At 41.9% G+C, this 123,597-nt stretch overlaps 3 protein-coding genes across 11 annotated transcripts; 1 reads left to right on the top strand and 2 right to left on the bottom strand.

The window, feature by feature from the left end:
• Nucleotides 1–43,121: 43,121 nt before the first annotated feature.
• On the bottom strand, nucleotides 43,122–45,587 carry Mettl18 (methyltransferase 18, RPL3 N3(tau)-histidine). Of its 2 annotated transcripts, none has more exons than XM_046430208.2 (2): nucleotides 45,413–45,587; nucleotides 43,122–44,462 (listed from the first exon to the last, which is right to left on the bottom strand). In XM_046430208.2, exon 2 carries the CDS (start codon nucleotides 44,261–44,263, stop codon nucleotides 43,166–43,168), a length of 1,098 nt encoding a protein of 365 aa, XP_046286164.1. In that variant the 5' UTR covers nucleotides 44,264–44,462; nucleotides 45,413–45,587; the 3' UTR covers nucleotides 43,122–43,165. The 2 variants fall into 2 exon arrangements, with proteins under 2 accessions (XP_046286164.1, XP_046286165.1); XM_046430209.2 differs by having other exon boundaries at nucleotides 45,432–45,587.
• A 66-nt stretch (nucleotides 45,588–45,653) lies between these two features.
• On the top strand, nucleotides 45,654–80,330 carry Firrm (FIGNL1 interacting regulator of recombination and mitosis). 4 transcript variants are annotated; one of them, XM_046430200.2, is made up of 24 exons: nucleotides 45,654–45,791; nucleotides 48,374–48,413; nucleotides 49,505–49,593; nucleotides 51,295–51,399; nucleotides 51,858–51,998; nucleotides 52,783–52,948; nucleotides 54,233–54,317; nucleotides 56,257–56,395; nucleotides 61,147–61,227; nucleotides 62,792–62,856; nucleotides 63,958–64,106; nucleotides 64,673–64,802; nucleotides 65,784–65,970; nucleotides 66,752–66,834; nucleotides 67,431–67,482; nucleotides 68,826–68,915; nucleotides 70,473–70,658; nucleotides 72,481–72,603; nucleotides 73,815–73,910; nucleotides 75,165–75,278; nucleotides 76,965–77,069; nucleotides 77,602–77,682; nucleotides 78,811–78,930; nucleotides 79,999–80,330. In XM_046430200.2, the coding sequence occupies exons 1-24, from the start codon at nucleotides 45,696–45,698 to the stop codon at nucleotides 80,194–80,196; spliced, it is 2,721 nt and encodes a 906-aa protein (XP_046286156.1). In that variant the 5' UTR covers nucleotides 45,654–45,695; the 3' UTR covers nucleotides 80,197–80,330. The 4 variants fall into 4 exon arrangements, 3 of the variants coding, with proteins under 3 accessions (XP_046286156.1, XP_058430453.1, XP_046286157.1); XM_058574470.1 differs by lacking the exons at nucleotides 45,654–45,791; nucleotides 48,374–48,413; nucleotides 49,505–49,593 and adding an exon at nucleotides 49,699–49,740; XM_046430201.2 differs by lacking the exons at nucleotides 45,654–45,791; nucleotides 48,374–48,413; nucleotides 49,505–49,593; nucleotides 51,295–51,399 and having other exon boundaries at nucleotides 51,861–51,998; nucleotides 52,826–52,948.
• On the bottom strand, nucleotides 80,331–113,184 carry Scyl3 (SCY1 like pseudokinase 3). 5 transcript variants are annotated; one of them, XM_046430204.2, is made up of 14 exons: nucleotides 113,016–113,184; nucleotides 108,842–109,057; nucleotides 101,045–101,230; nucleotides 98,948–99,061; nucleotides 96,978–97,034; nucleotides 95,571–95,673; nucleotides 94,349–94,460; nucleotides 91,698–91,775; nucleotides 90,310–90,449; nucleotides 88,892–89,076; nucleotides 85,500–85,671; nucleotides 82,876–83,034; nucleotides 81,483–82,114; nucleotides 80,331–81,016 (listed from the first exon to the last, which is right to left on the bottom strand). In XM_046430204.2, exons 2-14 carry the CDS (start codon nucleotides 109,004–109,006, stop codon nucleotides 80,957–80,959), a joined length of 2,163 nt encoding a protein of 720 aa, XP_046286160.1. In that variant the 5' UTR covers nucleotides 109,007–109,057; nucleotides 113,016–113,184; the 3' UTR covers nucleotides 80,331–80,956. The 5 variants fall into 5 exon arrangements, with proteins under 5 accessions (XP_046286160.1, XP_046286158.1, XP_046286161.1 ...); XM_046430202.2 differs by lacking the exon at nucleotides 113,016–113,184 and adding an exon at nucleotides 112,797–112,967; XM_046430205.2 differs by lacking the exon at nucleotides 113,016–113,184 and adding an exon at nucleotides 112,797–112,967 and having other exon boundaries at nucleotides 88,892–89,037.
• Between the last annotated feature and the right edge of the window lie 10,413 nt (nucleotides 113,185–123,597).

The raw sequence follows: 123,597 nt of genomic DNA, 5'->3' as shown, positions 1-123,597 counted from the left end.
GGCTATGTCAGAGGCATCTGGGAAGTTGATGGACCCCTAGAATGGAAATAGTAAACCCCTCCATCTTAAAGCAGACTCTGGCTTATAAAGACTCTTTATGGAGCCTCTTCCCTTGGGAACAAGCCCTGGAGGAAGTGAGGGGGAACAAGCAGTGGGTGCTGCCCATGGTAAAGCCACGCCCTGCTGGAAGCTCTGGAGAGAATGAACTGACTTCTGGAGGGTGGCAGGAAGGACAGGTGGCATTCCTGTGACATGGATGCCAAATCCCCTCCAGAGTCCTCAGTTGTATAAACAGCACCACAGTGATGACTTCTGAGATATGTTCGATACACTCCTGCTTTCCAGAGGTGCTTAGTGAAAAGTACCAAGGTCAAAAAAGTTTGGAAACATCGTACAGCAGAGCTCCCTTCTGAAGAGTCACATGTCACATGTTAAAGCCCTGGAAAGCCCTGCAGAGTAGGGAGGGACCTCCCATCAGTCTAGTTCCATATTTGCCAGTGCTGTTCTCTGATAAGTCCCTAACAATATGAAGACACATGTGCATGAAGTTATTCATTATCCTATAATTTAATAGCAAAATACTGGGAACAATCTAAATGGAAATGCATAGCTTCCACCTCTTCTCTATAAAATATGTATCTATAATTAAGGGCAACGTAGCTCAGGCACCAACAAAGAGACATTGTAACTAACTTGTAAGTTTCCTTTCTGTGGACTATGCATAGAATTTCAATTCCAGTCTCTGCAAATTGCAAATTACCAAATTTCATGTTCATCCAATAGTCAAAGCTGCAAATACCAAGTCTTTATAAGCCAAGAGACCACTAAAATATACTAATGCTTCTGTAAACATTGGTTTTCCTCCAGAGTAAATGATCCTTTGGGTAAAAAAATCAGAACACAGATTTTTACAAGAGTAGGATTCTCTCAGCCTTCCACCTTCATGACCAGAAATGTACAATGTCATCCTGTTATTTTCCACCAATCTTACAACCTTTGGTGCTGATTTGGACACTCATTTTCCCTTTTGTACAGAACCATGTAAAAGTTCAAGGTAAGGAAAGCTTGTTTTGAGATTTGTTTTGCTGAGTATGGGTCCCTAAAATAAATTTGGCTCTGTTTTTGCAAAGTCCAACATGATATTTTCTGAATTTTTCATAACTAATCATTTTTACAGCTGTTATTATTAGTTAAGTGTTTTATGCATATGAAGCCAAACATTCCTTTCTTGGACAGTCAGATCCAAATAAATAGCTTTTCTTAAAATGTTGTCAAGATAAAAGGTCAAGGGCTGGGGATGCGGCTCAAGTGGTAGCGCGCTCGACTGGCATGCGTGCGGCCCGGGTTCGATCCTCAGCACCACATACAAACAAAGATGTTGTGTCTGCCGAAAACTAAAAAATAAATATTAAAAAAATTCTCTCTCTCTCTCTCTCTCTCTCTCTCTCTCTCTCTCTCTCTCTCTTAAAAAAATAAAAGATAAAAGGTCAAGGCAAATATAGACTCCTAGCCTGCACTATTCCTAGTGACAGAACCAAAGAAAGTCCTTGCAAAGTAAAAACATTTTAAAAGTAAGGACAAGTGGATGGAAGGAGGTTAGAGATGATCAGAGAACAAGCCGCAAAGTGGGTATCTGGAAATCTGGGCAGCGGACCTCGGTGAAACTGGTGGGGAGTGTTGGGCTTCATACCCCACGGCTGTGGGTATGCAGCAGTGCCATCTGTATGGAGAGGACCTGGGAAAAAAAAAGTACAGGACCTGGGAATCTCACTTCTGGAATCTGTCGTGAAGATGTACTCCGGTTAAAAAGTGTACAAGGTGTTCCTCTTACACTGTGAGTTGATGTTTAATGGCAAACTATTGGGAACAACCTACATGGGCAAAATAGGAGACTATTGAATAAATTATGGTATATCCATATAGTAAAATGCTGTTCGGCCCCATTATTAATTAATTAATTATTTTTTAAAAAGCAAATTCAGTACAGTGGTGCTCACCTGTAATTCCAGCAACTCAGGAGTCTGAGACAGGAGGATTGCAAGTTTGAGGCCAGTCTCAGCATCTTAGTGAGACCCTCTCTTAAAACAAAAATAAAATAGAACTGAGGATGTAGCTCAAAGGTTAAGCACCCTCTGTTCCATTCCAGGTATAAAAAAAAAAAAATAAAAGAAAGAAGCCAAAGAGGATATACAAAGAGGAAAAAAGAAAAATGTTTATGAATCTGCTTATTTTTACAAAAATAAGCATAAGAAGGATAAATTTGTTAAAAAGAAAAGAAAAAAAGACAACCACTAAAATTGAATACCAAAAGTTATAATTGAACCTAACAGTGGATCAAAGTGATAACATAACTCAGAAAAGAGATAAAATAATCCAAATGAAAATAATCCAAATAATCCAATGGAACACACTCAGGGGATTGGTTCTAAGGACAGAAGGAATTGCACAAATATCTTGAATTGGATTTTATTGTTAATGCTATTGATATACCACTTTTGTGGGGGGGAGTATATGATAGGATGGGGTAAATTAATAAATGCATCCATGTCCCTGGGAACTAAGATTCTCACTGTGGAAGAAGAAAGATAGAACTCATTGGTCTTGGCAATGAGTGCCATCACCACATAACTCAATAGCTTAAAGATGCATTTGCCCTGGTTCTGCCCACCGATGAGGCCTAGCTTCCGTGATATCCTAGTATAAGTGAGCACACCTATTGCCGGAACTTTCTCTCCACATACATTCTCCAGTACTAGAAGAGAAACAACATTCTGGTCTCCATCAGTTCAAGAACAAAGCAGCCTGGCATTTCTTGCTGTGCCAAAAGTGAGCAAGTACTTGAAAACTCACAGAACTCATCAAAGGACACATGAGGCGGCCTGCAGTCAGCCTTGCTGGCCACATGGCTGGGACCTGAAGTGGCAGAAACAATCTTGCAAATAATGGGTTATGAATCAACAAAAAGAATCCATAAGGCCACCAAAGGGGAAGTAGAGAACACCAAACAGTAAATACAGAAGGTGTGACAGACCCCTAGAACAGTCAGTCACCGCTGTGGTCTTCAGCTAGGCTTGTGTTATTAGTGCCACGTGGGGTAAAGGTGGTTGAGGAGCAGCGTGGTCACCGTCTCGAGGCGTCAGCCTGCAGATGCGCTGTTCATCCCAGAGGGCTCAGGGTGCCTTGCAGTGGGGAGAGCTGGCAGATCCCACTCTTACCTGTGACCAAGCACAGCATCTCCAGTACTGGACCACACAGAGCTGTGCATGCCCAGTATGATGCACCTGGAAGGAAGGAGGCGACAGCACCAGCGCTCCTGTGGGCTCCAGGGACCCAGGGGAAGAAGCTCTGTGGCTTTCCGGGGGTGTCAGTTTGGACTCCTTGGAGGATCTCCCATTCCTCAGGTTCTTGTCAGCTCAGTTCTTTATTCAAGTGGGTGATTTTTGCATTGCGTCCTCTTAGCTTGAGGGTCTTTCAGGGTCTCTAATTCACCAAGTTGCTAGCGGTGCCGAACTGCATGGTTTCTTTGAAAATGTCCAAATCGACACTTCCTTGTGTGTGTCACTGGGAGTCATCTAGTCCTTTGGCCTCATGATGTGGTACCATGTGGCAAGGGCTATAAAAATGTTTACAGTCTTCTTATTCAGTATGATTCTTAAGAAATTATCCTCAGGAAACAATCTAATAGTAGAAAAACACTGTTAGCACACACCATAACTTTGATTTAGGCAGCCGAACTCTGGAAACAACCTAAATGCCCATTAGGAAGTCATTTACTGTGCAACTGCTAAACTCATTAGGAAGACTACAGGAACATGGCAGATGAGTAGGATACTAAATTTTATTTATTTATTTATTATTTATTGGTACTGGGGATTGGACCCAGGGGTGCTTTATCACTGAGCTATATCCCCAGTTCTGTTTACTTTTTATTTTGAGGCAGGGTCTCACCAAATTGCTGAGGCTAGCCTCAAGCTTGCACTCCTCCTGCCTCCACCTCCCAGGTAATTGGGATTATAGGCACATCACATCAGGTCCAGAGATGTTAAATTTTAAAAGCCAAACATAAAATTTATACGTAGCCTAACTGCAACTTCTAGAAAAATATGTGCACATAGGAAAAAAGTTATGTACCAAGAAGTTGTGTTAAATTGGTAGAATCTTGTTTAATATTTTGTTTACCACTTCCAATGCTTCGTTTTTGTTATGGGGAAACGCCTCAGAAAGCCTCTTAAGTCCGAATTTCAAATCAAAAGAGAGCTTTATTTACCTGGCCAAGGACTGTGACCCACTGCAGAGACTCAAGCTCTGTGGGAGAATAGCAGCCTCCTGGTCCGTTCAAGGAGAATATAAGTCACCACTCAGTGACTTGCTTATCAGCATGTAAGCTAGCCAATCACAGAAATTAACACATTGATAAGTGGGACCTGTGGGCTCTAGGCAGGACTGCAATTTTCCAGTCAGCAAGCAAGCGATAAACAGAAGCCAACAAAGCATTAGCTTTGCAGTTCAGTTGACCACAGTCCTGGGTCAAGCAGGTGCTAGACAGTCGCATCCTGAATTTGGGTGGGGGTCAGTGGGGCGAGAATCTACTTCAAAGTCATGTAGACCCACAAGGGCATTCAAACCCAGGATGTAGCTCACCATGACCACCGCTGTGTCCTGAGTGGGGTACAATTTGTGGGGTACAAAGTACAGAAAGACAATTTTTTTCATAAGAAAATAGCTTTCATTTCAGACTCTCAGAAACAGCTCTTGCAACAGTTTTCTGTAGAAGGCAGCAAAATGGAGTCTTAGGCCTGTCTGTGACAGTTCTTGCTTTATAATTCTCTTATCTCACTTATCAAAATCTTATATCCATAATCTATATTTTTTACTAATCTATAACCCATCACTTACACTCTTATTGACTGTTTATCAGTTCACACCACAACAGTTTTGATTTTTTTAATGCAAAAGAGTTTGCCACTTGTCTTTGCCCCTTGAAGGAGAAAGATGTGTGTTGTTGATTCTGTTCTTACTGTAGTTTTGGCAGGTCCCTCTTGTGTGGAATGAAGATATCAATTCAGTCTTAAAGAGATAACAGTGAAGAGTCTAGCCCAGTAACTGGCCACAGGAAGACTGTTAACAATTGGCCCTCGACCTTTTCTCCTCACACCCAAGTATGGAAGGGTCAGTGCTCCCCTGCAGGTCCAGTGTGGATTGGTCACACCAACTCTGAGGAGACCTTGGGAAGGTCCCTAGCGGACAGCACATGAGGGTTCAAGAGCAGACACATGAGCGGAAACAGTCCTTACCAACTCCCTCCCCCAGCTTCTGTTCCCCCTGTGCTTGGCTTACTCCCATGCCAATGGAGGCAGAGGACAGGGAGCCTTATGTCTTTCCAACCCATCTAAGATGAAAGGTAAACCACCCTTAAGTCCCTGTTCTGCCACTTGCAATGTGATCCTGGGAAGATATTTGTGCCCCTGATGCTTGGTCTCTTCATTTGCAGAGGGACTGTGCCCCGTGCCTCACTGGTCTCTTGAGTGTCCCATAACTCTGCAGCCTGCACGTGTGCAAGTTGCCATTGTTATGTAGAAAAAGTACTCGAAGACGGGGTAACAGACGAGTTGTTTAGACATGTGCCAGGTCGACAGTACATGGCCTTCTCCTTCTTGACTGCCTTTCTGTTCTTATCCTTTTCCTCCACAAACACATCCTCGGGATATGAAAAACACTGCCTGGTTAATGATAAGCCTTGTTTAGTTTCAACATCCACATTTCAAAAATCTCAAATTGGAAAACTGGTTATCTTTGTGTTGCCTGTACCTCATTAAGGAGATAGTATTAGAGAAAGTAGAAAATAATACATCTTTTTCAGCAATTGTTTCAGCAACTGCCCAAACAGTTGACAGTCCCCAGGGATTTATCATCAACTAACAGTATTGAGATATGGATGAATGGGGAAGTCTAAACAGATCCTACAAGTTTTATAAAACTGAGCAAATCGTTCAAATGAAGAGATAATATTTTGTGAAATTTTAGTGGAAGCAAAATTTTTACCCTATGTTCTGGTAGCCATTTTGTCCACATCTGAGAGAATTTTGTCCACTGACCCAGCAATTCTATTTCATTGTTTAGAAATACCCATGTAGAAGTGTGTGTGTGTGTGTGTGTGTGTGTGTGTGTTATTCATTAGAGATTGCAGTAGAGCACACCTGTAATCCCAGCAACTCAGGAGGTTGAGGTAGGAAGATCCCAAGTTCAAGAACAGCTTTAGCAATTTAGCAAGGCACTAAGCAACATAGCAAAGCCCTCAAAATAAAAATAAAAAGGGCTGGGGATGTAGGTCATTGGTAAAGCACCTCCAGATTCAATCCCCAGTACAAAAATAAATAAATAAATAAATAAACAAACAAACAAACAAACAAAAAGAAAATTTATTTATTGCAGTGCTATTTGTAATAGCAAAAAGATAAAAAAGCAAAACACCCCAAAGTGTGATGCCCGTAAGTCACAGAACACTGTACCACCGTAACTGTTAGTATAGACATGCACTTCTGTGAACCTGGCTGAGGTCTTCACCAAACTGGCTTCTAAACATTGCCGCCCAAGGTTAGGCTGACCCTCCCAGGTGCTGACCTCACTGGGCAGCCTGTGCCTCGTCCTGCTGGCAGACCCATGCCTAGAACAGAAGATGAGCGGTGTGCAGGCAGACCCCAGAGAGGAGGGGGGAAGGAGCCGAGACGGCCCACGGCCAATTCCTGCCCAGTTCTCTAAGGTAAGGGGTGGGGAGTGGCCAGACGGTTCCTCCAATGGACCTCAGAGAACAGTGACCAGCAGCCCTTGGCCTCCGTCTCTTCTATACCACTCGTTTCGTGTTCTGGCGAGAAGAGTGTCTACTTTATTGCTTTATGCAGCAATTAACACAGTGGCTGGCACTAGAAATACGTGTCACAAAAGGTGAAGGAATGAACCACACACCACGGGGGACAGGAACAGCAGACCCCCTGGCACTGGGCCAAATGTCCTCATCCCGAAGGCCGAGGACTTGGTGCAGGCACACTGTGCATTTATGTAGAAATGGGAGTGTGGTCAGTAGGAACGGTTTGACTGCCTTCCCCCGCCCCGGTGTGCGGTTCCACAGGCCCAGCTGCTTTTTAGTTCTGCCCCTCTTGTGTCCCATCTTTTGTTCTCCAGACTGGGTCATTCCTACTGCACCAACTGCAAGCTCACTGACCCTGCCTTCTGTCCATCCAGGGACTCTATTCTGCCCTTAGGGAGGTTTGGAATGCTCTGGGCTTTAGTCTGCTCTCTAGCAGAAGTCTGAAGAGTGGGGTCTGATTCCACACTGAGCTGGTTCCATCCTCCAAGTGTGGACTCCACCCAGCACCCAGCTTGTCCCCATGGGAGAGTTGTTCTGAAGGGACATTCTCTGGCCCCCGGTGGGGGTGGGGGTGGGGAGCTGAGAGCTCGGCGTGTGGCTGCCTTTGAGCAGTTTCCAGCAACTTCCTAGTTTTCCTTATTTCTTGTTTTCTCAGCTATATTCTTTTTATTTTTATTTTTTACTTCCTAAGTCAGTTTTTCTCTTTGAAAATTCAATGACCATTATCAAGTGTCCCCTTATTGTTAAATACAGGCACTCTGTTGTATTTACAAAAGAACCTCCACTGGAGCTTACCTGGGGCCATGGCATAGCACAGTGAAGTGAGGCCGGGCTTTGGAGCCAGATAAGCAAGCTCACAATCCCGGATGCTCAGTTATCAGCAGGTGGCCTTGAGAACCTCTCACAATAACAACACGTTTTTCATCTGTAGAACAACAACAGTGAGTGACCCTATCACATGGGACGACTGTGACTACAAGAGATGTCCACCAAAGACTATATTTGTGTTTGGAGTAAATCAGGTTCTCAAAAAAATAGTAGAAATTACATTTTTTTAAAGTACTTTTTACTTCTTGTTAAAGTTTTAGGTTCACAGCACTGTGGAGTATAAGGTACAGAGAGAGTCCATTCTCCTCCCCTCACCCCCTGGTCTCCACATCCGAGTCCAGATGAGGGCTCACTCTTGGTTTTGTACATTTTGTGGGCTTTGGCAAATGCATAATGACACCTCTCCACCACTGCAGTATCGTGCAGAGCAGTTAAAACGTGGATCTAAAATTTGCCCTAAAAATTCTCTGCGCCCCTGGTTCCTGCGGTGCCCCTTCCCCACTCCCCTACTGGCCCTTGGAAAGCACTGGTCATTTTGCTGCCTCCAAGCCTTGCTTTTCCAGAATGTCAGACAGTTGCAACCACACAGCGTGGGGCCTGTCACTTGGTAATAGGTATTGAAGTGTCTCCACGGCTTTCCACGGCTTGAGAGTTCGTTTCTTCACAACGCTGAATAATAGTCCATTTCTGGATGCACCACACTTTACTTCTCCACTCACTGCTGAAGGCCAACTTGACTGCTTCCCGGTGTAGCAATCATGAATCATGCTGTTGCAAACCCCTCGGGGCAGGTTTTTTGTGGGGGTAGACATTTTTAACAGCTACGATTGGATTTCACGGAGCTGGGTCATGTGTGGACAGTGTGTTTGATGTGAGGGGCTACATGCTGCCTTCTGCAGCAGCTGCACCACCCTGCATGCCCTCCAGCAAAGAGGAATGCTCCTGCTCTCCACAGCCGCCAGCATTTGGTATTGTCCATGTTTTAACATTAGCATTTTGGTCTAACTTCTGTATTTTCTTTTTCAAGGAAGAAAGATAACAGACCACAGAAAAGGATGTATAAGGAAGTGCAGCCTTTTCCCACAGCCCATCAAGGGATGAGCCACCCTGGCACGCTTGGTTGTCTTCCACGTTGATGCTCCCTTCCCCACCCTCCCCACCCCTGGCTGCTGACACATATAGGGGGACCCTGGCTCATGAGGCTGCACCTTTCTCAGGCTCCCTGTGCTCTGAAGCTTGGCTTTGACTTTGATCATACAAGATAGTGTCCTGAAAAGTCTTGACCCGCATGCAGGGGCACATCCAGAACTAAACCATAAGCTCCTATCCAACAAAACCCACGTGCATGTCTGCTTTCCTGCCAGCACGGCTCACACCAGAATCCCTGCAAATTGTCACACAGGTTCTTTCTGTTTGAAAGGAAACTCCCAGAGAAGCACTTCCATATCACTAACCCTCATGTCACACCCAGTCCCTAGTCTGTGAACACTGAAGCTGAGCCATCCTATGTCATCGGTTCTCTTCCAGCCACTTCCCCTTGTGGGCAATGTGGGCTCAAGAGAAGATTCAATAAAATTGCTCAAGGTCAAGTTCTCCATCACCACACACTAGAGAGGCATGACAGAGTATCCAATGCCTCCCAGGTCGTCTAGTAGAGGCAGGAAAAGCAAGTTTTTAATAAATGAATAAAGTCTTATTCCTTGGATAGTGTGGTAGGCAGTAACTGGAACTCCTAAGATACCACACACTCATCTCTGGAATTCGTGAATAAACTGCCTTTCATAGCAAAAGGAACTACGCTGATAGGATTATGTATTTTGAGCTTCTAGATCATCCAGGATTATCCGTGTGGGCCAGTGCAATCCCACGAGACTTTAAAAGCAGAACACCTTTCATGACTGGATTAGAAGGATGAGACAGAACAAAGAGGGGAGAGATCTGAAGCATGAGGAAGAAAGGGCCACAGGACAAGGGATGAGGGTAGCCTTGGGAAACAGGGCCAAGTCCTCCTCTGAGGGCTGCTAAGAAAGCAGTCCAATAAGCATGATGAACTGAATCCTGCCAACAACTCAAATAACCAAGGAAACAGATCCTTCTTTAGGGACTACAGAAGGGAACCCAGTCAACCAACACCCTGATTTCAGCCGGGGGAGACTGCGGCAGACTTCCCACCGACAGAATGAGAGACAGTAAGCTCCTGTTGGATGCTACATTTGTGGTACTGTGACCCTGCAGCAACAGAAAGCCAGTGCAGGTGCAGGAGAGAGAGAGAGAGAGAGAGAGAGAGAGAGAGAGATGGTGAGAGAGACAGAGAGACAGACAGAGAGATGCTCTTCCTAGATCATTTTACGCATGGGTGGCCAAGGATGGCCAAGCTGCACAGACCGCTGGTTTCTCTAGAAGACTACCATGTCATCCCATGTCTGCTCTGTGCAAAGTCAAAACCTGACCCTGAGCAGCCAGAAGAAAGATGGAGGGCAAATGAGAGGGACCCAAGCGAGAAGTCAAGGGGTGGAAGTCTGCCCAGCTCACTTGTCTCAGCTGAGCCTTGTGAGTTTTTGCCCTTTGAGACTGCCAGGGACAGTCACAGTAACCTGATGGAACTTGGCTCATAATGAAGGAAATAATTGTCAATGGCTCCAACTTCAGGGACTCTAGTGTCCCATGGCAGCAGCTGAACAAAGCCAGCTGGAAATGAGCTTAAATGGGGAATTTCCTGAACATATTCCCTGTTGTCAGGGCTCCAGTTTGGCTTCCTCACCTCGGTCTATGCCAAGTACTCACACCGCACAGTCTCTAGGGACAGGAATTAGTGGTTTGTTTCAACCCAAGAAACTTCTTAATGATCATTTATATGAAGGGCAATAGGGCCAGTGGCTTTGCTCCACAGGAAGTGGAGCTGGCTACCCAGATGGAAGGGACGAGGGAAGAGGAGATCCGCAGGGAACACTAAATGGGAGGACGCCTGACTCTGGAGGCGAGTCCGCGTGTGGCTTCTCAGCACTGGCCGGGTCTTTATTTCTGCATGTCAACTGGGTGGGAATTAAGTTGTGTCTCTGGAATTTGATTGAAAGATAATTTGCTCCTTAGACAAGCAAATTGTCTTGGTGGGGGTGGCATTAAGTTATGCGTAGTCAGTCAATAAAGCCTCTCAAATCTCAAGTGCTGACCAGGAACAAGCACACGAGCTCATCACAAAAGGAACTCCAACATCTTCTTCAGAAATCTTCAGTGGAGATATTCAGCTACTAACCTGCTAGGGAACAACCATTAACTAGATGCCTAGTGACTCCTAGAGACCATTCTGCAAATTATCATAACCAACAGTGTCCAACCCTCTGCACTACGCTTCTCGAGGCCGATGAACAGTCTCCCCATTGGTAAGCTGTTTCCTAAATGCATCAAAGTTCGTTTACTCTTTCTACCCAGTTCCAAGGTCAGGGCTCTATCCAGATAGGTCTTTCCTTTCCAATCTCCCTCTCCATGCATAGATGGGCACTCACTTGGCCTGTAGGCCTGGCTCTGTGTGGCCAGCTAGTCTGTTCCACCTCTCTGGGCCTGACGCAAAACTTGACAAAACAGCCCACCTCAGGACATCCTTATGGGGGTGCTGGACAGCGATGACTCCTGGAGAATGATGGTCTGTCTCCTCCTCTGTTTCAGAGACAGGAGACAAAACAGGGCAATCCAAGAGCTGAGAGAGGAAGCCAAGGTGGCTGCCAGTGTCTGGCCTGGGACTGAACAGCTCTGGGGGGCTAGGCAGAAGTAGCAGAGGAACTGTGCGTGGCATGCCGGGAAGAGAAGGAGCTCGAGTCGTATGAACTGAGTGCCAGGCGGGAGAGCTTCAGGTGAGTTTTCCTTGGAGGTGACTGGAAGCAAAGTTCTGGAGCTAAGAGAGATGTGTGACCAAAATCTGGTGGACCGGAAATGGTCAGCAGGCCTGGAAACCGTCTGGCAGTTTCTTAAGAAGGCACATGTGTGCGCACCAGGCAACCCAGCAACTGCGCTTGAGCATTCATCCAAGAGAAATGGAGAGGACACAGACCGTCCCTACACAGACCCTGTACAGAAGGTCTGTTGATGGGAGCCCTGGGCATAAAGTCCCCAGAAGCACCTGCAGTGTTCCTAGTGGACCTCAGCGAGGAAAGAGCTTATCTCACAGGAGACGCCACTCAGCAGTGGTGAGGAGCATGAGGATGGTTCCTGTGGTAACACAGGCGACCTCAGGGAAAGCGGAAAGAGTGGAAGCCAATCCGCCCATCTCAGAGTGGCCCTGCTCCCTGATCCCCCAGGCAGCATGTCACAGATGACAGAGCCGTGGAGAAGGAGCACAGAGCAGGGGTCGCGGGGCTGTGGATGGGAGTGGATCAGGCCGGTGGAGTTCTGCAGGGAAGCACCAGAGCCTTGAGGCGAAGGGCTATTTGGTGTGGTTGTGGTGGTGTGGTTGTGGTTGTGGTGTGGTTGTGGCATGGTTATGTTGTGGTAGTGTTGTGGTGGAGGTGTGGTTGTGTTGTGGTTGTGGTTGGTTGTGTTCTGGTGGTGGCGTGGTTGTGTTGTGGTGGTATGGTGGTGGTGTGGTGGTGGTGTGTGGTAGTATGGTTGTGTTGTGGTGGTGATATGGTGGTGGTGTGGTGTTGTGGTTGTGTTGTGGTTGTGGTTGGTTGTGTTGTGGTGGTGATGTGGTAGTGGGGTGGGGTGGTTGAGTTGTGGTTATGGTTGGTTGTGTTGTGGTGGTGGTGGGGTGGGGTGGTTGTGTTGTGATTGTGGTTGGTTGTGTTGTGGTGGTGATGTGGTGGTGGGGTGGGGTGGTTATGTTGTGGTTGTGGTTGGTTGTGTTGTGGTGGTGATGTGGTGGTGGGGTGGGATGGTTGTGGTTGATTGTGTTGTGATGGTGATGTGGTGGTGGGATGGGGTGGTTATGTTGTGGTTGTGGTTGGTTGTGTTGTGGTGGTGATGTGGTGGTGGGGTGGGGTGGTTGTGGTTGGTTGTGTTGTGGTGGTGATGTGGTGGTGGGGTGGGGTGGTTGTGTTGTGATTGTGGTTGGTTGTGTTGTGGTGGTGATGTGGTGGTGGGGTGGGGTGGTTGTGGTTGGTTGTGTTGTGGTGGTGATGTGGTGGTGGGATGGGGTGGTTGTGTTGTGATTGTGGTTGGTTGTGTTGTGGTGGTGATGTGGTGGTGGGGTGGGGTGGTTGTGGTTGGTTGTGTTGTGATGGTGATGTGGTGGTGGGATGGGGTGGTTATGTTGTGGTTGTGGTTGGTTATGTTGTGGTAGTGATGTGGTGGTGTGGTGTGGTTGTGTTGTGTTGTGGTTGGTTGTGCTGTGGTGGTGATGTGGTGGAGGTGTGTTGTGTTGTGGTGGTGGCATGGTTGTGGTGTGGTTGTGGTGTGGTAGTGTTGTGGTTGTGTTATGGTGGTATGGCAGTGGTGTGGTTGTGGTGTGGTTGTGTTGTGGTTGTGGTTGGTTGTGTTGTGGTGGTGTTGTGGTTGTGTTGTGGTGGGGTAGCTGTAGTGTGGAGGTGGTGTGGTTGTGTTGTGGTGGTAGTATGGTTGTGTCGTGTTGTGGTTGTGTTGTGTTGTGGTTGGGGTGGTGGTGGTGGTGTGGGGTGGTGGTGTGGTGTGATGATGGTGTAGTGGTGGTTGGTTGTGGTGTGGTGGTTGGTTGTGGTGTGGTGGTGGTGTGGTGGTCGTGGCATGGTTGTGTTGTGGTTGTGATGTGGTGGTGGCATGGTGGTAGTGTGGTTGTGTTGTGGTTGTGGTTTGGTGGTGTGAACTGCACAGAGGATGAAATTGCACAGAACCCACACAGGTGTGCACAGCAGCATGAGCCTGGGACATCTGAGGAAGCTCTGTGAATTGCACCAATGTGGCCCCTAGGTTTTCTAGTGCACTGTCGTTATACAAATGTTACGTTGAAGGAAACCGGGAAAGTGGATGCAGGACTTTTTGTATATATTTTTGCGGCTTTCTATGAATTCATAATTATTTTACAATAAAATATTAAAAATAATGGATGTATACCCAAAGATTAATGCCGTAAGATTGATAAGTTTACCTGATTTAGTAGATAGCTGCCTTATCTATTTTCTGTTACTATAACTACAGGAGGTTTGCTGGGGATTAAACCTGGGGTGTTCAACCACTGAGCTACATCCCAAGCCTCTTTTTGTTTTTTATTTTGAGTCAGGGTCTCACTAAGTCCCTTAGGGCCTTGGTAAGTTGCAGAGGCTGGCATCAAACTTGCAATCCTCCTGCCTCAGCCTCCCAAGTCACTGGTATTACAGGCATGTGCCACCAAGACTGGCTACTAAAATCAAACATCAACGATTATGTAATTTATGAAGAATAAAGGTTTGTTCAGCTCTTAGTTCTGAAGGCCAGCAGTTCCAAGATTTTAACCTATTTTGAATTTCAGAACACTCTTTTCATATTATAATTCATATTTACTTAAATGTAAATATGAGTTGTAATATTAAAAATCTTTTGTTGATGTTCCCTTTTAATTTTCTTCAATAGCCTATTAATTCAACAAATTCATCCCACCACAAAAATGGGAGATTAGTAGAGGAAAAAAGGACCAAGGGGTGGGAATGAGAGGGAGGGGGAAGATGCTGGGGAGTGATGTTGGCCAAATTGTATTGTTATTTGTGTGCATGTAACAACAAATCCCATCAAGTATAATGCAAGTATAATTCCCGAATACAAGTATAATGCACCAATAAAAAATCAGATTCAACAAACATTTATTAAATGCTAAAGTATAAAAAGATTCCTGCTTTAAGTGGATTGCAGTCATGTTCGAGATTGTATTCACCAATCTGTAGGTGGCAGATGATTACAAAGTAGTATTTTGTGGTAGAAGTTTTGTGCACAGGGGAACTTAATGCACTCAAGAATTCAAGAAAGATACTTATTACATCCAAGTGGACTCATAGATACGGTGATGTTTACTGGCTTTTCCTCCTCAGTTGTCTACCCTAAAGAAAGGAACGCCCTCCACAAACGATGAGCTTCCATTCTCAAGTTCAGGGATATTTCCCAGCTCAACTGGTATCTGACATCAACTTAGTAACATGCTCATGAAACTTGGCAATGAGCAACCAATTCCCGAACATAATCCCCCTTAGAAAACATCTGCGGTGGAAAGCTGAGGGACCCAAGGGCAGAGGCAAGGGACCCAAAGCCATCAGTTTGCATAGGAAACACCTTGTCTAACCCAGCCTTTTCCATTTTTATTACTACATTAGTCAGTCACTAAAACTGTTTTTTGATTGCTTTGATAATAGGCGACTTTTAAAATGTCTTCATTAAGAATCGTCACCCCCTTGTCTCAGTCCAAACGGCCAACACGTTTCTTGGTACTGCCATTTATGGCAACATCCACTTCCAAGAAGACAAGGAGACCTTTGGACTTTAAAACGAAGACTTGAAGCTTTCTGTTCTGAAGAGGAAGCAGCCTGGTGAGATCACCAGATAGCACCACCGCCGCTCCACCAGGAAGTGAAGTCCAAGCTAAGGCTTGAAACTTGAGGACAAATTAGCCAGGCAAAGGATGCAGAGGAGGGGAGAGTCCAGGCAACAAGAAGAGCCAGTGTGTGCACAAGTCCAGAAGGGGTGGCCGCACAAGCCAAGGCCAAGAGGCATCCAGAAGGAAGCTGGCAGTGAGGTAGACCAGGAAGGAAGTCCTACCCCAATAGGTCCAAGCAAGGAGGGAAGAGGGTGGGTGCTGAGCCTGCAGTCCCAGAGGGCCAGACGGCACAGCCCCTCAGGTCATGGTGAGGCAATGAGGTGTTATGCTGAGAGTGCTTGAGAACCAAGGGAAGTTTGAAGCTAGAAATGATGTCGTGTTTATATGTTTAAAAGATAATTCTGGAGAAATAATTGTAAAAAGTGGGAGCTCAATAAGCTAGGGATGATTTTGGTGGGTCCGGTTGGAGAGCATGGTAACTTGGACTTGGATGGTAGCAATAGAAAGAAATTAGAGTGGCATGTATTTACGATCCATTTTAGAAGAAGCGCTGAATTGGCTTGTGAGTCACATATGGGAGTAAAGAAGGGGGAAAACTAATAATGGATCCCACCTTTAAATGCCTGAACAGTGCATGAGTGGGTGCTACACATTGAAATAAAGGAGGCTGGGAGGGAGAGTAAGAACCCCAAGCTCGATTTTGCCCGGTTAAATCTGAGGGGCCTATTAGACATCCAAGTGGAGATCTCCAGCAAGTGATGGTAGGCTTGTGGAGCTCAGCAGACAGGAAAGGGATGAAGAAACTAACTCGAGAATCATTTACGTAAGCATCCTACAGAAAGCCACGGCAGTCAGTGAGGTACTCAGAGTAGGTTAGATGGGAAACAATGAGAGGCCTGGCACAGGGGTGCACGCCCGTGATCCCAGTGACTGAAGAGGCTGAGGCAGGAGGATCGTGAGTTCAAGGCCAGCCTCAGTAACTTAGTGAGGCCCTAAACAACTTAGTGAGACTCCGTCTCAAAAAATAAAAAGGGCTGGGGATGTGGATTAGAGGTTAAGTGCCCCTGGGTTCAATTCTTGGTACCAAAAAAGAAAGAAAGAGTAACAATGAAGGCCTAGGACTCTGGGCCTCATTGGTCAGTTGAAGTAGGAATTGGTAAAGGAGATTTAGACCCAGCAGCCAACGAGGAGGGGAGGACTCCAGCGAGGCGCACATCCCACAGGGCCAGGGAGTGGGCTCTAAGGAAGCGATGTCAACTCTGGACAGGTGGACTCGAGCACAGGAAAGCCACCTTTGGATTGGGAATATGGAGGGTTCACTTTGGCAAGCACTTTGACAGAAGCCCAGTTAGGGGAAGTTGAGTAGATGATGAAAAGTGAGGAAATGTAACTTGCACATAAAGACAATTCTTCAGAAGCATTTTTATGTGAAATGCACTTTTATCATATCTTGTGTCTCTATAGGAAACGTAAACAGTGTGAGACGAGGAAGCCTCTCCTGCTTCCTCTCATAGAGCTCTTCACTCACGCTGCTCTCAGTTCCTAACAGCTGCATGGAGAGAGGGGCAGGTGGAGGACACACGCAAACTGAAGACGAGAGGCTTTAGATTTTTATTCTAACTTTGACATCAATGGGTCCCACACAACGGGATGTCATCGTGTGCTCAGCATTTGAACTGTGACCATTGATACTGACACCTAGTGCAATATTTTTGGTGTTTCCCTGGTTGTGGCTAAATAATCCTGCAAAATTTCTTCCTTCTCAGACTAGAAAACTTGAGGTTCATCTAGAAAGCTCAAGTTCCACTGAGGTTCTTGGGGTTAACTGTTTCCAAAGCTCTTTCAATGACAAGAAGATCCCTCTTGCATTTCACTAATCTAGGCGATGGGAAAACAATTCTCAACAAGACTTATTTTTTCAGTGTCAAACACGGGAAGACAAAGGGTGTTAGCTCCTTCTCCCCAGTCTGATGGCTGCTGTACCTTACCTCTTGACCCTTTGTTCCTAAAACTGTCTAGTTCCTAAGTTTACCGAGGGCTGACCAGGCTCTGGGGGATTGCTGTGCAGTCAGCAAACTTACAATGGTCATATTTATAAGCCACAATGGTCAGTGACTAATAGGAAATACCCTTCACTGAAAAACAGAGACGGTCGTTTGCAAATGGCTTCCCCTTCCCAGAGCCATTACTGGGAAGAACTGTCGTGCAAGAGAAATGAAACTTCATAGATAACTTTTCTCTGTTTTGCGTCTGCTCCTTCCATAGTCACAGGGGTATCATGGTCCCTTTATCTCAAATGATCTGATACACCAATTTGCATGAAACTCTTAGTATCTTATGTAAGCGTAGTTTCAAAAGGGGACAGCCCTGCTTGGACAACAGCAGGCTGCCTACTTCATTCCAGATGCAGAGGTCCAAGCCGGGAAGCATGAACAACTGGGACCTTCTGGGTCTCCCTTCATCTATCAGCCACCACCCCTAAGTCTCCCTGCTCTTGAATTTGTTCTCTTAGGACATGAAATTTCAGATTAAAAGTTGCTTTGCCAATCATAAAATTTATTTGAAAAAATAAGAGACCCAGAATAGCTAAAGCAATCCTTAGCAAGAAAAGTGAAGTAGGAGGCATCACTATACCAGACCTTAAACTATACTACAGAGCTATGGTAACAAAAACACCATGGCATTGGCACCAAAATAGACACAGAGACAACCTGCATAAATATGGTTATGTCATACTAGACAAAGATGCCAAAAACATTCACTGGAGAAAAGATAGCTTATTCAACAAATGGTGCTGAAAAAACTGGAAATCCATATGTAGTAAAATAAAATTAAACCTTTATCTCTCACCCTGCACAAAAATCAACTCAAAGTGGATCAAAGACTTAGGCAAAGAACAGAGACCCTGTGCCTAATAGAAGAAAAAGTAGAAAAATCTTCATCATGTTGGCCTAGAATCTGACTTCTTTAACAAGACTCCTAAAGTGCAAGCAATAAAATAAAGAATCAATAAATGAATGGATTCAAATTAAAAATATTCTCAGCAAAGGAAACAATCAATAATGTGAGGAGAGAGCCTACAGATTGGGAGAAAATCTTTACCACATGCACCTCCAATAAAGCATTAATCTTTAGGATATATAAAGAACTCAAAAAACTTAACACCAAATAAAACAAATAACCCAATCAATAAATGTGCTAAGGAACTGAATAGACTTCACAGAAGAAGAAATACAATTAACTGATCATCAAACATATGAAAAAGTGCTCCACATCTCTAGCAATTAGAGAAATGCAAATCAAAACTACCCTAAGATTTCATTTCATTCCTGTCAGAATGGCAATCATCAAGAATACAGGCAACAATAAATGTTGGCGAGGATGTGGGGGAAAAGGCACACTCATACATGCTGATGGGACTACAAACTGGTGCAACCACTTTGGAAAGCAGTGTGGAGATTCCTCAGAAAACTGGGAATGGAATCACCATTTGACCCAGCTATCCCACTCCTCGGTTTATACCAAAGGACTTAAAATCAGCATACTACAGTTATGCAGCTCAGTGTTTATAGCAGCTCAATTCACAATAGATAAACTATGGAACCAACCTAGGTGTCCTTCAATAGATGAATGGATAAATAAAATGTGGTATATCTATTCAATTTGAATATTACTCAGCTTTAAAGAAGAATGAAATTATGATATTTGCCAGTAAATGGATGGAGTTGGGGAATATCATGCTATGCTAAGCAAAAAAAGCCAATCCCAAAAGACCAAAGGCTGAATGTTTTCTCTAATATGCAGATGCTGATTTACAATAAGGTGGGGGGCACTAGAGAAGAACAGAGTTACCTTAGATTAGGTAGAGGGAAGTGAAGGGAGGGGAGGGAGAGGAGAGGATGTGGGGATAGGAAGGATAATAAAACAGACATTTTACTTTATGTATATATGTGATTTTATCGCCAGCTAGGATGGACCTATCCTGGGTTCCCAAATCTGACTATTCCAATAACTTAAGAAAATGGTGAAGAAAGCGCACAAACTCACGGAAGTACCTTTTCAAATCCGGGTGGGCTCTCCGAACTTAGGAGTCCGTGGAAAGAGAGAGAGCCACTGGAATTCTTTTATTCTTATATAGGAAACACACAAGGGGAGGTTCCATGGAACATTCTATCCCAAAAAGGGCAAAGGGGTAGGATTACCAAGGAACAGGTGAGTGTAACTCAACCCCACCAGGTAACACCTACTCCTAGAGTTACAACTCATCATCTGAGCAGAAGTAAAGCCCAAGTTATCACAGGGCGCAATAATCGTTCAGTATCTCTTGCTCAGGACCTAAGGGCGAGTATTTCCAGAATGGCTCCTGACATATTCCCCCTTTCTTAATATATACAGGCAATTGGGGAATCATATCTTCTGGATTCTTGGTCCAAGGTCGTCATGATCTACTATTGAGACACAAAATAAATTAGTAGAAAACATATCATTTCAATAACATATCATATAGAAAGATTCAGCATATATTTTAGGATTAAGGTCTTAACTTTGAAAAATCCAGGTTATTATTATTATTCTGCCAAACACATCAGAAGATTTTTAGTCTTTCCCCAAATTTATTGGGAAGCATTGTTTTTAGCCATAGGAACACAGACATATTTATATTTAACATTTAAGCCTTCCCTAAAACCATAGAGCAGAGGGCTCATGTGCATTATTCATTATGGTGGCTTCTAGAGTGTTCAACTTAGTTCCAGTCCTTCCATTAGCACTTATCTAACTATAGAGGATCTTCAAAGTAATTTTTAAGTCAAATTATTGAGAAAATCCACATGTTGTAAGTTTTGAAACATAGCCACAAGGGCTGTAATTGTAGGAACAATGAATAACATTTTAAGTAGTCACTTCAAGAATCATGAGATCAAGAGCTGCCTAGGTCTGGTTAATGGCATGCACCTGCTTCAAGGCCTGACTGTTAACTTCAGCATGCCAGGGGGCAACAGGACAAGGAAGGCTGGTGAAGGATCAGTGACCTTTTTCTCTACTACAACTGGTGATAAAATTAGGCAAGTTGCATTTTTTTATAGGTTACAGGATATTAATCATCCTTTCTCTTAATTCTCACATTAAAGGAGTCTTTTAGGTGTGTCAGAAATGTAAAAATTCTGGAGGCAAAAGTCAACCATCAAACATCTTTTTGGATGCCATCTCACTGAGGGTTAAAGTTTCTAGGAGTTATGGCATCCTCATGTACTTCTAGGAGATCAGCCTAAGATATAGTCACTATTTCTAGGCACCTTAAGTTATACTGGCAAGACACTTGCACAATCATCCACTTAGTAAAGGTGTCAATTTCTAGTGTAGAATGATTAGGGCAATAGTACATTGGTGGATATATTATGTAAATAACTGGCCTGTATAGGAAAACTCTATTTCAATAATCTTTCTGTTTTGATAACTATCCAGATATATGTCTTAATTTCTAAAGACCAGCATAATTGGCTGGTTTAGTTTTCTCATATGCTGTCTTTTTTCTCAAAATATACTCCCAGACAGCCTGTTTACCATAGGATCAACATATAGGTATAACTGGCCATTACTGTCAGGACAATTAATCTAGTTTCATGGGTGGACTTTCCAGTCCACACTGCAAGGAACATTAAAGGTAGACGTGAGAGGTGGGTCCACAGGAGTCTCTTCATAATTTTTACTTACCTGATAAGCTCGTGAAGTTGCACGGCTGTAAACTCTGTAGCTGGAAATTTACCTTCCTGTGCCAGGTTTCAGTCATTTTCACGATGACAGGTATAAATGCTCCTTTGAAATCTGATTTAATCTACTGAATCATGTTTAGTAACAGTAAGATTCTCAATATTACAATTTAAGAAAAAAAATTTAAATATTTTGTAAGATCTAGTGTGTGCATATGGGGTCCTGTCTCCCCACTTTTTTATTAACATTTGATAAAAGGCTTGCATAAGTCATAATATCATTATTTTAAGTTATAGACAATAGTACAAGTGTTTAAATAATAAGAAAAGGTTTAACATCTTTTGTTGGTCTTGAATTTTGACAAAAATTATTTAAAGGGACTATGGCAAATAGAAATTTAGTCTTTATTAATTGTATGACTTGATTTTGACTTTACTAGAATTATCAAAAATGGAAAATATAATGTTGTATATGAAAATTTTGTGTTTTGAAATTAGCTCTAGATTAACTTAAAATAATTATCTTAATTTGGGATGAGGCTAGTGACAGAGTTTTTAATTTAGGAGCTATGGCCTATACTAGGGGCATTAGAAATACATAAACATCTGCCCAAAATAGGAAATACAGGTTAAATAAGTGTAGAAAAGATGTTTTGTTTTTTTACCATTAATAAGAAATGAAATGGAAAGATGAATAATCTTTTACTTAACAATCAATGAAAAACTGTTATTATTGTTATCAAATCCAATGTTCACCAAGTATGGGGAGTTAGTATCTCAAATATTAATGGGTAAAAACAAGTCAATAGTATTGTTTAAGACAGTGATCTAATTTAGAATTTTATATGACATTGAGCTAGCAATAGCATTTTTAGGGATCTTTGTGTGTAAAGAAACAGTTATATGAGCATCCTTAATAACTTTACTTAATGTAGTAAAATTAGCTCTATTAATTATGTATAATTTATGGCTTCACCAATTTCAAAAATATCAATGTATGTAGGGAATCATCTCACATTATTAGAGAAAAGGTTTATCATGTTAAATTTCTTATAAAAATAAGTTATCGGCTATTGAGCTGATTTATTTATGGCTGTCAGTCTAATATTTTAGGGTAACTATTTTTAGGGTTATTTTCTTCAGTGACAAACTGTCGACAGGGGCTCAAAGTAAGGCCCTGTTTCAATGTTTAGAGGCTTCCAAAATCTGCTTATAACTTAAAAGAGGAGTAAAATTTTTAACCGAGAAGCTTATTTTTCTTGGGGTAAGATTAGCGTTTTCATCTCTCTCTGTCTGTATGTTTGCCTTTCCTTTGTTTGGTCTCCATTCAACTGTGGCGTAATGTTCAAACTTGGTTAGGGCGATGTTAACCTTTGTAAGTCCCTCGGAATGTCTAGGGCTGACTGGATGATAAACTCGTCTTTTGAAAATGGGTGGCCCTCTATAAATCCAGGGTGCTGTACTGTCTTTTTTGAGCCTTTCTGTGAACACAGTAGGATTTGTCTAAAGACCTACCATAATCACTTGGTGGGCATCCTGTTCATCTGTCGGATTCCTGTTTTGGGGAGTTGTCTGTGCTCCTGACAGACCATCGGGGGTGTCCCTATGTTGTTATTAATAAATAAGTTAAGATAAAACTCCCTAAAATTGTTTTTGGGTGGTATTTTACCTTAAAATTTAGCTAAGTACTAGCATAATATCTTTTTTAGGTGAGGTCAGACATTTGACATAAATTTTGAAATATTATAATACATGTATTTGGACCTTTTAAAAAAATCTTTTTGAATTTGTTTTGGTCTATATAAAATCTGAGAGGCTCCCTTTGATCTTTCTATCCAGTAGGTAATTTTTTTAAGGACTTTTCTGTTAAGAGTAGTTTAGGCTAGATATGAAAATGAGATACCTATTATTGATCATTGTAATTTTCCAGTCTATTGACTAGCTGATCCATGTTGATGTTACATGCAAATGGACAATTTAAAAAGAACCCTCTTAGCAAAAACAATGCTAAGCAGGAAGTGTGAATCAGGCAGTATAGTGATACCAGACTTCAAACTATACTACAGAGCAATAGTAACAAAAACAGCATGGTACTGGTACCAAAACAGACGGGTGGACCAATGGTACAGAATAGAGGACACAGAAACCAATCCACAAAACTACAACTATCTTATATTTGATAAAGGGGCTAAAAGCATGCAATGGAGGAAGGATAGCATCTTCAACAAATGGTGCTGGGAAAACTGGAAATCCATATGCAACAAAATGAAACTGAATCCCTTTCTCTCGCCATGCACAAAAGTGAATTCAAAATGGATCAAGGAGCTTGATATCAAATCAGAGACGCGCCGTCTGATAGAAGAAAAAGTTGGCTACGATCTACAGTCGGTGGAGTCGGGCTCCAAATTCCTCAATAGGACACCCATAGCACAAAAGTTAATAACTAGAATCAACAAATGGGACTTACTCAAACTAAAAAGTTTTTTCTCAGCAAAAGAAACAATAAGAGAGGTAAATAGGGAGCCTACACTCTGGGAACAAATCTTTACTCCTCACACTTCAGATAGAGCCCTAATATCCAGAGTATACAAAGAACTCAAAAAATTAGACAATAAGAGAACAAACAACCCAATCAACAAATGGGCCAAGGACCTGAACAGACACTTCTCAGAGGAGGACATACAGTCAATCAACAAGTACATGAAAAAATGCTCAACATCTCTAGCTGTCAGAGAAATGCAAATCAAAACCACCCTAAGATACCATCTCACTCCAGTAAGATTGGCAGCCATTATGAAGTCAAACAACAACAAGTGCTGGCGAGGATGTGGGGAAAAGGGTACACTTGTACATTGCTGGTGGGACTGCAGATTGGTGCAGCCAATTTGGAAAGCAGTATGGAGATTTCTTGAAAAGCTGGGAATGGAGCCACCATTTGACCCAGCTATTCCCCTTCTTGGTCTATTCCCTAAAGACCTAAAAAGAGCATGCTACAGGGACACTGCTACATCGATGTTCATAGCAGCACAATTCACAATAGCAAGACTGTGGAACCAACCTAGATGCCCTTCAATAGACGAATGGATAAAAAAAATGTGGCATTTATACACAATGGAGTATTACTCTGCATTAAAAAATGACAAAATCATAGAATTTACAGGGAAATGGATGGCATTAGAGAAGATTATGCTAAGTGAAGCTAGCCAATCCCTAAAAAACAAATGCCAAATGTCTTCTTTGATATAAGGAGAGTAACTAAGATCAGAGTAGGGACGAAGAGCAGGAGAAGAAGATTAACATTTAACAGGGATGAGAGGTGGGAGGGAAAGGGAGAGAGAAGGGAAATTGCATGGTAATGGAAGGAGACCCTCAGGGTTATACAGTGGAGGGGGTAGAGAGAGAGGAGGGGAGGAGAGGGGAGAGGTGGGGAGGGTGGAGGGTGGAGGATGGGAAAGGCAGCGGAGCACAACAGACACTAGTATGGCAATATGTAAATCAATGGATGTGTAACTGATGTGATTCTGCAATTTGTGTATGGGGTGAAGGTGGGAGTTCATAACCCACTTGAATCAAAGTGTGGAATATGATATGTCAAGAAATTTGTAATGTTTTGAACAACCCACAATAAAAAATTAAAAAAAAAAAAGAACCCTCAATCTCTTCCTGAGAGAATGTCTCAAAATATCTCTACATCTCAGAATAGTATCCTTTGAATAGGTGTCTTTTAATTGTCTTTTAGAAAATATGATCAAGGTTACTTCCCAGTGTAGGGAGCAATATACAAGTCTTTCAATGTTTCATGGATTAGAGGTCCAGTCAGAGAATTTATATAATACAAATGAATTTCCCACAAAGTTTGTAACTTTTATTGCTCAAAACTAATGTATGATTTTAATTTGGAGAGCTCCAGTTCTAATAAAATGTTCTCCCAAATCCCACAAATAGAAGCAATATGCAAGAATCAGTAGTAATCATTACTGATGTCTTTGAATCAAATATAGTCTCCAAGGAGAAGTGTCAAAATTGGAACTTTTTGAATTTGTTTTGGTCTATATGAAGTCTGAGAGTTTCCCTTTGATCTTTCTTTTCAGTAGGTAATTTTTTTAAATACCTATTTTACTTTAAATATTTATTGTTTGGTCAAGAATGTATGAATTTGATTCATTAAGAAATCAATCCTTGTCTAAACACTTAGAACCACTAGGCAAATAATGACCTTCTTGGAAGGCGAGTAAGTTTTTTGTCATCCCAACATATCAGCATAAGAAAATCAGGGGGAAAGCCGAAATATCCTAGAATTAATCAGTTCAGATTTTTATAGTCAGTTCGGTTATATACAAGTCTGTGTTTCAAAGGGTCTAACTGTCTAGATCACTGTCTAGATAATGTGGCAGAGCCCTTGTCTCTGCAAACCCTTGTCAGCCTTGTGTCACTCTTGGCCGCGTGGCTCTGGGCTCCAGGCACCGGGCTCATCTCGCACCTCTCCATTGCACATGTCCTTGCCACCGCACGTGGGCGTCGCCAATCCCTCTGGGGCTCTGAGTCCTGGCGGGTGGCAGCAACTGGGCTCCGGCATCTGCGAATCAGGGCAGGGAAGTGGAGCTGTGGGTGGGTTGTCTCATGCAAGCCCAAAACTAAAACTAAAAATAAAAAATTTCAAACTCCACCATGTGGTAGACATGGTGCCAGTGGGCCCCAGGGGAGCCTGCCTTTGGCTAGACAGGCCCTGAAAGGGGCAGAACTATCGGTGGCTTTTCAGGCAACAGTGGCTGTGAGAGCAGCTGAGTTATAGCTCACTCCGTTGTAATTTTTGGTAAGGATACAGTGAGAGGCTCAGCAGATTTATTTGCCCAATTCAAACTGTCTAAATAATTCTAGAAAGTACAAATTCAAATAAAAAATTTAAAAATATTTTGGGCTGGGGATGTGGCTCAAGTGGTAGTGCGCTCGCCTGGCATGCGTGCGGCCCGGGTTCAATCCTCAGCACCACATACAAACAAAGATGTTGTGTCTGCCGAAAACTAAAAATAAATATCAAAAAATTCTCTCTCTCTCTCTTTAAAAAAAAAAAAAAGCTTTATTTTTTTAGAAGCAAAGAACTTCTGGAATTTTAACATCCCACAAATAAAAAAATCTCTCCTCTCTCCCTTCATTCTCTACACATTAATTTCCAGTATATAAATTTAAAAATTCTTATCTAAAGCATTTCAAAACACAGGAAAAAATCCACATTACTTTCACAATAAGTCATAAAAAGCGTGCTTATGAGAGAGGACTACACTTTAACCGTATACATTTTATCAATTACCTTAAAACATCCCAGCAATGCCTCCATTGATCACCATCTATCCTAGCTATCGACCTACGCTGGGTTCCCAACTCTGACTATTCCAATAACTTAAGAAAATGGTGAAGAAAGCGCACAAACTCACAGAAGTACCTTTTCGAATCCGGGTGGGCTCTCCGACCTTAGGGGTTGGTGGAAAGAGAGAGAGCCACTGGGATTCTTTATTCTTATATAGGGAACACACAAGGGGAGGTTCCATGGAAATTCTATGCCCCAAAAGGGCAAAGGGGTAGGATTACCAAGGAACAGGTGAGTGTAACTCAACCCCACCAGATAACACCTATCCTAGAGCCACGCCTCATCATCCGGGCAGAGGTAAAGCCCAAGTTATTGTTGAGAGTAATAATTATTCAGTTTCTCTTGCTCAGGACCTAAGGGCCTGTGTTTCCAGAGTGGCTCTCAACATGACTGCATGACCAATGTGATTCTACAACACTCAGAAAAATGAGAAATTATATCCCATCTATGTATGATATATCAAAGTGCATAAATGCATCCTGCTATCATGTATAACTAATTAAAACAAATAAAAAATTAAAAGAATAAAAAAAAGTTTGCTTTGTAACCTTCACTCAATACTGTATTCCTTTTTTTCTTAGGAAGAGGAAGCCTCTATCACCCTAGGGGACTGCATCACTCTAGGGACTGGATATTAGTAAATATTTATCACATATTATTTCACTTAATTCTCATAACAACACCATGAGGTCAGTTTTTTGATCTAGCAAATGCTAGATCCAGTTAACCAGCTAGAACAAGGCCACACAGTGGCAAAGGTGCAGAACCAATAGTGTGGTTCCAATCCCAAGCTTTCTCTCCTCTGGGCTGCTTCCCTGGGTGATCTGAGGTATTCCAGGAAAGAGAAGAGTCATAAAGCCAAGAGAAGGCAAGTTCACCATAAAAAGGAAATATCCAAAATAGTTTTTCCTCTTAGCAATTTAAAAATACAGTGGAAAAATTCCATTCACTTTAACACTTTAAAAAGAATAGAAGATACATAGGAATAAATGGAAGAAATTTGTACAACATTTGCAGAAACTGGAAAACATAAATAAGGCCCTTCCTTAGGAAAAAAAAGTCTTGGATAAACAGGCAAATATATCATATATTAGTATTAGAATATTTAATATTCTAGGTGTTTTAATTTATCTTCATATTAATCTACACATTTAACATAATATCAAGCAAAATATCAAAGGAATTGTTATAAATTGTCAGAATGATTAAAAAGTTTACCTGGGAAAAATAATCATGTTTGAAGAATGAATAGCACAGCACCCCCCAAGACCCCCAGGAAAGGTTTGAAAAGAAAGCAAGAAAAGCACGGCCTGCCGGATACAAAACTATAAAAGTACATTGATTGTAACTATTTAATACAAGTCAGCAACAGGCAGAAAAAGAATAGAGAGACAAGAACTACACTCAGAAGGATGAAGATTTAAAACAGGACAAACCTGCATAATTCCAGAGAAAGGCTAGGTCTAGATCATCAGAGGAGAGGCTGGAAGATCACACTTGGCTCCTTCCTCACGTTCCAGAGAGGTTACATTTAAAAAAAGAAAAGAAACCATTAAATACTTAAAGAAATATGAATTTTGATTCATCTAATCTTTTGATGGAACATTTTTAATGTAGTGCGTTATCATAAGTGAAAAGTTTTTGAAAACTGTGGGGGTTTTGTGTTTCTTAAAAAATATTTTAGGGGCTGGGGCTGTAGCTCAGTGGAAGACCACTTGCCTCTCGTGTGAGGCACTGGGTTTGATCCTCAGCACCACATAAAAATAAACAAATAAAATAAAGGCATGCTGTGCATCTATGACTACAAAAATTTTTTTAAAAAATTTATATTGAAACTTTCCATAAACAAAGTTCAAAAGTAAATGGCAAACATGAAAAATATGTGTGGCACTTGTGACAAATACATATGCATAATATGTAAAGAGCCTTTACAAAGCAGAAAGAAAACAATGATTGTTCCCCATAGAAAAATCAACTACTGAAAAAGAAATTCAAAACAAGAGTCTAAATTATCCACATACATATGTGAGAAAGTTCAACCTCATCAACCTCACAGTCAAAGAAAGGAAAAGAAATACATGCTGAACAAGAAAATAGTCCCCTGTTATTCCCCAAAACTAAGCAATAAGTTGTAAGAATCCTGACCTATGAATGTTTCTAGAAAAAGATATTTGCATACTTCAATAACCCATGTAGATTTGGGGGGGGGCAATATAGATCAGACATCTTTAAAAATCTTTATTTACTCTGACCTATTTGGCCAGCATAATTATGAGTATACACACAGGGTTACACATAAGAATGCCCATGTGATACTGAAAAATTGGAAACAGATGTTTAAAAAATATGGATGAAGACTATAAATTGCAGTGAAGTCATACAAGAAACATTGTAGAAACAGTATTTATTCCCAGCCCTCTTTAAAATGTAGCCTGAACCGGGTGCAGTCACACACACATCTGATATTACATGACCAGGGAGACTGTGGCAGGAGGGTCCAAGTTCAAGGCCAGCCTCAGAAACTTAGCGGGGGCCCTGCTTCAAAGTGGAAAGTGAAAAGGGCTGGGGATGTGGCTCCGTGGTTAAGCACCCCTGGTTTCAGACCCCAGTACCAAATAAATAAATAAATGTATAAATTATTTTTAAATAAAAAGGGCTGGGGTGTGGCTCCGTGGTAAAGCCCCTCTGGCTTCAATCCCCAGTACCACCCCACCCCCAGTTAAACCACCAAAGACTTGGGGAAGTAGCTAGGGTGGAACACCCTGGCTTTCAATTGTCACAGGGTAAAGGCAGCTCTCAGCACTCTGTGACGTGGCTGCAACCCCCATTTTCAAGAACAGTGCCCTGCCAGGCTGAGTGGTCCCTCCCCTTGAGCAGGGCGACCTGTCTTCTCAAATCTCCCTTCCCTTCTTCAAGGCCACTTCATTTTGTCCCCCAGTTGAGCCCTTCTCTGCCTCAGGGCCTGCCTCTGGAAGCCTGTCCTAAACATCCAGACCCTGGCTTTCTTCCTGGACTCCTAGACACCTTTTCTGTCATTTGCCATTTAAGTACAGAGGCTTTTAGTATTTGTTTTCTACACAATTATATTTTAAGGCCTTAAGTCAGGAACAAAGTGTCTTACTCTCTTCTCTCAGCAGGTCTGCCTACAGAGTTGGTAAATGTGGCTGATGGGTTAATCCAAGATTGGAAATATTCAGAGCCCCAGAGACCAGATATTACGGCTGTTCTCATCAACAGTCAAAACTGAGGAAACAGCAATTTTCTGATACAGGAAAGCACAAAACACTGAACCGTAACTGAAAATCCCCCCAGTAGAAGCCAAACTACTTTTTCATCTTTATCCAAGTCAGCCAAATGCAAAAAGATATGAAGCACTAAGGAGGAGAAAATTGAGCAGATGGGTTTCTCATGAGGAGCCATCTCCACTGGATCACATTTTACACCTCAGAGTTGCCGTACCCTAATCCTGCACGCAGCACGAGGACTTTTCCAAGTGCTGTCCTCCAGGGCCTGAGGACTCCAGCATGGTTCTCTTGCCCTGGGGAGGAGATACGGTCCAGGCATAAGGATTTCCCAATGCTACCCTACAGATGGTTTGCTGAACTTCATCCAAAGCTCAGTCCTATTAAATCCCACTCTGTATACTGTGGCTCTTCTCCCCTGCAGCTGGTCACTGTTGAAGAAAAACTACAAATCCTGATGTCCCTTCAAATTCGTAATTAGCAACTCCCAGCAGCCCCTTCTATTCTGTCAATCATATGACATTCCCCAAGTTCCACTTATTTTCTACTCTTCTACATGACTGTCCCACACCTTTTGCTCTCTCCTCAGACCTTGCAATCTCCTTTTTGCCTTCATTATTAAGTTTCCTCTCTCCCTGAGAAGACAGAAGCCATCAGAAGAACTTCTGCAGACTCCCTCTGCCTCACCCACTCCCGTACCTTGTGCTTTACGACCCTCTTCCCGTGGACGCCTCCTCTGTGCTTGGCTCTCAGGCCCACAGCGCCACTAACTCATTGGATCAGCTCTTGCCAACTCCAGGCCGTCGCCTCGCTCCTCCCTTTGCTGTATTGCCCACCGGTGCACAGACATCCCCTCTTCTGTTTTGTCCCCAGCCTCAGTAGCCCTCCTCCAGATCCCCTCTCCTTCCAGGTATTGCTTCATCTCTCTGCTCCTTTTTATGGAAAAACTCATCAAACTAGTTCCATGTGCTTTCTGCCCCCAGGCTCCCTCTTCTCAATTTCTTTTGAATTTAATGCATTTCGGCTTTCATCCCAATCACTCTACCAAAACTGTTGGTGCCCACATCACCACTGACTTCCACGCTGACAGATCCCGAGGTGCTCCTGTCACTTGGCCAAGCCACAACACGGGACGCCATCCGTTTCTCCTTCCATTCACCACTGGTCTCCGGGACTTTGCCTGGCTTCTTGCTCATCTCTCACTCACTGTTCCAGTCTCGGGCTCCTTTGGGATTTGGAGGCCTATTGCTACCCAGTGATTGATGACAAGTAATGGTCACTCTCTTTATTAAGATCAAAGTGATGGTCCTTTGTCATTTGACTTGCTTCTTGGCCTCCTTTCTATCAGTTGATCTACTGTGCACAGACATTTTTTCCTGGTATAACTAAATACTGTGCTGGAGGAAAGAAAAAATTTGAAAACCTGAAAAAGCTTTTGCGCAAATGGGACGCGGTCCAGAAAAGGAGGTGGGAGAAGTTTCTGTCTGCTCTTCACATCAGAATGACCTTGGCATCTTGGATCTGTGCCCTGTGGGAAAAGGTGGTGCTGGGGAGGGACACCAGGCCAGTGGAGCCCAGGGAAATTGTGCCATGGGCCCTTGCAGAAGCACCAGTGCCTAGGAAGAGACTACAGCGTGAATCAGCATAAAATAACAGTAAAGGGACATCACAGAGGAAGGGCCAGGCTTCTGGGTTTAGAGCTTGAGGTGTTGCCTGAGGAGTGGGTGTGAACGGGGCGTCCCGTCCAGGCAGAGCTGACTACAGAGCAACACTGCTTCCTGCCTGAGTTGAAATTCCGCTGGACCACCAGCCACTCCAGACTCCCCTGGAAATGTGACCAGGTCGAGAGGTCGAGAGACCCCCTCAAAACACAGCAGGTGATGCTCCTTTCCTCTCAACAGCTTTCCCCGTCTCTTAGCCCTTCCCTAACTTTTAGCAAGATTTGAGAGTATGATGGCTGTTTGAGAATTTTTCCTATGACATGGTTCAATGTTTTATCCTTTGTTGAATTAGAGAGCTAGTTTTTTTTTTCATTTTTTGCATGTAAATGTTAAGAAAATTCCTACATACCAATTAACCCACTCAGCAATATGGTTAGGGTGAAAGTAATTTCCTCCCCAACAAGAGGCATGTCTTTATTTCTAATCTGATTGTTCTGTGTCATTTGTCCCCCTTCTATAAGTTGATCCACTTGTCAAGGAAACTGGATGAACAGTTGCCCTGATATACCTAAATGCAGCTGGATTTCTAGTTTGAGTCTTAGATGGACCCATCAAAGAAAATTTCTGAGGGACTGAGGAACCTTGTAGGAGTAAATATAAATACAGGGCACAATTAAAATTGAATTTCAGATAGATTTTACTTAGTAAATATTACTTAGCAAATGAATCCTTGGTAATATTGCTTTAGTAAATAGATATTTACTAAACTCATGTTTAGGGAAATCACAAGTTAATAGAAGAATTCAAGGTACATCATGGAGACTTTGAAGACCTTGAACTTCCCTGAGAGGGCATTAGGCATTAACCAGGAGCCACCTGTGCTGGTCTGTCCAGAACAGACCTGGTTTACCCTGTTATCCTGGAAAAATCACTGAAACTGTCTCACTCTCAAATGGGTCCTGGTTTAGAAGACAAATTGTATGGTCCTGCTGATGTCAAGCTTTTTATTTTAATGAGAGATTTATAAAGACTCCTTCATGAGAAGTTCAAAGAAAGAGACTTCAAGGTGGATTAAAAGGTTAGAGTGGGTCTCATGGACCTAGGGTTTAAGGTAGGCTTTGAATGAAATGTAGGAGTGTTAAAAACAGAAAGAAAAAGGGAGCTGGGTGGGGGTAACGGGGGCGAGTGACCTTTGACAATAAGAGAGAGATTGTTTGGGGAGGAATAGTTACAGCAGAGCTCCAGAAACAGGGTGGAAATGGTAGCTTCGGCTAAACCGAGAGCAGGCTAAGGGATTTGATCTTTATCTTTGAGAGAACACTCATGGAAAATTCTGGGCCACCTGGACCTTCCTCCAGTAGCCTGCAAGGGCGCGCAGCTGTGGAGCAGCCGGAACTCCAGCCGGTCCTCCTCAAGAGCTCCCCTGGAAACTCTTCCACAACCATCCCACATTCATGACTGCCTTATGGTGTCCTGAGCCCCTGTCCCTGTGGACACTCTGTATGGTCCTGAGACAATGTGAGTAAAGACAGTGACAGTCAAGGTGGCAGAGCCTTAGAAGGTCGCACTGACCTTGTGGTGTATCCTATGCCCTGGGAGATCAAGAATTCATTTCTTGGGGCTGGGGTGTAGCTCAGTGGCAGGGCACTTGCCTAGCATGCATGAGGCACTGGGTTCGATCCTCAGCACCACATAAAAATAAACAAATAATAATAAAATAAAGGTAAAAAATTTAAAAAGATAATTAAAAAAAAGAATTCATTTCTCTCTTATGCTTTAAATTTGAAAACTAATACAATTATATGATCTAGTATTTTCTTCCTGCTTTACAATGAGTTGTTTTCTAGACTCACTTTGGAGATTATTGTCTTAGAAAATGGGAATCAGCTGAGATTCTAATCAGGGAAGACATGGGATGAAATCGGTGCTCTGGAAACCATCCCCGGGTGGTATGTACTGCATGGGTCAGCGTTTGGCAGAGTGAACAGGGGAGCAATAAACAAAGGAAGCAATTAACTTAGTATTGGCAGTGGCCACATTGGAATATTGTTTTGGTCAAAGGTGGAAACAAAAAGGGAGCACAAATTAATCATGGAGGTTTTAAGTGAGACTAAATTCCCAGGTTGACATGAAACTTTCATGTACAATACTACATATGAAATACACAATTCACTGGGGTAAGCAGAAGGAATACCCAGCCTTCCACTGGTGAATCTGCTAGAGATGCAGCACTTAAACAGGCACTTAAGCAGCCACTGGAGGCCAGAGCCAGGGCCTGGCTCAGGTGTTTGGCCTACTCCAGAGCCCTGTCACCAGCCAACTGTCGGCTCCTTTCTTGGGTGCGTGTATTTGCTCTGTGGTGCTGGTCTTGAGATATGCCTGGCAACTGGGGAGCAGCAGAAAGCTACAGCACTCTAAGCTGAAGATGCCACAAGTTCTCCAGGCCCTTCCCTGGGGTCCGCTAAACTTAGCAGCCCTTCCTTCTGCTAGGCTAAAATGAGGGCACCACCTGAGCCTGAAGTCCCCTTCAAATGCATCACAGTCACATCCCCGCAGGAAACAGACACACTCCATCGCCAGACCGTGTGTGTGCTGAGGTTTATTATCTGCCTAACAGAGAGGAAAGGCAGCATCTTCCTTGAAACTGGGATGTACATATGTAAGGGTCAGGCGAACATCGGAGGAAGAGACCACCAAGTGACCACTCATGCAATTGGCAGAAGGGGATTTATTGATCTAGCATGCTAGGGCTCCGTGCCCACTCAAGAAGGGAGAACAGCCCAGAGCCCCGAGCAGGGGCTGAGCACTGCTTAAGTACACTTTCTTTGGGAGGGCGGAGATTTTACATACATCACAGTCTCCTTTAACAAATCATCATACACCGCGGGAAAGTCAAACAACAATTCCTAGACTTGATTAGTACATTCATTGGCGGGAACAGGTCAGGCTGGAGTGATAGGTCATTCCTAAGGAGGGGGTTACATTCAAACTGATTGGTTTGGGCTTTGAATGCCTACGTGACAAGCTGCACAGGATCTTGGGCTATATAAATCAACTAAATGGCAAATAGGGCATTGTCTTAACTGCCTCAGGAATTTAACCCATGCTTTGCAGTTTAGAAGCAGGTCCTGGTCCTTTACATTTTAGAAGCAATGCCTGGTCCTTTACATTTTAACTCAGGCTTTGCAGCTTAGAAACTTTACAATGCCCGGTCTTTTACACTTTAACTTCAATTTCTTTTACCCTTACACATAGGCTTTCAAAAAAAACTGAACTCGATCCTGGAAAATGTTTCTGGATAAAATTTAAAAGTGAAGTACTAACCTGTGTTAAGCTATTTTAAAACAATGCCATTTTTTAAGAAAGTGACCGCAAAGCATGTAATTTAGATTAACAAAATGAAGTTTTGAAGATATTTAGTTGATAGGGTCTTTTAACTAGAATAATGATGAATTGGGAAGCTCTTATCAGTCGCCCAGCCAGCTTTCCATCCAACAGAGGTCCCAGAGCTTGGTGACCTGGAGCCGGGCTCCTGGGCTGCTATCCACACTCCAGCAGCACTGCGTCTCCTGGGTCTGTGGGAAATGCACTCTCCTCCGCTACCCCTGCGCCCAGAGACGTGCCTGGCAGACAGGAGGTGCTCAAATACTGCACAAAACCGCAGATTAACATGCTCTCAGAGTGCACTGCTTTTTCATGGGCTGGTCCTTCTGCCTGCCTAAGTGCTCAGCTTTCCACCCTCCCAAGCCCACTCCCCCTTCAGTCTGACGAAAAGCACTTACATTTGAGTCTGGGGTCAAATGTTACCTCTTCTAGAAGTCTTCCCTCCCTGTTTCAAAGGCATTTCTTCTCTCTTAGCAATGTCCCAACCTTGTCATTATTTGCTGTTTTCCTTATCCGTCTTCATTGTTTGCTTGCATGTATGTATATAAGGAAACCAGTCATTTCCCTAATAAAACAAGACCCTGCCCTTCAGAGCTGGGGAAGCTCTAACTGGGGAGAGGGAAGAGTGCTCACCAACCTCATTTTCCTATGCCCCACCTAAACTTCTTAAGGGCCATCTGTCCCCTTCTCTGTCCCCTTACCATCAGAAACCATTTTCATTCTTGAAATCCTGAGTCAAAAAAGAGAGACAGGATTTCCTGGGTCTGTGATCAACTTTCTAAGTTCTGTTTCTGTCTGAAAACACAACCGCTTTTCACCAGATGATTTAAACCGGGCAAACATCCACCCATTTTCTTCCCCTTCAGCCTTCTGCACACAGGGTCATGGTCCTCCTCTGTAACTCAAAAGGATGGCCCTGCCAGAGAAGCAGCAGTAGGTGCAGCATGCTTGCAAAAGGTACAGTAGTTGTTATTATTTCCAACCTTGCTCAGAAGCTCCTCCAGGACACAAAAACAGATCATTTTATTTTATATTCCAATCTCAAGTCCTGTGCCTGACACATGACTGGAAGTTGATATGTATTTGTGGAGAGATTTTTTTTTTTTCAATCATGACTTTCTCTACAGAACTCTAAAGGATAACGCTGCAGAGTTGGTGTAAATAAGCCAACTGCAGTTGTAATGGCACCCCTTCCTTCACAGAAAATCTTAACTGGGCTTCTCCAGAAATCTTCACCATAATTGATTTTAGGACTATCAGCAAAAGTGTCTCTACAAAAGAGTTCAGTGTAGGTGAACTTCCTATTTTCCTGTTGCTCTATTTTACTTGGCCACTGGCCTGGAAGAAATCAGCACTCCAGGTGCTGGGTGCCCCTTTCTAGTTTTTCACAAACATTTTTCCAGCATGGTAGTGTGTAGAAGGTGTTTGCAAGTGCTGGGTATAAAGTTCTGAAACAACCTGAACTCGGGGTTCAGGGGATTAATTGATTACAGCGAAAGCTGTGCCCTCTGAACCTGTCTCCTGCTATCTTCAGTGCCCTGCCTCGTCTGTCCCCTACAACACAGAACAGTTTTGGAGTGCTAGAATGTCTGATCAGCGGACACGAGGATGACCCTCATGGCCAGAGCTGCCCAGGAACACTGGGGTATAGGTACTCACCTACGATGTGCAGCACAGCCATCCCACAACCCCGAACCCCAACTGATGTGATGTGCAAGGGCACAGCAAGTCCTTTCAGGCTGTCCCCAGGCTTCCCCTTAGGCTCTGGCTAACCCTGTCCCTGGCACCATCTGCAATGTCTCCCTGTCACTTGTTAAAGCTCAGCCAGCCTGTGAATTCCAGGCAACCTCTGGACACCGACTGCCTGGTGTTCTCCTGGGGGCTCTACCGTCTTGCTTTCCCAGCACTTCCTCCCTCTCTCAGCTTTAAGGAATAACACCTTGCTTACCCGCCCTCCATCCTCCTTCCTCCTTCTCCTCTCCTTCTCTGTCCCCTTAGTTTGATTGAGTTTGGCTTTTGTGCACCTCTCCTCTTCTTTCATTCCAGATGACTGACAGCTTGAGTTCTAAGCTGTCAATCATCTAGTGTTCTGTCTCCCTTTGGCTCATCTCTGACCCCCCCCCACATGATAACTCTGACAAAGTCCCTTGATTAAGGAAGGAGGCACTCAGGTCACGGTGAAAGGGCAAGACAAGACATGAGCAACTGGGATGTGTCTCCTCGTTGTCCTGCTTTTACAACAGGTCCAGGAGAAGAAGATGCAGCCATCAGTGTGCTGAGTTGGTACACAACAAGAGGACATAACTCTTCTTATGAAAAATACATTTCTTCCAGACACAGTGCTGCAATCCCAGCAACTCAGGAGGCCAAAGCAGGAGGATCACAACTTTGAGGCCCGCCTTAGTAACTTAGTGAGGCCCTATGCAACTTAGCAAGACCCTGTCTCAAAAATAAAAATAAAAAGGGCTGGGGGTGAACTTAGTGGTTAAGCACCCTTGGGTTCAGTCCGGTACCAAAAAGAAAAAAAAAAGAAAGAAAAGAAAAAAGGAGAAGAAGAAAAAAGAAAGACATTTCTTTTTCTGAAATTATTGAAAATGGAAATTACCTTCTCTACATACAATAAGTACTCAGTGATTCCTTTGTGGAATGAGAATGTGAGCAGACTTCAGAGTAGGGTAGAATTCTGTTTGCTTGATAGGTATGGGGAAAATTAAACACAAAGGTACTGGAACCTAGTGGGTAGCTGCTAGAAGGGACTCGATTCTTCCTGCTGTTAAAATACTCCAGAGAGCAGAACTGTACAGGCTTGTTTATGTAGAACCCAACAGTGAGCTCATTCAGGAAGTCTTTTTAAACCAATTATGTACTAAATTATTTACATTCGGCTTCTGACATTTGGCTTTGTTGCTTATTTTTAAGCAATGGAATAAAATATCTACATGATAGCAAGAGATGATGGCAAATGTTGACATTACCAGGGTGAACCATTCGCTAATGGTTTTGCGTGTGAGAGCATTGCTCTTGTGCTGCACTACATTAGTAGACAAGATGAAAGACTGCTCCAGTTTGGCGGGGAGGTTATAGAATAAAATGTCTTTTCCACTTTTGGAAAATGAAAAGCCATTAGAAAGTTAGGAGGGCAGTTATTTTAATGTTAAGATAAGGGTTTTAACGCATTTTCTGGTAAAGGAACTGGGACAGAGTGTCAGACACATCTGGGCCACCCTTACTAGAAAACGTCCCTCCGAGGTATTTTAAACAAAAGAAAAGTGGGAAACAATCATAATAAAAAAGCTGGCAGAGATGGTGGAGAGCGCAGAGTTATAGGCTTTATTCTACTAGACTTCCCTACGCTCTTCCCTTAAAAAGCACCCCCCACCTGAATACTTTTTCATGCTACTTAAAGTTCAGAATCTAATTAAAGAAATGTGCTAGATGTTATTTAGCCTAAAATAGGTAAAGAATTCCAAGAGCTCTTAGAAATTTTAGATACACATAAAGAATTCAGACAAGCTTTGACCAGACAAGGTAGGATGAGGATGATAATGTTTCTTCTATCTCTTTGACTAAATAAATTTCTCAAACCTCCCAGTGGTCCATTTTGTTGTCTACATGAGCATATAAGATTCTTCTCTGCAGCATCAGAAAGATCTGAGAGGTGCCTGGGCTGTTGAATGATCCATGACCATGCTATTGGGACCAGGAGTTTACCTTTACTTTTGGGACCTGCTGGGGATTTGAGAGTAGTCTCAGAAAATTGCTAGAGCTACAGCCAGACTGTCGGGTGAGCTGGAGGCTTTCAGAATCGCAATTACTGCTGCTGCTGTAGTACGCCCAGGGCAGCCGAAGAAGCTCTGAGACTCTTGGATAGGTCCGAAGGGATAGGTTCCAGCAGCCATTGGAGTTAGTGCTCACCCTGATGTCCAGTGAGCAGGGGAGGCTCCCAGGGGGATACTTGCCCCTGTATCCCTAACCCGCTGTTCAGACATTTTCTCTGTATTCACCTGCTGCAGAATAACTAAAGCCCAGTTCTCCTCACCATGCTGGATGCCCCAGGACAGGCTGTTGTGATCACCGAATCACTACAAGGAGAAAAAACATCTCTTACAGCCCCTTCCCAAGCCTGGTGGGCCCAGGAAGTACTCTAGTTCTTCTCTTGGTGTTGACCATCCCATTGCCCATTTTTCTATACCCTGTCAGTTGGAGAATGTGGAATTTTGTAGAACTAAGCCACAGGAATACCAAGAGGAGCCGAGGAGGTGAGGAGACTGAACCTGCCAGGGGCTGACTCCGCCTGGAGGAAGGACCTCTTCTCTCAGCCTAAGGGCACCACATGGTCCAGCAGCAGCGTGGCAAACTGTCTGGGGTCTGGCGAGACAGAGTGCGTCTGTCTGCATTGTGCAGGCCTCAGAGGCACAGAGCCAAAGGCTCATCTCACAGGCCCCCTCCCATCTCTCCTGTAAGAGCTAGGGACAAGGGTGACCACGTACCCCTCCAGCGCGTGTTTGCAGATCACAAGTAGATCAACCACTGACCCGCTCTGTGAGGGGCAAACGACCCACGCCCTTCAGGAATTCTTTTTTTTTTTTTTTTAAAGAGAGAGAGAATTTTTTAATATTTATTTTTCAGTTTCGGTGGGCACAACATCTTTATTTTATTTGTATGTGGTGCTGAGGATCGAACCCAGTGCCCCGCGCATGCCAGGCGAGCGCGCTACCACTTGAGCCACCTCCCCAGCCCCCTTCAGGAATTCTTAAGTCATCAAGCCATTTGTCAGTATTATAGTGTTTTATTTCAAACAAAGAAATAATTCTTATCCTGAGAAAATACTTCTCTCAGACAACTTCCCTTGTAGATGAAGAACTTACTTTTAAGGGTTATCTGGATTCACTTTTAATTTCTTAAAAAGGCGAAAATTGGAATTGTGAGGAATATCTAGTGCTGATAAATGTACCAGGTCTTCCCCTCAAACAAGCTGGTTGAAGAGAAGCTGCGTCCCTGGACCACAATAAATGGTTCCTTCATGGCAGAGGGCACCCTTTCTGCTGGGCTGCGCCCAGATATGTTGGCAATTTTAATATGTGGTTTTACTCGGAGAAGAGCCCTACATCATGCAAGCACAGTGCCACCATAAACATCACACCAAGGGCAGCGCCTCCAGCTGAAGTGGAGGCAGAGGGTCCAGTTTGAGTTGTCAGAGTTCCTTGCTGTCCTCTTGCACCTGGATGAAACAGTATGGAGGGTGCTGAAAAGCAAAGACATGGGTGCTCCACTCAGCTCATTCTCCAGCTGAGCGGCCGTCACACACCTGCAGGCCCTACAACACGTATGTCACCGGCCACTGCACGTGGCACAGGGAGTCATGGCTCTCAGACAGCACAGAGACAGTCCTAACCCCCAGGTCTGAACCCTGGGCAGAGAGCCATCTGTGGGACAGTGAGCTGGAACTTAGGGAGCCCACAGGCAGAACACAGCACGCAGGTGACCGTGCCTCCATAACTCAGCCAGGGCACACACCCTTCTCCATTCTATTTTTTTAATTTTAAATTTATTTATTTATTCTAGTTTGTCACACATGATAGCAGAATGCATTGCAATTCATGGTACATATATAGAACAGGATGTTTCGTGGCTCTGGTTACACACAAAATAGAGTCATACGGTTCGTGTTTTCGTACATGCACTTAGGGATGATGTCCATCTCATTCCACCGTCTCACTGTTCTTAACCATCTGCAATGCCACAGCTTCCAAGGGACTCTACAGGAATGGGAGGGGAGGAGGAGGAGGTGGGTGGTGGGACAGAGTGGAGATTGATGCTGGGCAGTGCAAAGTCTGGAACTTAGTTTTTTCTCCAAGTTCTGGGCTGGGATTTGTAAAACATAAAGGTACAAATCTAACTTTTAACAAAAGTGAGCAAGACTTCCTATCTGTTTAGGAAAACAGGGTGACTAAATATTCTTGGAAGTAATAACTTTCATTTCTACACAGGAAATGTGTAATAGGATCCATGACATTCATCATTGAGTTGTAATCTTCAAAGAATTTTGTTAGGGAGATACTATTATAAGCCCTGTTTCACAAGAGGGAAATGGAAAAATTTTAGGGCTTTAAAAATCTATTTTTATTAACACACTTTATACACATTAATGAGATTCATTGTGATATGGGAAACAATTTTAAACTCAAGGTATTAGACTACAAAACCCATTGTCTTACCTATATATCTCCTTAAACAATTAAATTATTTGCACAAGAAATCTAACTAAGCGTCCCTCTCCTGGGTTTGTAGCATGACTCACATCCCAAGTCCTCTTCCTGCCAGCTGTCTTGGTTAGGTGTATCCCCTTTGGACGACCTGTTACCTCAGAATTACCTGCGAAGGTCTGGGCTTCTTTTTGATACCTTCGACATATGCTGGACTCCCCCTCTAAAGACTGAACTTGCGTCCAGAACCTTGCTCATGGCCTGTTTCTACTACTCTTGGACAGGCCTCCCGCGTGACCTACTGAGGGCTCATTCATCTTGGAGAGCTTCTCTTGAAAACACCTGTTATGTATCACAGGATTCTCTCACTGCCTTGGGACCAACTGGCCCATGCAGCTGGCCGGGCCTGTTTGTACCACCTTATCCAGCGGGTAGGTCTGGAATTGCAGCTGGCTTTCCAGCAAGGGCACTTAGGGACTAGCACCAGCTACTGCCTGCCTTCGGTGGCCTAGTGTGCCACTCACTGCCTGCCCCCGTGCACTTACCTGATAGGATACAAAGAGATTATAAATGACTTTGTTCATGTCATAGTTAGAAAGAGTACATGTAACCCTATATATGTTAAGGATGTGTGTGTATTTTTTAATGATATAAACTTTTTTCTTTATGGCACTAGGGGCACTTTACCACTGAGATACACACCCAGCCTATTTTGAGATGGTATCTAAGTTACTGAGGCTGACTTTGAACTTGTGATCCTCCTGCCTCAGCCTGCTGTCACTAGGATAACAGGTGTATACCACAAAACCAGGCTTGATACAAGCTTCTTTAACTGACCTTCACTTCAGAATAATACATGATGTTAAGAAATATTTGTGATAAAAACAGGCATTGATAGGTTTGAAACCAGAAGGTGGTGAAAAGTATAATTTCCAATGGCTTCAGTTGAGATTCCAGTTCAACGTGAGGAATGTGATTGGGAGCAAATTACTGAATTCCTTTGAGTTTTGATTTATTTCTAAAATGAGGACAGTAGTTACATCCTAATCCAGGGCTGTTTGGAATATTAAATGTTATTATGTATAAAGCTGAACTGTTGTGCATATAGTATATGCTAAAAACTGTTAGCTGTCATGGTCATCACCAATATATCTGATAAGGTTATAATTATGAAGCAAGATGCTATATGAATACCTAGTCAACAGGTGTCCAATAAATACCACATTTAATTAAACCTAAGACGTAGCATTATTTAAAGTACTTCCAAGAAACAAAAAATGGTATTGATATCGTAAAGTCAGAGGGAAGATCAATGAAACAGGTAATTGAGGGGAAGGAAGGAGGGAGGGGAAACAGGAGAAAATGCCTAATGAATTTGACAAAATTACACTACATGCATGTATAAATATACCACAGTGAAAAGCATTTATACCACAGCTCTAAAGCATCATAAATGAATGCAAGGTAGACCAGTAGAGCAGAGGAAGGGGAATGGGGGAGGGCAGAGGGGAGGGAGAAGGCACTGGGGACTAAAATGGAGTAAATAAAATTTCTGCACGTGTGATTATGTCAAAATAAAGCCAACTATCATATACAACCTAATGCGCTAATAAGAGAAAGGAAAAAAGAAGCATATGAGGATTTTTTTTTAAAGTTTGTGAGGATTAGATTAAAAAAGAAAATAACTGACAATTATAGATAGCATAGCAGATGTCAATTTTAGAGGTGATGTGAAAACTTTTGCACTAAAAACAACAAAAGCAATAAAATGCTGCCCCTCCCCACCACCAGCATTGAACAACCGGTAAGGAGTCTACACCCCCCAGAATTATCTTTTGCTATTCTCGTTTCTCTTACCAAGAGCCTAAGTTCTCTTACTTAACTACAAGAGGTTAATTTTAAATTCTCTGTTTCACTTTTATACTTCATTATCTTTTATGTTCTTGTTTTCTCATTTTAACATGAATTCAACTGCTCAGCATCCTAGGTAAATGAATATGAAAATAAAACCTTCTCCAGAGTTATAAAAGGCCTTCATCCTAATATTCAGGTTCAGTGTCATTTAGAAATGCTGTACCATTTAAAAATCTGACCAGGCACTTTGTGTGAACAAGAAACTAAAAAAGACTGGGAAGAAATTCACAAACTTTAGATAAGAAATGGCAGGATTTCCTGGGGACAACTTCATGAACAGTCCAAGATGGTAGAAAGGGCAAACAGAATGAAAACAGAACTTTCGGATAAGATGATTTCTGGGTCATCTCACCAAATGCTCAAGAACACTTGCTCAGTCTCACTTAGCAAATCCAATGTTATTAACACAGTTGGTCTATTATTTGAAGAAACAAAACTAAAGACACACCATAATTTCAAGAAAAAACAATAGCAAAACAGAAGTTTGGGGTCATTCTGTTTATTTCTCTTAGGAGACTCCGTGAATATTAACTGGGCTGCTTAAAAGTCATTTCAATTAGGAATCTCTTTAGTCCTTCATCAATTACTTTGAGTATTCTAGTCTCAAATATATCCCTTTCTTCTACAAACTTCTGGAAGAGATGAACACCTCCACCAACACCAAAATAATGTGCCTTGCTGGCCAGAAGCACCCGCCCATTTTCACCCAGCAGTCTGTGGAATGCCTGGTGCAAAGCACTATAATAGTCCGGGTTGTAAATGGTTTCTGAGGTGAGAATGAGGTCATATTTTACAAAGAATTTTTCACTGCTTAGCACAAGCTTACAAAACTCAGACCACTCCCCAGAAAAGAAACGGCACTTGTACAGTTCCTGGGCTACTTTTGACTTCCTGCATCTCTTTGTATCTGGTTCATTTACATCATTTTCTTCCTCTTCCAAAGTGGAGTTAGCCACTACATTAGGTAGGGTCACTTCATCAATCACCAGATTGTTATAATCTTGAAAATGAATTTCTCTGGCCCCTCCCTTGAGTGCAGTTATACCCAGCAACCCTGATCCACAGCCAAGATCCAACACTTTTTTCCCAGCGAATTTCATGTTGGCCTTTGTGAAATAAGCCAGGAGATCAAAGGTACATTCCCAGATTTTTAAGCCTCCTTCATAAACACCTGTAATCAGATCAGAGTGTGAAGAAAAGTTTTCTGAAACTGTGTTTTCTCCAGGGAAGTTCTCTTTCAACAAGGTGGTTTTCACTACTGACATGTTCACAGGCTGGAGACCTGGCAACATTTCTATGACTTTATTTTCTAGCACTTTCTTCAAATCTCTAGGCACAGCATGCTCTTTGGCAAGTCTCAAGCAAGGCCGATCGTCATGTGGCCCAGAGCCCTCTGAGTTCCCAGCTGCACTGGGTGGATCCGCATCTGGAGGGGGAGCTGCATTCCCCACTGACTTGGGCTTCCCCAGGTGCTCCTCTGAACATTTTTTGTTCTCGGGTTCTCCCTTTCGACTTACTGACACTGATGATGCTTTCGAGGAATTCAGAGTCAAAGCTCCATCTCCAGCAGGCGCTAATTCATTTTCCAGATGGTCTTCTATAGTGAAATTAAATTGAAAGGTCATCCTCTTATTAAATGCACACCAGCCTAGAGTTCAAAGGAAGATTCTTCGATTTCTGGACAGAATTTGATGACACACAGAAACCTGCCTCAATTATCCAGTTAGTTCTGTTGGGGTCAATTCCTCTTTAGCTGCTTACACACCATTACAAACACATTTCCAAAGACTTTTTAGAGGTCTTTGCTCCTCTTTGAATTTAGCCCTAGAGAAAAATAAATAAATAAAATTATTAAAGCAAAATGTCACATTTCACTAAAGCAAAATATTAAACAGACCCCGTCACACTACCCATAATCAGCTGCCTTTTCTGAAAAAGCTGTAGGGGTAGAAAGGAGATTTGAGAAAAGATACACACACACACACACACACACCCCTTAAGGATCAGAAGCTGGGAAAGAAAATAAACTATAAAAACAAGAGAGGAGCAACAGCAACAGTCACTGCCACTGAACAAAGTCCAGGATTTTCAGCCAGGACAGCTTAGGAACTTGTCTTTCAGTGATCCTGACTGTAACCAAACCTATTCACTCCCTAAACTTTCAGAATTACTTCATTTTGTTACTGCCTCAAAAAACAAGGGTGCTGAGGAGGAGGATCACAAGTTCAAAGCCAGCCTCAGCAACTTGGTGATACCCTGTCTCAAAATAAAAAATATAACTCAGTGGTTAAGCACCCCTGGGTACTAAAACCAAAACAAGAGGGCTAGGACTGTGGCTCAGAGGTAGAGTGCTTGTGTGAGGTACTGGGTTCTTTTCTCAGCACCACATAAAAATAAACAAATAAATAAAATCAAGGTACTGTGTCCATCTGAAACTAAAACAAACAAAAATACTTAAAAACAAAAACAAGAGCTCAAGATTGTAGCCTGGAAGGTGAACATCCCTTTAAAAACATGCAGGTGTGGTTCTCACCAGGCACATTTTTCCAGACCAGGAGCCTGAGCACGTGAGTGACAGAGGGACATGCAGGTGAAAACGCACGGGAACACATGGGTGACCCAGGTGAGCACACGGGTGACACGTAGGGGGGCACAGGTGACAGGGGACGCGTCCGCCCTGCCGCGCCGCGGGTCTGGGGCCACCTCCCGCGAGGTCCAGCCAACCTGAGCCCACCCGTGCACCCACAGAGCCCCGCGGGGCCAAGGGTACGAACCTGGGACTCCCGGCCTCACCTCCCGGAAGCACGACCCAGCCGCGGGGACGCTGGCCGCCGGCGGGACCGGGGGTCGCGGGGCGGAGAGAGCCGCGCTGCCCGCCTCGCCCGGCCTCGAGCGCGCACCCGTGAGTGGAGTCCTCCGGGGCCTAGAGGGGCCGGCTTCCTCGGGCGCGCGGCCGCGCCTCTCGGTGGTGCCCGCTTTGGCGCCGCCTCGCAAGGGCTGCCGGGAGGCCGGGGCTTCCGGTGCGGCGGCGGGAGCGGTGGAAGCGGCGCGGGCATCATGTCTCAGGAGCGCGCGGCTCCGCTGGAGGAGCTGCGCGGCTGGCCTGAGGCGCAGTGCCGCCGCGAGCTGCCGTCGGTCCTGCCTCGGCTGCTCATATCCTCTCGGAGGGCCGGGCTGGGCGGGGGCGCCATCGTCGTGCAGTGGCGCGGGCCGGGTCCGCCCTGGCTCCCAGGTCCGCGCGGAGTGGGCGGGGCCGCTGGCCGCCGCTCTTGGCGGTGCAGCGGGGGTGAGTGAGTCGGGGGTCCGGGGACGCAGTGAGGCTACGAGGCCACGGCTTTGAGAGGACAGACCTCTCCCCTGCCCTGTCGGCCTCGCTAGGTAGGGCTGCCTCCGCTGTTGGCCTCCGTCAGCGTTGAGTGCCGAGGGCCGCTGCTGCCTGTGCAGATGAGGCTTGGTTGTGAGTGTTACAATGTGACAGTGTAGCCCTAGCCCCACGAGTTCCAAGGAACGAGTAAGAAATGACCATAATTGGAACATTGTACACATGACTTTTTTTTTTTTTTACAGCTAAAGCCCAATATAAATATTAATATCCACAAACAAGTCATTCGGGGAGGCATGAGCAAGATCCCAGAAGGTACCAGTGCCTTTCCTCAGTCACTGTGCAGAGACGCGATTGCTGTCCCGGAGCTCCAACGGGCGGGCGGGGGGGGGCTGCCAGCCTCCCCCTCGGAGAACACCCGTGTTCAGGACTGAGTGGCAGGCCTGGCGTCAGGTTTGCGGGAAACAAAGATGAGCAGCCAGGCTCCCTGGTGTCCCCTCCAGGTTCTAGGGGGAATTCAGTAAATTGAAAGTGAATACTCCTACCTTGCTTTGCGTCTCAAACTTTACACAAAAAACTCAAATCTGTTCTTCCTGCAGTTTTCTTATCCAAGTAAATGGTTCTATGAACCAAAACCTTGAATCCTCTCTATTTTCATACTTAATCAGCAAATTATTCTTTCTGACAACAAACTATATCTTGAATCAACCCACTTATCTGTATCCCTGTTGCTACCACTCTGACTCCAAACTCTACCTCTTGGACTATTATTAATAGTTTCCTTATTTCTACTTATGTTCTCCTAAAATCCATTCTTCAAAAAAAGAATCTGCCCCCCCTCCCATCCCCAGCAGGGGCTTCTTAATGAATTAGGGAAAAAATCCAAACTCACCTTATATTCCCAAGATCTGAGTCTTGCTCTTTTCTCACACTGAGCTAACTACAGTATGTCCACAAATACATCAGGCTCACCTGCTTCAGAAACTTTGAGCCCTCCTAGTCTTCTCCAGCCTTTTGGGCATTTCTTTATTCAAGTCTTGGTTCAAATGTTACTTCTTTAAAGGGGCTTTTTTGGAGCCCTCAGTTTAAGGTAATCCCCCAAACCCAGTATGTTTAAGTTTTATCACAATGCCCTGTACAGTTTTTTTTGGGGGGAGGGGGGCATACCAGGGATTGAACTAAGGGGCACTCAATTACTGAGCCACATCCCCAGATGGGATCTCACTGAGTTGCATAGCACCTTGCTGTTGCTGAGGCTGGCTTTGAACTCACAATCCTCCTGAGCTGCTGGGATTACAGGCATATGCCACTGTGCCCAGCTGCCCTGTTAAGTTTTTTAGAGAGGAGCATAATTAATAGAAATTTGTTTAATTTGCTTCTCCCTGCCCTGTTTTTCCTCACTACACTATAAAGTAGGGGCAGGACTTGGTTTGCTCACTGCTTTTTCTCAGTATTGAGAACTGCCTGGCTTGTGATAAGTGTTTAGTAAAGTGCTGAAAATAGTGCAAATGTCAAAAGGGTTGGAAGTCTCAGACACTATTTTTTTAGTAGGAGGTAATATTTTCACTGTTGACGACAAACAAAAGAAAAGTGTAACAAATCCATATTCCTGTCACCCCAACATAATCGTTTTCGTATTTTGCATTGTACATATTATTATCCAGCCCTCACCTGCATGTTTACATAATCATAATTTAGGATGAATTGTGGAATAATAAAAACCTGACATTTTCCTTAAGGCAAATTCTACCCAACTGAACTCAAATAGGTTTGTGACTGTACCTGTACTTCATTTTGTTTGCTGTAAAAATGCAAAGATTTCAGAAGAGAATCAATTCTTGTATTAGGTGATGGGGTTATGGACATCCTTGTTACTTGTTGGCATATTCTTTAATGATCTTTAGGTTTTTACAGTAAAACATTTCCAGAACCAATGTAGTTTGTAGTGTGGTTATATTAACTTTGGTATTGAACATAGGTAATGAATGTATTTGTAAAATATTTGTAAGCCCCTGCTAAGTGCAGAAGGATTTCAGACGGGTAATGTTGGTAAGACAGGTATGCAAGCAACAAAGTAGAAATGCTGAGGAGACAGAAATGTCTTTACTAGAAACCAGAACTGCGTGTATCATATAGTAACAATATTTCTTATCTTAAAAGCATTTCATGACTACACATGGAGTGAAAAGTTTATCCCTGAATAGTTTTGAAGATATTTCCTTTAAGTATTCTCACATTACTTTTGTTTACCGAATAAGCATTAAGTTTTTTAAAGTAAAAATAGGCCAGGAATCGGTCTCTAATTTCAGTCTCTCATGGATTCTTGCTAAATTCCAAGAAGGGTCTTTTTGAACTTATTCTCAGTAACGAATATCCTATTACTGTGATACTGTATCTTCCTTAATTATTTTACTCTATGTATCAACATTCTGAGAGTTGGATTGAACATGTTGGTAAGTAAAATTATTTTGATTGTATGATTTACTTTGAGGTCATTAGGTCTGAATTCCACATATATTAATAGATGTGTCCTTACAATTTTGTGTTCCCTTCAGCTTTAATCATTTTCTTTATTACAGCCACTGTGACCTTCCATTACCTAAAATGAACAAATTACTTCAAATTACAATGCTTAGAGTTTTAAATTCCATTTTGGATAAATGCCCAAAGATCCGTTGCTATGCATATGTGTACATTGTCAGTTTTCAATGTTGTCATTAGACTTATGTTTCACATAAGTCTACTTAGTAACCTTCAGCATCTAACAGGATTGATGTTGTTTAGAATGTACTTTCTGAGTTATAAAAAGCCGATTGTCCTTGTCCGGGTGATAACAAATTTGTCATTTGGGGAAAGTTGACTTTCTCCTTTCCATCTCTTTATCATTCTTCCTTGATAAGATTTACTCTCTTAGAGGAGTTAGAGAGTTAAGACTGTATGTAGATTTCTCAGTTTACTCAGATTTTGAATTAGCTTATTTGTGTTTTACTGAGTTGTGGAATTTTATAATTTTGGATCTGTATTTTTTGTTGTGTCTAATTTTTTAAGTAGCAAATTTATTTTTTATCTTGAATATAAAAGATATACATATTCATTGTAGAACATTGTAATATGCAGAAAATCAGAAAAGATAATAAAACATCCACTAATCTGCAATGGTTAAGATTCTGATGAAAGCAGTCTCTTTTTCCCATATGTTCTTGTCAGCCTATCTCATTCTTTGGACATTTATGTATATATTAAAATTGAGATTATATTTATTATTTTGGAAGTTTCTTGTTTAAAGTATTGTGAACTTTTTTAATGTTATAAAATATTTTAATGACAGATCCTATATAGGTTGTCATTGTCTTCTTTTTTGCTATTATAGATACTTTTTGCTATTAAATGCTTAATAGTTTCTCCATATAGAATATGTCATTGTGACACTGTACAGAGCTTTGATTGGCAATACTTACATATTCTCACACTTGGTAAGAAGTAATGACTATTAACTGACATGATTTAGTGTTTTTACAAGGTATGTTGCTATTTTGCTTTATAGAAATCCTGAAAATTATGGTAGAAATGTTTTTACCTCATATGAACCACCTGACATTGGAACAGACGTTCTTTTCTCAAGTGTTACCAAAGGTATAGTACTGTTATATTAATCTGCATGTCATAAAGCTTGTTAAAATCTAGCCTCAGACTAGCTATGGTAGCATGTACCTGTAATTCCAGTGACTCAGAAGCCTGAAGCAGGAGGATTGCAAGTTCAAAGCCAGCCTCAGCTACGTGGTGAGATATTTTCTCAAAATAAAAAGGACTGGGGATGTGGCTCAGTGGTTAAGTGCCCCTGGGATCAATCCCCAGTACGAAAAACTAAATAAATAAAAATAAAATCTAGTCTCAGTTTGGGCAAACATACTTGAAGTACAAATAAGTAGTAAAAATATCTCATGTGAAAATGTGATGACATTGGTGTAAACTTGAGGTGATTAAAACTATTTTCAGATCCTTTACTGATTGATAGATCTTTTGCTAATTGAATTCAAATTATTGTGGTTAACTTTAAAAACTCTTGTGTTTTAAAGCTATTAATGAAAATTTGGAATGGGTGATGGAAATTTGCTAAACCTCTTTATCATCTTTGTAGTATTTATTGATAATTGTTAAATGTCAGTGTTTGGCAAAATGGAAACCAAAGTTTATTAAAGAAGTCTTGGGAGGAAAACTGAAATTAAAAAAAAAACTAAAATCAAGTAATTATGAAAAAACATTAAGCTCACAGATTATATTACTACTTTGTAGCTGTAGATGTTCTCTGAAAAAATATAGCCATACTTTTTTTTCTCAAAGTGGAAGGAACTAAAGGTGCTTTGGTGCTGATTGTAACTGATTTATTTATGATTGCTTGGCCTTTATTGGAGTGGATTTTTAAGTTTGGCTTTTAAACAGACAATCAGCAGAATTCCTTTTACTCATAGTCACTGGATTATTTTCTGTCTGAAAAGCTTTTAGAATTTGTTACTGACCGCCAAAAAAAGTTCCTGCTGTTACATAGGTGAAAACAGGAATCTGAGTTCATCGACCTGCAGGAAACGATGTCCTCTGTAGCTTTATTGCCTTGTTGACTGAGTTGTTCTTACAGGATTTAGGCTGTTTAAAGAGTTTAGAAAAATCTGATTATTAAGATATTGGGGGTAGTTAAGCTAGTTACGAGGTTACATATGCTACCTCTCATGTAGGAAGGGGATCTTGAATTGGTCAAAAGGCAGAGTGTTCAAATATTAGTGAATGATGTCTGGGTGATGCAGTGTAAATCCATTCCCACACCAGAGTGTGTCCTTGTAAGATGCCAAGTGGAGGGTGCTTCAAGGCAGTCGTTTTCTAAGTGTATGGAGTAGTGCTTCTGTTTCTTGCATGCCCCAAATAAACCTCAAGTGATTTTTTGTTGTTTGTAGACTCAAACGAAAGAAACAGAAAGTAATTATTTTTTGTGGGGGGCTTTTTTAAGGGATTATGTTGTAGAATTACTTTTTAAGATGGACACAATATCTTTATTTATTTTATTTCTTTTTATGTGTGTGCTGAGGATCAAACCCAGTGCCTCACATACATGAGGCAAGCACTCTACCACTGAGCTATAACCCCAGCCCCTATAGAATTACTTTTTACATGTATTTTTTATTTAATTAGGTGTATTTTATTAAGCTGGACCATACCCTGTTGATGTTGCTAATGCAAAATTAAATCATCCTATGGTTTTTTTTTTTTTTTTCTTTAAAGGTATGTCTTTTCCTATAGAATTTTGTTTCTTCTATTCTTTTATAACCTAATTTGCTTTTACAGACTGTAAAGGTATTTGATGACATGATGTATGAATTAACCTGTCAAGCCAGAGGACTGTCAAGCCAAAATTTAGAAATCCAGAACACTTTAAGGAATATTTTACAGGTAAGTCAAATGTATTAGAAAGGGAGAGAGAGGGAGTTTAGGGAGAGTGAAAATTTTTATGCTTATGTTGATTAGCCATATAGTCTTTGTTTAATGGCCTAATGCTGGATTTAAGTTTATGAACTTAAAGATAGGAATACTGAATTCTCGATTTTTTTATACAGCTTATGTTGAGTAAATATTTGCATTCTTACAAGGAGACATATCGAGATACCTGAAGTTTTGAGGCGAGTGTGGAATACTTGCTGTGTATTTTGAAGTGTGGATTAGGTTTCTAAGTGTCTGGCCAGTTGTTCCAGTGTTATTGTTCTGGGGTAGATTGAAGTTCTGTGAGAAGAGGAACAGAGTGTGTTTTATCTGTTCACTGTTTTATCCCTAACATTCAGCATATTGTCTGATACCTTTTTATTGCACACAAAAATATACACTTAGGATAAATCTTCTTTTCTTATTTCCAGACAATGGTGCAGGTCTTAGGAGCTCTTACAGGATGTGTTCAGCATGTCTGTGCCACACAGGAATCCGTCATCCTAGAAAGTATACATAGTCTCCCCTCTTCAGTCCTTCATGTAATCAAAAGTACTTTTGTACATTGTAAGGTGAGTAATGGTCTGTGTATACTTTAAGTAGCCTAGAATCAATGGGCAAAGAGGCTGAGTAAAACAGTGTTTATACATAAGGTTTTGCATTTTAGCCAAGGTTATTAGGATAGACTTTTCCTTAGAAAAAAGAGTATGTGTGCAAATGTTTCAAAGTAAATGGATAGAAGGAAGACATAAAAAACGGTCTTTTGAGGGTTCATTGTTGGTGTTCATTTTATGTATTTTTTTTTCTCTATAAAGAAAGAAATGATCAGGAGTTATACTGAGTGACAGGGATTCTGAAATTGCCTGACATACAGCATCTGTGGGTCAGTGATGAATCGCTTTAATGAACTTCCTATTAGAAAGGGAGTTGACCCTTATTTGGTCCATTTCAACATTCCAGGGGCAGCTTTAAGGCACAAAAGCTGGCCACGAATTTGTAAAGCACAGGCAGTTTTTATATTGCTGTTTGTTGGGTAAATGAAAATTGCTAGCTCATTGATACTTCTCTTTGGTGGTCACTTGCTAAAATGTCATGCACTTGACCTAATGTTGTCTTCAAATGTTATTAGTTCTAGAGTTGCCAGATCATGAAAATCACAAATCATCTTACACATTGTTACAGCTGTCTAAGCACATGTAAAATGGGTGATCACTGATATATTTGTTTTATGGATGTGTGATAAGTTAAAAGCATTGCATTACATTTCTGATCTCTGATAGTATATGTTAAAGTAAATTGGATCTTAAGCTTTTTATGATTTGATTTTTCTCTCATTTTTTTTATCTTTGGAATCAGAATAGTGAAGCTGTATATTCTGGGTGTTTACACCTTGTTTCAGACCTTCTCCAGGCTCTTTTCAAGGAGGCCTATTCTCTTCAGAAGCAGTTGATGGAATTGCTGGACATGGTTTGCATGGACCCTTCAGTAGATGAGAATGATGATATTTTGAATATGGTAATAGGTAAGTGAAGAAAAGTTACTCTATAGTGGATGATGTGAAATAACAGAAATGCATGTGTCAGTTAAAATATTAGACCCAACATTGTTTCTAGTGATTTCAGGATCTTTTACTCATTATGCATAAAAAATAATTGAATTCTTGCTGGATAAAGTTTTAATCGTACAAATTTTGAAATTTGCAAAATGTATTTTTACATTCCTTCCCAGTAGATATAAAAGTACATGTACCAAGTAATACCTGTTTCATATGTGATACACTCCATGCTATTTAATTTTTAAATAACTGCTGATTGTAACATACTTCAGTGATTTCATCCTTCACTAATGGATTATGACCCAGAGTTTGAAAAACAATAATCTTATGTATAGGGTAAAGATTATTTTCAAAATTTGTGTAAAAAAGATTATTTTTATAACTTGTTTTGTGTAGGGTACTAAGTTCTTTTGCTCTGTAACAAACCACCCCAAAAATCTGTTGGCTTAAAATAGCCACAGTTTGAATCATTCACAAGTCTGTGAGTCTGCAGTACAGGTGGGGATCAGCTGAGATAACCTTTTCTGCCCCAGGTATCGTAACTGGCTCACTGATATATTTGTAGTCAGTAATTTCATGCACATCTGGCTATTGACAGAGGCAGAAGCACTGAGAAAGTCCTGTGTGGCACTTCATTCTAGGGACTAACACAGGCTCAGTCACCTTATGATGGACTTAAGAGTTCCAGGATTAGCAAGAGAGGGCGATTCCTGGTGTGCAATTACTTTGCAAATTTCTACTTGTCTCAATTTTATTATTGTCTCCTTTGCTAAATCAAGTCAAGGGACAATGTTTAGTGTGACTGTGGAAGAGTATGGATATTGTAAGCTGTGGTGGCCAGTTTTATAAAATTATCTGCCATAGGCAGATAGAAACCTTACACGAATACCAGTATATTAGCTTTAATTCTTCCTTGTTAGATTTTCTTTTCTTAGTTTGTCAATTTGGTTTAGAATCGTGTCTATAGAATATTTCAGTTATAATAGGGCACAGCTTTTCTTCTGGATGTTTTTGGTTTTAAGTGATAGGTTAAGTTGAAACTTAAAAAATTAATTTTCCATAGTTTGTAAAAACTAAGTCAAAAGGGTGGCACTTATTTTGAATGATTATTTTGATACAGTTACTTTGAAACTGCATTGCCTATTTTAATTCAATCAAATATTGAAATGTTTAGTTGATACTTTTAAATGTAGGAGAAACACCCTAAATGACATTTTAATATCCTAAGGGCTCTGTTATCTTTCTTTGTAGTTATTCATACACTATTGGATATCTGCTCTGTTATTTCCAGTATGGACCAAGCATTCCATGCCAATACTTGGAAGTTTATAATTAAGTAAGTTTGTTAGTTTTTATAAATATTTCATTTACCTCAAATCCTAATTATTCATGGTTTCTTAGATTGCATTTTGAACAATTTTGTGTGGTGTGTATATTGTTCACTGGCCATGCTATCTGGCAATGAAGATATCCTATATGTAGCTTCCGTACCAATTTGGACTTATTCATGCTGCCATCTCTAACATGGAAAAATGAGTCACCTAGCAGTGGACTTGAATCAGACTATAACTACTTGGTTGTAGGTATTATTGTTAAACCACTGTCAAGTATTTATAAACTTGGGCAAATTAGTAACTAATTATAACTGTCTGCAATCCCTTCATTATGCACGTTTGGGTTGTTCCAACTTATTTCCATTTATAAAGTAATATTGACTTCCTGAAACTGGAGTGCTGGGAAGAGTTTCTCAGGGAGAATGCCTATGACATTCATCAGGTTCGTAGGAGTGAGGGAAGACATGGTCACAATGTCAGCATCATTGAAACCTCTATTAGACATGTGCATAAAAGGTGAAAGGTTGGGGTCATTCTTTGTGGTCTTAGGTGCTTTTCTTTATCATTAAGGCATTAAGTTGCCAATAAGAAATAGTGTATTAGTTGAGAATGTCACCTGGGAGCCATACTGCATGTCCTTGAGTTCATTCTGAAACCACTTTTTCTTCCTGAGACCTTGGGCATGTGGTTAATTTGCCCTTCTGAGAATGAATGTAACGATTGTGGCACTTTCTTGATAGGATTATAGTGAGTGTTGAGTTCATCACTTAAAATGCTGAGACTGTGCCCAACAAGTTAGCCACATCGCCACCAGCATCGTTGTCGTCATGTCTGTGCCACTCTTGCCCCCTTCCAGTTCACTTTTTACTCAGCGTTTAGAGTGATCTTTTAAAAAAGTAAATCAAGTCATGTCACTCTACTGTTTACTTCTCTCCCATTGTACAAAGTAACACCTAATTCTCCCTGGACTCTTCCTTCTTCACAGACTGCTGTCTCCCTGCTCCTCATTCCTCAAACATACCCTCTAGGCCCAGGCTTTCACAGCTTTTCCCTCTGCCTAGAGTGCTCCCCTCTCCCACTCTGCACCTTGATGACTCCAGCTTTCTTTCAGTTTTATGCTTAAGTATCATCTTTATGATCACATTCTTTGATAGCCTTAAGAATACGATTAGATTTTTCTTTTTTCTTTTTTAATATATTTATTTTTTAGGTGTAGATGGAGACGACACAATGCCTTTATTTTTATGTGGTGCTGAGAATTGAACCCAGGTCCCGCCCGTGCTAGGCGAGCGCTCTACTGCTGAGCCACAATCCCAGCCCAAGATTAGCTTTTTCTGTTGTAGCGCTTTTGGCTTTTCTGTCTCAGCATTTATCACAACCATAATTAAATATATTTACAATTATTTAATATTCTTATGCTAGACCACAAGTCACAAGTTCTATACACACAGGGCAGAGATGGTATCTATTTGATCTACTTTTTGGGGGGTGGGGGGGGTATCAGGGATTGAACTGAGGGTCACTTGACCACTGAGCCACATCCCCAGCCCTGTTTTGTATTTTATTTAGAGACAGGATCTCACTGAGTTGTGTAGAGCCTTACTGTTGTTGAGGCTGGCTTTGAACTCTTGATCCTCCTGCCTCATGAGCTGGTGGGATTACAGGCAGGTGTGCACCACTACGCCCAGCTTGATTTACTTTTTTATCCCTAGGGCATAGAAGAGTGCCTCACACATAGTAAGAGCTCATTTAATATTTTATACAAAGAGAAAAAACAAGCAACTGCTTCAGATGTAAAGTTAGCACATCTTGGGTATACTCTTCTAATACACATTATGCATTATGGTTTTTAAAAGTGTTGTATAAAGCAGATATTTTTATGGCCCTAAGTTACTTGCTATATTACTTGTGATTGTATTCTTTTCATTTTATTCATTTTAGGCAGAGCCTTAAACACCAGTCAGCTTTGAAGAGCCGGTTGAAACACAAGGATGTCATTACTAGCTTGTGTGAAGACATTCTTTCCTCCTTCCACTCCTGTCTGCAGTTAGCTGAGCAGATGACTCAGTCAAATGTGCAGGTACAATCTAACAGCACTTTAAGCAGTACTGTTCTGTCCCTTGGCAGATACTAAGTCTCATTTGGACAAATGGATCATTCTAAAAAGGTTTTGATTTACTCCTTCTTTTGGTCTGTGGGGTTATTCACAACTGTAGTTACTTCCCACTCAGAACACTGCCTGGCATCCTGACTGCCCTTGTCTCTGGAGTCCACCTTACCCTGTTGTCCACACTGCACTAACTGGTTGGTCAAGGTCTTTGCCTCAGATTTCTTTCATTGTTTTCCACCCTAGAACAAGTTCGAATTCTGTGTTTATTTAGAGTAAATTATAATCCTAATTCTGATTTACTTAAGAACTTTTTCACATAGCCACAATCTTTCTGTGTTTCCTTCACCAATGCATGCAACCATTAGTGGTGTGTATGTGTATCAGTCTTTTAAAACTTGTATAAACTTATGTTTAGTTTCATTTCAAGAAGTTATGGCATTAAATTGACATACCATTTAGGAAATAGATGAGTTCTAAACATCTGTAATACAGTTGTTGGAATTATAGTTTGAGTGGTCTCAGTCCTTAGATGGCCGACTCCATGCTCTGGGCCCCAGGTGAGGCAGCACATTATGGGGGAGGTCCAGCAGAGGACAGCTACTCTGCTCTTGGTGGGATCAGGAAGCAGAGAAAGAGAGGAGGGAGGAGAGGGGCTGCAGGGAAGATGCACCCTTCTGGGGCCTGTCCCCATGTACCACATCCTCTCGCCTTGCCCCGCCTCTTGTAGTTACCCACCCAGTCAGTCTCTTCAGGCCAGGGTGGACCGATGGGGTCCCAGCTCCTAGTCTAGACATTGCTCTACACATTGCTGCATGGACACAAGGACTTTTGGAGGATGTCTTATCCAAACCATGACAATAAATATTTCCTCCTAAAATATCAACACCCCTCTTTGTGGACCTGCAGGCTCATACAGGGACTTCCTTTGTGTTGTGTTCTTCCCTGCCAAGCAGCTGTGGGGGTGGAGGTGCCAGATTCCTCTAAAGTCCCCAAACTGGTAGCATCTTCTGGAACAGGGATGATCTTGAAGGACAAATCCTACCTCGAGAGAGTTCTGAAGGTGTTAAGGCAGTAAGGAATGGCTCAGGAAGGAGCTGACCTTTTTCTTCTCTTTTTCTCGTGTCTGTCCTCCCTTTAGAGTCCTTCTCCCCCCCCCCCCTTTTTTTTATTCCCACTTCCTTCCTTTGCCCTTCATTGTTCCCCTCACCTTGTTGAAAGGAGGAATTATTTGGTTGGGCATCCTGTACGTTGCAGGGAGGCTGTCCCCTTCTCCACCTTCGTCTCCTACACCCTGTATGTCTTCAACCCCCAACCACCCCCTTTCAATTTTCTTCTTACTTTTATTGACACTGCAGACTCCACAGCTGGTGTTTGGAGAATAAAATTAGCAAAGATTCTTGGACAGGAGTGAGTTGAGGAAAAACCAAGCCCCTGCGTAGTTTACAGTGGCAAGAGAAGAGACCAATGCAGGTGCTATTTGAATGTACGTAAAATGTTTGTCTTACGTATGAAAATCATAAACTAAATTGCAGATGTGGGGCTGATAAATGTGGCCAGCTCCACACTGTCCATTAGCTGAAACAGAGCTCTGATATGGACCCAGCTCTTTACTATTAACTCTGTATTCTGAGCAGCAGTGCCCTCTGTCGTTAACTATTCATATTTATGGAATCAAAAGTTTTCAAGTAATTTTCACTTATATCTGTTTAGACTACCAAACAAAAACTAGGTTAAACTGGGAAATTCATAAATAGTAGAAATTTATTTCTCATAGTTGTGGAGTCTAGGTATCTATAGTTGTGGAGTCTAGGTATCCAGGATCATATTCATGTATGGTGAGGGCTGCTCTCTGCTTCAAAGGTCCTGCTTCTTGCTTCCTCCTTGTGGGGTAAAAGGCAGCTAGCTCCCTTCCTCTTTATTATAAGGGCCCAGATCTCGCTGGTGAGAGGAGAGCCCTCTTGACTTGTTCTTTCCCCATGGACGCCATCTCTGTGTCTATCCCATTGTATATTAGCTTCCAACAAGGGAATTTGCATGGGAGAGGGCACTAACATTTAGACCACAGCACCTTGCTTTCAAAATGTCAAAATAAACCCATTAGATTTAATAATAGTCTGGCATACTAACACGCTCCTAAATTTGCTGGGGCTCTTATAACAAATGACCACGACTGAATGGCATTTTTAAAAACAGAAATGTATTCTTTCACAGTACTAGAGGCAAGAAATCCACGATGTGGCAGCAGGGCCAGGTTCTCTCAAAGGCTGTAGGGGACAACCTGTCCACCCTTCTCTGGTTTCTGTGTTACTGGCAGCCCTTGGCATTCCTCAGCTTGTGGCTGTAGAACTCCAGCCTCTGCCTCCATTGCCATGATGTCTCTCCCTGTGTCTCACATCTCTCCACGAGGACACCTGGCGCACTGGATTAAGCACACACCTTACTCCAGCATGACCTTGTCTTGGCTGATTACGTCTGCAATGACTGTATTTCCAAATATAGTCTGAGGTGTTAGGGGTTAGGACTTCAACAGTTCAGCCCATGATAGCCCCAAATCCATATGGTACTTATTATTTATTCTCTATTTTCTTGGATTTAATTTCCAAAAGAAAATATTGAATTAGACTTCTCAGTAGACAGTGTTTTAGCCACAGTAATTGTTTTTCTTTTTTTGGTACCGTGTAGTATTGAACCCAGGAGCACTTAACCACTGAGCCACATCCTCAGCCCTTTTTGTATTTTATCTAGAGATGGGATTGCTGAGTTGCTGAGGCTGGCTCTGAACTTGCAGTCCTCCTCTCTCAGCCCCCCAAGCCATTGGGATTACAGGGGTGTATCACTGCATCTGGCCAGAAATTTATTTGAAAGGCCCTTACATATAATTTAGTTTCCATTGTGATTTCAACATTTGTTCATATAATGATTTGAGAAATTTGTATTATTCAGAAAATAAGCACATACTTTTATATCTGATGCCTGTACTTAGATTTATTGTCTGCTACATTTGGACTTCATCAGTATTTTATTTAAAGAAAGGAAGAATGGGTACACATTTTAAAACACTGAAAATGATCTTCCTTGCTTATATTTCCTGTCCCTTCTTTGTTGGCATTGGGATGCAAACTTTGTTTTAAACAGTTGAGTAAATCAAGTTGGGACTACTAATGCATATGTGTTATTCACTTGCTTTTAAAAACATCAAAGTAATAGCTCTTTAAATAGTAGTATGGTATTTAGTAATGAAATAATAACTAGGATGTCAACCAAAGCTTGTACAATTTCTCTGTGAGAGAGAAAAATTTAAAGTAGACAAACTGATAATAAGTTGCCTTATCATTCAGTTGTCGGTTTTATAAAGTAATTCCAGAGTGCTTATTGTGTGCCAAGAAATGTAGTAGGTACTAAGTTAGTCACATCCTCTACCCTAAATAACTTAAGAGTCTAGCTTGCAAGATGAACAGATAATTCTAAGTGCTTCTAGGACAGAGTGATCTTAGTTGGCTCATGGAAGTAGAGTATAAGGTAGGGACCCAATCATGAAGTCATGGAAGGTTTCTTAGGGGGATATGACATCTAGGCTGAAAAAAATTCATTTTACGGTCAGTGTAGATTTATTTTTAATCACTCAGCTTTTATACTTACATAGCACTTTTGAGATTCATGTGCATAATTGAGCAAAAAAAAAAAGGTGAATTTTCATCTACTCTATTTCTGCTGAGGAAAACTTTTCAGTTAGTTTTGGTAAAGTTCAAAATGAAGGATCCTATTCAATTAATGGATCATGTGATTCCAATTTTATTGGGTTTAACTAAGGATTTGCTATTGTTGAAAAAAATCATACTCAACATTAACATTAAGATAAGTTATTTTCATATAAAATAATTCTCAACATTGAAGATAATGTATCTATTTGATTTCATTTTGTGGCACTAATTTAAAGCTCTTCATCAATCTTAGAGTTTTCTGTAGACAATATATTTACCCTATTGTTTTTAATAACTGTATGGTATTATAGTTTATGAATGTACCACAAATATCTTTAGCCTTTTGCCAACATTTGGTTCACTTCAGTTTTCACAGTATCAAGAACTTTGATTTCATAGCAGTACTGGTATTTCTATGAGATAGGTCCAGAAAGGATATTTTAACACTTCCACTCTTAATAAAAATGAACAGAGTGTTGTGTTCATGCTTCCACCAGTGGTAAAAGAAAGTGCTTGTCAACCTCTTTCCTCTTTGGCTTTTTAATCAAATAGCCCTCTGTCCTTCCCCCTCTCACATGATAATGGGGATTGGGTGGTCATTTTGGTTTTTTCAGTATTAGTTATTGATTGGTTGTTTTTTCTTTTCTCAGAACTACCTTTTCGTGTCTTTTATATATTAGTGACCTTTTTCTTTTGACTATTAACTTGATTCCTGTATAGCAATGAATAATAAATTATTTAAATTTCTTTCCCTTTAAAATCAACAAGAAAGATTGCCTCTTTGCTATTAGGCTACTAATAGAATCATGTAGAATTTTATTTTCTTAAATACATCTCTTGTCATTTAGTGTGTGTTTATATGCTCCTGCCAAAATATTAGAGAATAATAATGTTTTCTTGGGAAATTTTTATACTCTATATTTATTAAGAGGTGTTTTTAGAAAATACCTCATTTGTAAGTTTAACTAATTACATATTTGTATTTTTATTATAACTCCTTATGTCCTTTTTCTGGAACAGGATAATACTGACTACAGATTATTCCAGAAAACACTTAAATTATGTCGTTTCTTTGCCAACTCCCTTTTGCATTACACTAAGGTAAAGGCTCTTTTCTTTATAATGCATAAATGTAAAATCTACACTAAATTATAAATTGTCCTGTTATTACTATTCCTACCAAAATTAATCTTTTGAAGTTATTTTATCAAGTATATTTTGAATGGTTGTTAATGGTTTTGTGTTATTAGTTGTTAAATATTGAATATCTATTGTATTATTTAACTTGTTCCCATCGTCATTGTTATGTGTGTGTAATTGGGGGGATTGAACCCAGGGGTGCTCTACTACTGGACTATATCCCTAGCCCTTCTTATTTTTTATTTTAGACATGGTCTCACTAAGTTGCTTAGGACCTCACTAAGTTGCTGAGGCTGGCCTCAGACTTGCCATCCTCCTGCCTCAGCCTCCTAAATAGCTGGGATTATAGCCATGCACCCTCATGCACTATCATTTTTATTTTTATTCACATCTGAAAAAAATATTTTCATAAGCATAAATTGATTTTTCAGAAAATAATTCAATTTACCTTTAAATACCATTAAAAATTATTTCTACACATTTCTAAATTAGTTTGTTAAAGTTTAAATGTCCAGACTTTGAAACTGTAGTAACTGTAAGAGTGGAAGTCATGGGAACGGCAGTGACACCTGAGTTGGCGGAGTGGACTGAGTATGTTGCCTAGCACACTGGCCACGCCCAGCACACTGGCCCTAGTGTGTTGTTTTCTGCTTGTGTATGGACTCTGTTGGTCCTCTGGCATTCACCTCTCAGTAGTCATCTGCCTCTTACGCTGGGCTCCTGCAGCTTGCGGGGTCTTACTCCAGGGTCCAGGGGCAGAGGTACACTTGGGAAGTGCACCAGTGGCACTTGAGGGGCAGTCACCCATCTAAGATTCGCTTGGTGAATAGAAGGTAAAATTTTCTGTAATTATGCCCTGTCTTACATTTTTATTTCCATATAACAGTTTCTTTTTTATATACCAGGGATTGGACCCAGGGATGCTTAATCCCTGAGCCACATCCCTAGCCCTTTATTTTTATTTTTTGAGACAGGATTTCACTAAATTGCTTAGGACTTTGCTAAGTTTCTGAGGCTGGCTTTAAACTTTGCGATCCTCCTGCCTCAGCTTTCTGAGCCACTGGCATTATAGGCACACACCACGTCTGTCTGTCTACACTGTTAGTTTCTAAGAGATAGTCATAATGGATAGAGGAATCACACTTGGATTGAATCCCAGTCTTATTTAGCTACGTGATGAAGTTATTGATATCTGAGCTTCAATCTTCTATTTTGTAAAATGAGGATAATAATATATAGTAAGTTTTTTGATAAGACTGAAAGTACTGTATGTAACATCATTTGGTACTATTGTGGTTCCATAGTAGGTGCTCAGTAAGTGATAGCTGCTAGCTGTAGTTAGGATGGTACTTGTAATGGTAAAGAATTTTATGTACCTGCTCAGCCTCATCTTTCTTTTTATGATCATGTACATTTTTTTTAATGTGGCATATCTAGGATTTTATTTTATTTGCATGCTTTTGGGACAAGATATGTATTAGAAAGTCATATTGCTTACAAAGATTGAAAAATTATTTTATTTCAGGAATTTCTTCCTTTCCTTTCTGATTCTTGTGGCACATTGCATCAGCTTTATCTTCAGTTACACAGGTAAAAAAAAAAAAAATAAGTAGAGAGGGAATCTTGTGAAGGGTGGATTCCATGTGAGTTTACTTACGTGATACACAAGTAATAAATAATTGATGTGGTGGTAATAATGAAGGCAAAAAAAATTTTTATTTGATAGATTTAGAAATTTTATTTATTTGAAATTAAAATTGATTTTGTGGGTTTATTTGCAGATTAAACATAGAAGAAAGGAACTGCAAACTTAAAATTAAGTTAGTAGAACTTCCTGACTGAACACAGAAAAGGGCAGAATAGCACACAGTTACATTTGTGATAACATAAATTAAACTCACATACATGTAAGTTTAGTCCCAAAAGAGAGGGGAGAGAGGATGATATAAAAATATATAGCTCAAGATATAATGGCTAAATGTTTTCAAGTTCATTTTTATTTTTTGTGTATCATAATCACAGAAAGTGACTATTTTCTGGAGTTTTATTGTCTCTGGGTGCTAGCTTAAAAGTTAGCTTTCAAAGTTTAGCTTCTATCTGGCACACCCATTATTTTGTGGTATATGGGATTGAATCCAGGCCCTCACACACACTAGCAGGTACTCTACCACTGAGCTGCATCCCCAAAACAACTTTTAATAGACATAAAATGAAGCCAGAATTTGTCAGGAGTATCTTTTTAATACACACACACACACACACAGTGTTCCACTTGTTGATTTAGTGTTTGTATTTTACTTACCCTGTTTTTGTCAAATGGTATTAAAATGCATCAAAACAATACTAAAGGCCTGGGAATGTAGCTTAATGGTAGAGCACTTGCCTAGCATGCACAAAGCCATGGGTTTGACCCTTAGCACAGCAAACAAACACACAAACAAAAATGAAAACAAAAAAAGACACTTATAAGGATTTCTCCAAGATTGTGAACTTTTTAATTTTATAGAATTATGTAACATTTAGTTCAGAGGTCTTCATACATTCTACTATCAATTCAGTACTTCAAGTATATTGCTGCTTTATAGAAACAGATGTAAAATATGCATTTTTTTACTGCTGGAACCTTAGTTTGTAGAACTTACTTTTGTCTGAATTGAGAAGGTAGCTGCTAATGAGCTGTGTTCTTTCCAGCAAGTTCCCTCCAAGCCTGTATGCAGCCAGCATCTCCAAAGCACAGCAGGAAGAAATAGCTGGGGCTTTCCTGGTGACCTTGGATACACTGGTGAGTCAGCTGCTCACGGTCCAGCCTTTCGCACAAGCAGTTTTGGACAATAAATCAGGTAAGCTACAAAGCAGATTTAATGTTAAGTCATCTCCTGTTAATTATGACATATTAGATATGGGTATTTCCCCTCATGTAGTCCCTCTTTCATAGAATTCAAAAATTATTTATTTAAAATTCCCTCTACTGGGGGTGCTGGGGTTGTGGCTCAGAGGTAGAGTGTTCACCTAGCACATGTGAGGTGCTGGGTTCAATCCTCGGCACCACATAAAAAATAAATAAATAAAATAAAGATATTGTGTCCAATTACAACTTAAAAAAAAAATTTAAAAAAACAATTCCCTCTGCTGGGGCTGGGACTGTAGCTCAATGGTAAAACGCTTGCCTCGCATGTGTGAGGCACTGGATTACATCCTCAGCACTACATAAAAATAAAAAAGATATTGTGTGTCCATCTACAACTAAAAAAAAATTCCCTCTACTTTTATTGAACATTTCTCATTTAAAAATATCATGCTTCTAATTTCTTTATGTAACACAATCAAATTTCTGCTGAAAATATTTTGGGCATGCTGTTAGCAATTTGTTGGATCTTAATGTGTAACTTGGTTCCACACCTGGAAGACTTGCCCTGTGAGCTCCAGCTCCCACAGTGCCTACTCCTGGTGGTTGTCATGGAGAAGCTGCCCTCTCAGCCTGAAGACGTGCAGGCCCTGTGGTGCACCGAAGGCCAGGTCCCAGAAGCTGCAGCCAGGTAGCAAATGTGTTGTTCCTGTCCAGTCCTGTCTATTACTCTTAGTTTAGAATACCTTATTGTATGGAATGGTCTTAAAATTAAATATTTTCTATGTCAGATATTCTAGTTAATAGTCACTATGTAGAAAAACTACTTCATAAAAATAGCTATAAGTATATCTATCTGTAACAGATACTAAAAATATTTTGGTCTCTGAACAGTGGCCATGAACACTGACTGTGGTAGAGTAGATGCAAACAGGGGCATATAAAATGAGCCCAATGAGGGGCATTCCCAGGTAGTTCCTGGGAACTGCAGTGTCCTCCGTCTCCCAGCAACACCGTGGCCCAGGCCAAAGTGCCTCGCTCCCTGGGTTATTGTTATGCTTCAGTTCTCTACCCCTTTCTCCAGCCCCTTCTGAACTTTCTTTTCTCCTGCTCAAAACTTCTCAGTTTTGCCTTCAAAGCCATCCTCTGCTTTTTCTCTTCATCCTCTCCTCCTTTCTAACACACACATCAAAGTGGTGAGCTGAGTCTGCCTTTTTATACATGCTTCGTTGTCTTTACCTATTTATATTTTACCTATTTTTAATTTGCTATTTAAATCCTTTATGAAAGTTTCCTCCACCATTTCTATCTTAAAATGGCTCCTCCCTGTCTGAATTATATATAATATTGTTTTCTTTCTTATATCTAAATAGTTAATTTGGCTTTCTTTCCAGTTCCCTGAGGAACTTTGACTTTGTATAACTCAGTGCATGATAAACAAGTTGGTGAATGATGAAAATCATGTCCAAGAAAATTCTTCTCCCTTTTGTAACTTATTCTAACAGTGAATATATTTCATGTGTGCATGTTCACATATATTAGCAGCTATTACTGATTGTATCTCTTGAGATCTTGCCTTGCTAAAATAACCTTCCCTGTGATATATTATTATTTTACCTGCTAAATAATAAGTGCTATTAATATTGGGTTCAATGTTCTGACTTCCCTGCAGGAGATCTCTACTCACGGCCATTTTCCACAGTTTCGAGCAGTGTTCTGGTGAACTCTCTCTACCTGTTCATTTGCAGGGAGTGCAGAGAAAAGGGAAAGCTGAGGTGGCTGTCACCTTGTACCAGCATGTTTGTGTTCATCTGTGTGCCTTCATTGCTTCCTTTCATCCCTCGTTGTTTCCTGAGCTGGTGAGCATGTTGCTTGCTGGGACAAGTGGAGTTACACTTCTGCTCTTTTCACTGAAATTGTGATTCAAGTGTAGAAGAAAGTTAATGATTATTCCCTCAACTGCATATTTTATCCTTTAACTTGGTTGTCTTGGAATGTAATCCTCGATTCCTATAGATTTTAGATTAAATAGCTAAAATACTTGGGGAAACATTTTGAGTGGAAAGTATGATAAAACATTGTGAGTAGAGGAGAACTTGTATAGAATTTTATTTAATTTCATAAAAGAAGTAAATAGACCTTAGACATAATGTGCATGTTTTTTATTTTTCATAGAATTGGATTAGAAGAGAGACTTTTTTAAATTCTAGGAAAGTTCCTAGAATTTAATGAAGGATCAGAATTAGTTAAGATATTATACAGTGGGTATGGCTATCATATATTAAATATTTTGTATGAGTAGTTAAAGGCAGGAAAAAAACTAGCATATATTTTATTTCCATTGCTTTAAAGATTTTAGGCTACTTAAAGAATTCTTGTGGGTCCTAATGATTGAATTACCACATGTAAAACCAGTTTTGATTCTCTGTGGCCTGACCCAATGATTAACATATATTTGGTGCTTATTAAATGCTGAGGGAATGTCATCATAGGTTCTTTGTGATATTAGAAATTAAAACATTGTCATTGAGAATCTGTTACTATATTCCGATAATGATTTCTTGTGGAGAAATGTAATGTTAATGATAATTTATCATGCACTTTAGTATATTTATGAGCTAACTTTTTGTTTTCCATTAGGATGCTGCTCTGTTGAATGCTGTGCTTAGTGCTAATTTGATCACCTCCTTGTTGGCAATGGATGCATGGTGCTTCCTCGCTCGGTACAGAATACTTAGCATTTTGGTGTTTGGGGGTTTTTTAGTAGTGACTGACAATAAATGATTCTATAATTGTGAGTAGTAGTCCATTAATAGCACCTCAAAATGGTTTGACTTGATATCACAGCACTAAATTATAGGAAGCAAGTTTCCTCTTTCCTTTCTTTGGTACAAGCCCATAGATAAGCATTTAGTAGTAATTTTGTGATATTCTTTAGCCAGAAAAATGGGATGCGCACTCCTGAATCAGTGAAACTTTGAGCACTGTCATGATGTCTCAAGTGGAAAATGCCATACCATGAAACCTTGTTTTATGTACAAGATTATTTTGGCATAACTTTACCTCCAGGCTAGGAGTATATGAAACATAATGAGCTTATTGTTTAGACTTTGGTCCCACCCCTAAAATATCTCATTTTGACTAAGTAAATACTAAAAATCCTGAGTGAAACACTTCTGGTCCTAACATGGATGAGGTATATTCAACCTTTAAGTAGTTTCGATGTCCTCATCATAGTATTTAGTGCTTTTTGAAAGTTTATCTCCTTCCTTTTCTGAATAATTGAAGAAAAATGACAGCCTTCTGTTTTGTATTGCAGATACGGGACTGCAGAGCTCTGTGCATACCATGTCACCATTGTGGCTCATCTAGTGAGTGAGACATCCACTTTGCATATGTTTTCTCTGAGGATATGACATTGTTGAAGAATGTGAATAGCATAAGGAAAACCAGTCTGGTAGTGAAATTGTCTTGACAGTTTCTTTGCTCTGCATTAATGCTGGTGAATTGAGAAAGATGTTATAACAACATGCTATTTATTAGTGTAATTTGCATAAAACTAGGGAAATTTTGTTTTTTTCGAAATTTTAAATTCAGTTCCACTAATTGTTCTAGGAAAGAAAGATAAGATTAAGTGTGAATCAATTTTAAATAAGTGTTGGTTGTAACATTGTTGGCCAGGAGTTCTCCCTTCTGTCTTTTCTGTATGATGTCACTGACTCTTGATCTTGTTGTACTTCTCTCAGCCAGCATGCTTTGAGAGAGGGACAGTTTGACAATTAATCAATGCTTTAGGAGAAGAAGTCCTATTTTGTCAGTGGGTATACAGAGAAAATGATTTAATAGTGATTCTTTTAACCTTTTTAATGTCCACAGTTTTTTGCTTTTAAATTGAGGTGTTTGATGTGTTCCATGTGAGATGACTATGGCCTTATGATCTTTTTGTTGTATTTTTTCCTTTGGCATTTGATAAAGATCTTATGTGAACCCATCATCCACCTTTTGTTTTGTTTCTTTGTAGAATGATTGTGTTACATTTCTTGGTTTTTTGTTTTGTTTTGTTTTGTTTTTTTTTTTGTTTTTTTCTGTTGTTGTTTTTTGGTACTAGGGATTGAAACCAGGGGCACTCTACCACTGAGCTACACCCCCAACCCTTTTTATTTTCCCTTTTGAGACAGGGTCTTGCTGGCTTCAAATGCCTTAGCCCTCCAGTCACTGAGATTACAGATGTGCCCCAGTGCACCTAGCTCTTGGTTTACCTTTTAAGGATTCTGCAGACTAAATCCAGTGAAGTCTGAACATGCATAATGGCCAACAGGTATGTCTCTGTGGCTGATAGTCTAGATCTTACTGTACTAAACCTCTCACATATCCTACACAAAACACACTGATTTTTGTCAGTTGATTTTTTGTTTTTGTTTTTGTTGTTAATGGACCAATACCTTTATTTATTTTTTAAAATATATTTTTAGTTGTAAATGGATGCACAATATCTTTATTTATTTACTTTTTATGTGGTGCTGAGGATTGAACCCAGTGCCCCACACATGCTAGGCAGGCATTTCACCACTGAGCTACAATATCGAGCCCTGTCAGTTGATTTTCATATGTCAGGTTTCTTTTAATAAAAGCTTTCCTGGTACCTTAGATCTTAAAAAGTTTCCACAAGTCTGCTTTTAAATCAGCCTCTTCTCTCCCTCCTGCCTTTTTCCAGATAAAATCCTGCCCTGGAGAATGCCATCAATTCATCAACCTGTCAGTGCTGTTGAAGCGCCTCTTTTTCTTCATGGCCCCTCCCCACCAGGCAAGGACCCCATCTTTGCCATCCTCTTTGGGCAGCTGCTGAGTGCTAAGTTCATTCTTCCCTTCCTTTATTCACAATTTAAGTGTCAGCATGATCTGAGCATTAGTTTTTTTCTAATCATAAATTTTTAACCAACTGATGGCTTTGCTTATTGCTTTTAGCACTGTCGTTTTTGACACCTTTGCTTCAAGTTACAATTAATTCCTCTAATTCCATCCTCCTGAAGTGTATCATTTTCCTTATATGTTTGAAAAATATGCAGTGAAATGGCTCTATATCCTTTGTTCTTTGAGGAGCTAGAATGTTATGTTCTGAACGATGTTTTCTACTTTTTCATAGTAAATAAGTTGAACATCTAAGGGAAAATTTCTAGTATGGTGAGCCTTTGCCACCGAGGAAAACAGACTGTGCCACATGAGGTGCTTCCCTCCCACAGGAGCCCGTTCACCAGTCAGCACAGTTCTCTGCTTTCCCTGAAGCCATGTGGGTTTTTATTTTTTATTTGGAGACAGGGTCTCTAAGTTGCCCAGGCTGGTGTCAGACTTGGGATCCTCCTACCTCAGCCTCCTGAGTTGCTGGTATTAGAGGCACGTGTGCTACTGTGCCTGGCACTATCAAATTTGGGGACTCTTAGGGGACTTTTTAAAAGTTTTTGATGTAGGAAGAGTTTCCTATAATAAGTCCATTTTAGATAATATAAATTGAATTGTTTCATTTCTTTAAAAAATACACTAATATATTTCCTAGTTGAATTACACTTTAGTAATTAAGTGCACCATTGTTTTTTCCACCAAAACTGATATTTTTAACTGTTTTTAGAACTGTGTTTCCCATTTTTGTGTAGTCTATTGGTTCCTGAATTTTAATAAAACAGTACTGTTTCTTATTAATCCATGCCTCTTTGAATTATCATCTCAGTGGTGGGATGGACCTGATGTGTGGCTTGCCTTGTGCAACCGTATGGTATGTCCTGTAAGAGGAACACAGCAAGCTGACCCATGTGCTTCTCTGTATTCTTTACTGTGGTCAGTTGAGAAAGTACCGAGCTGGAAGGGCTGGCTAAGTCAGCGTGGGGTATACTGGAATATTACTTATGATTTTACAAGGTGAGGAGTATTTAGGAAACTACTAGATCTAATGGGTAGGAACAAGATAAAGTATCTGATGTGACTAATAATGAAATATACTATTTAACATTTCTTAGTGCATTTATGTCATGCTTCATTTAAACTTTTTCATTTTGGAAACAAATGCATGCTCATTTTGGTGACGTTGGTCAATACCTAGTGATGTTACTGTGCAGTCAAAATGCTTTTTTATTTTTATATTTTATTTATTTATTTACTTTTTTTTTTTTTTTTTTTTAAATTTTGGTGGTGGTTCTGGGCGTTGACCTCAGAGCCTCATACATGCTAGGCAAGTACTCCACCACTGAGCTACATCCCCAGCCCAAAATGCTTTTTTATATATTAAATATGGAAATTAATTCTTGGTTCTCATGCATCTCATCATCCAATTGTCTGATGTTACTCTGGTTTCCTTAATGATTTATTTCAGGTGGAGTTTGTCCAAAAATTTCCTCCAAAAGAAGCAGAAAATGTGCCTGTGTGGCAGTGTATTTCCTTCCAGGCGTTATCTACTGACCTGAGGAGACAGGCTGTGCGTGAAGTGGCCACAGTGGGTGTTGCAGAGTGCAAGAAGTGGCTGGGCAGCAATCACACTCTGGGAGAGCTCAGCTCTTTGGTAAGGTGATTTTGATGAGTCACTTAATTCATCAGCTGTTCACTGAGTTCTGCTTGAGATTGGTGATAAGAAGACAGACTCTGCTTTTAGGTCCCAGCAAGGTTTTTGGGTTGGTAGGGATCTCTGAGAAGCTTAACGTCTGGATTGTGTAAATTATATTGGGGGCAGTGTTCCCTCTGTTACTCAAGACATGTTGAAACTGGATACTTAATTTGTGGTACTTTTGCTGACATATCTCTGCAGTAGACAGATGGGTTTAACAACATACAACTTCCATTTTATGACGCCCCCCTGAGCCTTTATGGATCTTTCTACTTAGAATGTTCCCTTATAAAATATAAAAACTATATATGTTTTATAAAGATAAAAAGTATATTAACTCTCACAGGAAAAGAGACTCATGTACTGTAAGGAGTAGAAAATACGTAACTAAGATAAAGCAAGTTGACTAGATTTGGTACATGTAGCAGAAGGTAATTGGAGAAAAATCAAGGAAGGATAGCAGCAGGACATTCAAAGACAATTTGAAGAGTTTAGGGTTTTCTCAGGATATGGGCTTCCATGTTGACAGTAAATGTTCTAATATTCTATGTAATGGTACTTAAGTATTATGATAACTTAAGATACTTACATATATCCAAGGGAAGCTGTTATATGCCTTTGTTTTAGAAAAACTGTTAAATACCTAGTTAGGAAGTGGGTCACATTTTTGTATTTTATGTGCACTAATTTATAGTGCCCAGCTAGCTTGGCTGGCAGAGGCTGAGTCTCTTAATGTGCACTACTTTCTCTAAGAGAGACAAACGTTCTTTTATTTTATATTAGGAAAAATCACCAATTTTCTAAAATTGAATCATCCTTTAAAGTATGACCAAAAATTTTGTTAAGCAGGTTTTTGACATGTTTATTTTTAAAAGGAAGTAGAAAAATATTAAATAAGGAGCTGTATGGTAATTACATAAAGTAAAGTATGGTTGTTTAATGTATTAAAAATCATTGCTACTATTAGATTCTTATATGGCCTTCACCCCTACCCCCATCACACCACACCACCAACAGCTCCATCCTGTCTAGAAGGAGATTTGAGTGTAACCGTAGACAACAGTGAGTCTGGAAAAGACAGTTTTAAGTTTTAGCTTCCAAGTAGTATACTTCCTAAGTACTACATTTGGTTATTAAATGTAGGGTTGCTGAGAAAGCTCCAATTTTAAAATAATAGGAACAATAAAAATCTAGTAACCTGTAAAGATTACTGAATGCACAGTAATTTAAATTAGGCTGACCACACTGGCCACTGCTCAAATCTGTTCATTAAAATACAGTAGCTTCAGCTGGGCATAGGGGTGCACACACACCCGGTAACCCCAGTGGCTTGGGAGGCTGAAAAAGGAGGATTGCAAGTTCAAAGCCAGTCTCAGCAACTTAGTGAGACCCTGTCTCAAAGTAAAAAATTTAAAAAAGGGCTGGGGATGTAGCTCAATGGCTAAGCACCCCTGTGTTTATCCCTGGTACCAAAAAAGTAACAAACAATTACTTAAAATATAGTACTGTTTTAAGTTGTTACGTTTTCAGCCTGAAAGGAAAAAAAATGTAGAAAAATAAAAAGCAAATGTTTCTGTGTATAAGGAAAGTTAGTTTTAATAAAAACATATTTGTATTAAATAAATCACTAGAAAGATGGATTTGGCTCTTGGCGTCACTCCACGTGGATTTCTGTGAAGAGCTCTAAGTAACTCACATATCCTATGGGAAAGATTGGGCTCCTGGTCCTTAGTCCAACTGGTTTCTGAACTCGGGTCTTTTCTCCTTCTCTTCAATTTAGAACGCAGTCCTCTCTGCTTTGCTTGCTGTATGTAATTCTGCTGGTGAGACTTTGGATATTGGGCAACAAACTGCAATTATGGAAGTTGGGAGTCAGCTTTGGGCTTTTTTAAACATTAAACAGGTAACTGAAGCAAATAATCATTTTCTGGAAGAAATTTTAAATATTGAAAAGAGAACAGGACGAAAATTTCCCTGGAAAGTAAAATATGTCTATTTTATTGAGAAGCTACTTGTGATTCAAACTGAAAGCACTGACATGTACACTCAGGCAGTTCTTTTTCAGAGTGTTACGGAGTTATGGTAACAATCTAGTAAATTTCACAGTGACCATCTATTCTTATGGCTTGTTGGACCCTGTTTTAAAAATTTCCTCCGCTATTGGTTTCTGTTTTCTCTTGGGCTGACATAGTCTGCCTCTGATTCTCGGGCCTCTCATAAGATCTTCTGGGCATGGAGTGGGTCAGAGCACTCGTGGCTACTTTGTATTCCTCTTTCCTAGCAAAGCCAAAAGATTAAGCCATCAAGTCAAAATTAGAATGATAACTTCCTACACATGGTTGGAAACTTAAGTTTCTTAATTTAAAAATCTCAGTATGTTCTGTTTTCTTTGTAGTCAAAGGTGGAAATAAATATGTGATCTGTAGCAGCTTATGGAAACAGTCAGCATTTATAGTTCTGGGAAATAACCGAAATGATTTTGCAGATCCTGTTTCATCATCAGTGGTCAGATTACCTTCCTACAGCATTTTTAATTTCAACAATGCTTTCCTCCAATGCTCACACATCATTCAGTAAATATTCACTCGGCCTTTCTGTGCTAGGGATGGATATAGTTTATTATAGTGTGACATAAACAATAGTTGTGAAGAAATGGAATTTTAACACTAGGGAGCATACAAGTTTACAGTGGCAGACAAAAGTAATTAGATCTCCTTTAGACTTGAATCTTGGATTGAATCATGGATTTTTTTCCTAGCCAGGTGATCTTGAGCAAATTATTTACTTTCTGTGACCCAGTTTAATAATGAAGTGAAGGTGATAAACTCTCCTCATGGAGGTATCATGAGGCATAGGTGAGGTAATAAACATAAAACACGAAGCCTGTTGCCTGGTGTATAATAAGTGCTCAATGAAAAGTTGCTACTGTTAGAGGCCATTCCTGTTTAAGAAACTAACCTTTCTGTTTAGGACAGTGATAGAAGAGATGACATCATTTTGTATGTGGTGGGGTCAAACAGAAAGAACTGAAAGCAATAGCTTTGTTGTTAGCACCTCTTGTCGATGACACGTACATAGTGAAATCTTCACTAAAACCATCTTTTCTCATTTAAGGTAATAGATCAGCCCTGTGTTCAGCAGACATTCAGCCTTTTACTCCCTCTGTTGGGATTTTTCATTCAGACTCTAGATCCTCAGCTCATAAGTCAGGTAAGAATAGTGACCAAGGAGTGTCACTTCCGAGGAAGTCCTCATTACTGCTCATTGCCTTTGTGTCGCATCTTCTTTGCTAAACTGAACGTGAGTGTCTTGGTTCCGGCTTCTTATCAGGCACGTCTCAGCCTTCCTCCTCCAGTTGTCCCAGCCTTTTTCTCCCTGTTCTCTGTCACCTCAGGAAAAGGGAAACATTTTTTCACTACTGAGCAGTCTGAACTTTTGTGGTTGCTGTTAAACTGCCCAAAATAAGCCCTGAGGCTGGGAGTCAATTCCCAAGTTGAGCCCCACACCCCAGCCTCTTCCCAGGCACCCCGCGCAGCTGCGGACCAAGGAGCATTACCAAGGAGAGGAGTGCTGCTGGGTCCCGTCTGGTGGGGAGCGCAGAGCCTGGGCCACTGTCGGGGGGCCCTTGTGGTGCTCCAGTTACGCCCTTCCTTAGAGACTGAGCAGATGAAGATGGGAATGCCTTCATCTTGTCTGAAACGACTTAGCGGCTTTGGAACAAGTCCATACTGCACAGAATCCGTCCTCCAAGTCAGGGATTAGCTTTAGCTCAGGTCAAGGGGAAACATAAACTGTTTAGAAAGTAACTCTTCCTGTTTAGGAAGATGATAGAAGAAATGACATGTCATTTTGAATGTGGTGGGGTGGGACAGAAAGAACTGAACCCAGCAGTGGCTTTGTTTTTAGCAACTCTTGTCAATGACATGTACGTAGAGAAATTAGCTTAGGTACTTACTAGTAGGTGTACTCTTCTTACTATTTTATCACATGGATTTCTAAAGTAAAATGAGAATACAGTAAAATTATTGACTCATTGAGTGTTCGTAATTTGAATTTGCTGGTTCTGAAAGTTTTGATATTCTTTTTGAAAAATTACTGATAATCTTAAAAATGTATGCCCATCTTTAAAAAATATCCAAAAAAAGTTGTAAGGTTCCAGTGTAATTGTTCATACAGGTATAAATTATGTTATCTGCAAAACCTAAAGTAGTAACTGTTTAGCCCTAACTTACAGAAAAAGTTTGCAAGTCTTGGCTTTAAATAGTGAACTTCTCTCAGTAGAATTTAAAATACAAAATAATTTTAAGGTTTGGTGTGTGGTCTTTTTTTGGGAACATGGGGATTGCCCCCAGGCTGGGAGGCAGGAGTGTGGCCAGGATCCTGAAATGGCTTCTCCACGTCTGAGGTGGGCGCCTGTCTGCACAGTGCTGCTCCCACTCACGGCTGTGGTTTTCGTTTCCACAGGTAGTGACTCTGCAGACCTCCCTGCTTAAATCGGAGCCTCCTGACCATGTGCGTTTGGCAATGTTGGATTTTGTATCTTCTCTAGGAAAACTTTTTATACCTCAAGCTGTCCAGGTAATAATATTGTTAATTGTTGTTCCTGTACTGATAAAAAAATCTCTCAGCAGCTTGTTATTAGTGGATAGGAGAGCTACGTTGATTAGGTATCCTGCCTACGTTGCTGAATTTGATGATGAAGGACTTTTGACTTCTGAAATTTTGTGGATTACTGGCAGTGAAGAGGGGGAAAGAAACATTTATCTTAAGAGAAGGTGACTGTCAAAACAACTCATTTTCTTTCAGAAAAATACGTAGACATACAGATAGTTCATCTGTAGTCTGAGTCAGAAGATGCTCATACCAGTTGGGCTCAGCTACAGTTTCTGAAGGCAGAAAGCTTTTTCATGCCTTCTGTCCAACAGTGTAATTAGAAAAATTTTCATTTATAGAAATTATTTTTCTAGGCTTTGTATTCATGAATGGGCACCTGTTAGTTTTGAAAGACTTGTAGAAAATGTTTCCCACTTACAGCTGACTTGTGACTGCTCGCTTACAAGGTCATCTGCAGTGGCCTGGCAATGCATGCCTACTGAGTTTTAAAGCAGACCTTAAAGCAAAAGAAGCTCCTCATAAATGGAGAGTTTTCCCTTCCTTATTCCTGTATGACTAAAATTGCTGAAATTCCAGCGATTTTAGATAATTGACTTTTTTTTTTAATCTTACCTCCAAGAGAAAGTCTACAAAAAAGAGCTCAAAATTAAGGCCTTTATTTTATAATCCAAGCATGCTGTTAATTAAAAATCTTTGGCATCAAAACATTAATTTCTAAAGACTTCTTGTTTATTCACAAATAAATGTCAGTATGCCGTCTGTTTCTATCACGTCATTGTAGTCACAAGTGTAGATGTTGACAGCTTCTTTCCAATTCTTTTGGCAAAAGTATCCAAAGATATTTGCACTTGAGCTGGCTTATCCCAAAGTGCTGCTCTATTCGTGCAGTTGTGAACCCTGCGTGGGCCAGAACCTGTGGAACAAATGTTTTATCACCAGAAATTGCAATGCCTGATACGTTCTCTGGGGAGAGGCCAGGGCCTGAAGAAATTTTGAGGATTTCTGAGCACATGGGACATTTAAAGCTATGAGATAAGATGGATTCATTTGATTCATTTGTTCATTCAAGAAAATGAATGAGTGGTTGTCGCCAGGTGTTTTTTTTTTTTTAATATGTTTTAGTTGTAGGTGGACATAATACCTTTATTTTATTTATTTGTTTTTATGTGGTGCTGAGGATTGAACCCAGTGCCTCACTGCAGCCCGGCCCTGGGGTGCTGTTTTAGTCCCAGGTGATACAATGAACTAGTAAATGGCAAGTCCCCAGTCTCTGCCTCGCCAGGCAGCACGTTAAACAGAAGTGATGCTGTTAAAGAAAACAAAGCAAGGGGGACAGGGGCCCCATCTGAGGGGAGTCAGAGGGGTCCTCACTGGGGGAGGGTGACAGGGAAGTATGCGAGGCACTAGCCACACAGCATCTGGGAGAGTCGTCTGGGCACTGGCAACAGCAAGCGTGGGCCTCCAGGTGGGAGCAGGCCTCATGTTAGGGAAGCTATGGGAAGGACTGAGCGCAGGAGTGCAGTGAGCCGCCATGCTGGGCACACACCTTCAGCAGGACAGGGATCTAGAAGGCTGGCAACTGTGGGCATCTGAATGTACTCTACTGGGTTTCTTCTTCTGTAGTTAATAAGGTTTGGTTCTCTTTTTTAGGACAAAATTCTGCCCAGCTTGTCTTGTATTCTTGGCTTACTGCTAGCTGACAGGAACTGGCTGCTAGAGCAACATACCTTGGAGGCTTTTACCCAGTTTGCTGAGGTAATTACTTATAACCCGGACTTGTCAGTCACGACCAAAGAAGGTCCAAAAATTATTTACAGAGCTGCTTCTGCACCTTAGTTGTAAAACTTTCTGCTGGGGGAAATGAGTCGCGTGCTCTACAGGATCTCAGATAAGGCCTAGAGAAGTGGGAGGTTCTGAAATCATCAGCGAGCCCTGGACAGGCCTTCACAGTGGCTTGACTAACTCGGACGCAGACAGTGTTTTGGGGTTGAATGATGGTACATCTCATCCTGAACTGTCCTGAGCTGAAGAACCGAAACCTGCTGGTTTGGGTCCTAGGGAAGGTGACTCCTCCCTGGGCTGCTTCTCCTCTGGTGGCTGAGCAGAGGGGAAGTCTCAACACTAGACTTGCACTGCGGCAATACTGCCGACTGTGAGCTCGCTGCCTTTGAACATCCCATAGCACTGTTTTCTTAAAGTTTTAATAAGGTAGCTCTTACAACTCATTTGTCTTTGCAAGTTGTTGAAATAATCTTAAAATTGATCTTGTTTATTAATCTTTTAATAGGGAACAAATCATGAAGAAATAGTTCCACAGTGTCTAAGTTCTGAAGAAACTAGAAACAAAGTTGTATCCTTTCTGGAGAAGGTATTTATTATGGAATTACCTTTTCTTTTCTGAAACTGTAATTATAACCAACTTTGCTTAAATTTTTCAGAATGCTCAGAGCAGTCCTAATCCAAAATACTCTGAAATCTAACACTTTTTGAGTGCCACAGTAGAAAACTCCATACCATAGAACTACTTCATATACAAAATCATTTAAAATTTTGCATAAAATTAACTTCAGGCTATAGTGTTTAAAGTTCACATGAAATATAAATAAATGGATTTTGTTTTTAGACTTGGGTCCCATCTGCAAAGTGTTTTAGTGTATGGGGGTAAAAACTCCAAGACACTTCAGTTCCAAGCACTTAAAACAATTGAGAACATATTACAAGTGAGAGAAGTGAAACTCCTGAAGTCCCTCTGTAGTTTGGGATAGAGTGGCACTGATAGTCCAGGCAGCAAGATGACACGTGGGGGTCCCTTTACTGTTACGAATCATAATTAGATGCAGCTAATTATATAGGCTCTGAGGGTCTGTTATTGTAGTTTAAGTATAATTTAGGCTTTTGTTCAATGATTGAGGCCAAGATAGTGACATTATATTTAAGGCATTTTTACATTTAGAACCAAAATTTTGAATCATAGGGATCCCATGTTTGTATATACTTTGAAAACTTTAAGATGGTGCTATCACCAAGTTGTAATTTAAGGGATAGTTGGGAGTACTAATGGAAATAATTCTAAGGTCACAAATCCAAGAAAAATTATTCATAAGCACTTAATTTAATATTGTGCCCATTGTTAAACCGGACTATATGTTTAATATACGTAAGTACACCTGCATGTATGACATACTTCACATATCTCACATCTGACACCTATCTTGTGTTACATCTAAGCTTTACTTTTAAGTCCATGAACACATCTCTCTTGCCAGTCTGCTCTTGGCTTAGCTTATTTTTTAAGTAAAGGTTGGCAGACCACCGTTTTTTCTTGAAAGAAGGCTGTAGGGCAGAGAAAACACGGTAGAGGGGTTTTTAGCCACGCCCCATGAGCCCACAGGTTAAGTGACTTCATCTTTTCATCATCTGAATATCACACCGTTTGCCATCTAGTGGAGAATGCTAATCTGTTGGTGTTTCCTCGGCTCTTCATGGTCTTTGGCAGACTAGGTTTGTGGAGGAAACCGAAGCTGCCAAAGTGGAACGTGTGAAACAGGAAAAAGACATTTTCTGGGAACCCTTTGCTAACATGACTGCAGAAGCAGCAAAGGGGTCGTCCTCAGAGGTATGAGCTGCTTTCCAGTGTGCGCCAAGAAGCTCTGTGCTTATTATTTACTAATATAGCAAAGTAGTTTTGGTTCAGTGCTTTTCCTCATGTTGAATTTCAAATCAGATCTAGACATGTAAAATTCTCCTGTTTTATGGTAGTTGCTCTTTGGAAAATCTCATGTATTCTGCCTGAAAGGTCACCAACACACTGAACAGGAAGGCTAGAGAAAACAACTTCTTAAACATCGTACCAAACATACCTTTCAATGGTAGTAACCATGGGGGTCGGGGGTGGGGTGTTTGCAAACTGTACCCAGGACACAGAATGTAGTTGTTGAACCACAAAAGAAACCACTTGCCTTTTAAAGTGTTTAGACAGTCCCTGCCTCATTCATCAAACCAGTCTCTTAATAATTTTTGGGTGTGTGTTAAGAATCACATTTACCTACTGAAAAGCAGAAAGTTGACACTACTGTTAATATTCAAAATATTGTTTTGGACACTATAAATACATTTGGAAGGATAAGCTATATAATAGGATCAATGTTTTAGTCACAATTGTCACTAACAGTAGTTTATGGTGATAACTTGTCTGTAAGACATTTAACTTTTATCTCTGAAATCTCTGAAGTGCAATTATGTTAGTTGTAGAAATAGGTCCCTTATGTATTTATTGTGACACTCCTCAGGAAGCTGTTGGCCCCCACCCTTCATCCCCGTCCCTGTGCAATGTATGATACTGTAGAAGTCTGACATTTTCTTAACGAGTTAAGTACAAGTGTTGGTGGGGGCGGGGGGACCCTAAGACAGACTTGGCTCTGTATAAAGAGTACTTGCTGGAATTACTGATCTGGGCAGCACTTCTCATCAGGAGCCCTTTGGGACAGGATCTGTACACCCCCAACAAACCAGGACACTTGTAGTAACTAACATCTTGAATTCTGTGACAAACCAAAGCATCTTCATGTAGCATTCCAGATAACCAGGTGGGGTGAAGGGCCCTCCTGCCCTCCTGTCCTTGTGATCAGTGACGAGGAGGGGTTTTAGAATGGGCATTATGGTCTCACATTTCTCTCCTTTCCAGCCTTGTGCAAAAAGAGCCCGCCAGGAGGTCCCCCTGGAAGAAGAGCACAGGGAGGCACTGCGAGTAGCAGCAGGGGCCCTGCAGACAACAGAGTCCCTGCTGCAGAAGGCTCCTGCTCCAGCCTGGCTTCTAGTGGAAGTGGAGACACTGCAAGAAAGGATCGAGAAGGTGAAACGCATGCTCCAGGGTGAAACTTGACCATCTGCATCCTCGGGAGACAGGACCAAGCCTGATCCTCTCTCAGTTCCCAGGACATTTTGTAAATGAAAACACTGATTTAATTATGTTTGTACATTTTCTAGTACATATAAAACAGCTTTTGTAAAGGTGAATCTAGTGAAAATAGTCTTTATTGACATGTAGAGAACAGGATTGTGGGGGATATTTCTCATTAAGAACTTTGGTACAATGTAATACACGTGAACAGTCAGTGACTGCCCAGGTCCACAAAGGGCCTTTTACTCAGGACTACTGTAAACAAATAAATAAGCTGCCTAAGGTGACCTTAGCAATTTAAATCATTTGTAATTTATAGCTAAATTTTTTTAAGTCGTATTTTCATAATAGACTACTACTATCCTCACTGTTCAAGAAATGGCACAAAATTAAGCTAACCAGTTTGGGGTTTTATATTTATCGTCTTGACTTCCAGGACTGTCCTGGAAGAGGCAGTCCGCTTGGCCTGGCCTCACCCGCTTGCTCTTCAGGGAAACTGGCCTCAGTCAAATGCACACGGGCTCCTCCTCCCAGGAACCTGTGCTGAGCCTCCCGATCACTCCGCGCGTCCAGTCAGCACTTGAGGTTGGTCTCACGTCCGTTGGCACAGACTGTGAAGAGAGCTCCTGGCATAGGAAGCACAGGCTGCAAAAGGGTTTTGTCCACACAGCCTGGTTTTGAGGTATTGATTTTTTTTTTTTTAAAGGAATCATTGCTCCTAAAGTTCAGCTCATACCCGTTGTCACCAGTTATTATCTTCCCAGTTCAGCTCCCCTTCTTCTCCCCAGCCTTCAGCCTCTGCCTGCAACAAAGCACACCAACAGCAACCCACTGAACAAATCATATCCACATGTGGAAACTTTTCAAGACCCAGCACTTGTTTTTTGATGCCAGAATATAGTGCTTCATGCTAAGTGAAAGCTGAAAAAGCAAGATTGCTTAGGTTCCAGCACGGGAGAACCTTAGCCCTGGAAGAACTTTTCACAACCCTATAATCCAGTAGTAACACTACTTTTTGCTTAACCTTGTTAAAAGGTTATTCATGCGACAACCAGATCGCCTAAGACTGTGCCCAGGCACCTCCTCCTGGGGAAAAAAGAATGCTGTTCCTAGGAACCAACTTGCTTAGCTTGAACATTTTAACCACCATGTACAGTAATCTTTCTTTCCTTTCACTGGGAAAACGTGCTGGGTACTATGAACTGGGACCTGAGGGAAAACCCTTGATTTAATATTAATAGAAGCTTAATCCAAAAAATACTACTCACTTCACTCATTTCTGCTGCAGCAAATTTTGAGGAAAACTGCATCCCAGGCGAGACATCATCTGTTTCTGTCCTCAGTTCAGGTAAAATAAGAAACGTGGCTGAAGGCTTAATTTCTGGGATCATGTCTGCAAACCAGTCCAACTCAGGGTCTTGTGCTGGCTTCCTTTTCACTTGGATTGTAAACTCTTCTCCTAAGCCAAGTTCAGATGGAAGTTTAAGGGGCCTTTCTTGTGACAGCACTTTTGGTGGCTTGATTTTGTCCGGGTCACTCTGTGCTAAACTGATCTTTTGGGGTGGGCTTGATTTCAAAGGTGTAGGTTCCTCAGTGAGGGGCAGTGAAGCAGGGATGGGCGTCTGCTCCCCTGAAGTCACAGGCACTGCAGCGGGGATCCCAGCTCCCAGGTTTATTCCAGTCCCTCCACTTCTGGGCTCCTCGGCAGCAGCATCACAGGGTTCTGGAGGCCAGATCTGTGTGCCCATGGTTTGGTTCTCAGGCTCCGTAGGCTCGTTCCAGTCAGGCCACTCCTCAGACTTCTTAGGGTCTGATGGGAAATTTTCACTGTCTCCTGAAGTACTTTTGACATCTGAGATTCCGTTCATGGGAAATTTAACAGACTGAGAAAACTGATCACCTGTGAGGATATGTACAAGAATTCTCACAAAATGGTAAGAACAGGCAATATGTTGGTTGGGGTGGGGATTAGCGTAATACGGTATAGCTCTGATCACTTGGACCTATCCATGCACACCAAACCAACAAGAGATCCTGCAGCAAGTAACACCAAAGATGCCATACAAATTACCCACTTCCTGTACAGTACTTACATACTATTAATTCAATGGAAGCATGTCATGTAACAAACTGGATATTTAGTAAAGGACGAAATAATCCAAACATACTGCTTGCTTATCGGCATAATTGTCCATAAATAAGTATACAAATACCTAAGCCAAGTCAAGATGGTAAATACATAACACCTCGAAAAAAGTGTGCTCAAATAAGTTTGCCTAACATGTTAACTTACAAGTACAGTTAGGGTGCTAAGAAACCGTAGGCAATGTGTCAGCTCTGCTACCATTTTCCCAAACATTTTAACCGCAGAACCCTTTCTTAGCATGCCCCTTAACATCTTTGGGTACCATCATTCTTGGTACAATTTGGAAGATGCACTGAGGCATCAAATCCCCAAGTAAAGCATATGGTGCAAAAAAGAATACAAGTAATGTTGACTCGTTCTTCTTACCAGTAACCAGGAGGCGGCTAGAAACATACCCAAAAGTCTGGGGAGATAACATGAGACCACTAACCAAATTTTCAGAATTTAAACTTAATTTTTTTACTCTCAAGAAACATTCATCCAAGCAATGGAAACTGTAAATTTAGTATTTCTACCTGTCTGTAAAAGAGTACTGTAGTAATCTTGCTGTATGGACTTCTTGCTGCTGATGGGCATGTTGCCAGAAAGGAAACACTTAGGGAATATGCTAGAGGGTTTCTCCAAGGCTGGCGAGATCTGACTGTGCTGGCTGCAGCCGACGTGCAGGGGAGAATCTGAAGGTAAATAAAAACTCAAAAAATGAAAAGGGCTAGTAAATTTCTTTTAGATCTATCACGTTTGATGAGCAGCAGTTAGAGGAAATGGGTGTATTTAACTAACACAGATGGAAGAGAACACCTTCCAGGACACGATCCTGTCGTGGAACAGATAGCCTGTCCCCTATGTGCACTCCACAGTGGTGATAGAATAGAAGGGATTCCAGCATTAAACAAATACAACCTTTGGGATACCTAGCAAAAACGTTACAGCCAATATGAATCTACTGAATACTACAAAAGTATATACTTAAAAATGGTTGAATTTTATGTTCTGAATATTTAACCCCAAACCAAGGGGGTGGAGGTGTTTCAAGAAAATGTCTTTTACAGTTTACCAAAATGTTGTTATTGGATGTTGGTCAAAAAGATGGTAGCAAAACTTGGCTCAGTTCTTCCTCTGCCTTGAAGTGAGGGTGGGTGGAAGGGCCTGGGGTAAACGACGACTGGCAAGCCCCCAGCTCCTTCACGCCCAGCCTGCCCTCTGCTGGCACCACTGTCTCCCTGTGGAAGTTCCTGTTTCCCTTGCCCAGTGTCCTCTGAGCAGGTCCATGGCTTCCTTTTAGGCAGAAGGACTAACCCGTCGTGAAGCTCAACATCAGCCCTTGTTTTAAGTCTGACCATGCAGGTACCGTCTAAGAGGTATCCCTAGACCTGTCTCTTCCTCAGCAGCCCCCGTCACTGCACAGAAGAGCTGCACTTGACTCTAAGCTGGGCACACGGGCTGCTGCCAGGGCTCACTGGGTCTCATAATGAGGAGCCCAACTCAGTCACCAGGATTACACCTCTCCATCCTCTAGATTCTTATCTGGTACTGCTGCTCTGGTGTTTCATTAAGACTACACAATGCTACTCTATGTATGGTGTGTCAAACGCATCCCTGTATAACTACTTAGAACAAATAAAATTTAGAAAGATAAAAAGACTACACAGTAATCTGGATCATGTACCTGAATACTTCAGGAAACAGAATGTCAATAGTAGATAACTCCACCCTATAAGACAGATGTGAGGAGTGGGAGCTCTCACAGAACCAGTGTGCAAACATGCCCCAAGACATCCCCAAGTCTTATCCTATGCCCGCAGCCCCTATGATGTAGAAATAAACCTCTCCTGTTTGATGTAATCTGCTAAAAGAATTGGTAACAACACCAACTGAATTCAGTATGTACATTTCACAGCTGACAACGTAGGCAAGAGCATCTCTGGCCGTGTCCCTGGCACCCCTTTGACCACAGCAACCCTGGTTTCATCAGCACTAAGAATAACTGAACTCCCCAAACTTCAGAAACCAATGTTGCTTTAAAGATTGGGTTGGCGTCAATATTAGACAAAGGCCTACATGAAGCTCTTTGCTGCTAACCATCCCATGCTATCTACTGACAATCAGAACGGAGTTAGATACCAGGAATTTTATATTGTGATCATGTATGGTGTGTCAAAACGCACTCGACCGTCATGTATAATTAGAATAGAAATTTTTAAAAAGATAATAATTAAGACTACACAGTAGCTTGGATCATGTATCTGAATACTTCAGGATACAGAACGTCAACAGCTACATAATTCCACCCTATTCAAGGTATACAAAGTAACAAAAAAGCAATGATGCTGTTGACACCAAGTTCTTTTAAGTATCTAAAAATCAACAGATTTTCACCCAATAGATGAACAAAAAAAATCAAAGGAACTAAAATGTGTAGTATTAAAAAGAACTACTTCGATCTTCCTGGAAACTGATGTTGTCCACTAGAATGTAAAATGCCTCCATCCCAGGGGTCTCCTGCTAAGACAACATTCTATTGCCGTGACACCCAAACTGCACGAAGATGCACACATCAGGGTGACTACAGCACTCCTTATGGTGATCAAAGACCCAGAAACAGGGCTGGGGCTGGGGCTTAGTGCAGAGCGCTCGCCTCGCACGTGCAAGGCCCTGAGTTTGATCCTCAGCACCACATTAAAAATGAATAAATGAATAAAATAAAGTTTAAAAAAAATTAAAAACAAAACAAAAACAGAAATAGATGCGCTATCCATGAGTCAATAGGTGAGAGAGTGAATTAAATTCAATGAACTATTAGGCAGTTATCCAAGAATGATCCACACGGGTACGTGCTGACTGGACACGAGTCCCTCCATGAAAGCAGGCTGTGGCCTTGTGTGTGGTGCTGTTTCGGTTCCCTCAGACGCCATGTAAATGGATGTGTACAATCCATCCATGTATGCCCCTGTGTGGGCTTCAAAAAAGATATGAAAGGTAGATACCTCCACCCCTACAAGGACTCAGGAAAGGGAAACAACCTTTTCCTTATACTTCTTTGTATCATTTAACTGAATGTACCCTCCTGTTTTATTTGTGTAACACTAAAAATCCAATTAAATAAAAAAAAAAAAAAGCTAGACTTTTCAATCATTCTTACCTTGTGGGGAAAGGTCAACAGTTTTAGTAAAACTTGGGGCAGTACGCTTGAAGATCTTGGTTCTTTCTCCTCCCACAACCACTTCTGGTCCAAGTAGAGAGACTAGCACTGCGAGGCTATGAAGAGTAATTGACACAATGGAATCGCTGGTGTCACGCAGGCCCAGTAACACCTATGAGGCAATGAGGAAAGGAGCGTAGATGACCACAGAATCTGTCTTTCCTCTCTGTAGCCAAGCAACTGGGCTGCGCTCAGAATGTGCTTGCTCAGATGAACCAGACATACTTGCTCGCCTACAATCCCAGCAACTCAGGAAGCTGAGGCAGGAGGATTGCAAGTTTGAGGCCAGGCTTGGCAACTTAATGAGGCCTAAAGGCTTAGTGAAAACCTGTCCCAAAACATCAAAAAAGGGCTGGAAATGTGGCTCAGTGGTTAAGCACCCCTGGCTTCAGTCCCCAGTGCCTCACCTGCAAAACTAAATAAAACTAAAATCAAAACAAAGTTAAATAACATTACAAACCAACACAAAATTACTCCATTGAAATGCTACAAAAGCAATTTTAAGTGTTAACTGTTCACCTCTGAACTCAACTCACTGCAGAAACTAACGCTCTGGCTGGCCATGTGCTGCCGAGCACACTCAGAACCACCCACCTTGGGCACTTCATAGTCCATTCCTGGTCCTTGCCGCTCTTTCCAGCTCTACACATCCAGGGGTGGAACCTTGGACATCTTTGTATATGACACAGATAACACCTGCTCCCAAAATGAGCTAATATTTTTAATATTTATTTTTTAGTTGTGGTTGGACACAATACCTTCATTTATTTTTATGTGGTGCTGAGGACTGAACCCAGGGCCTCGCATATGCTACGCGAGCACTTTACCGTTGGGCCACAACCCCAGCCCCTCTTGCCTGGTAATTTAAGCTGGAATGTGGAGAAACTGGTTAGCTCTGTGGTTAAAATGAGGACAGTAACCTGGAAGTTACGGACAACCACACTTGGCCATATGCACCCCAGGACAATGAAAGCTGGTCTTCAGAGCATTTTCAAAAGTGAAAGATGCAAAAAGAAAGAAAAAGAGTGGGGCCCACACAGCGGGGAGTTCTGTGGCACTGGGTTCCACTTACGTAGCCCAACGTCCTTTCACTAAATTCCTTTTACTTTGGTTGGTTTAACATGGATTTTGGTTACTTGCAATCCAAAGCATCTTAACTAAGACAGTCAGATATCAGGAGAGGTTTTGCCCTACAAGAGGAGGACCTGCAAAGCATCTGTGCCGACCAGACACAAGACAGGTTCGGGTATCAGCAGTGCTGGGTTCCAGCCCCAAGTCGGCGGCACGGGGATCCCAGGTTTCCAGCAGGACTAGCAAGACTGGGACTAGTGCCAACACACCAGGCACTTCTCCAGGCAGGCCGCAGAGCTGAACTAGAGCCTATGTCTGTGCATCTGAGCGCAAGACTGGTGCTGGGATCACACAATCACCCAAGCCCCAGACCCATCCTCCTCACACCTCTCCATCCAGTGGGAACCAGAGTCCTGCCCCTCCACCTTCTGTGCCCTCCATGTCTGCTGCCACATTGCCCCCGTCCTGCCCTCTCTCAGATGACTATTCCAACAGCTTCCCAGCTCATCTCCCTTCACGGTCCACTTGCACCTGCTACCAAAGTGAACTCTCCAGCACTCAGAAAGCGTCCCAGCCATTCTCCTGCAGCAGCAGCAGTGTTCCAGACATGAGAGCTTCTGTCGTCTTTTGCCGAACACCTGCTCACATTCCTACCACAGCCCAATCTAAGGCCTAGGACAAATCTATTCCAGAGCTAGAAATCTTCCAGACACCCTTTATCTTCCAGCTACCTGCAGGTATGAACACAGGTCTAGGCTGTGGTAACCAAGCTCCCCAGCGACCCACAGTGAAGGACTTCTGTGACTCACTTTAACCAGGAGGATGTGGCATAAATGACTTCTGTTAGCCAAGAGCAGCCATGAAATAAGTCCCCCTTCCTTACTAGAAGAGCCATGTGGAAATGTCATACGGAGGGACAGGGCCTGTGACTGAGAGTTCGTACACTCAGAGAAAGGTCCAGCTTCCAAAGCCCCCGCTAGCCTAGCCTTCACCCTCCTCTCCCAGGTCACAGACCATCCTGAATGTGTCAGCCTGGGGGGCCCAGATGACTGAAGCCCGTGACTGACATCATGGGGAACTCCGGAGAGTCCTGTCAACCCAAAGAATCAAGAGGATTAATAAAATGAATCATCGTTTTAAGGTACCATGTTTGGAGGTGCTGTGATACACAGCGACAGACAACTGAAACATCCTTCTTGCTTATCAGATCCTGGACACGGGGAGTGTTAATCTCAGGAAAATTATTTGAGAGATACCATGGAATTGGTATCTTTAATTTTTTTTTAAGCCTTGTACTGGGTTGAAGAGCACCCCTATAAATTCATAACTATATAGAATGTGATTTGCAAAGGAAGTTATAGTGGATCAGGTGTCCTTCTGATAGATTGGTGACCTTTTCAGGAGGCAAATCTGGGACACAGAGCAGCTAGGTGACAACAGGCAGGATGGAGCAATGTGCCCGCAAGCCAACTGCTGAGCACTGCCAGGAGCACCTCAGCTCCCAAGGGACAGAGGAGGCTCCTCGCCCACAGCCTGCAGAGGCCTGGTCCTGCCGGCAGCCTGGTTTCAGACTCTGGGACGGAGAGCCGGCTACGCTGCTGTGGCTGTCACCATGCAGGCCGGATGAGCTGTTACGGCAGCCACAGGGAATTGGTACAAGCCTGGACCCTTGGGTGGGCAGATAATAAGGTTCCCTGTTGGTGATAAGCAGTCTGAAAACCACCGACAGGAATACTCTCATTAATAATAATTATGTTACAATAACTTGTGGACAATCATAGTTTATGTTCCCCAAATAATTCTTGTTCATTTTCTCCAAAAAATAAATTAGCAAACAATTAGTTTCTCCCACATTAAGACCAAGTATGAGCCAGGTGTGAGGATGAGGCAGGAAGAGCACAAGTTCAAGGCCAGTCTTGGCAACTTAATGAGTCTGTCTCCAAAAAAAAAAAAAAAAAAAAGGCCCAGGGATGTAGCTAGTGGTAGCAGTACAGCACCCTGGTCCCTGGTTCAATCCCCAGTAAAGCCGAACAGATGGGCCAACAGGCCACAGGCTCCAGGGCCTCCCGTGTGAGGGGAAGGGAACGCGGTTTTAATTCAGCCGTCAGCGTTCCAGGAGACCCTCGCACCAAGTTGCTGCCTCCAAGGCTTTCACCACAAACCCTCTTTTTCCTTCCAGCCCCCAGAGGAGCAGCACCCTTGGCCCGCTCCCTCTCACGGGCTGGGAAGGCTCTGGCCCCACGGCCGGCCTGGTCTCTGACCTGCGGCAGGACGACTTTCTTGAGTTGCTCCTGAGTGAAGTGCTCCACGTAGGCCTCGATGTGAGACAGCAGCACCAGCCGCACGTGCTCCTCGTGAACCTGGAACAGCTGAAGCAGCACGGGTATCACCCGCGCCTGGAACAGGGCTGGCGAGAGCAAGCAAGGCGTGTCTCCCCGTGCATTATCTACCCCCAAAAGTGGAGGTTACAGGTGAGAAAGTAAATGGTTTCAGTGCAGAGTCCTGAACACAGTTCATAAACAGCCCAGAACACAGGTACTAAGTACTCTTCTCAATTCTTAGGCCCCACGCCAAAGAAGGGCTCTTCTATCGACCTAAAACCACTCCAGGTTTAACTGTGGAAATGTTTCTGAAAGAGTGGAGAGCACACTTCACAACACACAGAAAGCCTGTATTTCAACAGGATTCTGAATGAGCAACTTGATAAATTTACGTTCACCAATCAGTGAGGAATTTCCCATACTAGATCAGATCAGGGACATACCATATCATTGTGATTATATTTACAAAATTAGAAGCAGTTAAGTGCTGCCAAGAGCTTTGATCTAGTATGGCAGTGATGAGAACAGTTATCAAACAGGAATGCCGAGGACCATCGGGGCCTTTCAGTGGGTATGCCCATGTCCTGACTCAGTCCGGCCCGGAGCAACAGGCAAACAGATCAGCGTTCAAAAGAAGCAATGAAGTGATTCAGAGGTTCACCCGTCTGAGATCCACCAAGTAACAGAATGGAAGAGCTATGAAGGACAATCCAAGGTTTGAAGGAATGACATTGAATAAGAGATACAAAAAGATAAAACAACTTCCCACTACACTGGGTTTAACATAATTTGTTGAACTGAAATTGTTTAAGAAAATTAATTTTTAAAGCAGGTCCTAGTTAAAAAATTCTGTAGTGTAAAATTAATGCTGCATTCCTAACCTGATGTGTTACCCCCTTTAGTGCTATCAAGTTATAACGTTTCAAAGCAATAATGCCATTCCACATTCAGGAAAAAACCTGCAGCCAAGTAGTAAACTGAGCTCAGTGATTTTCAGCCTCCTCACTGAAAATGGAAAATAAACAGGTTGCTCTGGAAAGTCAGGGATGCAGGCCTAAGTGACTCAGAGCAAATGCGACAGTTCTTTGCAGGTACACACCTTACCTTAGACCTTCCCCAGGGTGTCCCACCTGAGTCCCACGTGTCTACATCTGTAACTACCACACCATCAACCTGACCCTTGAGGAAGGTGCTCCATGTTTATCCTGTGGGCTTTGGTATCCATAGAAGCCAACAACTGCTCTCTACTTTTAGAACCAACATTGAACTAAACCATTCAGTAATTTCACTTTGCTCCAAAATGGACCAACAGCCACAAAATTTATTGATCACCAAAACCACGTTGAAAAAGAATTCACCTTTTTTGGGGCCAAGCAGATGAGGAAGAAAACTCTTGACAGCTACCGGCTCTGCAAACACCAACTGATTCAGCAGAAGAGGTACCAACCTCGAAGCTATTAATTCCTCTGACAAGCAGCTGACTCTATCCAGCAGAAATCTGAGGACAAAAAAGCAAAGGAAAGCCTGGGAAATTAATGCGACACTCTATCAACTCTCCTGCACAGGTCAGCTCCACGCGGCCTCCCTCCCACTTCTACCAAAGTGGTGCCCTTCCAGAGGTAGCTGGGAAAGGTGAGGGGAGCGGGCAGTCTCCAGGACCTGAGACACATGTAGTAAGTGTGACCACGGCCAGCCAGCTGCCACACTATTCGCCAAGCTAGGGAGCTCTCGCAACAGATCACCCCTTATAATGAAGTGATAAGTGGCCAAAGTGTCCCCCAGGTCCCCTGATAGCCAGAGGCTTCCTAGATACAGACACTTTCTCAGATTTAAAAAAATGCAAGATATTCCATTATCTAAAGTTTTCACAGTAAACAAAAATACAGGCTTTTATTTCTAACCGTGTTGATTAAAACATACATAAAAGCATTCTATTGAGAAATAAGATAGTAATATCCCTCCTCATAACCACCCTTAACAGATAACCTTGCCTCCATCTTTTTAGAAGCAAGCCCCCTCACGCGAGTCCCCATTGTCTACATCTGTTAACTTCCACACCATCAACCTGACCCTTCAGACCCCCACACCAACACGGATGGCGGGCTGTACCCACCCTCACCCACACCTCCTCCCAAGGCCACCCCGCCCAGCCTCTGCCCCAGCATCCCCTTCTCACCTCTCTTCCATCCCTAGAAAGCCCTTCCTTGACACTGGCTCCTTCAGTGTGACGGCCACCCTTCTCGCTATGTTCCTGGGAGGTCTCACCCAGGGTCCACCTAATGCTCTCACCCCTCCATGGACCCAGTGCCCGACGCACACAATACTCAGACTGTGTGCGGACACTCCTGCCATGAACAAGAGCTGCCTCCTGCCTATCCTGGCCTTGGACTCTGCCCTCCAGCAGGGCAGCTGCCTGCTTCCCACAGGAGTCACCCTGGGTCTTGCCCTGGTGCCTGCTTTCCTGTGGCCCCATCTGAACAGCATTCCTGGAGCACCTGCTCCCGTCCTGTTTCGCACAGCTACCGCCAAGCTCTCCCGCTGTACTCGCCCCCTGTGTAAGCACTAGCAGGCGGGTATCTGTTTCCCTCACCAGGCCGCCACCCCAAGGCCTCGCAGAAAGCCAGGCATGTAGGAAGTGTTCAATAATGTTCTGAAATAAATAAAATGACAGCCTCACCTTCTCCAGATCTCCTCAAGTGATTACAGGGACTAAATCTAAGTTAGTAAATGTAAGGTCTCAACTTACTTGAAGAATTCAGTTTTCTCCTCTTCACTCTTCAATGTTAAGCTTTTCAAGAAATTTACAACTTCTAGAAAATCATTTCTAAATGCCAAAAAGAAAAAATAATGTAGGACAATCGATTAGAGTAGGCATGTTAAATATTGAAGCCATAACCAAAGACTGCACCATTATAATTTTCAACAAAGAAACATTCTCTATGCCATTTAAAAGATTCCAAATGGCTTATGAGACAAAGACTATGGGAATCTAATATTTTAAGAACATGAGAGATCTGTAAAGAGGATATAAACGATACAAACGCACATATGCTAACAGGCTTAATGGTCTTAAAAGTCACAATCATCCTCCAAGTTTTTTTCTAACAGGATATTGTTAAATGAAATGTCCTGGAAGAAATGACATTATCATTACAAAATATGTGTTGATTCCCAATTCTCCTCTGATGAAGTAAAACCATGAAAGAGGACTGACTGGGAAAAGTGGGATTTCTGTAAAAGTCAGGAAGCTTTTCATTTTTCTTGCTATAAGTTAGTCTTTTTTTTTTTTTTTTTGGTAAGGCAAGGTCAGTTTCTTATGTAGTTTCCAGAGCCCCAAAGCTGTGGACCCTGGGCTCCAAGGAAGTGTTGCTCACATCTGCCCTGTGGACAGTGGCCCAGGGCTTGAGCACAGCAGTCAGAGCAGGCCTGGTGGGCACAACTGCCAATGGCCTCCAGATCTGGCTTACTCATACACTTGACTTCAAACAGCCCAGGGTTAGGGCATCACCCCCAGGCAGCTGATAGCCCATATATAACTCCTGAGTTCCCCCAAACTGAATTACTAATAGCCCACTATTCACCAAAAGCCTTAGTGATAGCATAAATAACACATATTTTGTACATCATAAGTATTGTATATGGTGAAAACACGTAAGAACGTTGAGATCACCTTTACTATAGTATGCAATTTGGTAGAGATGAACTGCTTATATGGAGGTCAGTCTCACAAGTCACTTCAGGCAGGTGAACCTCACGGGCTCACTGCAACTGCACAAGGAGGTGACACGCAGTCGTTGGAGGGACGGTATGTCCTGTGGTTGGTTTCATGATTTAACGCTGCATCTTTTTAGCTGCTTACATCTCAACCGCAAGTGGCACCATCATATGGTCTGTGTGCAGGTTTCGACACATTTCAACTCTTATCACAGATTTATGTGTGTTTCATGGTAGTAAAAGACACAACAGACTACCTAAGTGTATTACACTCATTATGACACACCTCTTTCTTGATTTTTTTCAACATTTCTAGGCTAAAGTTCACCTGTAAAGTTTTTTTCACACTGTCAAAACTTTCTGCCCCGAAAATAAAGAACACACCACGTGTAAGGAGATCACAGCCCTGCAAACACACATGTCCGAGGGCCAACTGTTTTTACTCCAGCTCCTGAGCACAGGGCACTCAAATGTCTCAACCAAATCCAAGAACTAGGCCACCCGTCAGGCGGGGCAAGGCCCTGCCTCCCGACAGACCTCCCCACTCTGGGCGTGGGGCTGGTTTCTTGGCTTTCTTCTCCCTCTCTAACAGGAAATTTTAAATAAAGAACTCATATTACACACAGTGATGGGAGACTCTGTTTAATGTGAAGAGTTTTTAACAGGATATTGTTAATCACACAGTGATGGGAGACTCTGTTTAATGTGAAGGGTTATTCTTTGTAAGGACTTTAATATCAAAGGAAATAAAGAATTCCTAATAATCATTAAACACTAATAATAATCATTAAATAATAATCACAGAAATACTGTGGCTAAAAGACTCATAAAGGTGAATATATACCTCTTGTATTTTTCAATTAAAAAAAATGAAAAAAAAAAAAAAAAAAAAACAACTCAATGGTAAAAGTTTTGAACAGTGTCTCTGAAACAGGACAAAGAATCCCAATAACCACACACACACACTTACTTACTCAGGTTCTACTCCCTAGTACTACCTAGGGTAACTCTCCCCTTCCCCCTGCTTCTCCTCACCTCCCTAACTGCAAACACAAAAGGATACTTAAGTTTCAAAACCAACAAAGTTAGCTTTGCTAATAAAAGCTATGAGTGTGGAACTAACTTGGTAAGTTCTGCAGTCTTGGAAATAAAAAATGAAGGACATATATTTAAAACAAACCTTGAAGAGAAGTTCAAAAACACCTCTGAATCCAGAAAACGATTAAGTTACATTGTACTCCTCCCCCTAAACGAACTTTCTTGTTCTTCCACACATATTACTGAAGAGAGAAATCTTCTGCCTAAAGAAAAATGAACTCACACCCCGCCCAATAAGAAAAATTCAAAATAATCGATTCTCATCACTCATACGAAGGCAGCAGAACAGGGAGGCCACGTCTGTTAACTGCTTCAGTCGGCTTGGAGCTGGGAGCCGCTGGACACAGGCCGGCTTCTTCATGACCAAGCCTGATGAAGCGGGAGGACTTCCAAACCCCGAACTCCGTGGCATCCAAGAATTTCTAAACTTTCCATCTTTGATGGGAACCTGACAGATCCAACTTCTCCCTCTTTTCTCCTGTGAACACCAGTCAGTCTCCTAATAATCAGCAGCACCAGGGACTGCTTCCTCTGGTCCTCCCAGCCCACAGCCACGGCGGCAGTGGGACGCGCTGAGGCCCTCACCTGAAGAAGTCGTGGGACAGTAAGGTGCAGAGCGCCGGCCGACACTGAGGGATGGGATGCAGCACAGTTGAGAGCAAGGTCTGTTGGAAGCTGGAGAGCACGTCCGCTGAAACTGAAATCCAGAGCGACAGTTAGTCCAGCCTTCGCCCTCCTCAGGGCCTCTACGGCTGCAGACTGGTGAGACCAAAGCCACCTGTAAAAGCCCAGACAAACAGAGCCCGGCTGTCGCTGAACTGCTTCCTGCTCGCTTCAAGCCCAGGTCCTGCCACGTGGAGAGCCAGCCTGCCAACACAGCCAGGCCAGGCCAAGCGCCTCCCCTCCCACGCCTCCCATTTCCTGGCTGTTCCGCTCAGGTCCAGGAAGTGAGTAAGCAGCAGGTGGGAGGGGCTTTCTCAACCAGAGTTCCTCATTCACAGGACACAACTGTTTGAATGACTATTTTCAATTCTTCCAAGGATGGCACACAACTGTCCCCACGCTAGAGGCATGGGAGAGTAGTTAGTTCCCTGAACACAGTGGATGCCTTGTTGTTCAAGTATTCAGACCAGGACGATTTAGGGCTAAGAGGTGACGTTCAAAGCCTAGCAGAAGAAGTGACATCAGCACTGCAGAAGGCTTGGCAAGTGACACCGAGGCCAGTAAGGGGCCCCGCATGGCATGCACCTCCGTAAACTCACTGGAGAGTGATGCAGGCCGCCGAGCATGCCGTGAGAGAATGGAGACAGACAACAGAAAACCATGCCTTTAATAGCCTGGGCCTCAGGAGGCCATCAAAGGAAAGAGCAGTGGGCAGATTACAGCTTGAAAAAATAAACCAAAAAACTTTTGAAAGACTAAAAAATGTTAAGCCTGACAAGAAAATATTTTTGAGTCTTACTCTATTATTCAGACTACTATATCTTAATCATTATGGAATTATTTACTTATTGGCTGGCTCACTAAGGAACAGTCTTTAGACCATAAAATACTATTATCAATAAGGTTATCACAGGAGACTGAAAGCTATAGTTCAAAGTGCTTCCTACTTAAAATTCTTTTCACTACTGATACTAATGAAATGCAAAGCTTGTTTCCTTATTGCTGTTGATACTTGCTCTAAACAAATTACACGGTAAGCAACAGGTCCCTTACTATGATCAAAGACTGAAGTCCCTCGAGTTCTACGCTGGGCAGGCCTGCATTACTTTCTTACTTAGTGGACGCAGTATTAACTCCAACTCACCCTGTCCACGTAAGACGGTGAGCAAGCCTTCCACCAGTGTTCCAAACGAGTAGGCATCCCGGGCATGTCCGTGGGACTCCGGGAGAGGGCTGAACTCTGGAGACTAGAAGCAGTAAAGACTTTTAAAACTAGAGCATTATAAACTATTCCTAACTCTCTCCCATGTTTGCATGTATTACACTCAAATCTAACTTCACAGTACCACACACTCAGTTATAGCTTTAAAAACTACTAGTATACCATATAAAAAATGTTGATCATCTGTAGCAATCAGGAAAATGCAATCAAAACTACACCGACATTCCATCTCACTCCAGAAGTCATCAAGAATACCAACAATAAGCTAGGCACAGGGGCACACACCTATAATCCCGGCAAGGGGAGGGTGCAGGGGGTACTGGGGAGTGAAACTGGTCAAGTAATATGGTCATGTAGGTGTGAATATGCCACAAGGAAACACGCCATTCTGTGTAAGTGAGACGTACCAATAAAAAAACAGCAGGACTTAATACTGGAAAAAAATTTTTAAAAATGATTAGCAAATGAAATTTATCAAAGATTTTTAAAATATGAAATAGGATCAAAAAGAAAATAAAAGATCACAACATAATACGTGTTTGTGGCTTTCAAAAACATTTAAAAGTTAATCTTACAATGCAGTGTGCACACATAATACAGTATGCATAAAACACACACATAATGAAAACGAGTTTCACAAAACAATACTAAGATGCCTAGTAACGATTTCTTTCACTCTATTTTTTAATTTTTTCAAAATACTGTCCAAGATACCCTTAAACTATCTTAAAACCCACAAATCAGCAGTCTGAAAAACACCAGTGTATGCCATGAATAAACCTGATTTATGTTAAGTCTAAGGTCCATATTAAGTTTATACTTGGTTTGTATTTCCTATAAAGCACACTAAACATGTCTTTAGGGATTAATGTCATTTATAGTGATTATAAGAAAACTTACAGAGGGCATCTGCTTTTGAATTTGTCTGTGAATAGAATCTTTCTTCACCAGAACCAGGGTATTAATAACCACTCTGTACACATCCTGGAATCCCAAGCAAGGGCCAGCGAGACAGACGGATGCAAAGACAGAGCTGATGCAAAGGAAAGGGCCAGCCTGACCTCACGGCTCCCGTCAAGTACAAAGCCAGTGTGCTTTGGATATGACATCCCCTGTTCACACTCGGGGCACTCCATCTCTAAACAATACCACAGGACCTATACAGCCAAAAACTGTAAGCTGGCTCCCTGGCTGTGGTAGTAAGATTAATCCCAGAAGCTCAAGGCTAGAGGAATCACGAGGCATCCATAATTTAATAAAGGCCTGGGAGAGGTTTTCTGCTCAGTTGCACAAGTGGGCCTTCATCACATCCGACGCATATCATCTTACCATCTCTTCAGGAGGGATAGACGCTGGGTCTCTGACTGCCTGAATACTCCTCAGAAACTAGACAGAAAAATAAATCAAGAAAAGCAGTTCTTACGCATTTGGCAAAGCAACCTTTTAAACCTATTTATAAAAGCCATGAGCAATAGAAACAGCAGCAATGAAACCTTTCCATCAATATCACATATCCAATATGCAAATTTAAAATCTTCCTGATTAAAAAATGTAAACCAGTACTCAGCACGGAGCAATTCTTAGTGAACATAAAAGTCAGTCCCCTTTCTCTGCCTTCCAGCTGGTTCACACACACCCCATGCTGCCGAGAGGCATCTGTGCATCTGATTTCCTTATACAGAAATTAGAAATACTTCTTTCTCTTCCTGCATAGTCATTAAGAAGTAAAAGGCTCTTCAGCTGTTGGTGACGGTGTGCATCTGTAGTCCCGCTACTCAGGAAGCTGGGAAGAGGACTGCCTGAGTCCACAAGTTTGAGGCCAGACTGGGTAACACAGTAAGACCCCATTTAAAAAAAAAAAAAAAAAGGCTTTTCAGCACAGGATACATCGCTTATCAATCTTGTCTTTGTCACTAAATCAGGTGAAAGTCTTGTTGCACATGAAACTTTATAAGCTATGGAAACAAAACTAACATCTATAGAATGAGCATATTCATTCACCTAATCAAAGAAGGGCTTTTATCCAATAAACACCATCTAGGGCACTAGGAATACAAAGGACAGCCACAAATTCCCTGCCCCCAACCATATGCTCACAGCCTAGAAGGTACATCAGGGATTTCAGTAAGTGAAGCACAGGATTTTTGTAGGGTAGGACAACGCCCGCAGGAAGGATTCACAGAGAGGAGACTCAAGCGAGATCTTGGATGAGCTGGCACTTTTCAGGGAGTTCAGGGGAAGAAAGGCAGCCTGGTAACAGAATGGCAGAACAAGCAAGAAGAGAGTGAGGCGAACAGCCAGTGCAGCAGCCCGGCTTCGTGACAGAGTTCGAGCAGAGCAGGAGCACTCCAAGTGCTGAGTGGAGCTGAGGCGGGCTGGGAAGACTGTGGAGGGCCTGTGCACCACCCCAAGAAGCTCCTTCTGTGGGACGAACCCACAGGACCGCGTGCTGCCTGCCATGCTAACTACAGGAGAGAGACTTTAGAGAAGGCAGCCATCACCAAGAGGGATGACTCAGGCAGTATTGCATTTGACTGATCAAGAGTCCAGGAAGGTGCCCACCAGACTAGGCCGAGCTGAGCGCCAGGCAGCACGCAGGAAAACACTGAAAGCTAGACTGAGCCACCGCGTCAGCAGGGGGATTGGGATGGGAGTGGTTTTCACTTTTTTTTAGAGAGAGTAAGTCCATCAGAAACATGCAAATGGTGAAAAGAAGAAATAAAATAAAAAAAGAACTGCAGGTGGATCTGTCTGACAAAACCACAGGCTGTACCCCAGGAGCAGCAGCCCAGCCACCAGGAGTTAAGATGCACAAGTCCCAACTCTAGTCACTGGACACACCATATGTTCAGGGAGCAACCCCTGAATGCCTAACGCGAGATAGGCACTCGGCCAGGTGCAGGTAGAAAGGTAAGGTCAGAGGAGCTACCCTCAGGAGGCTCAGCTGCTGGGCAGAATCAGACACACAAAGGCAATTTCAACACGAAGCAGTGAATGGCATGATCAAAGGAAGTGCTGCACTGCAGCTCAGGAGCAGAAAGGCAGGCGGTTAATTAAAACGTCTGAACAAAACCATTTCACCTCCCTCATTCTCAGGTTCCTCATCTATAACACGAGAAGAGTACATGACCCCTAGTGCTTCCTGAGGGATAAACCCCTACAACTCCATGAACATGGGCATCCACAAAGTTCAAGTCTCCAGACCAGCATGGCGCTGACCCTGGGGGGCAGTGCCAGGGCAAGAGCACACAGAGGATGCCACCAGTGCTCAGGGGAAAGAGGCCTACCACCTGGCTTACCTCGGGAGTGGCCTGAGGAACTTTACACACAGTTTCCATTCCTCCTAGCTTCCAGTGCCCATCTTCACTCACAAACACAGATGATAAGCAGACATTGTTGTGTGTGAGGTGTCCCTGGAAAAAAAAGAACAGGAAGAAGACTGCCACTCCAACTCTGAAGAAGAAGTCTTTAAAAAACTACTAGTTACCAAAAAAAGATTACGACAAGATCTTCCCACTTGTGGACTGATATCGGAAACTATCGGTCGGTCGTTCCAGGAACGACCAAGGGAATGAGGTCAGAAGAAGCAGAGAGTGCCCTGGGGAGGCTCCTGGCCCCTCCCTGCCTGCTGAGCAGGAGAAGCAAGACACCCAGCCAGCGCAGGCCAGTCACGCCCCACCTGGAAATCCGGACCCAGGCGTCCCTAAACACATATCCACCAGTCCTGTGGCCTAGCCCACTTGCACCAGTGCCTTTAAAGATAAAATTTATCTTTGCCCTCATAGGTTATTTTATTCATTTTCTGCTCTAAATTCTTTCTTACCTACATTCTATCATGAACCCAGATCCACTTCACCTGAAATCTTATCAGTAAGCATTAAAAAAATTCTGCCTGAAGAAGAAGAAAAGGGAATGAGAAGGACCAGCAGAAATGCCCCACAGACCACAGAAGAGTCGATTTTAAAACTATAAAAAATAGTTCAGTCAAATAAGAGGAAGGGAGAAAGTGAGAACAGGGTTTGAGTATTTAAGTATTTTCCCAACCAGAAATCATTTCAGTAGATGGAAGAGCTCTTTAAATTTTCTACCCATGAGATCAAATTTGTACATATTTTTATACAGAACACTCTAAAATATATATAAAGAAAAGTTTAGAATAGTATATATGGTATTTTCATTTGAGGAAAAATAAAATAAGATATTTGCTTTATATGCCCAAAGACTATCTCTGCAATAATACACAAATCACCACAGTAGCTTCTGGAGAGAATTCGCTGAAGGACTGGAGAGGGACTCTCCCTACAGGCAGTCCTACTATCAGCATGCCTTGTTCCAATAAAGATGTTCCTCCCCAGAGAAGCTTAACAATGTTAGTTATCATATGAACTTGTAAGCATGCTTTTAAGAGTTATACATCCCACATAATATTTGGAGAGTCTATCTTCCATAAATAGAAGAAAAATGAAAACATGCATTGAAATGAGTCAAATGCAAATCTCTCTAACCTAAGACTGGTGTTTTTTCATTAAGGAGAACTGCTGAAGATCTGAATGTGTCAGAATGCAAACATCATTAAGGAATTATAGCTCCAGGGCTGGGAAGATGTTCAATGAGAGTACTTGCCCAGCATGTATGAGGTGAAAACAAACAAACAAGAAATAGTAGCTCGATGAAATTGTCAAGACATAGATCAGAAGTAAACATAGGAACCATAATAATAGTAAACGTTACCACAGGCCAGGTAGCCTGGCTACTCCAGTGTTAAGAGGCTGTCTCTCAATTGGTCCCACCCAAGTGGGATAGGATGTGTCTAAACTCTGCCTCTAAGAAATGGTCATTTCTTCAAAATTTAAAATTGCACAAAATTCCTAAAAACAAATAGGAATTGTGGTCTACAGCAACACTAATATTAACTTTTTGTTTTAACAAGCATCAACTGAGCCAGGCATGGTGGCACATACCTCAAATCCCAGCAACTAAAGAGGCTGAGGCAGGAGGGCTGAAGGTTCAAGGCCAGCCTCAGCACCTTAGCAAGACCTGTTTCAAAATCAAATAAAAAGGTCTGGGGATGTTAGTTTCAGAGCACCCCTGAGTTCAATCCCTGGTACCAATGAAAACAAAACACAACCAGGAACCAGCTGAGGCTGTTTTCAGGTAAAGACTTGTCCAAAACTAGGGGGAGACCACGGTAACCTCAAAATAAAATTGTACCAATAACTGCCCAGGGACAGAATGTGCTGCCCATTGCACAGACCACCTGGAGCGTCTCCATCTTGCCCTTTCAATGTGTGCTCTGTCTTACAACTTCCACATATACCATGCTTCACAGCACTACTACACACTCATCCCCCAGGCTCCGTCAGAGCCCCTGAGCTGGAACTGTACAGGTCACTTACTCTGTCGTGAAGGAAGATGAGAGCCAGCAAAACGTCATAGATCCCAGAACAAATCTCTGCAGAAGACAGCCTTTCCAAGGCCACTTCCAGAGGCTGCACTCTCTCAGTGACCAGATGAATGCCATCTGCTTCCACAGTACATGACAGGAATCTCAGCAGGCAGGGGTGACGCAGTGTCTTCAAGTGCTGTAAAACGTAAACAGAAGAGCTGATGGAGCCGACGACTGGACCCAGAGCAGCCCCACGCACACGCGGGAAGATGGAAACCACACACTCGCCCCTGCAGGTTTCCCCAGCTCCTACCCTTCCCCATAGTTCCACCAAGACAAGGGGGATCTCAGTCTGTTCTCATTCCATTCAACTTATCAACAACTAAATCACCCCACAGACCTGCACTTCCCTTAGGGCAGTGCCGGCCCTCTGTGCCCAGACTTCCCAGGAAGTACCACGACACATTCCCAACACACTGCCGGAACCCTCACAAGGCAACAGAGGGGCGAAAAGCCTGGAGGACAATGTGTGTGGGACAAGCTTCTCCTCTGGGAGCTCTGGCTCTTCTTGTCACTGTGCAGCAGAGGCAGGCATCCCCTGAAGGCGGCGTGACAGAGGTGACAAAGGCTCCGCCAGCAAAGTCCTGCCATCCTTCTGGCCAGAAGAATCACAGAGAGGAATTCTGCAGGCTGGAGTGCCAGGAGGCTATCCCTGAACAACAGGCACAGAACAGACCCGAGGTCGTGCAACGAAGTGCTGAGAAGAGAACTGAGATCTGAACTTGCATTCCCAGGAAGGGTGAGAGGGGAGTAGTTCAAAGACCCAAGGCCCAAACCTAAGGGGATTAACACCCTGCTGTATCAAATATACCTACATCCTCAGAGTGTCACAACAGAGCCAAGAGTCTATGCAGCACATTCAGGATGCAACCCAACATTTGTACCCAACATACAAAGGACTGTAGAAATGCCATGAATTTTTAAGGGAATGAGTGTTAATGAGCCTGAAGATATTAACCAATCTGAAGAACAGAGAAAAAAAAAGTATCTTCTAAAAAATGATGAGAGCATCAGGAACAAAAAAGTCTAATGCAGATAATTTAACTTCCAAACAAGAGGAAAAATGAATTGGAACATTAAAAAAAATAATGGCTGAAAACATAAATGTAGCCAAATACTTAATTTACAGAGTTAAGAAGTTCAATGAAGACCATACGGCCTCTTAAAAACATAAAAACCATCCTGAGCTCAAGTCTGCTGACCCCAGCTGGGCATGGTGGTGTACACCTGTATTCCCAGCAACTCCTGAGGCTAAGGCAAGAGGACCACAAGTTTGAGGCTAGCCTCAGCAACCTAATGTCTCAAAATAAAAAACAAAAGGAGGAGATGGGAATGTGAGTCAGTGGTGAGTTCAATCCCCAGCCCCTAAAAAAAAAAAAAAAAAAAAAAAAGTTTGCAGACCCTGCCACAGACCATTAACAAAAGTGACTCTTTTGTATTACAAAACATTTTAATATTGTTCTCACCTTCTTATTTATCACCTATGTAATCCCCTTAAAATATTTAAAGTCTCTTTTAAATTTTTGATTTTTTTATTCTACATAAAAGTGACTGCCATTTTTGTGTTCACACTCCTCACCAATAAATAATGTCAGTTAAGTACTATATATATATATATATATATATATATACATACACACATACTAGTTTGTTGTTGCTGTTTATACTGGGGATTGAAGCCAAGGGCACTTTACCACTAAGCCACATACCTAGTCCTTTTTGAGACAGGGTCTCTCTAAGCTGCTAAGGCTGTCTTGAGATCCTCCTGCCTCAGTCTCCCGAGTTTCTGGGATTGTAGGTATGTGCCAACATGCCTGGTCTACATACTATGTATTTTTTTCATATTCTACATGAACTACATATACTGTAAAACACAAAACAGAAAGTACCAAAAGACTTAAATATTCCCAGTGCTTTTTCTCCACAACTGCAATGTTGCACAATACCTCGAGCAGGAACCCCATTTTGAGAAGTCCTCAGTATGCGATCCTCCCCTCCCTTACCTCTTTCCTTAGCAGAGACAGTAAACACACCTTCCTGACAAGCATAAGCTATTTCTGTGTCTGAACACAGGGGCTGGGTCAATTAAATCTGTAGGGTCTCTCCTTCTCTGGTTGGCCCTTTTACAGCCCCGTTGGGAAAATCCCTATGCATATTTTATGAGAATTACTTGAGTAATTAAAGAGTTCCACAGTCTAATATTCTCACCCCAGGTAATAACTTATCATTTATTTACAGCAAAACTTAAACTGCTGAAATGCTATGATATGACCTTCAAGCTCTGAGGTCTACGCTGTACTAGCCTCAGGTCACAGGGGGGAAATCTTGAAAGCCGGTCATTAGATTGGGAGGAGATGGAAAGGAGGATTTCACTGAGAGCATAACCTTCAATTTAACACTAGGTTTCATTTTCACAAATAAGTAGTTGATACTGAATGTTCTAAATACCTCCTTGAAAGGAGGAGGACAGCATCAGAGTCCATAACCCAGCCTTGCTACAATTTTTCTATCAGCTGGCTCAAACCTATTATAAACTTCTTCCACAGAGGAATCTTCTGAGCATGTTGGATTCTCTAATATTTTAATTTTCATTTTATTCATTTATTTTATCTGGGGGGTACTGGGGATTGAACCCAAGGGAACTCAACTACTGAGCTATATCCCAGTCTTTTTTATTTTCTGTTTTGAGCCAGGGTCTCACTAAGTTGCTGAGACTGGCTTCAAACTTGAGAAGCTCATGCCTCAGCCTCCTGAGTTGCTGAGGTTAGAGGTATATGTGCCTTTGTGTGCATTTAAAACAATTCACATATATGCAAATAGAACATAGTAGATATGCAGATGAGCCAAAATGGTAGCCAGTTGGTCATATGAGTGTGGTTAGCTGAAGAGAACATCCCAAGAGTTATGTTTGGAGCTAGTTTGTATGTAAAATCATACATGCGTCTCACTTTTTTTTTTTTTTTTTGGTACCAGGGATTGAACTGAGGGCGCTTAGCCACTGAGTCACATTCCCAGCCATTTTGATTTTTTATTTTGAGGCAGGGACTTACTAAGTTGCTGAGGCTGGCTTTGAACTTGTGATCCTCCTGCCTCAGCCTCTCCAGCCACTGGCATGCACCATGGATGCCCAGTCACCACATTTTCATTTTTTAAAAAATACTTTTGTTTTATTTATTTGTTTTGGTGGTGCTGAGAATTGAACTCAGGGCCTCGCATGTGCAAGGTGAGCGCTCCACCACTGAGCCACAACACCAGCCCCAAATTTTCACTTTAAGAATCATTTCAAATAATTTTCAAACCAAACATGAAATATTTCCTTTTTGACTGCTCAAGATAAATTCTTCATTCAGTTTTGTCTTAGAGCTCTGATCACTTTCTTTGATTTCAGGTCCCTTCTTTTGTTCTCCTTTTAGCACTCAGGATAGACACTTGATAGACAGTAGGAGCCGCCTGGTTCAGTGTTAACAGGGAATAGTTAATAAGTGGCCACCTGATTTTCACTTTTGCTTCTGCTAATTTGTTTTTTTTTTACCCTAAATACCCCAGAAAAATTCTTGCTCCAAAGTGAGTTCCTGCTTGTTTATAATAAAAGAAAAGAGGAAGAAATGATGCACTGCATGATTCTGAACAAGACACTTAGCAAGAACCTCATCTGTCATTGCCCTTGAATACAGTCAATATTCTGCAAGACCATGCAGATTCACAGGAAGGACCAGCAGCTAATCAAATCACAATGTCTCTTGGGTCAACCTTCTGCTGCTTCTAAGAACAAGGGGAACAGGCTGCACCTGGGGAGGGCAACTTGGTTATTTTCTCAGTTACCCCAATTGAGCAAATCAATGGCTCTTGTTCTGGTGGAGGTAACTTGTTGAATGTTTTGAATGCATGTGCCCCAAAGTTAGGACTCCAGTTGGATTTATTCCCTGTTCCAGGCGCTCACCTCTAAAGCACACAGCTGAGCAAGGTCACTTCCTAATGGATATCAACATTACAACTCCCAACATCTGTGCTATCTGTACTTACCTATGTCTATCCATTCAGAGCTCCTCAGTGTGAGAGTCTAGCCCTGAATATAAACTACTCCCATTTTCAGGAATCAGTAAAGACCCAACCATCTAGGAAATTAATTCAAGCCTTAGAGGCTTAACTTTCCACTGTTGTTCTGCTCCTGATTTGTTACATCATTTTGAGAACTACATAAAGTTAACTGACTCGATGTTCTTATCTATAGCTCACATCTACCTTCACACTTTAAAAACAGGAAAAAAATCTACACTTTCACACCGTTAAATAAACATAACGAAACAGCTAAGATGACTAAACTGGAGAGTAATAATCTTTCAGGAAAAAATACTATTCCTTCTTCCCTAAAGATGCACATCTGGGACAAAGATGCAGAGACAGTCTGTCTTTGCGTACCATGTCTGAAGGTTAGGTCATAAACTAGGAATAAAATTCAGGAAAAATAAAAAATGGATAAAGAATTAGTCTGGGTAGAAATGTGGATGACTACAAGCCTCAGAGGAGAAACAGCAAGAAAGTCAGGTCTGGGAAGCATGGTGGGAACCAGGATATGGCTAATTCTGTCTGATGGCTGCATCATACCTAAGGAACAGGCAAATACGTCTTAAGTTCTGAATGGACACTGAGCAGGAGCCCTGTGAGAACACCAGGATCTGATCATGAGAGGGGAAGAGATACCCTCTGTAACTGTTAACTACATGGCAAGTTGGTTTACAATGAATTGGACGTTGTAAATAGTGTAAGAAAGGCCTATAAGGGAAAGGGAAAAGGAAAGGGAGAGAGGGAACGTGTCAATGTAAGGAAGAGAACACCTGCCCAATGGCAGACACAGCTGGTCACGCCCACATAGTACAGGCTCTCCAATACTTCAACAAACCCTTCCACTATGCAGCCGGAGCCCTTCACAGTGTCTCCCGGAACATCAAATCATGTACTTGGATGACAGCTGCCCAGATATGTGATTCCTGTAGGAAGACTGAGGAGTTGTTTTTACAGCTTGTAATTACCACAAAGCCTCAACTAAGCACTCTGATTATAACAAACAACCGTAACCAAATTCTGACTTAGAATTTATCATTCTTAACAGGTTGTTGGTTAGAAATGAGTCATAATCACCAGTAAGCAAATCACACTATTAATGACAGCTGAGGAATTCAAGACCAAATGAGATCTTACGGGCCTAAATATTTTCATATTGGTTTGTGACCAGAGCTCTACTTGCATTTCAGTTACATACACCCACAAACACACAGTTATATATTTATCTATTTATAACAGTTGACTATCGGTATCATTTTTTGAATTTATAATAGTAAAGAAAGAACAATACTACCCAATAATATTTGCCAAGGAAAACACTATCTGCTTAAAAGAGTCATCAGAACTTTCAAAGGCAGGATGAATAACACAAACACTGGTGAGAGTTGAGATAACTACGCTGCTTCAAAATTTCAGATATCGAGGACATCACAGTCCTAAATCCTAATATACTGAATGTTATATATGTCTCAAGTACTGTGACCTAATTTGTGGGATAATCAGAAGTAGAATTCTGACAATGTAAATTCCTTATCACTTTGTTGCCATTTCAAATTTTCATGATTCAAGTTTGAGTTTCAAAGCTACAGAATGGCTGACACATTACGAGTAGATCTTTGGTTTTTTCCCTTTAAAAATTTTATGATCTGGGGCTAGGGTTGGGGGTCAGTGGTAGCACACTTGCCTGGCATGTGTGAGGCACTGGTTAGATTCTCAGCAGCGCATATAAATAAAGAAAATAAAAATCTATAGAAAACTAAAAAATATATATATTTAAAAAAATTTATGTTCTGGTTTATTTGACTTTCAGGGTACATATGCCGGATATGATTTTTAAAAATCATACAGTCTGAAGGAAAAAACTAACAAATATTATAAATTATAAATTCTAGTATCTGACTGCATATGGTCAATTAAGTTATTTAAAAAAAATAAAAAACAGCTGGTGCTGTGGCACACACCTGTAATCCCAGCAACTCAGGAGGCTGAGGCAGGAGGAGGGCAAGTTCGAGACAAGCCTGGGCAAACTAGTGAGATCCTGTTCCAAAACAAAAAATAAAAAAGGCTGGGGATGTAGCTGAGTGACAGAACACCCATGGGTTCAATTCCCAGTACTGGATTGGGGGGCGGTGGTGGTGGGGATAATCTTATTAGAAGAAAACACAAGAGGTATGTTAGACATTAACCAATTATTATCTTTCTAAATTGTCTCTTTTGCAAAATTACAATCAAAAAAATTATTAACAATTCTCAGATGGGATAGATAAAAGAGAAAAAAGTGGCTTTACCAAAAGGCAAAATTACCAAGCAAAAGAACTAGCTATACTTTTTTACCACATAATATTACAAGAAAATGTATTCTGGGCTAGGGGTGTAACCCGGGGGTGGAGCACTGGCCTAGCCTGTGTGAGGCCCTGGGTTTAATCCCAGCATAGCATGCATGTGTGAATGAAGAAATGCACGAGTAAATGAGGGAATGAAAAGACTGTTACACATGTCTTTTTCCTAGGGAACCATCTTATAACTGTTAATTTCACACTTAACCTAAGACACAAAATCAAATAATTATTATGACCAATAAAATGCCAAAATTAATACAACTAATACAACCTTTTATAATCATTAAAAAAATAAAAATCATTTAAAGAACTATATAAAATAGCTATCAATGTTTCACATCAATTGATATCAAAAAGTGACTCATGGTAATACAGATCATAATTCTTACAGAGTAAAGATATTAAACTCAACTTGAAAGTACTCCTGACATAGTAAACACTCAAGAATTAATTAAAGAATACCACTGTACTTTTTCTTTTATAAACTTCTAAAGATAAAATGAATGTCTGCCAAAGGGCAAGGAAATATCAACTAACATCTTTCTTTTCTCTAATTATGAAAGACTTGAGATTATTTTATTTCATTAAATGATATTCCAATCCAAGGTAGAATTGTTTCTTGTATCTCTTTTTCTGGTGGTACTGGAGATTGAACCCAGAGCCTTGTGCATGTGAGGCAAGTCCTCTACCACTGAGCTACAACCCCAGCCCTAGAACTGTTTCCTGTAAGACGTGAGGGCCCCTGACAGTGCTGAGACAGCATGCCAGTGCACTGGCCCCTCAGCCGGGAGCAGCTCTGACTAGGTATAAACAAGAACCTTCTTCCTAAGGAGGAAACTAAAGCCTCCAGAGTTAGCAACCTGTCCAAGGTCCCTCAGCAAGAACTAGAGCCGAGGGCCAACATTCTTTCTGTCCAAACACCAGTGTAAAACTCTTTCTGGGACATCACAATGTCTCAGGAAAAGAAAAACATGACAAAGTTCCTAAAATATTTTATTTTCAAGCTCCTCATCAACAAACTAATTAATATGACAATGCTTACAGCATTTTTGCTAAACTAGATTAATTCCCTCTTAGATAAGCCATGAAAAATCATTTTCTTTTCTCATTAAAAAAATTAGCTATGATGACAGAAACCACTGTAAGGAGTTTTATGAGATTTGGGTTCAGTTATGGTATCTGTTGGAAATAAACCCACAAAATAAGGATAACTATGTTGATACAGACCATCAACGATATTATTCCTTATGCCTTACCTCCTTTGATCTCTATTAATTTCATTTTTAAAAAACAGAACACAAGATAGTAAAAAGCACTAACTATTAAGCCATCACCTATTAAGGTACCTTGGCAGCTTTATTAACTTTGTCTTCATTTTCTCTTTTATATACAAAAACTGAAGCAAATTTGCCATCTTGCAGCACAGCAGGATAAACAGCAAGTCCAGAGGGCAAAGTAAACGGTGGCTCTTTCAGCGTATAGCTCTTTAAAGCACTGTTCTCTGATCCCATCCCTTAGGCAAGGCCGTAGGTACTGCAGCTCCTCTTCAAAGCCAAAGGGATCTAAAAGAAGACAAAACAATTGCAAACATGAATTCTATCTGCAATGGGAGCAGAGCTGTTCAAGGTCTCCAGAAACAGCCAAACTGTTTCTGCAACCTTGTAACTAGCACATTTGACAACAGAAATGGTTAACTGCTCAGCAAGTTATCAACAATGCTTGTTAATGAACACCTAACAAATCCAGAGAAAATGTACATCACCTACCAGTTATGTGCAATTATCGTACTCACCCAAACCCCGCGTCATACAGGAACTTTCAGTTACTTAGAAAAGCAACCAAAAAATAAAACAAGGTAACTCATATTTCTAATCAACTTACAATCCTGCCTCACAAAGGAAATGTTGTAAAACTTGGTTATTCAAAAACAATAGAACTTCTGTATGTCTAATATGTAACTATAAAGGAAAACAAAATACAAAGCATTAACAGTACATCATAGAAACAAGGAAAAGATTAAAAGAGCAGTAGAATAATGGGAAAGAAAACATAACTCATTGAAGAAATACAAATTACAATAAAGAAAAAGTACAGTCTCACAACTCTTTAAAGTTATGCTTAAAAAAGGGAGAAACAGCAAAATGTATAACCACAAAAGCTAAAACACGCACACATAAAATTCTTGAAAATGCAAACTGCTTCATCACAGAAAACAGGTAAGTGGTTGCCTAGAGAGGGGTCACAGAGGAACAAAGGTGTGTGAGGAAACTTGTGGGGGGTAGATATATTCAGTATTTTGATTATAAACATACCAAAGGGTGATTACAAATGTCAAAACTTATAAAATCGTGTTATGTTCAGTCTCTTCTATATGATTATACTTCAATACAATTTCTTTAAAATACATATATACATACATGCATACACAAACACAAGAGACCTCCCAAATCTTCTACAATATGAACATGTCATTCTTTGTAACAGAGATACAAATTCACGGAGTTGCAAGAGGTACCAGGAGTGCAGCAGGATTGGTGGAGCAGCAAAGGGCCTACTATGTGCGCACTGGCAACTACTGTGAGAAGTTGGCATTCTGAAGGCAATAGCTGTCACAAAGCTCAGCTCATCCACTTATGATGAGAAATTGAGAATCAGATATTTTTGGGGGAATTTCAATATTATTCAATGTTGCTCAAAAAAAAATTTTTTTTTAAACCTGTGTAGGACAAACAACAAATGTCTGGAATATTTGTGAAATCAGTTTTTAGTTCTGGCTTTACCATAATATGAAAAAATTTAAAAATAAAAGAATTCTAATTCTAGTCATGTGGCAAGCAAATTGCTAGTTCTAAATAGCACAGCCAAAAATTCCACATAGATTGTAAATATTTCTGTTAAAAATCTATAATTTGGGGGAACATGTAAACCAAATAATGAATATACATAGACTCTACCTGGATTTTTCTTCTACCTTGCTGAGGTTCATCCAACAATTTCTAGATTATCCATGTAATAATGCTCTCAAAACATATCGACCACAGAACCTGAAGTGCCTACAGACCCACATACACCATTATATAAGAATCACAGTAAGTACAAGGACTAAACCTAGCTAAATTAAACATTCAAAATCGAAGCATGTTTCTGAACATCAGAACTAATTCTGCTTTGTAATAAATCCACTGTGTTCCTACCGACCTAACAACTTATCCTAAGAACAAGAAGTAAAAACAATGCTAAAAATGCCATACCTCAACCACAGGCGACAGTCACCTGTCTACTTGGATGACAGGTACTAGAGAGAAGTGAGGTGAATTCTGCTATTACGGAAATGTGGGGGTGCTGCTCAGGTGTGACCACCTCCTGCAGAATAGGGAAGGCTGAGCTGGACACTAGGTTCTTGCACCCTCCCCTTTTCTGGGCACAGTTAATGGGTCCAGTGGCAACTATGGCCAAAGGGCAGTCAATTCATAGATGAGCCTTCTGTAGGACCCAGGCCTGAATGAAGAGATGAAGTGGTCAGATCACTATCTCCCCCAAGAACCTGAACTTAAAGAGAGCTTTCTATCTAAGAGTAGCATAGCTAGGTGAAGGATGCCATGAGGTGGGCTGGGACTTGGGCAAGCCAAGGTCACCTGAAAGCAGAAACTTGGCAAGGACAGAAGTAGTTGGATGGCAGCAGGACTAGAAAAACTGGGAGAAGAGCATGGTCATGTTTTAGGGGCAATTAGCATACTCCAGCTCAAGGCTACAGGACCCCAGTTTCAAGTTCACTTCCCTCACTGCCTAACTGATACCTACAAACAGCTCCATTCCCTGAAGTAGCCCATGTGGGTCCGGGTTCTTTGAAACCAACTGCCATTTCATAAGAAGAAAACTCTACTTCTCTTTAAAATGCTGCGTGAAAAACTAATTAAACTAGAGGAAAGTTACAGAAGTACCACTTTGAAACTGTTTATCTGAAGCGAACATAATTGCCTTCTCTCAGACAAAAAATTTAGCTTTTCAACCTCAATACACAATAAAGGAAAAACTGAGAATAAGGAACTGCAAGTAAATCAATGTCCTCTTGGCAGAAAATCATGCTGTTTAATATTAGTCCCCAAAAGAGATATGATGATTACCACGATTTAGGGCTTTACATTTATTAAACCTTGATTTAATACCATGAATACCACTATAATTGATTAAAATTATGAAAGTGTTAAAGAAGAGATTAAAACCAGCAATTTTTCATAGCCATGTGTTTTAGGTCCGGGTTCTAAGAAACATCACTTGCAAGTTAAAAGAGGGTGCACTAATTTCTCGAGGAACTTGAGAGAAAATCTGCCATTTTACTGTTCTGAAAGCATGGGTAATAATGACAAATACCATCAGTGTCAGACGGACAGCCTACATACAGTTCAAACCGACCACTGCCATCTGAGAATGGCTTAAAGAAGTAATTCTAACTCTTGACACGACTTGTCCAAAGAGGCACAGGTACAACTACTATAAATACCTTTTAAAATAATTCAGCTAAAATCAACTTACTGAAAGTAAGATAAATAACACGTGGATTCCCCAAATGATTCTTTTTTTTGTTTGTTTGCAGGAAAAACACAAAATACTGCCTGTTAGCTTTGAGATTAAAAGACATGAGAAGGTAGAAAAGGATATCCTAACGCCACATGACAGATATTTTGCAAAATTTGTCATCTCCACTCTCTGCGCTAAAAGGTGGGGTCTCCGGTCTGACTTGCCCACCCGTCATCTTCCCAGTGAAGCCCTGCTTGCCCGTCTTCCTCCTCTGGCTGGCTGGGGCAGCACTTAGGTTTCCGGACGGCCACCTGTGGATCGGGGAAGCCCTCCTCCAGGTCACTGGGCAGCTCCTACACCCCACCAAGAAACCGGCTTCCTCCGGGGAACATTTCTCTCCAGGTCCTTCCCAGCAACTAACCGAGGTTATCCAGGTCCCAGATGCCGGAGCTTAAAGGTGGCAATGACAATGGCTCGCAGCACCGCGGCCCCCGCCTCCGGGCCGGCCTCGCCGGACCTGTTGCAGGCGCGCTCCCGGCACTCACACGCCATTAGCGCCCAGTTCGGGGGACCCAGGGCCAGCTTCAGCCGGAGCGCCCAGGCGGGCCTCACACCGGCGGGACGCGGCTCGGGAGACCGGCGGCGCCACCTCCTCACCTCGGGGAAGCCTCGACTCCGCCCCAGCACGGAGCCGCTGCCGCCGCCCGCCCGGGCTCGGTCCCGGCCTGCCCTCCGCGCCGCGCCCCGGCGACGGCAGCCCCACCCGGCCAGGCTCCCGCTTACCTGCGGAGGGCGGCGGGGAGGAGGCGCAGGGCCCCGGCTCCGACCCTTCGCTGCTGCTGACACCAACCGCCCTCGCTCCCCGTGCGGCCGCGGCCCCCACGCCACAACCTTCCGGGGTCGGGTCTCTCGGACACCACAGAGACGGGCCCGGAAACGGCCCGAATGCCAGTCTTCGCCGCCCCCCCCCCCGCCCCGACGCCACCACTGAGGCGAACGAACCCGGAACCGAGGTAGAGCGCCGCACAGGTGACTCTCAGGCCGCTGCCATCTTGAGTGTGGGCGCCAGGACGGCCCTACGTTTCAATCACGGCCCTCCGCAGCTAAGTTGGTTATATCACGTGGAGATATCACCTCTATCACGTTTTGGATTGAATGGGCGTTTGCCTTGATTTAAAATTTTAGTTTCTTAACCGTACACTTTTAATTTCTTTTCCGCCCGAACCCAAAATGGCCGCCGGTGGCCTCCAACAGATCAAGTAGCGAGGGGCGGGGCGGAGAAAAGGAGCGTGGAGCGGGGCGGGAACCTTCGGCAGACGACGCCCCGCCCCGCGCCACCGATTGGCTGCGCTACGCGGGGCTTTGGCGGACCGCGCGGAGGCTGTCAGAGGTCCCGGCACCGGCCGGAGACAGAGACTGACTGACCAGGGTCGCAGGATTTCGGAAAGGAGACCCGAGAGAAGCGGTGCCTGCTTAGGGTGTTAGGAGAACGAAGTGGGCTTACGTAGTGGTTGTGAAACTGCGTGGCACCAACTTGGCCACTGAAGTCTTCACGGTGCCCAGTGGCGGTCGGCGCGGCTACTTATGGCTTGACGGCCCGGCCCGAGTTATTTCGAGTGTAGGACTTTCACATCCCCGCTGGCCGGTAGCAATAGCTGGAAAGATTTGCGATGGATAAGAAAGGCCTGCATGATGTCTTCAGGTCAAAGGGAAACAAATAGCCAATTCTGTCCCCTGTCCAGAAGTTACAGTAAATAAGTACAGGCTCAATGGCAGAGCTTGCCTAGCACGTGGGAGGCACTGAGTTCGATCCTCAGCACCACATCCAAATAAATAAATAAAATGAAGATATTGTATTCATCTATGACCAAAAAAAAGTTTTTTTAAAAAATTAAATATATATTAAATAAGTATTTATGAGGAGATGAGCACAAACAAGTAATCCACCCCATGAGCTTGATGAAGTCCAGACTGTACTAAGAGCACTGTCCTCTGGAAGTAGAAGGTAAGCTACATAATTTTTAAATGTTATAGTAGCAACTGTAAAAACAGTAGAAAGACTGAAAATGATTTTGATATTATATTTCAACTCAAGGTAGCCAAAAGATTGTTACTTAAACATACTCAATGTAAACTTTATTTCTGTCCTGGGGTTAGAACCCAGGTCCTCCGGAGTGCAAGACCTCTCTGCCACTGAGTTACACCCCCAGCCCAACATCAATAATTATTAATGAGATGTTTATTCAAGGTAAAACAGACTGAATTGGGGGTCCCCCTCTGAATTAAGGGGAACTTCCTCCTATGAAGACGGAAAGCCAAAAGGCTGACCTCACCCTGTGGCAAGAAGCTGGGAGCAGAGCGTTCCTCTGTCCTAACACAGGTTAACTAAATCTCAGCAGGTACATCCCTTATCTTTCAACTCACTTCACTGCTGCCCCTCCCTTCTCCCCTGCCTCTTCTTTAAAGTTCTGCTCACCTTTAGGGATTTTTGAAGATGGAATGTTTGAAACGGTTGTTTCTTCTATCTTCCTTCAAAGCAGGCTTTGAATAAAACCAAATTTCCTACCAATTTGACCCCTGTTTCTGGAGCAGTGAGCACTACAGTCTACTCTCTTTCCCTGCAGGGTGTCATTAGAGCCACTTAGTAACAATAGGTTGTTGGTACTGTCTTCAAACTGAAATGTATTTTTTTGCAACCTGAACTAGCCACATTGTAATGCTCTTAGTCACACATGGCTAGGGAATACAGTATTGAGTGCAGCTATAGACAGTATGACCACCATCTTGCACCAGAATGTTGAGAAACAAAAATACATTGTGGGATCCTTCTACATTATAGTCAAAAGGAGCAACTGCAAATCAGAAACCCTCCAGATAAGTGGTAAAGCCAGGACCATTAGGGCCAAGCCTCAGGCAGCCTCTTTAAGTATTCTGGGCTCCTTAAATTTTTAAACCTGGTTTATTCAAAAAAGTAGAGCGCTAAAACATTTTGGACAATTCACCTATTTTGCATATATTTGAGCCCATCTCTAATTTTCATCATGATAAATAACAGGTTGTTTGTTATTTTGCCATTTTAAAAGTAAAAACTCTGAAACCATGATAATAACCAAAACATCTGGTGTCTCCAGAGATCAAGGTGGCTAAAATATATGTGGCTCTGTCTCTGGAATGTGTCCATTTGGTATGATTCTGGCTGACTACCCAGGAGGGTGGATTCCTAATAACAGTGCCCACTGCTCCTGGGGTGTAGTTCTGTGAGCTAACCCACATAGAATAGTACACCATCCATGCAGAAGTAACTTAGGCTATCCATCAGAAGTATCTTGTGAAAGGCACATTGTAAGCATCCATAATCAAATCCCATGAACCCCCATCAGGGCAGAGCTAGAGTATATAGCTGCTCCCAGAGAAAGAACCTAAAAAAAGCCAAATTATAGAGCATACATGGTATAGGGTTACCAGCTCCAATGTCCATCCCACTCTCCTCCCACTTCTCCACTGTTCACCTTCATTATAGGGGTTAAGAAACCAAAATGATCTCTTTCTGAGCCTCCTTTGCAGCGGGGTGGTCACAAGTTCTGGCTGGTGAGACAAGGTTAAGAAGGACTTAGGCTCTTTGCTTTTGCCTGCAGATATCCGACCAGTGGCAGAGCACTGGACTAAAGACTTGCGACCCTGCCTCCATTTTGCATGCATCTTCTTTTCTCCAGAGTCACCTTGGATTCCAGGAACAAGGACTGATAGGATAAGCCTCTTGTGATTATCCCCAGGCAACAGCAACTTTCTCATCCTGAACAAGGCCTGCCTCACCTGATCCTGAGATCACCAGGGACAGACCACACCTGAGCAAGGCCACCTGCATTGAAAGCTATGACTGTGACAGCCTTAGCTGTGCAAACCCGGACCCTTGCCCTCATTCCCCTTTCTATAAACCTCAAACTCATTGTCAGCCCCTGGAGGACAGGGCTGAGGTCCTCTTGTCTTTCAGTTGCAATCTATAGGAAGTTCCGTTCATGCGTGTCACCATTATGTTTCCTGTTTGCTTTTTGAGGCTAGTGGCCCAGCTGATTTACTGAATCCTTGGAGTCAGGCCTCTGGCCTAGGACTACAGTAACAATGGCAGCATCCATTAGGTTTAGGGCAGAGCACTAGGGAAAACTTTGCCTTCCTGATAAAGGAAGGGAATGTGGGTGACAATAAGCACCATGGGACAATAAGCAAACAAGATAAGGAGGTGCAGGTGAGGGACAGGAGGAGTGGGATTCTCTTGATGCATATCATACTGTCCCGAGAGAGTTCATCATTATATTTTTCTTCATGTTGAGGGGAAGTCCAAATAAGTCCCATCACCAACACATGATTCTTCTGCAGCAGCAGAGCTCCTGTTATGCTCGAATTCGGGACCCCCAAAAGACCACTAGAGACCAAGATCGATGTAAGCAGCAAAGAGGTGTTTATTGCGAGCTAGCTTGGTCCTCCAAGCACACACAGCAACTGGTGATGCTGAGAGGCCTCGAGCCCAGGGTTTGCAGCAGTTTTATACACTCTTTGGTGAAGGCAGGGACTTCACATGCATCATAGTATCTCCTAGCAAATCATCACACACCTCAGGAAAATCAAACAACAATTCTTAACATTGATTAGCACATTCACTGGCAGGAACAAGTTGGGTAGGGGTGATTGGTTAGTACAAGAGGGGGATTCGTGGGCTGGGGATGTGGCTCAAGTGGTAACGCGCTTGCCTGGCATGCACGGGGCGCTGGGTTCGATCCTCAGCACCACATAAAAATAAAATAAAGATGTTGTGTCCACCGAAAACCGAAAAATAAATATTTAAATAAAATTCTCTCTCTGTCTCTTAAGAAAAAAGAGGGGGATTCATTTGAATTGATTGGTTTAAACCACGAGGGGTATACATGCTGAACTACATGGTTTCCCAACATGTTATCAACCACCATAAACTACTGGGAGGGTTATCTGGCATCCCAGTTATTTTCCCTGTCTCATGCTGATTGCTGGTTGCTAGGGGGTTGCTATGGGTCCTCACTGTTGAGGGCCACAGCCGAGTCGGGATGACGCCTGGCATTTTTCCAGAAGTAATGGTTGAGAGGCGAGCCATTAAGATGATGCTGGATTGATTCAATAGACCCCTGCTTTCAGCCTTGGGCGCCCACTACTTTGGAGTTCTCCAGAGATTTCCTGGGGAGTTCGAGTTGGTTGGTGAAGTTCCGGTGGAGGGAGTTCCGGTTGGTGTGGTGTGCCAGAAAGGGGCCGTGTGGGTGGCGTTCGGGAGAGTTCCCGGGGAGAGTGCGTGGAGTGCTGTTAGAGCTCAGGCAATAAAGTTTCCTGTTTGAACATACAAGTGCTTTGTGGTGGCTCAGTGATTTGTGCCCAGCCAGACTGCAGCATTTGGTGGCCCGTACGGGGAACGCCTGAAGCTTGGGGGTAAGTGAAATTGCTCGCCCCTGAAGGAGAGCGAAAGAATGGGTGACCATTTCAAAAAACAATGTGTTCTTGTTTTGATTTGTTTTGTTTTTCTTTCAAGCTGCCTGTCCCTAGAACTTTCTCAGGCAAACTGGGAAAAATGGTTGGCTCAAGGTTTGAAGTTGTTCGGCCCTGAGGAAGGGATAGAGATAGACCATGAAAATACATTTCAAGAAAATAGGAAAATTGATACAACGATTTTTTGTTCCGTTTTTGTTTCATTCTGTTTCGGATTTGTTTTGTGTTATCTTCTTGGGTTGCGTTATCTTTATAATAGATTAGAAATTAGTACAAAACAAACCGAAAGAGTGTTAAGTAAATTGTTAGAGGTTCAGACTATGGAGGAAGACATTTTAGATCAAGTAAAAGAGAAGGTCTCTTGAGCTAGTCAAACAGAGGAAGAAAATTTAAAGGAGGAAGGATTATCAGGGAAAAAAGTTACAACGGGAGGCTGCTACTAACACCTTTCTATCACCAGAGGGCGTAAGTGTCCAACCAACAGCTCCACCTATAGAGACAACATATGCTGGGGGGCCCCCAACCCCCGTAGTTGATAGATGGGATCCTGAGACAGGACCTCAAAGATTAGCATGCCCTGTACTTGAGCAGGCAGGAGGGCAGCGAATTCACCGTGCTTTAGATTTCAAAACAGTGAAGCAGTTAAAGGAGGCTGTAACAACCTATGGTCCCCAAGCACCCTTCACTGTAAGCATGGTTGAATCCATTACCAACTTGGACATGACGCCAGCAGATTGGACTAGTATGTATAAAGCTGTGCTAAATAGAGGGCAATATTTGTTATGGAAGGTTTCCAATGAGGAATTTTGCATGGAGACGGCTAGGCGATTTGCAGCAGCCGGTTATCCTCAGAGAAATCTGGATATGTTGTTAGGAAAAGGACCTTATGAGGATCAGCAGCAACAAATTAGATATGATCCTGCTATATACTCACAAATTGCTGCAGATGCAGTTAGGGCATGGAAGCCTTTACAAGGACATGGAGATTTACAAGGTCAATTATCTAAGGTAATTCAGAGAACTAAGGAACCTTATGCTGAATTTGTAGATAGGCTTATTCAAACAGCTACCACAGTTTTTGGGGATACAGAACAAGCAATGCCATTAATAAAACAACTGGCTAATGAGCAAGCAAATCATTGGTGCAGAGAGGTTATTAGACCAGGGAAACATGAAGATTTAAACACATATATTAAATTATGTAGAGACATTAATGAACAAGGGCAAGTCTTGGCAGCTGCAGTAAAAGAGGCTTTACATGCCAGGCCAAGAACATGCTACAATTGTGAACAAACAGGACATTTTAAAAGGAATTGCCCCATAGGAGGAGGGTTTAACAAAACTAGATATCAAAGGGGTAGAATACCGGGTATTTGCCCATGATGCTGTAGAGGGAGACATTGGACTAATGAATGCCATTCTCAAACCACCATAGAGGGTACTCCATTATCAAAAAATGGACAAGGACCATGTGTTTACCCATGATATCGTGGAGAAAGGCATCAGGCTCCATTGCTAAAAAATGGACAGGGAGACCCAATGCTCCAGGGCTTACGACCACAAATATACAGGGCACTGGAGGAACCCAGCAACACCATCAGGGTAGTGCCCAGCACACATTATCCATTAGATCTCTCATCAGACAAACCAGAGGGAGCCCAGGGTTGGACATCTGCACCTCCACCAGAGCAGTACTAACTCCAGAGATGGGAGTTCAAATCATTCCCACAGGAGTAAAAGGACCTCTTCCCCAAGGAACAGTAGGCTTATTGTTAGGACGCAGTTCTTCTACTCTAAAAGGACTTATGATAAGTCCTGGGGTAATTGATCCCAATTATGTAGGTGAAAGAAAAATTATAGCTAGTTCTCCAAGAGGTATATCAGTAATTTCACCAGGAGATAGAATAGCACAGTTAGTTATTAATAATACCCAGCCTGCATGATAAATTTTCCAGTTGTACTATAGAAAGAGGTTCCAAGGGATTAGGCTCCACAGGTGTGGATTGGGCTATTGCCGCAGTCTGGCTGGGCACATTTCATGAGCCACTTGTCAAGCAGGAACAAACTTTATTTTTTGAACACACGCCGCACCACGTGAGCTCTCCGGGAATTCCCTCAGAGGCCAACTGCCACCACCAGCTCTTCCGGCGAGCCTCTCAACCCCAACTCTTCCCGCTCTTGAGGCCGATTGGCTGGGTCATGTGGGCGGAGCCAAAAGAGTCCCCCAATGAGCAGCTCCGTGGTCTAAAAGGGCAGGGAAACAGCCCAATGAGCATCACCACAGAGGAGCCAATCAGCTGGAAGTTTGCTGGGGCTGCTTCAACTGTGGCTCTCAACAGGCTATGCTGTCTTTAAATTTAGATTCTCGCCCAATGCTAAAACTAAATATTCAAGGACATGAATTTAATGGGCTACTGGATACAGGTGCAGACCTTAGCATCATCTCTCGTCAAGAATGGCCAAAACATTGGCCATTACAACAAGCCACTCAAACACTTCGAGGCCTAGGAGTGGCGACTAATCCCCATAGAAGTGCAATGCTATTAGATTGGAAGGATCCTGAAGGATGTGAAGGAACTATACAGCCATATGTATTGGATCATCTTCCTATAAATTTATGGGGAGGAGATGTCCTAGATCAATTAGGTTTGACATTAACAAATAACATCAATCCAAATGTGCCCACTATTAGGGTTAGACAAGGTTTTAGGAAAGAAAAAAGATTAGGAGAACAAGAACAAGGTATAGCAGCACCAATTCAAATAGACCAAGGAATAAATAGACATGGATTGGGTTTTCAGAAGGGGTCACTGAGACAATAAAAATTACTTGGAAATCAGAAAGACCAGTATGGATTCCTCAGTGGCCCCTGACTAAAGAAAAGATACAAGCAGCCCATGACCTAGTCAAACAACAATTAGAGAAGGGACATATACAACCCTCCGTATCTCCCTATAATACTCCCATATTTGTCATTAAAAAGAAATCTGGTAAATGGAGATTATTGTAAGATTTAAGAGCCATTAATAATGAGATGGTTATTATGGGACCTGCTCAATCAGGGATTCCTCAATTGTCTACTTTGCCAAAAACCTGGTATGTTTTAGCTATAGATATTAAAGATTGTTTTTTTTTCAATTCCAATTCATCCTGAGGATAGTCCACGTTTTGCATTTACTATCCCTGCACTGAATCATGAAGGTCCCGATCAGAGATATGAATGGAAAGTACTCCCTCAAGGGATGGCTAACAGCCCAACTATGTATCAAACTTATGTTAACAAAGCAATCCAGCCACTTAGAAATCAAAATCCTAAACTACAAATATTTCACTATATGGATGATGTATTATTAGCACACAAAGATTAAAAACACATTGCTAGAATGTTATGCCACACTTACAAATTTATTAAAAAATTATAATCTAGATATAGCAATAGATACAGTACAATTAAATTTTCCAATTAATTATTTAGGAGTTCTATTATCCTCAACCATGGTCCGTCCACCAAAAATTCAAATACGAGTAGATCAACTCAAATCACTTAATGACTTTCAAAAGTTATTAGGAGACATAAATTGGATAAGGCCTTATCTAGGCATACCAACAGGAGAGTTAGGACCTTTATTTGATATCCTAAAAGGTCCATCAGATCCAAATTCACCCCGAATGTTAATGCCTGAAGCAAAAAGGCATTAAAAATCATTGAAACATATATGGAAAATATGCATTTGGATAGAATTGATATAAGTTTGCCTTTATTATTTATTGTACTACCAACAAAAAATATTCCTACAGGAGTATTTTGGCAAGAAGGTCCATTATTATGGATACATTTATCTTATTCTCCTAACACTATTCTTACTAGGTATCCTGAGGCTGTAGGACAATTGATCCTCAAAGGAATAAAAGCAGCAAAGGGAGTGTTTGGAATTTCTCCCAATAAAATTATTACTCCATATACTATGAATCAAATTGATGAGTTAGCTAATGAGTTAAATACTTGGGCAATAATCATGTGCAAATCTAATGTTTCATTTGATAACCACTTACCATCTAATCCTTTATTGTCTTTTTGGTCATCGCATCCTGTAATTTTTCCAAAAATGACAAGAAAAACACCTATCATGAATGCTCCAAATATATTCACTGATGGGTCAGATAATGGTAAAGCAGCAGTAGTCACCCCTGATCAAACTTTTACATTTTTAGTACCCAAACAATCAGCTCAAAAGGTAGAGCTTAATGCAGTATTACAAGCTTTTATGATGTTTAAAGATTCTCTATTTAATTTATTTTCTGATAGTCAGTATATAGTTAATGCTATAATATCCCTTGAAGATGCTGGTAGAATTTCCCCTTCCTCTACTGTTTTCTCTTTGTTTTCCACTATACAAAGTCTAATCTGGGACAGAAAAGATCCATTCTTTATAGGACATATCAGGGCACATACAGGATTGCCTGGAGCCCTTAGTTTGGGCAATGATTTAGCAGATAAAACTACACAAGACATACATATTTTCTCTACACTAGAAGAAGCTACAAATTTTCATAAAAGGTTCCATGTCAATGCTAATACTTTACAAAAGCGTTTTAAAATAACTAAGGAACAAGCTAGACAAATAATAAAATAATGTCAAAATTGTGTGACCTTTTTACCACAAGTTAATCTGGAGTCAATCCTAGAGGACTGATACCTAACCATGTTTGGCAGATGGATGTCACACACTTGCCAGAATTTGGAAAATTAAAATATTTGCATGTTACAGTTTTTGATACTTCTTCCGGATTTTTGATGGGCTCCCTTCATGCCGGAGAAAATACTAAAGACATTATAGCTCATTGCTTCAAAATTTTGCCACTGTGGGCGTTCCAAAACAGTTAAAAACAGATAATGGTCCTGGTTATATTCTACCTCTTTTAAACAATTTTGCTCATCATTTGGCATTACTCATATAACAGGAATCCCATACAATCCACAGGGACAAGGCATAGTTGAAAGAGCTCATCAAACTATTAAAATGTACTTATTAAAGCAAAAAGAGGGAATTGGGAAGGGGTATATATCCCCCAAAGATAAACTTAAAATAAACCTTTTTACTCTAAACTTTTAAAATTTGGATTCATCAGGGCTTAGTGCTGCGGAAAGGCATATGTGTCCAAAAAATGTACATAAGCCTAAGGTACTTTGGAAGGATATTCTAACAGGACAATGGAAAGGTCCTGACCCAGGGATTGTCTGGAGTCGGGCGTCTGTTTGTGTGTTTCCACAGGGAGAACAGCAGCCAATTTGGATTCCAGAGAGATTAACTAAAGCGATTTCTACAGACCAAAAAGAAGATGACTTGGCTCAAATCCTTAACAGCTGATATCCTTACATCTGCAACAGTGGTTCTCCCACACCTGGAGGCTAATGAATAATGAACACCATTAAAGACTATTTCAAATGTAAAAAACCTTGGGGCTTGCTTGTGGAAATACCTTCAGACCCATATGCAAGCTACAGGAAAAAGGATGGGATATCCAAAGAAGAGTCAAACCCAGGTGGTAACCAGGATGCTTTTTTTAATATCTATTTTTTATTGCCTTTTCCCACATCATGAAGTTCTATTTTATTTTTTGAGCTCATACAGACCTAGGTTAATGTTTTTCTGATCAGTTCTATTATTTGACTGTGGAGATTTTAAACATTGCAATGGAGATTTCACCTGTGAAAAGCTACAAGGCCTTTACTATTATGTGTTGTATGTATTGTGTTATGTGTGCCCACTTGTGTTTTGTGTTGTATGTCTGTATGTGCGTATGTCCATATATCATATATGAGGAGCACTCATGAAAAAATGGATCCAAATGTATTTTTTTTTATTCATGTGATTTAAATGGTTTAATTCAAATTGGGTAAACAGCTGTTGAGGATTGTTTTAATATGTGAACAAAAAAGGAGGTTAACAGATCTGTCTGTTTACTTTTACCTTTCCTTTTCAATATATTTAATAATTCTGTTCAGGATAATGTAAATTGTTTAGAAAATTGCTTTCTTTTAGAGCCTGCTGGAATGTTACATAATTTTTTTTTTTTT

Source organism: Marmota monax, unplaced genomic scaffold (assembly GCF_021218885.2).
Source record: "Marmota monax isolate L192 unplaced genomic scaffold, Marmota_monax_Labrador192_F-V1.1 WCK01_AAM20220418_F8-fsc00055, whole genome shotgun sequence".
NCBI classification, from domain to species: Eukaryota; Metazoa; Chordata; class Mammalia; order Rodentia; family Sciuridae; genus Marmota; species Marmota monax.
Note: the sequence above shows the minus strand (reverse complement) of the source record. Positions and strands in the feature narration are given on the sequence as shown.

Excerpts from the sequence above, each read along its gene's own strand:
- Mettl18 (XM_046430208.2), bottom strand. The coding sequence starts at position 44,263 with ATGACCTTTCAATTTAATTTCACTATAGAAGACCATCTGGAAAATGAA.
- Scyl3 (XM_046430204.2), bottom strand. The coding sequence starts at position 109,006 with ATGGGATCAGAGAACAGTGCTTTAAAGAGCTATACGCTGAAAGAGCCA. Across the intron at positions 99,062-101,044 it reads TCATCTTCCTTCACGACAGA|GGACACCTCACACACAACAA; the intron begins GTAAGTGACCTG and ends TTTTTTTTCCAG. Across the intron at positions 94,461-95,570 it reads CACCGTCTTACGTGGACAGG|TTTCAGCGGACGTGCTCTCC; the intron begins GTGAGTTGGAGT and ends TCTGGATTTCAG.
- Firrm (XM_046430200.2), top strand. The coding sequence starts at position 45,696 with ATGTCTCAGGAGCGCGCGGCTCCGCTGGAGGAGCTGCGCGGCTGGCCT. Across the intron at positions 61,228-62,791 it reads CCCTTTTGCATTACACTAAG|GAATTTCTTCCTTTCCTTTC; the intron begins GTAAAGGCTCTT and ends ATTTTATTTCAG. Across the intron at positions 77,070-77,601 it reads CTTTTACCCAGTTTGCTGAG|GGAACAAATCATGAAGAAAT; the intron begins GTAATTACTTAT and ends ATCTTTTAATAG.